The sequence below is a fragment of the Phragmites australis genome, chromosome 8 (assembly GCF_958298935.1).
Source record: "Phragmites australis chromosome 8, lpPhrAust1.1, whole genome shotgun sequence".
NCBI classification, from domain to species: domain Eukaryota; kingdom Viridiplantae; phylum Streptophyta; class Magnoliopsida; order Poales; family Poaceae; genus Phragmites; species Phragmites australis.
This window is the reverse complement of record NC_084928.1, coordinates 1,932,066-2,055,190: the sequence shown is the minus strand read 5'-3', so window position 1 is coordinate 2,055,190 and position 123,125 is coordinate 1,932,066. Positions and strand designations below refer to the sequence as shown.

The 123,125-nt window shown below is 46.3% G+C and overlaps 11 protein-coding genes and 1 pseudogene across 18 annotated transcripts; 10 read left to right on the top strand and 2 right to left on the bottom strand.

Annotated features, from left to right (window-relative positions):
- Nucleotides 1-14,687: 14,687 nt before the first annotated feature.
- On the top strand, nucleotides 14,688-15,724 carry LOC133926211 (early nodulin-93-like). The gene is made up of 3 exons (XM_062372011.1): nucleotides 14,688-15,069; nucleotides 15,191-15,252; nucleotides 15,336-15,724. The coding sequence occupies exons 1-3, from the start codon at nucleotides 15,006-15,008 to the stop codon at nucleotides 15,555-15,557; spliced, it is 348 nt and encodes a 115-aa protein (XP_062227995.1). The 5' UTR covers nucleotides 14,688-15,005; the 3' UTR covers nucleotides 15,558-15,724.
- A 1,570-nt stretch (nucleotides 15,725-17,294) lies between these two features.
- Nucleotides 17,295-18,380, top strand: LOC133926210 (early nodulin-93-like). The gene is made up of 4 exons (XM_062372010.1): nucleotides 17,295-17,496; nucleotides 17,624-17,685; nucleotides 17,777-17,852; nucleotides 17,968-18,380. Exons 1-4 carry the CDS (start codon nucleotides 17,433-17,435, stop codon nucleotides 18,111-18,113), a joined length of 348 nt encoding a protein of 115 aa, XP_062227994.1. The 5' UTR covers nucleotides 17,295-17,432; the 3' UTR covers nucleotides 18,114-18,380.
- A 4,512-nt stretch (nucleotides 18,381-22,892) lies between these two features.
- LOC133926207 (early nodulin-93-like) lies at nucleotides 22,893-23,974 on the top strand. The gene is made up of 4 exons (XM_062372008.1): nucleotides 22,893-23,142; nucleotides 23,268-23,329; nucleotides 23,422-23,497; nucleotides 23,613-23,974. The coding sequence occupies exons 1-4, from the start codon at nucleotides 23,079-23,081 to the stop codon at nucleotides 23,756-23,758; spliced, it is 348 nt and encodes a 115-aa protein (XP_062227992.1). The 5' UTR covers nucleotides 22,893-23,078; the 3' UTR covers nucleotides 23,759-23,974.
- A 16,425-nt stretch (nucleotides 23,975-40,399) lies between these two features.
- On the top strand, nucleotides 40,400-41,386 carry LOC133926208 (early nodulin-93-like). Its single transcript, XM_062372009.1, has 4 exons — nucleotides 40,400-40,564; nucleotides 40,710-40,771; nucleotides 40,852-40,927; nucleotides 41,067-41,386. The coding sequence occupies exons 1-4, from the start codon at nucleotides 40,519-40,521 to the stop codon at nucleotides 41,210-41,212; spliced, it is 330 nt and encodes a 109-aa protein (XP_062227993.1). The 5' UTR covers nucleotides 40,400-40,518; the 3' UTR covers nucleotides 41,213-41,386.
- A 3,411-nt stretch (nucleotides 41,387-44,797) lies between these two features.
- On the bottom strand, nucleotides 44,798-47,739 carry LOC133927850 (uncharacterized). Its single transcript, XM_062374238.1, has 6 exons — nucleotides 47,023-47,739; nucleotides 46,695-46,920; nucleotides 46,262-46,610; nucleotides 46,207-46,216; nucleotides 45,570-45,923; nucleotides 44,798-45,497 (listed from the first exon to the last, which is right to left on the bottom strand). Exons 1-6 carry the CDS (start codon nucleotides 47,521-47,523, stop codon nucleotides 44,994-44,996), a joined length of 1,944 nt encoding a protein of 647 aa, XP_062230222.1. The 5' UTR covers nucleotides 47,524-47,739; the 3' UTR covers nucleotides 44,798-44,993.
- A 2,430-nt stretch (nucleotides 47,740-50,169) lies between these two features.
- LOC133927849 (early nodulin-93-like) lies at nucleotides 50,170-51,276 on the top strand. The gene is made up of 4 exons (XM_062374236.1): nucleotides 50,170-50,487; nucleotides 50,608-50,669; nucleotides 50,750-50,825; nucleotides 50,966-51,276. Exons 1-4 carry the CDS (start codon nucleotides 50,424-50,426, stop codon nucleotides 51,109-51,111), a joined length of 348 nt encoding a protein of 115 aa, XP_062230220.1. The 5' UTR covers nucleotides 50,170-50,423; the 3' UTR covers nucleotides 51,112-51,276.
- A 6,867-nt stretch (nucleotides 51,277-58,143) lies between these two features.
- Nucleotides 58,144-60,355, top strand: LOC133927848 (RNA-binding protein involved in heterochromatin assembly dri1-like). Of its 2 annotated transcripts, none has more exons than XM_062374235.1 (4): nucleotides 58,144-58,288; nucleotides 59,082-59,441; nucleotides 59,673-59,743; nucleotides 60,023-60,355. In XM_062374235.1, exons 2-4 carry the CDS (start codon nucleotides 59,101-59,103, stop codon nucleotides 60,034-60,036), a joined length of 426 nt encoding a protein of 141 aa, XP_062230219.1. In that variant the 5' UTR covers nucleotides 58,144-58,288; nucleotides 59,082-59,100; the 3' UTR covers nucleotides 60,037-60,355. The 2 variants fall into 2 exon arrangements, with proteins under 2 accessions (XP_062230219.1, XP_062230218.1); XM_062374234.1 differs by having other exon boundaries at nucleotides 58,148-58,288; nucleotides 60,020-60,352.
- A 3,137-nt stretch (nucleotides 60,356-63,492) lies between these two features.
- LOC133926206 (nudix hydrolase 19, chloroplastic-like) lies at nucleotides 63,493-68,822 on the top strand. Its single transcript, XM_062372007.1, has 6 exons — nucleotides 63,493-64,069; nucleotides 64,185-64,325; nucleotides 64,472-64,576; nucleotides 67,607-67,706; nucleotides 67,906-67,998; nucleotides 68,297-68,822. Exons 1-6 carry the CDS (start codon nucleotides 63,569-63,571, stop codon nucleotides 68,560-68,562), a joined length of 1,206 nt encoding a protein of 401 aa, XP_062227991.1. The 5' UTR covers nucleotides 63,493-63,568; the 3' UTR covers nucleotides 68,563-68,822.
- A 2,478-nt stretch (nucleotides 68,823-71,300) lies between these two features.
- On the top strand, nucleotides 71,301-73,882 carry LOC133926205 (hexose carrier protein HEX6-like; annotated as a pseudogene).
- A 15,477-nt stretch (nucleotides 73,883-89,359) lies between these two features.
- LOC133926204 (U-box domain-containing protein 35-like) lies at nucleotides 89,360-102,242 on the top strand. 7 transcript variants are annotated; one of them, XM_062371999.1, is made up of 10 exons: nucleotides 89,360-89,500; nucleotides 89,858-90,104; nucleotides 92,100-92,221; nucleotides 96,045-96,166; nucleotides 97,057-97,253; nucleotides 97,735-98,051; nucleotides 98,164-98,262; nucleotides 98,350-98,763; nucleotides 100,835-101,587; nucleotides 101,672-102,242. In XM_062371999.1, the coding sequence occupies exons 2-10, from the start codon at nucleotides 89,903-89,905 to the stop codon at nucleotides 101,852-101,854; spliced, it is 2,409 nt and encodes an 802-aa protein (XP_062227983.1). In that variant the 5' UTR covers nucleotides 89,360-89,500; nucleotides 89,858-89,902; the 3' UTR covers nucleotides 101,855-102,242. The 7 variants fall into 7 exon arrangements, with proteins under 7 accessions (XP_062227983.1, XP_062227985.1, XP_062227986.1 ...); XM_062372001.1 differs by having other exon boundaries at nucleotides 89,855-90,104; XM_062372002.1 differs by lacking the exon at nucleotides 89,360-89,500 and having other exon boundaries at nucleotides 89,508-90,104; nucleotides 92,100-92,177; nucleotides 96,076-96,166.
- A 1,002-nt stretch (nucleotides 102,243-103,244) lies between these two features.
- On the bottom strand, nucleotides 103,245-104,842 carry LOC133927846 (homeobox-leucine zipper protein HOX2-like). The gene is made up of 3 exons (XM_062374233.1): nucleotides 104,449-104,842; nucleotides 104,125-104,354; nucleotides 103,245-104,034 (listed from the first exon to the last, which is right to left on the bottom strand). Exons 1-3 carry the CDS (start codon nucleotides 104,705-104,707, stop codon nucleotides 103,579-103,581), a joined length of 945 nt encoding a protein of 314 aa, XP_062230217.1. The 5' UTR covers nucleotides 104,708-104,842; the 3' UTR covers nucleotides 103,245-103,578.
- A 13,605-nt stretch (nucleotides 104,843-118,447) lies between these two features.
- Nucleotides 118,448-122,488, top strand: LOC133927506 (uncharacterized). Its single transcript, XM_062373990.1, has 4 exons — nucleotides 118,448-118,584; nucleotides 119,028-119,380; nucleotides 119,875-120,919; nucleotides 121,009-122,488. The coding sequence occupies exons 1-4, from the start codon at nucleotides 118,448-118,450 to the stop codon at nucleotides 122,486-122,488; spliced, it is 3,015 nt and encodes a 1,004-aa protein (XP_062229974.1).
- The last annotated feature ends 637 nt before the right edge of the window (nucleotides 122,489-123,125 follow it).

The following is a 123,125-nucleotide window of genomic DNA, read 5'->3' as shown; positions in this document are numbered from 1 at the left end:
CTCTCCCTTGTCCACCCCCAGACCGCGTCCCCTACTACACAGGCCGCCCCTCTCCCCTCCCCCAAACCCTAGCTGCGAAATCGGTAGCTTGTTCAGCCGTTCGGGAGGCAACCTTCGATCTGGTGACCAATTGCAGCGTGTCTGATTTTGAGAAGACAACAATGCAGGCGGCGCAACTGTCGGCACTCAGCTCGGTTCCACAGGTCCAAGCTCGCGAAGGTGAGATTTTGGCTTCAATTCTTTACTTTCATTTCGAGATTTTGGCTTCAATTTTTTTACTTCTGTTTTGAGACTTTGGCTGCAATTTTTTATTTTGCTTTCGAACCCTAGGAGGAGGTTGATGGCATGGACTGTTAGGAGGAGGCCGGTGGCATGGAGAACGACCCGACTGATGCCACTGCAGAGTATGTATTTTACAATGTTGTTTTCATCTACATTTATTGCTAAGAACCGAATGGTAGGAGAGCTTATTTTTCTGTTCTTCTATTTTTTATTAGGCTTTGTTTAGTAGTGATAGAACAAACGGTTGTGGGGGTTGTTACAAATTGTGTGCAAGCACCAGTTCAATTGGTTGATTGGGATGCACTACAGATTGAGGAAACACATGATGAGGAAGGAAGGTTAGAAGTTGCTAGTGAAGAGCAATTGTATGTGCTTTTGGGCTTGAAGGATAATGATGAGAGGGAAGTGTACGATGCTATTTTGGCGTATATTTGCACCTATATACATGTACATATACACAAAAAAAGGAGAAAAGAAAAAAGAAAAAAAGGAAAAAAAAGAGAGAGAAGGATCTGATCGACCCAACGGCCTTATTTCCTTTACCAGTTGAGCTGGCCCAGGCTCCCCTCCTCCCTCCTCTCCTTCACCCGCACTGAGCCAGCCCGGCCCACCTTCCGGCCCCTTATCCCCTCCGTCGGCTGACCTAGGGCGACCGAGGTGCCCTGTTTCTCTTCTCCCTTGCGGCCTGAGGCGCCGCCTCTCTCTCCCCGCACCGCCTCCCTCCTTGCACTCGCCAGCTGGCTCGGCTGCCCCCATGCGCCTGAGCCACTCCTTCCCCCGCTCTCTCCTCCCTTTCCCTTTGCTCCCTGGGCCTAGCGCTCGAGCGCACACCTCGGTCGTGCTCGCACCGTGCTCCCGAGCCGCGTCACTCCCTCTCTGAGTTGCGTGCACTCGTCCCCATCCCTTCCTGTGCTTATCCCCCAAATGTCGATCCAATTTTGCCGTTCAGGAGCCCTAGCCACAGCTATATAGCCCGAACAGGTGCTCGTGGTGGGGGGAGTCTAGATCCAAGAAGAGATAGAGAGAGAGAGAGAGAGAGAAGAGGGAGAGAGAAGAGAAAATCCATCAAGAGAGAGAGTGGAGCTGGAGCTGCCGCCAATGGTCGTGGCCGTAGATGCTCGATGTGGTGGGTTCTTGATCTGAGCTCCCCTCTACCCCTTCCTCCCCTCCAATGAAGCCTTGTGCTGTGGATTTGATGGCTGGCTATTCTTGTTTTTTTGTGATCTGGTAGGCCCTCGTGCCACGACCGTGGAGAGGTGTTGTGTGGTTCGGTGGTCAGTTGTTCTTTGTTCTGTGATGAAAGCTGGCTGGCTTTGTGTCGCGACCGCGCAAGGTGAAGGTGATTTGGTGGCCGTCTGTTTGGTTGATGAGGTTCGATCGACCTTCGTGCCATGGCCATGTGATTTGCAGATAGATGGCTTTTGGCCCTGTGGGTGCTATCCCAGGCCGAGTTTTTTGCTGCTATTGATTTGGGTCACCGCCGTGTGCGTCCATATGGGCTCCGGACAACCTTGTGCCGCGACCGCGTGTGGTGCAGTTGTGAATTCTGGCTGGCCTTCAGGCCATGGTAGTGACGTGCAGGTTTTGATTCGTCCGGCCTCGTTGCCATGACTAGCGAGATGGGTTTGGTCTCTGTTGTTTTGTCTCCGGTTGCTTTTTGGCCGAGTTGGTGGAGGTGTGGGAAGATGCTCTAGTCGTTTGCTGTTGAGGGTTGATTCGGCCATTGTACCGTCAAGTTGGTCTTATGTCGCTGCTGTGTTCGGTGCTACCAGCCAGGTGAGCTGCACCTCCAACGGTGGTAATTGGAATTTTGTCTCCTCTACCTTTCTAGCATCGTTCGATGGGTGGTGTGTTCTGGCTGGTGAGGATCATCTCTGTTGAAGCATTCTAGCTGGTGTGTATGCATGTGTTCGTGCCTGATGCGTGTGTTGTTGTTGCCGCCTCCATTGTTGGGCGCTAGCTCTGATCCTCCTCTGTTGTTGAGCACTAGTAGGTGATTGGGAGCCTGTTGATGTGTTGTCATTTTAGTGTGTGTGCCATCTATGTGCTGTAGCCGTTGGCTCACCCTCTGTAGCCCGGTCTGGTCATGTTGCCTGTTGCCATATGGTTGTGTTACTTGTCCCGCTACTGGTTTTGTATGCACCATTATTGGAGGTTGCCTCTATGATCTCCCTCATGTTGGCATGTGCTGATAATCATATGTCCCTATGGACTGTTGGCTATTTGTTAGCAAGGATAGATTGTTCTACCAATAGCTTGCCTGGTTGTGAGATAGTATTGCAGATGGTTGGGTTGACCTGCTATCTGTTTAATGGCCGCTCACATCATGCGCCCACGTGTGTGTGCCCGCACCACGCTCGCTATGTGCCGTTTGTCCTGTGCCACTCACTCAGTAGCTGTCCAGTAGCTGTCATCTAGTAGTTCTTATGTAGTGTCTAGTAGTTGTCATCCATTAATTCTTTAGTAGTTGTCAGTAGTTGTGTTGTTCAATAGTTATGTCAGTAGCTGAATAACTACTGAAAAAATATTCAATAGTATCAGTAGTTCAATATTTAGTAGTTCCAAGTCATAATAAAATTATTCAGTAACCTGTGTCAGTAGTGTTAGTAGTTGTCAGTAGTTACCAATAGTATCAGTAGTTTGTTCAATAGTGTCAGTATTTATACTCAAAACTTCTGAACACTAAAATATTGGGCGTACTGGGTGCTCAGTAGTGTTCAGTAGTCCAGTAGTATCAGTAGTGCTCAATAGTGTTCAGTAGTCCAGTAGTATCAGTAGTGCACAGTAGTGTTTAGTAGTTTGTTCACTAGTGCCAGTAGCATTGGAAAACTACCGACACTTACTAGGCAGCACAAGTACACGTGCGAGGTACGGCTGGCATGCCACGTGGCGCACACAAGCTCAAGCGCGCGTGGGCAAGGCGCAACTGGCGCGCCACGTGACGCACGTTGGTGAACGCGCGGGCGCTGGGCCGACGGGTGGGTGTGGTGCGGGTGGGCTACAGAGTTCCGGTTGGGTGAGTTGGATGTTAGGTGTAGAATAGCGAAAAAACTAGTTCGTACTCTTAGGAGTTTATACTCCCGACTTGATTCATAGCTGGTCTCGCTATAATTGAAATATATACTATACATTTTCTAAGAAGTATATACTATTTTTTAAGATGTACATACTCCTTTCTGAACTCCCATGAAAGAGAGAGCATGTACACCCGAGAGTACATAATATATATATATATATATATATATATATATATATATATATATATATATATATATATATATATATATATATATATATATATATATATATATATATATACATACATATTCCTTTCTGAACACCTTATACATTGTTTCGCAAATAAGAGAATTAGTTTACTTGTTTCCAAAAATAAGTTCCAAAAGCTGCAGTGAATCAAATCAGTTCGCAATGTTGACATAACGATGGCGCCGGAGAGCTTAGTTGGAATTGGGGTCTCTCTCTGTGAGCAACCGTCCAAATAATATTCTAGTTAATCACCAAGTCGATCATTTATAAAATCATGACTTCAACGATGAACCATAATATCATCCCGGTAGTCCCAGCACATATTTTATGCCCAAGATCAGAACACATACCTTTCCAACATAAGCAATCACAACTAAGCTTAAAAAAGAGTGAGTAATTTAAATAATATTACAAGTCTTTAGTCAAGCAACCATTTACATCAATTTACAACAAAAGAAGTAACTAAGCAGTGGAAGATTAAACCTAACAACAACAAAAGAGAGGACAACACCATATGCCCGTAGGCGCATCCCCAAAAACCTCGCCAAAGAGTAGGATGCACTACTCTTGCCCGCCACCAACACCGGCGGACACGAAGTAGCCCAAGACTAACTCGCCCACACCTGCAAAACCTGAAAGAACAGCATGAGTACGAAGGTACTCATAAGACTTAATCCATATAGGGTACATATAAATAACCCGATTCCAAGGATTATCCATTGAGCCATTAGTAAGGAAAAAGGCCACACGATTAAGTAAATTAGCACATGTAAGCAACCTAGCATCTATGTGTGAGCACCTATACTTGACCGACACACCAAACCACCCTGTAATCGACCTAAACATGAATGTAACTAAAGCCATAAGGAACATATCGGTAATTAGAACCATACCATCTCATCAGAACCACCACCCCACATTTATGACTACGACCAATGCGGATGGACAGGAGCTTGCTCGATAACCGAGAACACATCAATTCGAATTGATTTTACACTCTCAGGGAAGTACTCTTGGACCCACACGACTCTTCAGTCGCGAGTGATGATTCACGTATCAACCTTTCACATACCCACCCTGAACCGTTGTGCCCCAATCGAGTCAATGTGGAGGCCACCTAGATCCTGTGCGTACGATGACTTGCCGACACAATCTCAGACACCCCTAATAGCATTCTCGCTCGCACCTCGACCTCAAGGTTAAATGAACACAACGACTTACGGTACTCAGCTTACCTTACCATTATGTTAGCATGTGGCGAGTACGGAAAAGTGATAAAGCCAATGGCATGTAAGATCATTCCCCAACAAGTATCATAAGAAGAAACATGATTAGGTGCAACACTACCCACATAATTTTGGCCATCATGAGGATTATTAGGGTAAACACAAGAAGTACTAGGTAATGTATTACTAACAATATAAAGAATTAAAGCATTAACATTACTAGCAACAGGTTTTTTCAAAATTTGCTCCTCATGTATTTGTAAAACTAACTGCCGAAGCTTGTCAATCAACGTGTCCTTAACCAACTTTTGAACACTATTAGCCATGGTTGCACCAACAGATTGATCAATCATAATAGCAACTTCTTAATGATAGGGAGAGGGTTGAATACTCTCATTGGTTCGTACCTTAGGGCTTTGGTCGGCGGCCGATGTAGAATCTTCTTTCTTGAATATGCCTTGTCGAGTCTTCACATAGCGCGATAGCAGTTGTTGCCGATGTTGCTCCAGGTCAACTTCGATCTCCAAACACACTTCTTCTGGCAACTCATTGTAGGACACCGTAATGATGTTATCCTTGTCGATTTCCGAAGTATACATGCCTAGGGTTTTAAAATTCAGTCAAGAGATAGCCGAAAAACTTTGTCCCCAGCGAAGTCACAAAAAAGTGTGTTGACGCGAAAAGTGGTCATGCCAAACACCGATCACCTCATGTGCAAATCGAACAAAAATTTTCTTGGAAGGACCGGAAGTTCTGGCCTTCCCGATCGGAAGTTCCGGCTTGTGTACACAACGGGCAACACCGTCGTCGTGGCATCGCGCCATTGAGCTTTCATTGTCACCCACGCTCGGGAGGGACCCCGTCAGAGTGTAGATGACCGGCAGCTTGTCCTTGTCATCAACATCAAGCACGAAAAGCAATAGGGGTTGGAAAAGAGAATTAGGGCAAAATGGATAAAAGGAAAGACAAAGGTAAATTGTATTTGTTCGATTGGATGTTGGTTCTCTTCAATCGGCCGTGGCACTTCATATTTATAGGGAGGGATGGTCTTACCCCGTTTTGAGTCAGAAGCTATCAAAAACTCCCATTCAAATCCGACTCTATCTCTTTCCAAAATCTCGAATCCGAGTTCAATCAGATGTTTCGATCGAGAACATCGGAAGTTCCGATTGTATCGGAATATCCGGATTTCCCCAAATATGACGCTCTTGGTTTGGTTTTAAATATTTAATATGATATTCCAATCCTACAATCGGATGCTTTGATATAGCCGCAAAGTCCAAAAATATTTACTCGGTAGTTCTTATCGGCCAGAATATCCGATTTCATCTATACATAGGGCTCTCGGGTTAGACAAAATTATATAACCGGAAGTTCCGATCCAAAAAACCTGATGTTCCGATAAAAACTCTAGTGAGAACAAATTTCTAAACGCCAGGCCATCTGGTGTTCACAAAAACAAGAAGTTTTGATATTGTGACCGGATGTTCCGACCCGTTGAATTCTCCAGCTCCGAGATTCTTCACACTATGTCAAATTTGGTCATCAACACCAGGGTTTTTTTCAGCGGGTTGTGTGCTGTGTAGACCTGGTTAGGGGTGGCTCGGTTTTTAATTTTATTTGTCTTTTGTTTATTTTGGGTTCATCTATCTTAATTACTTTTTTTTCTAACTCATAATGTTTTTTCTTTCTTTCTTTCCTTTTTTTTTTGAGATGGCTCGGTATTTAATTTTATTTGTATTTTGTTTCTTTTGGGTTAATCTATCTTAATTGCTTTTTTTCTAACTCATAATGTTTTTTGGTTCTTTCTTTTTTTTCCTTTTGTTTTTTGAGAGGGATAATTTCTTTGTGTACTTGCACTCATTTATGAAGGCACTGTTTGGTAGAGCTCTCCTGATCCAAATTCTCTGCGGAGAGTGATTCTCTAGAGAAAGTGATTCTGTGGCTGAAAGTGATTCTCTAGAATAAAATATATGGAGAAAGTAATTCTATGCGGGAAGTGAATCAGGGGAAACTGCTTTTTTCAGCTCCCCAGCTTCTAGTTCATTTCAGAGAATCACTCCCACAGATTTCACTTAGGGAGCTAAAAGCTAAAAGTTGCTATTTTGGTAGAGCTCCCCTGATTCCAGTCGGGAAACTGCTCTGGAAGCTCCGTCAAACAGGTCCGAAGTCCGAGGTGAGATGGGGCCCCTTAAGGACCGCATAGGAAGCCGGTCAGCGCAAACCTTTGGCTAACCCTTTGGCTAACCTTTGTATTTAATTCATTCGGCTAACTTTTGTATTTCTTCATGTTTTTAATTTTAGTAACAAAATCGCCATAATAATGTGAGTTCCATTAATTGGGATTGTTGTATGCAAGTAAGTACAAGTAATTAGGAACTATACCATTCTTGTCACCATATTTTGAATAAATGAGGTAGTCAACAATACATTTAAAATTAGAGTAAATCCCTATTTACCATCCAAAGTTAGCCAAATCACTGATTTGCCAGCCAAAAGTTTGTGTTCCCTTCGTAATCACTCGGTTTCAAATTTCAACCCTCTTTGTTATTGCGGCCCCTTCTCCTGTTAACATGCTGTAAATTGAGCCTCGCAAGTTGTTTTCTCAACCCACGGTTTAATTTAATTTTATGTTGAATTTTTTATCTACGTGATTAGCAAAATTTGGAGCTGTTGATATATACACAACTGCTATACCGTAGCATGAGACCTTGAATCAGATGTGCACCACGTAATATAGATGATGTAATATATAATTATTATTTTTGTCGAGAACACAATGTGGTGTCCTACTTTACTATATTCTGGCAACATAAGTAAGACATCAACATGGTTCACAAGGAGTAGCTTTGCAGCTGGAACGTATAGGAAAAAGGTATCAGTATTGTAGAAGGAAACATTTCTAGCAAGGTAAAATATGTTGAAACAGCAGGTGCTTAATTTATAAGCACCAACAAGTGCAGATCTTGATGAAATTCCTTGTTTCTTCAATGTTGTTTAGTATAATTCCATTCACTAGCATTGAACAAAAGAATATGGACGCATGACTAGCAGACTAGTCTTATGGTTATGCCCAGTTTATGATAAGGCTAGCAAAACCTTGCTAGAACCTGTTATTTCTTGAAAAAAAAGAACCTTACAAGAACTTCCTTCGTAATCACTCGGTTTCAAATTTCAACCTTATTTGTTATTGTCACCCCTTCTCCTATTAGCATACTGTTAACTGAGGCTCTCTAAAGTAGTTTTCTCAACCAATGGTTTAAATCAATTTTATATCAGAGCTATTATCTCGTATATCTGTTGTCGCCTGGCAAACTATTTTTAAGTTGGGAATAGTTCCAATGCTCTGTCTATAGAGTTGTCTATGTTGTGGCTGATTGCTACACCATCGAAAAGAAAATGGGACTCCATCAACTAATATTGAGCATAATTAGTGGTATTGTTTTAGAAAAACAAAATCATCCTAAACTGTACAACCGTGGCAATTGCAATATTCTTTCCGCGCAATTAGCGCAGGCTACTTTGCAAATTACTTCTGGAAACCCAATCAAGGCTCTCCGCTCCAGAATAGCTGCAACTGGCAGCTTCTCGAGGCGTAAATAAGCCCGATCTATTCGATTGGCCCGGCCCGGCCCGGCCCAAGTACATCCCTTTAATCCGAACGGTGGCCTTTGGGCCCCACACCCGCGACATAATGCAAAAGTCGCTTTCGTCCATACATTTTGGTGAACCAGCGAAAAGCAGCTCACAGAAAATGGAGGAGAATCATTGAGTGACGTTGCCGAGTGAGCCGGCTTCGCCCGAAAACTAGGAGCGCCAGCCTTGCGAACCCCAATCCGAATATTGCTAACAGCCTAACACATTGGTCTGTTCAAATTGTAGTTGCAGTCGTAAGAGTTTATCAGATAAGCAGTGACTTCGATGAAACAGTCACATCATAAGAGGACCCAACCCTTGGATACAGGGTAATACATTTAAAAAATTATTCTATTCAATGTACTCTCACTCGATCCGAGAATAGTGACATGAACTAAATATCATGTCCAAACCAAATAACTTACCCCGAAAAGTTCTAACAAATGATGATTGAGATAAGATTCCGCGTTTTGAACCACGACCCCCTATTAAGGATGGCGTAGAAAAAAATAATAGAAAAAGAGCTCTTAACACTGCTACATAAACCTTTGTACAGATAGTTCGAAATCCCTGTGCGAGATGCTTTTTTAAACCGTATGTAGTAAAAAGTATGTACAAATTAATTTGTACAGATAATTCGTGAACCATATATACAAATAATTTGTGTAGATGAGTCTAGACTGGAACATCTGTACTAATTGGATAGTCTAGACGACTCTAGTCTCCTCCTCCGAGCTCACACACCTTCTCTTCGGCTTCAGATCGATGAAGTGCTCCCAGACCAATTCAATGGAGGACCAGGAGCCACTTGATCTAAACGACTGCTCTTATCATTTTCTCATATGGGTTTAGTTTGGAGATATATGTGATAATCTTTTCACAGATGTCTCAAAAAACCGTCTATATAAAAACGTTCTACTTAAGTCATTTGTGTAGTAGTGTAACATACCTTTTCCTTGATCTATAGTTTCCAAATGCTAACATGACTGATGTTGTTTACATGTTCAATCTTAAATGGATGAAATATTCAACTTAGGATTTGGCCAAAACTGCAGGCACCAAGGCACCAACACCACACACATCACTATACACTGAAGTCACCTGGAGGTGCTGGATCAGTGTGTTATTATTGCCTTTTCCCACTCGATGACTTGACTATGCAAGATTGCAAGTAGGCACCGATTCTTTCCTATCTCCACACGAAATTTAGGACGATGTGTGGAAATTTTGTAAATTTACAAAAAAAAAAGAACCTATCTTTTGTAAATTTTAGAAACGGTTGTATGTTTCTACTAATTTTGAGAATAAAAATAAAAAAGAATCACTTTTGTCGCTCCTCTAAACAGACGCAATTGCCAAATACTAGTCAATCAGTCATCTAATATAATTCGCGAATTCAGTGGAATTCATCTGTTTATAAATGCATAGATTCCATTTCCACGGGACTCATCAAGTCGCTGTCTTTGGTCGGGACGAGACATGCAGGAGACGACCGACTGATTCCAAGTCAACGTCTTCCGTGAACGGCATAGTCGTCGCAAAATTATTCCATCAGTCGTTGTTCAGGTCCACGCGCACAGAAAAACTTGGGCGAGAGCTCAACTATTTCAGGAGGAAAGAAATAGGAGTGCCACGGTGTTAGCAGCTTAGACCCTTGTTTGGTAGCTCCACATCAGATTAAGTGGTATAGGTTAAAATTAAGTGGTTTAAATTTTTATTTTTAAATTAAAATATAAATAAAATAGCTTACATAAATATTCTCAGTATACTTATAACTCGAGCTTTAAAATTTTCTGCATCTAGCTCCAATAATTTTTAAAACAAAAACTGTACCAAACAAATCCTTGGTGTTGGGCCAGCTACTGGGTTTGTTGGAATTGGCGTCTCTCTCTGAGTCGAATTTCGCTTCGTCCGATGACGGCGGCGGCGCCGTTCCTGCTGGGCTGCTCGCGCCCACACATCTCCTCGCGTCTTGGGCTGTTGCGCATCCTCCCTCCTGGATTGTGCTAGTTTGTTTCCTATCGTGGGCTTTCTTTTCTTCTTTTCGGCCCAGTTCTATACCTTGTCAGGTTTTTTCTTCCAGGGGTTGTATTGTGTGCTGTGTAGACTCGGTTAGGGGTGGCTCGGGTTTTTAATTTTATTTGTCTTTTGTTTCTTTTGGATTCATCTATCTTAATTGTTTTTTCTAACTCATAATGTTTTTTTTTCTTTCTGTCTTTCCTTTTGTTTTCTGAGAGGGATAATTTCATCGTGTATTTGCGCTCATTTGTGAAGTCGGAGGTGAACTGGGGCCCTTCGGGACCACATGGGAAGATAGTCGCTGCAAACTTTTGGGTACTTTTTGTATTTATTTAGTTGGCTAACTTTTGTATTTGTTCGTGTTTTTAATTTTAGTAACAAAATCACCATAATAATTTGAGTTCCATTAATTGGGATTGTTGTATGCGAGTAAGTACAAGTAATTAGGGAACTATACCATTCTTGGCATCAAGTTTTGAATAAATGAGGTAATCAACAATACATTTAAAATTAGAATAAATCCTTATTTACCATACAAAGTTAGCCAAATCACTAATTTGCCACCCAAAAGTTTGTGTTCCCTTCGTAATCACTTGGTTTCAAATTTCAACCCTCTTTGTTATTGGCTTATTGCCACCCCTTCTCCTGTTAACATGCTGTAAACTGAGCCTCGCAAGTTGTTTTCTCAACCCACTGTTTAATTTAATTTTATATTGAAGTTTTTATCTACATGATTAGCAAAATTTACATGATTAGCAAAATTTGGAGCTGTTGATATATACACAACTGCTATACGGTAGCATGAGACCTTGAATCAGATGTGCACCATGTAATATAGATGATGTAATATATAATTATTATTTTTGTCGAGTACACAATGTGGTGTCCTACTTTACTATATTCTGGCAACATAAGTAAGACATCAACATGGTTCACAAGGAGCAGCTTTGCAGCTGGAACGTATAGGAAAAAGGTATCAGTATTGTAGAAGGAAACATTTCTAGCAAGGTAAAATATGTTGAAACCGCAGGTGCTTAATTTATAAGCACCAACAAGTGCAGATCTTGATGAAATTCCTTGTTTCTTCAATGTTGTTTAGTATAATTCCATTCACTAGCATTGAACAAAAGAATATGGACGCATGACTAGCAGACTAGTCCTATGGTTTTGCCCAGTTTATGATAAGATCATCTCCAACAGAATCCTTAAAATTTCATCCTCTAAAATACTATTACAGCATCCCCTATCACTATTACAGCATCCCTCATTCCCTTCATCTCCAACAGAAAGGTTTAATTTAATTTTATATCGGAGTTATTATCTCGTATATCTGTTGTCACCTGGCAAACTACTTTTAGGTTGGGAACAGTTCCAATGCTTAGTCTACAGAGTTGTCTATGTTGTGGCTAATTGCTACACCATCGAAAAGAAAATGGGACTCCATCAACTAATATTGAGCATAATTAGTGATATTGTTTTAGAAAAATAAAATCATCCTAAACTGTACAACCGTGGCAATTGCAATATTCTTTCCGCGCAATTAGCGCGGGCTACTTTGCAAATTACTTCTGGAAACCCGATCGAGGCTCTCCGCTCCAGAATAGCTGCAACTGGCTGCTTCTCGAGGCGTAAATAAGCCCAATCTACATCGATTGGCGCGGCCCGGCCCGGCCCGGCCCAAGTACATCCCTTTAATCCGAACTGTGGCCGTTGGGCCCCACACCCGCGACATAATGCAAAAGTCGCTTTCGTCCATACATTTTGGTGAACCAGCGAAAAGCAGCTCACAGAAAATGGAGGAGAATCATTGAGTGACGTTGCCGAGTGAGCCGGTTTCGCCGGAAAACTAGGAGCGCCGGCCTTGCGAACTCCGATCCGAATACAACTACGGCATCCGTGCGGCACATGTTCCCGGCAAAAGTGAGGGCATCAATAAACTACTCTGTTAAACTACCCTTTAAAAAAAAAACTCTGCTAAACGCACAGCAGGTCATGTTCGTAGCTGTTTACGGATGTAGGAGTACTTTTCAGGAACGGACGTAGTGACGATATTCATAGGGAAAAATGTAAAAAAAAAAAATTGAAAAGTCAGTTTGATTTTAAGATTCTTTAAAAAAAATTGCAAAAAACCTAAAAAATCAATCTGGTTTTGAGATTCTCACCTTTTGGAGTGTAAGAATAGTTTATTCTACACCCTATCCTAACATAGTAAATCCCCGAGCGCCAACCCCACGCGCTGTGCCGCGCGCCACGTCTCCCTGCGGCCCGCACGCCTTGCATGCTGACACCACGTGCTGCGTCACGTGCCACATGTCCCCGAGGCCCGCGCACACGCCGCTCATTCTGCACCCATGCGGAACGTGTTCCTGCACCCACGCTCACTCGTGCGCCACACGTCGTGTAGTTTCTAGTACAGTAGCGTTCACCAATTCAATAGCAGTTTTATAGTTGCTCAGTAGTGTTCAGCAGTTTAGTAGTCTAAGTAGTGTATAGTAATTTAGTTGTTCAGTAGTTTCAAGTTATAGAAAAATTATTCAGTAGTGTCAATAGTCGTTAGTAGTTTTGTTCAATAGTGTCAATAGTTTTTTATCAGTAGTGTCAATAGTCGTCCGTAGTTTATGTCAATAGTATCGGTAGTTTTGTTCAGTAGTGTCAATAGTTTTTTTGTCAATAGTTTTTTATCTGCAATATCAATAGTTTGTATTTAGTAGTGTCAGTAGTCGTTCAGTTGTTCTAAGTCATAGTAAATTTTATTTAGTAGTTTATGTCATTAGTGTTAGTACTTGCCAGTAGTATCAATAATTTAGTTTTGTAGTATTAGTAGTTTCTTAATAGTTATTTTAGTAGTTCTCAGTAGCTGGTCACATCTCTAGTGATCAGTAGTTAGGCACAAGCGGGGGTCTGCGGGGCGAGGACACGTGGCACAGGCGTGGCTCACGCGCCATGTGGCGCGCCCTAGTTGCTCTTGCGGGTGGGCTGGGCCAGGGGTCTGCTGTGGTGGGGTGGGCTTTTACACACTAGGTGTAGAATAGTACTACCGTATATATATACGTATATACGTTTGCACACTCGTGAATCTTGTTGCCTCCAAAACATCGTCGTACACTAACAAGTTTTAAACTTCGAAGTTGTATTTATAGATAATATGATTGCTTCAACTCTTCTCAGAAGTCGTGCATATTTATTTCGATATTCTCTGATGACACAGAAAATGAGAAGGTAACATTTGGGCTTCAGTGGTCGGATGTAATTCTCGACTAGGTAGGCCTCTACAAGTAGAACTCAATTTAGTTGAAGAACTTTTTTTACCAAAAAATATTTTATTTAGCAGAGAAGATTCCCAATTAGATAGAATATCTTTTGCTAGGAACCATTCTCGACTAGGTGAGTTCTAGTATAATTAGATCCTTGACTGTGTATAATCTAATTGATTTCTTCTTAGCAGTGTTGGAGGAGTAGCTAATGAGATATTGATAACTAATTATTAAGGATATATATGAAAATACCGGAAGAAATAGTGTGCAAAGCTATATACATGTGTATATACATACGTATATAAATATATAGAAATAGTGTGCAAACCTATATGCGTATATATATATATACACACGTATATAAATATATAAAAATAGTGAAAGAAACAGTATGCAAACCTAGATACGTATGTGTGTCTATATATATATGAAAAATGTAAAAAGAAATATCTTAAAATCAGACTGACTTTTGAAGTTGCAACAAAACAACCTCTGGCGAAATCTCAAATTCAGCCAGACTTTTGAGCAGAGTGTTTTGCATTTTCCCCATACTTATATTCGTGACCCGGCAGCAGGTCGGCTGGTCGGTCATACACTCGTACTGCAGGTGACGAGTCCACGCCGAACCCATGCAACAGATCGACTGGATAGCAAATTCGTCTCGTCAAAACTCAAGAGTCTCAGACCGAATAATGCATGGGATTAGTGAACAGCAATCACCTCGGAATAAATACTACTCAAGAGTCTCGGAGTAGCTCTGTTACTTTTCTTTTTTTTTTAAAAAAACAAAGAAAGAAAAGCTCTGTTACTTTTTTGTGCTAGCCTACTGATTAGCCCCCCACGTAACTCCTCACAAGATCACATTGTTAGCCGCTCAAATGACGAATCCTGTGTCTCCCTAACCACAGTTTTCAGGTAACCCATGAGCACAAACAAGGCTTAGCGGAGTCCCGGCCTGTCCCGGTCTCCCAGTAAAGCAGCGAAGGGACACGGTGCTGGGCAGGTTGGCCACCAACTTGCACGACTCGAAGCTCCGGAGGCAGAGATAGACCGGCCGGCCGGCTCGTGGGTTTCGCCCAAAACCGTGGCCGCGCCCGCCTTCCTCTCGCTCCGGTCACCATGCAGCTGCGGCCGCCACCTTCTCCTTCGGCTGCTGCCTATAAGTGCACGGCCTCTTTGCAAGCCACATCTCATCTCACTCTTCGCCAACTCTTCACTACTGCTGCTGCTACAGATAGGAGTAAGTACTCACAAGCTCTCTGCTACTCTTTCTGAAGATCCGTCGCAAGCTTGCGCATCTTAATCCACTCTCGGAGGGGAGATGTCGACTGTGACCCGTGCCTACCTGGACCAGAGGCTCGCCATGGCCAAACGCTGCTCCAGAGGTAATTACGCGCGCATTCGGCATTTCTGCTGTTCTAGTGCCTGCAGTACATGAGCCCTGCTGTCAGTCAAATGTATAGGTTGGTTTCCTCACACTAGCTCGCTGTGATTGAAAAATTGCAGAGGCAACGCTCGCCGGAGCCAAGGCGGCTGCCGTCGCCACCATCGCATCTGCAGTCCCAACGGTGAGCCTGTCTGTCTGTCTGTCTGTATATGTGTTCCTTAGTTGACGATCGAGCTGTTGTTGATCATGCTACTGCTTGTTCAGTTGGCGAGCGTGAGGATGTCGCCGTGGGCGAAGGCGAACCTGAACCCGACCGGCCAGGCGCTCATCGTCTGCACGGTGGCCGGGATGGCCTACTTCGTTGCCGCCGATAAGAAGATTCTGTCGCTGGCGAGGCGGCACTCGTTCGAGGACGCCCCCGAGCACCTCAAGAACACCTCCTTCCAGGGCGCCGGCCGCCCCCACCCCGTGTTCTTCAGGTCATGAGCACTACTAGTGGTACTCTGCATGTCGTCGATGTCCGGATAACCTACCAGTCAACTACTGCACGGCGATGTGCTCAGAGAAAATATAATACTGTAATACCTTGTATATATTATGTATATTATGTTCCCCTCCAACTTATGAATACTGCAACTTTGTGCTATTTAGTCTCTTAATCTACCCTGAATTTCCTTTGCGCCTTTGATGAGCTTCTTCCTCTCCATGATCAACGTATTACCTTGCCCCAAAAAAAATGTGTGACTGCATTTACCTAGCTCAATTCTACATTGCGACATCATACATCGGTATCACAAATTTGCAAGCAGCAGTGCAGTATACCAGCGTGAATGAACCTAACCATGGTAAACGATGGCGTATATGACGATGAGCTGAACACACTCTATTCTCAGCAGAATATATAGCCTGTCATTCTTCAGAGTGTACTGCTACCAAAAGTCGTGATCAGGTCTAGATCAAAAGGTTAACTAGCTGACTCTTCAAAGACTGGGAGTGCCCGAATCAATCAACTCGAAAGCTCCGGTTTGGTGGTCACTCTCGGGCGACTTCGTGCCGGCTTGGTTAACTGAGAATCAATCATGGGGCCTTTAGGGTCCGTCTGACAGGTTCCAGCTCCTCTTATAAATGTTTTGGTTCCAATTTTTTTAAAATTATTTATTTAATAAATCAGAATTACTTTATGTAATCGCTAGTTTGATGTATTTTGATTCTCAAGAAAACATGACAATTATAATTAATAAGAAGGAAGTGATTCGAAACAAAAGAAATCACATTTTGCATGCTTCATCCTCGTGAGGTAAAAAACATTTTTTATTTGAATTACTTGTCAAAAGCACCTTTTGGCTAGAATTCCACTAATTCTGGTCAGAATCCTAAATGTTTGTTGCTGCTAAACGCATTCTTATTAATTCCGTGGACAACTATGCATGTGTATTTGTAGTCTAGAGTATACTCAGTACCCACTGTCAAGTTCAGACATCAGCAGACACCAAAGGTTACGAAAAGGAGGTTAAATATGAACACTGCCTGATTTCTTGTTTTACCTGAAAACAGTGGATAAGGTCACTCAGATGAGATCTGAAAATCAGAGCAGAAAAGAAAAGAGCCAGCTCGTCAGGGGGATAAGCTATCCGTACTCTCAGTGGGGCGCACCTACTCACGCCACGCGTGCAGCAGCCCACAGACCGAGACGCCATGACGCCCATGGGGCCGGCCGGTCTCTGCTGCTGCACAGCCGAAAACTGGGAGCGCCACCCTGAATCCGCCCCAAAACTGGGGCTAAACCGCTTGTTTGTGTTGCTCGTTTGCCCTTTTCTCCTTTACTTTACCTCTTCATGCATGCCCGGCCGGTTTCGGTGTGTCCCGCCGACTGGTCGCATCTATCTACAGTTTTCAGCGTGTAGTTACTGACTTACAGTGAGTGCAGTGAGTACTGTTAACATTACTGGCACTTGCATTTTTTAACTTGAGTGTTGTACCGTGTCAAACTGACAGCAGTGGTTGATTCTCTCTTACCTTTTTTTTTCCTACCCTTTGGTAGCACACAGATATCGAACCTACCTCAGTTAACTGCGCACATGATCAATTAGGTTTGCGAAGTAGAGAATCTCCACACGCATAGGTGCGCGCCAAAACCACGTCCGCTGCGCCCGCCGGTTCTCCTCGTCCGCCGATCGTTTGGCGTCCCTGACGCTCGCTGCCTATAAATTCCCGGCCTCCCCTGCCTCTTCTTCCACCATCCCATCTCTGCATCTCCCTCGGTTCTCGGACTCTCACTGCTAGCTAGCCACTCGTCGATCCATATATTTTCAGTCCCATTCTACTCACTTGCACGCAGTTGATACTGCAAGATCGATCGGCATGCCGACTGTGACCCGTGCGTCGCTTGACCAGAACCTCGCCCTCGCCAAGCGCTGCTCGCGAGGTACACGCTTAGAGCAGACTACACTGCGCACTCACTAGTCACTAGTAGTGGAATCTAATCTTCCGCTGATGCATTCTTCCTTAGCTGCTTTGCACTGATGCTTGCTTGCATGCATGTCTGCCTGCAGAGGCGACCCTCGCAGGAGCGAAGGCAGCAGCTGTTGCGACCATCGCCTCTGCGATCCCCACCGTGAGTTCATCTGTTTTTGCCTCAGGCTGCATCTGCATCGCGATACCGAGTAGGCCTATACCTTATCGTTTGATTTGCCCTTCTTGTTCAGCTGGCGAGCGTGCGGATGCTGCCATGGGCGAAGGCCAACATCAACCCCACCGGTCAGGCCCTCATCATCTCCACAGGTTCGCATCTTGCTCCAGCAATTACACACGCATTCATCAAAGAATCTGCAGCACTATTCTAAGGAGTAAGCCTGGCTGCAGCTAAATATTATTCTCTTCTTATCCATGCCTGCAGTTGCCGGGATGGCCTACTTCATCGCCGCCGACAAGAAGATTCTTTCGCTGGCGAGGCGGCATTCGTTCGAGGACGCCCCCGAGCACCTCAAGAACACCTCCTTCCAGGGCGCCGGCAGTCCCCACCCTGCCTTCTTCAGGCCATGATCGAGCTACCTCTTGAGCCCGTCTTTCTTCAGGCAATGAGATAGTTATCGATCGAGCTATATATCTCTAGATCACTAGTTCAGTGCCGTCGATGTCCGAATAAAAAAAAAACTACTATATCGATGTGCTCGGAGAAACGGTAGTAGCTATGGGCCTCTCCTGTAATACTAGTATAGTTCTCCAGTGCTATGGGCCACTGTAATTAGCTTGTATTACTTTATTGCTGCTCTAATTAAAAAGTGCTACTGCAACTTTGCGTCACTCAAACCCTGAGCTTCCGATGCCATCTTTCGCCAAAAAAATAAAAATAAAATAAAATCTATTTTCCTCTTCACATCAATCATTGTCGTATTACCTTGCAGAAAAAAAAAGGAATAATTCAATGGACAGCAAATTCAAACATCAACAAGTAACCTAAGCCTTGCTATGATTAGTGTAGGTAGTTTATCTTTTATCTATCCTTGCTTTGGATGATTAGTGTAAGTAGTTTATCTTTTATCAATCAGGAGCTAAATTTTAGTATGTTTTTCTGTCTCACTAAAATAGAATTTTTTTAAAAAAATTCTTTCAGTTCTATTTTTTAAAATATTCTTTCAATGTTAGGTGATCTACTTGTCAATAGGGTAGCATCTATTTTTAAAAAATATTCTTTGATATGTTCGCTTTGCTTGATTCGGGTATAACCTGAATAAATCAGATCTTGGATTATCTTTGAAATTAAGAAGTCCTTAACGATGGTGCTTTCCTCTTCTTGAGTGATACATATCAGTAAAAGGTCGTTGCTTCCCCGACGGTAGAGACATCTCTCTACAAAAGAGTATCTGCGAGTTTGCCGTGAGACTTTTTCTATTGACACATTGGAAAAATATTTCGGTAAGAATTCTATTAGCCCACCATCCTTTATGATGCCTGCGAGCTTGCGAAATGGTGCGAGTCATGTCAGTATCATAGTTGAAATAACAACCTATCAGCCTATGCATTATAAACCATACCACTCTCTTGGATTTTCACTATCTTAGAGCATAATATCGTGGAACCATTTTCTAAATTCACTAAGTGGATCGAGACCGAGCTCGTCACAAAGATCACCGTAACAGCGATTAAGTTCATACGAGAGCTGGTAGTACGATTTGTCAGTCCAAATCGTATAGTCACGAACAACGAAACACAATTCGCTAGTAGTGCTTCCTAAGAGTACTGTGAAAAAATCAGGACCAAAATTTGCTATGTGTTTATGGGTCAACTACAAAGCAACGGACATGTCAAAAGGGCGAATGGGACGTTGTGTGGACAAACTCCCTACAGTACTCTGATCGTTGCGAATAACCCCTAACTGGGTTACAGCTGAAACCCCCTTTTTCCTGGTTTTTGCGTCGAAGCAATGCTCCTATTGAAATCGCCCTTCAGTCGTCCCGAGTCAACAATTACTCGGAGAATGACCAAGTTGTACTACGAGAGGATGACATAAATCTGATCGAATAGTTCCGTGATCATGACCGAATGGTGCAGAAGCAAACACTGGTCGTAGGTGATCTTATCCTTAGAAAAAATCCAGAATAAAGCTAAACTCTCCCCCAAATAGGAGAGACCCTACAAAGTGATCATCATCACCTGACCTGGTGCGGTCAAGCTAGCCATGGAAGACGGTCGTAAATTACACAACTCCTAAAACATTGTCTTGTTGTGTAGGTTCTATGTGTAGAGTCGTTTGAAGACAGGCTCATGTTTCTATTTTGTAGGACCTTCTGAATGAGTGTGGATATAGCTTTTAAGTTCTTAAATTAAAAAAAAACAGACTATTTTGTAAAACTTCACAACAAAGCCACGAGATATATTGATGCTCCAAACACAACACAAGACCACGCTCAACGGTCACTACGGAACTGAATGACCAAGATTCTAAACGACCAGGAGGCTGGAGACAACGACCACAAAGCCACAAGTCCTCGCTAGGGCCAAGCGCTACTCGCCACCGACGGACATGTCGAGCCGTGTCTTGTTCCGCGCATAAAGAACCTGACTAGCATGTGGAATAGAACAAGAACAGACGTCTAACCCCCACTAGTTTTCATTCATAGAATGGTTAGGTTAAAGACTGACTAGTTACATCCAATCGGACTAACTATCCTATTACATGTCTGCCATCTCCTCTCTGACTCAAGTAGCTAGCGCAAAGTTGATAGAAAGGGTTTATCGAACTCTCGTCTCTATTTTCCCTTAAATGAGTCAAGAAACCTCTTATATTCCTCCTCAGAGCAGCAGCTCACCACTCCGAGGATCAGACGACGACCGGCATAAGGTCCAGGGAAGGTGCTCGACACAAAGACCCTGTTAGGGCTGCTGACCGGCGCCAGCACACCTAGCAGACCATCCTTCCGCTTCATCTCTGACTCTTCCTATTCATCGATCTCCTTCTCTATTAGGTCCCAATTGACCCCCTCCTCGACATCAGAGATATCGATGACCTCGGCCAAGGGATCCGCCCGGGTGGGAGATCGAGATGGACCGGAAGGGGGTGGCCTTCTTTGGAAGGACGTGAGCTCGATGGTCGTCGGCTTTAACCTCGCAAGCATACCTGCGATAACTGCTGCCTACAGAAGCACCATGGTGAGCGGATCCAGAGCTGAAAGTGGCTTTGCCCCCGCCGAGCAGTCCAATATCATCAACCTCTCCGGCGATGAAGAAAAGGAGTACACTATGGCCTCAGGGTCTGCCAACACTACAGAGCAAAACACGGGATGGGATGGAGGCAAATGGACTCTAGGCACTAAAGGCTTAAATGTGAGAAGGAAGGTGAAGGGGTGGTTTGAAAGGCCATCAAACACTCATCTTTTAAACCACAGTGGCACCCCGACCAGCGCGGCCTTCAAACCGCTCGAAGTCTGAGAGGCTGCACAGAAGAAACTAAGAGTCTTTCAGGTCTAACGGCAATCAGTGTCTCTCTCGTACCCTCATTTTTCCCCTCTCGGGACATTTAAACCTCCCCACGTGACGCAAAGTTCAGAGTTGCACTCTGAGAACTGACGGTGTCAACGACTACTCCCTAGGCAGATAATCTGCCTGGGGCTCAAGTGGTGTGACAAGATTGGATCACGATCACAAGAAAGCTTAGAGGCTATTGTCGATATATTGAGTAAAGGAGCATCTTGGCAAACGGGTCCTGCGAGGGATATAATAGCCAGAGACGTATATTTCCTAAAACAGGTCGGTCGCACGAACAGGGTATGGTTCATGCGACTAAGGCATACACGACTATTCTCCCTGCGCCATCGCATAAACCCGTGATCGGCCTCACCGGTCGCAGGACTGGATCTGACACAACATGTCCAATCGCATTTATTGATATCCAATTAAGTGTTTTGCTTCCCGAGCCACCAAATCGAGTGGACGAAGTCATGAACGACGCAGAGGAGCATTGTCCTATTTCGTACCATTAAATGCTATGGAGTGAGACTTTTGCTGGTCGACGTGACGCCACATGACGGATGGGACGTCATCAGCAGGCCAATCAAGTAAGTAGTCGGAGATAACACAGAGGAGCATTGCCCCATCCCGTAGCATTGAATGCTGCGGAGCGGGACTTTGCAAACCAGCACAACGTCGCACGACGATGGGATATACTAAACCCTTCGAGCAAGTGGACACGTCTGGTCCTCCGTAATGATGGCTTGAGTTAGATATTATGATGAGCATGATTTTCTGTTTAGACCCACATGTAAATTTTCGGGATGAGAACCTCGTTTGTAGAAAAAAAAAGTACAAATTAAGTCTAGCAAACAGATAGAACTACCTCTGTAATCAGTTAAGATCCTCCATAACTCAACACACAGGGTATAGAGTTATTATCCTTCAAAAGATTTGAACTTGTATAACTCCCTGTATCACTAAGTACATCGTACGCGCACACACGTCAATTTCTAAAATACTGTTCACAGACTCACTATTCAATCTAACTGAAATCATTATCAGGACCTATCTAATTCAAAGACACATGAAAAATGCTGCTACCTTAATCCGACGGCGTATTTACAAAGGCGTCTGAAATCTCTCGCCTCAAATGTAGGAATCATGAAAAAGAAATGGCCGAGCCCGTCAGCGGATGAGGGTACTCTACGTGGGGCGCACGTACTCACGCCACGCGTGCAGCAGCCCACAGATCGAGACGCCATGACGACCATGCGGCCGGCCGGTCTCTGCTGCTGCACAGCCGAAAACTGGGAGCGCCACCCTGAATCAGCCCAAAACCAGCACAACAACGGACAAGTCGGCATATAATCCTCAGAAAAGCTAGCCATTTGTTTGTGTTGCTACTCCAGTTTGCTACTTGCCGCCCCTTTTCTCCCCTTTAGCTCTTCATGCATGCAGCATGCCCGGCCGACTGGTCGCGTTTATCTACAGTTCCAGCGTCTAGTTATAGTTTCCGACTTAAGTACTCTTAAAATTAATGGCACTTGCATGTTTTAATTTGGGTGTTACCTGCACATGCAGCAGAGACATGTGTCCCGTGTCAAACTGACTGCAGTGATTGATTCTCTCTCTCTCACCTTTTTCTTAACCTTTTGGTTTGGTAGCACACAGATGTCGAACCTAGTAGTCCGGTAGTACCTAGAACGAGATTTCTTTTTCGAACTAGCCCACCTCATCTAACTGCGCGCATAATTAATTAGGCCCAGAAATTTACTTCCCCCCCCCCCACCCCCTCCTTTCGCCATAAAACCACGTCCTCCACCGCGAAGCGCCCGCCGGTTCTGCTCGTCCGCCGATCGTTTGGCGTCCCTGGCGCTGCCTATAAATTCCCGGCCTCTCCTGCCTCTTCTTCCACCATCCCATCTCTGCAGCATCTCAGTTCTCGGACTCTCACTGCTAGCTGCTGCTGCTGCTCACTACCAGCTAGCCACTCGCCGATCCACTTTTCAGTCCCATTCTACTCGCTAGCACGCAGTTGGTACTGCAAGATCGATCAGCATGTCGACTGTGACCCGTGCGTCGCTTGACCAGAAGCTCGCCCTCGCCAAGCGCTGCTCGCGAGGTACACGCTTGGAGCAGACTACACTGCGCACTCACTAGTAGTAGAATATAATCTTCGGCTGATCTGATGCATTCTTCCTTAGCTGCTTTGCACTGATGCTTGCTTGCATGCATGTCTGCCTGCAGAGGCGACCCTTGCAGGAGCGAAGGCAGCAGCTGTTGCGACCATCGCCTCTGCGATCCCCACCGTGAGTTCATCTGTTTTTGCCTAAGGCTGCATCTGCATCGCGATACCGAGTAGGCCTATACCTTATCGTTTGATTTGCCCTTCTTTGTTCAGCTGGCGAGCGTGCGGATGCTGCCATGGGCGAAGGCCAACATCAACCCCACCGGCCAGGCCCTCATCGTCTCCACAGGTTCGCATCTTGCTCCAGCAATTACACACGCATTCATCAAAGAATCTGCAGCACTATTCTAAGGAGTAAGCCTGGCTGCAGCTAAATATTATTCTCTTCTTATCCATGCCTGCAGTTGCCGGGATGGCCTACTTCATCGCCGCCGACAAGAAGATTTTATCGCTGGCGAGGCGGCACTCGTTCGAGGACGCCCCCGAGCACCTCAAGAACACCTCCTTCCAGGGCGCCGGCAGTCCCCACCCGGCCTTCTTCAGGCCATGATCGAGCTACCTCTTGAGCCCGTCTTTCTTCAGGCAATGAGATAGTTATCGATCGAGCTATATATCTCTAGATCACTAGTTCAGTGCCGTCGATGTCCGAATAAACTACTACATCGATGTGCTCGGAGAAACTGTAGTAGCTATGGGCCTCTGTAATTATCTTCGCTTGTATTATTGAAGCTCCAACTAAAAAGTACTGCAACTTTGCGTTACTCAACCCTGAACTTCCTGTGCCTTTTGATAAAGGTATGTGGTTTCATTCCATGCTACATTGCGACATCGCATATCCGTAACTCCAACAAATTTGCAAGCACCACGAATCAGCGTGAGTAACCATGGCAAACGGTACTATCTATATATGACAATGAACTGAATACACCACCTAGCAGCATATATTGCATACCATTCATCACAGTTCATTTGGGAAAACTGCGATAAAACTAGCTCAAAACGTTAACTGATTGGCTCTTCATAGAAGTGGCAGTTCCCAAATAGATCAGGTTTGCTTGGTTTCCCACTCTCGGACGACTTAGATGCACGCGCCCGATTTTCTCCGACACTGCAAATTAAGAAGCTCAACTTCAGAGCTAGCTAGTAGGCCAAACGGCACACAAGTACCATGTACATGTTTGGATTCAATTCAAGCTAAAACATAACGAAAACGTTGGTGTGTGATCATTGTTCGTCGCCTGATCTTCCTATGATATGAACGGGACGAATGAATGTCAAGGCCTTAATCACCCCATCAATCATGGGGAAAAGGAGAGAAGAAGAACACGAAACAGAATGGAGAGTTTGAATGCAACAAATCCAAATGGAAGGGGTTGGGTTTAGTTTTGCCCTCATTTAGTTGCTTCAAGCGAGATCCAAACAGTGGATAAGATCATACTGGGACGCGATCTGAAATTACATAAAGAAGAATCCCAGCTCTGCAAGGGGGGATAAGCTACCCGGCCGTGCGCACGCAGCAGCCCACAGAGAAAGACACCATGACGTCCATGGGGCCGACCGGTCCCTGCTGCTGGGCAGCTGAAAACTGGGAGCGCCACTCTGAGTGAATCCGCCCCAGAACTGAGGGCACAGATCGCCCCCGGAAAATACACCTCGCATGCCACTTGCGCACTTACGGTCTATATCGGACATCTTTCTCACCTAATATTTATATATTAGTTGATTCTCCCATCTAATTTATTATTTTTTTTATCATCATTCTAATACGAATTTCAATATAAATAAATAGTACTAATAAATCATACATACGCATTTATACCTAATAGAATTTTCGTGATCATCCTTGTACGAACGAGATTGACGAATAGAGAGGATGAATAGTCATCTTAACAAATTTCTTACAAAATTGATAGTCTTTTTCTATTTAGATTACGCAACATATCTCAAAACTCAAGCGAAAATAAAAATAGAAATGAGTTTTAACAAAAGAAAATCGAAACAACACGACTCCACAGATAGTATATGAACCATATATTCTATTTAAGATCAACTCATATATCTTAGCACTCGAAAGATCATAATTTGCAAATAAACAAGAAAAGATAAACACCGAGCAATTAAACTTTCAAAGTTAATTATCTATAGGTAAGAGAATTCAAGACCACATCATATAAATATATGTATGCGAATTTTATATCTCTAACAACAAGTAAAATGATCTTATAAGGTGCTGAAATTTCAACCAAAAAATCAAAACGAAAATCAAAACCAGAGACAAAAAACTTGCAAACCTACAATAAAACCAATAGAGAGAAACTAGAATTAGGTAATTCAAGCATATGTAAAAACATAAACTTCAGTACTCAAAGAGATTAGCTCTATTTTAAACGGATTACAAAGATTTCTCTCTCAAAATTTACACCTATTATATAATCTAAACACTCATCTTTCTCTCCTTTAAAACCTTAGCTCTAAGCTCTCAAATAGGTGGTATAAGGGGGGCTCAAATGACTGATTTAAACTCTTTCATAGTCTTACCCCTTTATTTATAGATTAGAAAACTTGACCTCTAAGTTTCTAATTTTTTTTTCTAAAATACTACTATTTTATAGTACAATCCTACATATCACTAAGGGCATTTTGGTACATTTTTCTCTATTTATCGGACGGTCGCGGCACCTTCACGACTTAGTTTTGCCTTGACGCAAGCTTCACAATGCTACCATGTACTCCTCTAGTCCTCCCACGGTTTTGAAGTTAAACCGCGAAACCGTCTGCACGCTTCTCAAAGCGTGACTCGCAGCCTTGGTTACACCTCGAGCAAGTGTTTTAATGTCGGCACGTGTACTCTGTCATGCGATCCTGACCACCGGCAAGTCTCTCCCGCTCCCGATCCCTTGGACCGACTTGTCACTTGCATCGGTATACCCTTCGCTTGACTTTGTCAACACGTTGTCTCCATCCGCCTTCAATATTTTGCTTGAACTTCACGCGTTCAGCTAGAATCACCCTTAACTCCGCCTGACCTCCTTAATCGTCCGGCACCAAGCACTCGGTTTGACCCCGATCATCCCACCGTCGACCACCAAATTACATCAATCACCTACACACCATAAAACAAGCAAATCTATTTCTCTAACTCCAATTTCAGTTAGTCTATAAATCAATATGTTCAAATAAAATTTTAAATCAATTCAAATCACATCAAAAGCACATACAAAATCGAAAATTATCAAAACAAATAAATACCAATATCAATCACTCATCATAAATAAACTAAATTACATTTCAACTCAGTTTATCAGCCATCACGAGAAAATTAAGCATGCATGCTACTTGCCTCTCTTTTACTACATTACCTTCCCGTGCATGCCAGTTAATTCAGTTCCAGCGCGTAGTTGCAGACTTACAGTGCTTGCAAAGTACAGGGATTTGCAAATGTATTTTTTTTTAACAAGTGGTCCGTGTGTTGTATATATATTCACATGCAGTCATGCACGCTGCAGTCACAGTGGCCTGACTTGTTGGCTGTTGACATGTGTCCTGGCCGGCTTCATGTACCGGTACTATACGATTTTCTTTTTTGCAAAACTAACCTACATTGGCTAGGTTTGGGTCATTGGCAAATCAAAGTCAGCATTTCTTGTGAATCTCCATGCATAAGTAGTGGATCGACGGTGTCAGTTGGCATGGATAGATTCCTTTTGTTTCCATTGGCCGGTGAGAAGTGCAATCCTCTCAAAAAAAAAATACTTGACCTGTTAGATATGACACGGTCTTTTACATATACATTTAATAACTATTTTTTACTAAAATATATTTATAAAATCAACAAACTTACTATGATTATGAAAAAAATGAGACAAATCTTCATATATAATTTTCATGTTTTCAAAGTAAATACATTAACGTCAAGTATGGATGATCGAATGGTGTATAACGTAGAGTTAAGAAAAAACTAGGTAGATATCATTATAAATATGTATATATTGAAAAGTATTATCATATGTGAGAGTGACATACAGAAACTATTTTTCATGCACGCGCTGCTTTGCTCACTCCGTTCCTTAAGAGCGTGTTTGGTTCCTCTGCTCCGCTCGTGCAAGCATCGAGGCATGCAGTCACTAGCGTGAGATGAACGTTTGGTTGCCTGAACCGCTGGCTCGCGCTTGCATCCGCCCATGCAGGCCCATCGCTCCAGCCTGGCTCGGTGCGTACGCAGAATTCGGTCGTATCCACGGGGCCTGCTCGGAACGGTGCAAATTCACTGTACATATGAATTTTTTTATTTAACTCTCGATTTTATTTAAGGGTGCAAGAGTGGTCCAAAAATTCTAAATATTTTCATGAGCGAACTAGAGCTCACTAGCAACCCATTTTAATTAGTTTGATCCAAAAAGCCTAAGTTAATATTTAATTAAAATTCTTCAAAAATCATAAAAAATCACTAATATTCTTATTATATGTTGTAATAATTTATAAAAATATTTTCAACCCTAGTTTATTTGGTAAAAAAGTGAGTTCTTTTGTATTGCAACGTATACTCATACGGGTAACTGTCGGTGTATTCAGAACCAGGGGTCCCTAAGTCCCGAGGCCAGGCCGGCTATCCACTACATGTCACCACCCTGCGAGGTAAGAAAAAGCTAAATCCCGGGAGAAGGTGCTCGGGGCCACCGCCTCTGGTCCCGAGCACCCCAGTTCCCCGATGATCTGCAGGGTCCAAATACTAAGACCAAAGTGCTCGGGAGAGAGTGCTCGGGGCTGCACGTGGCAGCCCCCGAGGACTCGGTGCCCCGAAGGTCCCACCGCAGTACTCGGGAGAGAGTGCTCGGGGCTGCACGTGGCAGCCCCCGAGGACCCGGTGCCCCGAAGGTCCCACCGCAGTACTCGGGAGAGAGTGCTCGGGGCTGCACGTGGCAGCCCCCGAGGACCCGGTGCCCCGAAGGTCCCACCGCAGTACTCGGGAGAGAGTGCTCGGGGCTGCACGTGGCAGCCCCCGAGGACCCGGTGCCCCGAAGGTCCCACCGCAGTACTCGGGAGAGAGTGCTCGGGGCTGCACGTGGCAGCCCCCGAGGACCCGGTGCCTCGAAGGTCCCACCGCAGTACTCGGGAGAGAGTGCTCGGGGCTGCACGTGGCAGCCCCCGAGGACCCGGTGCCCCGAAGGCCCCACCAAAGTGCTCGGGAGAGAGTGCTCGGGGCTGCACGTGGCAGCCCCCGAGGACTCGGTGCCCCGAAGGTCCCCACCGCAGTGCTCGGGAGAGAGTGCTCGGGGCTGCACGTGGCAGCCCCCGAGGACTCGGTGCCCCGAAGGTTCGCGCAAGATCATTCAACGACCCGAAGGGTCCCGTCGTCAGGGTGTCATCCAGTCAAAGGCCCAATGCCGCATTTAATAGGCACGCGCGGTCTGACATCCTGACATCCTCAGCTGCCCACGCCCCAGTGTCAGACCCTGCCATGCACTAGCAGGGGGCCGTGGGTCCATTAAATGCACGGGTCCCGTCCCGTTTCATCCAGGTGCCTCGGGATAACGTTGCCAGAATCGAAGCACTCCGCCTGCCACCCTGCCCTGGCAGAAGAACAAGACAGGGTGGGCGCACTGGGCACCTCTGAGGCTGACCGGTGGGCCCCTTTTAGGGCGCCCCGAGGCTTCCGCAGCGGCTGGTGGTCGAATGCGCGCCGCATTTCTCCACCGCCCCTGTCACTTCGCCAAAATGAAATGATTACGCCTTTCTCCGTGGCACCTTGGCATTCGCGTCCCCTCTTTCCCATTCAGGATATGTTGGGGTCGGCGCGCCTATAAAAGGAAAGGATGGAGAACACTAAAAGCGAGGAGAAAAAGGCCTTCGACCACCAGACGACCAACAATCTCCGACGAACCAGGCCAAAGATAGATCGACAGACACTCGAACCAGCACAAGTTAAGCTAGAACATAAGAGCCTCAAGCTCTTTGTAAACAGCTCTCCCCTTAGAACCAGATACCTCCTTGAAGAATTCCCTTCAAGGATAAATATAGTGTTCATACAGGAGTAGGGTGTTACGCCTCCGTGCGGCCCGAACCTGTCTAAAACCCGGCGTACCCACTTTTTCTTGCATTAGGGTGATCGTCTCCCGCCGGCCATCACATTTATTTCCGTTCCCGCTTATTTCCCAAACAAGTTTTTCCAGGATCATCCCCCCGGCCGAATCTCTAAAAAGGGGTCTCTCGGGATCCCTGCGACAGGAGTTCACTCTCCGACAGCGGGCGCGCCAGGTAGGGGGGAATATCCGTGGATTGTTTGTTTCACTTTTTTCTTCACAGGAAAAGATGGTAGGTGGGCACCGTCTCCAGCGTTCCGGCTCCACTTCCAGTAACGGAACGCTGCCCCACGAAGAAAGCCCCGTCGCTGCTGCGTACCCGCGGCAGCCGCCATCCACGCGTGCGGCTTTTCCCGCCCAAGGGGATCAAGGCGCTGGGCCCATCAGCGCCGCCGCCGCTGCCAACGTACTTTCCGACCCCCAGCAGGTGGTCGGGACCCCGGCCGCCAGGTCTGCCTCTGGACCACGTCGGGTGCCGCCTCGGTGCAAGCTCGCTTTCAGTGAGGCCAGCCCAGGGAGCGCGTTGCTTGCAGCACAAGCTCTCCTCAGACACCCGCCCATTCAGGCCACGCCAAACACTCCGGAAGGCCGGTGGATGCAAGACGTCGTCGCTTTGGTCGGCACTGCTCGTCGCCAGGTGCAGGCCGGGAGTCCTCGCGCCACTTCTCAGCACGGTGCCGCCAGAGCCGGCTCCTCAGCGGGCAACACCCGCACGGGCCTAGGGGTCTCCAGGCGGAGTGCCGTCCCCCTGGCCATGTCCGGAGCCCGGGACCTTCGTTTGCACCTTGACGAGCGGAGGGGCCACGAGGATGCCCGAGTCACTCTCGAGCGTCAGCGGGAGACCCGGCAGGGGGTTGGGGCAGAGGACCAGGCTTCCTCTCTCCCGGCGCATGACCACCGAGGATCCCCGGCTCGCCGCTTCTCGCCACCAAGAACCCCCGCTCGTGCTGCGGGGTACGGCACCGGTTGCCGTGCCTTCACCACCGAGCTCCGTCGGGTGAGGTGGCCTTCCAAGTTCCGCCCCGAGCTGCCGGAGAAGTACGACGGGTCCATTGACCCCGTCGAGTTCCTCCAGATCTACACGACGGCCGTCCAAGCGGCCGGAGGCAGCGAAAAGGTGATGGTAAACTATTTTCATGTTGCCTTGAGGGGTTCCGCCCGCTCTTGGCTTATGAACTTACCCCCAGGATCTATCAGCTCCTGGGATGACCTGTGCCACCAATTCGTGGCCAACTTTCAGGGCACGTTCGCACGTCCCGGTCTGGAGTGCGACCTCCACGCCGTCCAACAGCAGGAAGGGGAGACGCTACGGTGATTTATACAGCGTTTCAGCCAGGTTCGCAACACTATTCCGCGAGTGGCCCCCCATGCTGTTATTGTTGCTTTTCGGCAGGGTGTCCGTGATGAGCGGATGCTCGAGAAGCTAGGTACGCACGAGATCGAGACCCCTGCGGAGCTTTTCGCACTGGCCGATAAGTGCGCCAAGGCTGCGGAGGCCAGGGCATGGCATGCTCCTCGCCCCGTTTCCGACCAGCCAAGTTCTTCCCGCTCTGATAAGCGGGAAAAGAAAAAGAGAAGGAAGCGCGAGGCCGCTCCCGTTGAGCTAGCCCAAGTCCCCGCTCACAGGGAGCCGCAAGAGCCCGATCGCCGGCAAGAGCGTCGGCCGGGTGTTGATCGGCGCCCCGTCAGGGCCCCTGCTCGGGCTCCTCCTCGGGCCTCTGTGCCCGCGAGGGCCCCGGCACCGGCTAGGGCGTCAGCTCCAGCAAGAGCCCCGGCCCCTGTCCGAGCTCCTATTCCAGCGAGGGTCCCCGCTCCCGCGGGGCCCGAGCCAGGTAAATGGTGTCCCATACACCTGACCAGATGGCACGACCTCACGGAGTGTCGTACGGTCAAAGGACTCGTGGAGCAGCGCCAGAGGGAGCGCGACTAGTCCCACGGAGGAGGCGATGCCGAGGTCGTCCCCAACAACGCCGAGCTCGGTTTCCAGGAGCCCGAGCATGCGGTTGCCTTCATCGACGGGGGCGCTTACACACCCTGCTCGCGCCGTGGCATCAAGGTCATGCGGCGCGAAGTGTGCTCGGCAACCCCGAGCGAGGAGGCCACAAGACCCCTGAGGTGGTCGGATGCTCCGATCACGTTCAGCATGGCAGATCACCCCGTCAGTACTGCAGCCGTGGGACGGCTACCTCTGGTTGTGTCTCCCACTATCTGCAATGTTAAGGTCGGCAGAGTGCTGATCGACGGTGGTGCCGGCCTCAACCTCCTCTCCAAGGAGGCTTTTGAGAAGCTGCAAGTATCTTCCCGACGCCTAAGGCCGTCACTCCCTTTCTGTGGAGTAACTCCCGGGCATTCCCTACCCCTCGGGCAGGTTGAGTTGCCTGTCACATTTGGGAGCCGGGACAACTTCCGCACGGAGTGCGTCCTCTTCGATGTTGCGGAGCTCCCTCTCCCCTACAACGCCATCCTCGGGCGTCCGGCGCTTGCCAAGTTCATGATGGCCGTGCATTATGCATACCTTACGGTTAAGATGCCCGGCCCCGCAGGCTCTATCTCCGTGGTCGCCGACTCCCGCGGCGCCGTCTCCTGCGCCAAACAATCATACATGGCTCTGGTCTCAGCACAGGCCGAGGTTGATGGCTCTTCAGGGGGCCCGGGACCCTCTTCATCCAGACCCCGACTCGCCGCCGACACCTCTGTTCCAACGAAGGAGGTCGAGGTGGGCGAAGGCGCTACCCAGGTTGTCCGAATCGGCAGCGACCTGGGCAGCAAATAGGAAAGCGCGCTCGTTGCCTTCCTCCGGGCTAACGTGGACGTGTTTGCCTGGCAACCGTCCGACATGCCCGGGATCCCTAGGGAGGTGATCGAGCATCACTTGGCTGTGCGTCCGGACGCCAACGCGGAGATACTGAAGGGCCTCAAAACCCGGACCTATAACGTGCTCGCTAAGCACGGGAAGGGATGGGTGGACGAGCTGCCAGCCGTGCTATGGGCCAATCGGACTACGCCAAGCCGCGCTACCGGGGAAACTCCTTTCTTCCTCGTCTACGGCGCCGAAGCAGTCCTCCCCTCCGAGCTCACTCTGGGCTCCCCTCGAGTGCATGCATACTCTGAGGGTGAGCAGGAGCATCAAAGGCGCGACGACGTAGACTACCTGGAGGAGCGCCGGTGGCGTGCTGCTGTCCGGGCGGCTCGGTACCAGCAGAGTCTGCGGCGTTATCATCTGCGCCATGTCCGGGCTCGGTCTCTCGAGGTGGGGGACCTAGTTCTCCGACGCATCCAGTCGCGCGAAGGAATGAATAAGTTGTCCCCTATGTGGGAAGGTCCCTTCACCGTGATCGCGGTCCCCCGGGCAGGTTCTTTCAGGTTGGCGACGGAGGAAGGACAGCCACTCCCGAATCCGTGGAACATCGAGCATCTTCGACGCTTCTACCCGTAGATGGTCGTGCTCGCGGTTCAGGTTAGTAAGGCCGGGGGTTTCTCCCCGCCCGAGCAGTCTGAAGGCTTCGCCCCATGGGGTAAGTCGATGTCACCCAACCTTGTAAATATTGCACATTAAGTTTTTCAATAAGCAATCGCTATATCAAAATACTTTTTCTGGATTCCGTATGTTTAATATGTCTGGTGAGGAGCTCGGTTGTGCGAGAAAAAGTTCGCTCTCTCTTTTTTCCCGCTGACAAAAGAATCCCGATCGGTATGCATGCGAGCAGTCGCCGCTGACCTACGTCCGGCATGGTAGGCTGTGGTGTTCGGTGTCGTGGCAGGCTCCCGGGCACTACCAAGTTTCGGGGTGCTCTGGGTAATCCAATCGCTCGAGCTGCTCGAGTAGTCCGGAGCTCGGGCCCTCGGGGCGGGCTGTCGGTGCTCGGTCTGGTCTGTCATACCCGGACGCCACCGAACCATAGGACCTCTAGGTTATGCCTCTGTCCGCTCTTGTTCGCCGGCTTGGGTATTCGAGAGGTCTCAGGTCAAAAACGAGAGCAGTCTATAGCAAGTACCGCACAAACAGAGCGCACCAGACAAAGAAATTCTATATTCTCTCTCAAGTCACAGGCTGGCAATCACAAGCAGTTCGGCCGCGGGGGCTTCAATGCCCCGGTCTCTGGTTGGCCCCAAGGGTCTTCGGGTGGTCCTACCACTTAGGCTTGGGTGGTCGAGGCCACCCGACCCTAGGAGCCTTGTATGCCTCTGGGCCCTCGGGCGCTCCGTTGAAAGAATCAAGTCCCCGGGCCCCCGAGCTCGGAAGCACACCCCTCCTGGATCGGTTAGCCGGAAGGCCGACAGCTGTCCGGTGAGTGGTTATATTCAGACAAGTCTGCTTTCAGTAAATTTATGTTCCCGAGTCATTCTCGGGGGCTCTCGCGCTTTAATCTGTTCGGCGAGGTGGTCTCCTTGCACGCAAAAACCCTGCCGCGTGTCTACTTTTTCCCAGAATGACATAGCGGTTTGTAGAAAGGAGTACCGTGTTTGCGATAATGTCTGACCGAAGCCCTTCGTGGTCGTCGTGGTGTTCGGTCTGCTTTTATGGACCCCGAGCACTACCGAGTCCTCGGGTACCCTGGGTAATCCTATCGCTCGAGCTACTCGGGTAGTCCGGAGCTCAGGTCTCGGGGGCAGGCTGTCAGTGCTCGGTCCGGCCCGTTTCAAGCCCGGGCACCACCGGACCGCGAGGACTCTTGGTCACATTCTCGCCCACACACGTCTCCCTTCTACTAACTGAGTGGTCGCAAAGTGAAAAAGTGTTCATTAGGCATGGCGTGTTCCGAGCAGGATCGATCTATCTCCCGGGCAAGGGAGTCTGTGTCTTCGTTTCTTAACCTAGGCAGTGCGGACTCGCGAGAGCTTGAGGGCTGGCTGCGCCAACGCCAGCGACCGGAACAACTTCATTTCTCGGGGATGGGAAGGTCGGGAACGGCCCGACTGAGTACTCCCCGGGACTTCCAGGCAGAGCACCAGAAGAAACATCAAACACACAGAGAAATTGGAGTTGCGAGCCCAAGGAAAAGCTGCCATTATATTCATAAGACATATACAAGGCGTTTTCTAAGGGTTCACTCCTAATATTCACTCCTACATCTACAACAAAAGAAAAGAGGGCACAGAAGGCCTAGTCGGCGGCAGAGGCGTCGGCTGAATCCTCCGAGTCGTCCCCGGGGGCTGGCGGCGGCGGCACCTCTCGCCTGAAGCCGGCCGCCACCACGGAGGCGGTACTCCTAACCGCTGCCCGGGCGGCCTCCTCCTCAGCCTCGACTACTCCCTCCCGCGCCGGCTCCAATGGGAAGTTCGGGTCCCTGCTTCGGTAGCAGGCCAGGACGTGCTCGGCCACGGCACGTGCCAAGCCACGTCCCTCCCGGGCGGCAAGTTCCTGAACTGCCCAGGGCAGGGTCTCGAGGCGCTCGCAGACCTGCTGCAGCCCCAACACTTGTCGCGCGGGGCCGTCGCCCTTCTTGTCGTCGACAAGCCGTCCGAGACCACCCTTCTCCACGGCCCGTCACATCCGCCGGAGGATGTCCTCCAGCATATGCTCAAGGTTGACCCGCGAGACAAAGGCGGTCTCGAGCTTCTCCTTGGCGGCTCGCAGCTGTGCCTCGAGTCCCTGGTCCCTGGCCGGACCAGAAGAACCGCCAGCTGCGGCGGGGACGGCAGCCTGCTTCGCCTTGGCCACCAACTCGGACAAGGCGCGCTCACGGGCGGCCAGTTCCGCCTCGTGCTTCGCATTCTCTTCCGCCCTGGTAGCCGCGGCGGCCGCCGCAGCAGCAGCTTCGCCCTCTCGGCGACTCAGTTCGCCTTCTCGGCGACTCAGCTCATTCTCCCGCCGGGCCAGCACTTCCTCCTGCTGGACCACCGAATCCTCCCGGGCACCGAGTTCAGACGCCGACAGCTCGTTGTCTACTTCCCGGATGGAGACTTCCTCTTCCCAGCGCTTGATTTCTTCTCTGATCTTCCGGAGTTCGTCTTCCCAGCGCTGGAGGTCGGCGCGCGTCTTCTCGGCCGCGCCCTCCCGGCGGGTCAGCTCGGCTTGCCGCTCCTCCGCAGCCTGCTCCCGGGCTGCGACTGCCACCTCCCTCTCCTGCGCCTGCCCCATCCTGGCAAGGGCCTCGGCAGCTTGCTGCCTCGACGCCTCGGCCAAGCGGGCGGCGTCTTCTCGTTCCCGCGCGGCTTCTGCCCGCGCGGTCTTCAGAGTTTCTCGTTCCCGCGCGGCTTCCGCGCGGATGTCTTCTAGGAGCTTCTGCTCCCGCGCGGCTGCCGCACGGGCCTCCTCCTGGGCGCCCGCCAGCTGCGCCTTCTCCAGTGCCAGGCGGGCGCGCTCGGCCTCGAGCTCCCCCTCCTTGGCGTTCACCACTGCGCCCAGCCGCCCAACCGCTACTTGAACGCCTTCAATGGCGGCCAGGAAAAGATCGGCGGGCTGACCGGGCACCGGTGGGGCCCAGGCTTCTCCACAGAGTGCCTCCAGGGGGGCCGAGCTCTCCGCAGGGCCTTGCACCGCCATCCGCCCCGGGCTCTGCCTGCCCGGGGTAGGCTCCGCCGGAGCCAAGGTCTCGGACGGCGGCCGCGTTCCCGCATCGGCCGCCCTGTCCACCGGCCCCGGCAGAACATCCGCCTCCACCGTTATCCGGCCCGGGCTCTCCGCGCCTGGGGTAGGTTCCGCCGGCACCCTTCTTTCGGCTGCCACCTCCGCCTCTCTCCCAGGGGCCGCCACGTCGATTGGCACCTCCGCCGATCCTATGCCGGCCTCCGCCGTCGCAGCAGGCAGGCTCGGCTCTGGCTCCGGCGCCTGCTCTCTCTCCGTCACAGCAGCGCCTGCAGCTGGCCTGCGAGAGACAAGTAAAAGTTGTCAAAACTTAGTTCGGGCCGAAAATGCCCATGGAAAAGCAAGAAAGAAGACTCACCGATACCGCCATTTGGCCGCTGGGAGCCTGATGTCCGGGTCCGGTGCCGCCGGTCCGGACTCCTCCCGCCGCCTCTTCCGCTGGGGGCTCGGCTGAGCCACTACGCGGGCCACGGGCGCCGTCGTGCGAGCCTCGGGTGCCGCCGGACGGGTCTCGGTCTCCGCCGTGCAGGTCGCAGGCGTCGATGCAGGCCCCATCCGCACCAGGCGCGGCTCCAGCACCGGAAATGCCGCCGCTGCCGTCGGCGACGGCGGAGAATCCGGCACTAGGATCAAGGCCCGGGGTCGCTTTCCCCGGTCTCCCGGCGCCAACTCTTCAACAACTTCAGTGGCGCCCTCCTCTCCGGCACGGCGGCCGCTGCTTGCGGCGGCCCCGTCGCCAGCCCGCGCCGAACTACCAGCGACCTCCTCGCCAAGAAGTTCCTCCAGGCCGGGGAGGTCGGAGGCCTCGGGACTCCGGCTTCGTGGCCGGTCCACGGGCCCCTGGGCATCGAACTCCGGCAGCCCCGCCATGATGGCCACCCGGTTGAGATTGGCGCAGAGCGCCATCTCCGGCCACGGGAGCTCCGCCCGGCTCATGTCCTCCGTTCCGGTGATCACCCTTGTCATCCCCCGCAGTTCCGCCGCCCCCAGATCCCAGCTCGCGCCAATCTGGGTCCTGGTGATGTCCTCCGGCCCGGTGTAGAACCAGCTATGCCGGGCCCGTTCTCGCAGAGGCGCCAACCGACGACGCAGAAAATCCGCCACCACCATGACTGAGGTCAGCCCGCCCTCGCGCAGTTCCAGAATGCGCTCCAGCACCGGCTTCAGTCTCGCATCTTCTGGTGGCGGCGCCTCCCACGTTGATCGCCGAGGTTCCGCCGCCCTCTCTGGCAATTCGAGGCGCTCGTGGGGGTCGATGTCGACGAAGAACCAGTCCCGCCGCCACTCCTCCCACTTGCTGCGCAGCACCTGGGGAATGTAATGATCCCCCAGGCCTTCCCGGAGCCGAAGGTTGCAGCACCCCGCGACGTCCGCCGTGGAGTGCCCCCTCTTCTTCCCCACCGGCCGGAGAACGAAGAAATGGCGAAGCAGCGTCGCCGACGGCATCACCCCCACGAACATTTCGCAGAGATGCGCGAAGACCGCCAACGCCACGACGGAATTAGGGCTTAGGTGCGCCATTTGTATGCCGTACGTCTCCAAAACTTGCAGAAAGAAGGCGGAGAACGGCGGCACTAGCCCCGCCGCCACGAAAGAGGTGAAGAGAACGGTCCGCCCAGGGACGGTCGTCGCCGGCGTCAGAGTCGCCGGCCTCACCACCACGGCACCTTCCTGACCCTCCGGTACCAACAGCTTCCTAATCTTATCCGCCGCCTCCTCGTTCCTCAGACGAGACTCCGGCAAGATGCTGTCCGAAGTCCTATCCCGGTGTCCTCCTCCAACCCTCGTCATCTCAACAGGGTGGAAGATGTTTTTTGGTGGAGAAGAGAGAGAAGGGAGAATGCTCCGGTCGCCTGGGATTTTCCTGAGGGCCTCGGAGCACCAAGAAGGCAGGAGCGCAAGTGCAAGAGAGCGTAAAAAGGGGAAACGGACCGATCCGTTCCCCCTTTTTATATCTCAAAATTCGAAAACTGCCGCCCCAGACGGTTCGCTCGGCGAAGCGTCGCCTCGATCGACGCAACTGTCAGACGAATCTCCCGCCGCTCGCGCGATGTCAGCGGTTGCCAGGCGTATTTTCCTCGATCTGCGCGGCGACCGAGCGTGCCGCCCGTATGGTTATCATACCCTTCGGAAGTCGTGTGGACACGCGTCCACTCATTTTCCCGTTGGAACGTACTTAAGGTCTAGGTCCGCAAGGGCCACCTCTCGAAAGCTTGCCACATGGCGTCCGCGCTAGCCTTGGCCTCGGTCGCGACAAAGGGCCCATTCGCAGTCTCCGTCCCATCGGCTACCAACGGGCCCGGGGGCTACTGTCGGTGTATTCAGAACCAGGGGTCCCTAAGTCCCGAGGCCAGGCCGGCTATCCACTACATGTCACCACCCTGCGATGTAAGAAAAAGCTAAATCCCGGGAGAAGGTGCTCGGGGCCGCCGCCTCTGGTTCCCGAGCACCCCAGTTCCCCGATGATCTGCAGGGTCCAAATACTAAGACCAAAGTGCTCGGGAGAGAGTGCTCGGGGCTGCACGTGGCAGCCCCCGAGGACCCGGTGCCCCGAAGGTCCCACCGCAGTACTCGGGAGAGAGTGCTCGGGGCTGCACGTGGCAGCCCCCGAGGACCCGGTGCCCCGAAGGTCCCACCGCAGTACTCGGGAGAGAGTGCTCGGGGCTGCACGTGGCAGCCCCCGAGGACCCGGTGCCTCGAAGGTCCCACCGCAGTACTCGGGAGAGAGTGCTCGGGGCTGCACGTGGCAGCCCCCGAGGACCCGGTGCCCCGAAGGCCCCACCAAAGTGCTCGGGAGAGAGTGCTCGGGGCTGCACGTGGCAGCCCCCGAGGACTCGGTGCCCCGAAGGTCCCCACCGCAGTGCTCGGGAGAGAGTGCTCGGGGCTGCACGTGGCAGCCCCCGAGGACTCGGTGCCCCGAAGGTTCGCGCAAGATCATTCAACGACCCGAAGGGTCCCGTCGTCAGGGTGTCATCCAGTCAAAGGCCCAATGCCGCATTTAATAGGCACGCGCGGTCTGACATCCTGACATCCTCAGCTGCCCACGCCCCAGTGTCAGACCCTGCCATGCACTAGCAGGGGGCCGTGGGTCCATTAAATGCACGGGTCCCGTCCCGTTTCATCCAGGTGCCTCGGGATAACGTTGCCAGAATCGAAGCACTCCGCCTGCCACCCTGCCCTGGCAGAAGAACAAGACAGGGTGGGCGCACTGGGCACCTCTGAGGCTGACCGGTGGGCCCCTTTTAGGGCGCCCCGAGGCTTCCGCAGCGGCTGGTGGTCGAATGCGCGCCGCATTTCTCCACCGCCCCTGTCACTTCGCCAAAATGAAATGATTACGCCTTTCTCCGTGGCACCTTGGCATTCGCGTCCCCTCTTTCCCATTCAGGATATGTTGGGGTCGGCGCGCCTATAAAAGGAAAGGATGGAGAACACTAAAAGCGAGGAGAAAAAGGCCTTCGACCACCAGACGACCAACAATCTCCGACGAACCAGGCCAAAGATAGATCGACAGACACTCGAACCAGCACAAGTTAAGCTAGAACATAAGAGCCTCAAGCTCTTTGTAAACAGCTCTCCCCTTAGAACCAGATACCTCCTTGAAGAATTCCCTTCAAGGATAAATATAGTGTTCATACAGGAGTAGGGTGTTACGCCTCCGTGCGGCCCGAACCTGTCTAAAACCCGGCGTACCCACTTTTTCTTGCATTAGGGTGATCGTCTCCCGCCGGCCATCACATTTATTTCCGTTCCCGCTTATTTCCCAAACAAGTTTTTCCAGGATCATCCCCCCGGCCGAATCTCTAAAAATGGGTCTCTCGGGATCCCTGCGACAGGAGTTCACTCTCCGACAGTAACCAAACACAATCTCTTCTCAGTCAGACTGAGCACATGCAGCCAACCAAACAGACTCTACTGCATTTCTCCAGCCTGTCTCAACTCAGACTGCATGACTCATACGAGTTAAGCTGAGGACATGCGGGTAACCAAACACACCCTAAGAGGTCCCTTTTCATTTTTGGATTTTTTCCCAAAAACTTTTCCGAATAATTTTTCTAAGCAAACTTTTTTTCAAAACTTTTCTCGTTAACTTTTTTGAAAAACTTATTTAGAAAACATATCTTATAACTTTTGAAAAGAAAAGTTGCGGAGATTTTTTTTTCAAAAAACGAGAGTTGCGAGTTACTGTATTAGCGCTGGCCCGTGAAATAGTACAGTCCAGGTGACGTATTATCGTAGAGATACCTGCAGTATTTTTCAACTTAGTTAATTTTTGCGATAATATTTTTCAAATTCACCCTAAAGTTAAAAGGCTAAAAGCATTGCCGGGCCCAGGCATCACGTCTATCTGTCGGCAAGCGGCGAGTGGATAGGGAAGTGTGGAGGAGCAAGCAGCAGATCGAGGCCGAGGAGGTGAACTGCACCCGCACGCCTGGGCTTCCGAGATTACCTGCGCGCGCCGGCCAGCGGGCCACACATGGGTTTCATTCGCCCAAAACCACGTCCGCTGCGCCCGCCGGTTCTCCTCGTCCGCCGATCGTTTGGCGTCCCTGACGGCTCGCTGCCTATAAAGCCACGGCCTCCTCCTGCTTCCTGCTGCATCACATCTCTGATCTCTCTCACTCTCGGTCAGTGCTGCTCACTCCTAGCTAGCCACTCGTCAAGTCGCTTCCGTTCCCAGCTCTTTTCAAGTAGGAGATCAAGATGGCCACTGACCAGAAGCTTGCCCTCGCCAAGCGATGCTCGCGAGGTACACTCGATCATGCAACCGCACTGAACTGAACGCATATATATACTAGCTAGAATCTTCTGATGATTGCTTAGCCGCGCCGGACGGTCTGATCGATTGCTTGCTTTGTACACTGACGCACGCTTGCATGCATATCTGCCTGCAGAGGCGACCCTTGCAGGAGCTAAGGCAGCAGCTGTAGCAACCATCGCCTCCGCGATCCCCACCGTGAGTTCATCTGTTTTAATTTTACTTCAGGGTGCATCGTAGGCCTATACCTTATCGTTTAATTTGTTCTTCTTGTTCAGCTGGCGAGCGTGCGGATGCTGCCATGGGCGAAAGCAAACATCAACCCCACCGGCCAGGCCCTCATCATCTCCACAGGTGCGCGCGCGTGCTCGATCTGTTACTTCCTCTCTCTGCTTCCTGGCGTGCATGCTCAAGCAATTTGAGATCCAAGCACTCGCGATGCATAAACCTTGAGAAACATTGCTGATCTGTGTGCAACTTGTAATGCCTGCAGTTGCCGGGATGGCCTACTTCATCGTCGCCGACAAGACGATCCTTTCGCTGGCGAGGAAGCACTCCTTCGAGAGCGCCCCCGAGCACCTCAAGAACACCTCCTTCCAGGGCGCCGGCCGTCCCCACCCCGTGTTCTTCAGGCCCTGATGAGTACTGTACTGTGCCATCGATGTCCGAATAAACTACTAGCTAGCCTACCATCGAATGTGCCTCGAGGAACTGTAATACTAGTATAGTTCTCCAGTGCTATGTGCCATTGTAATTAGCTTGTATTATTGCTACTTTAATTAAAAAGTACTACTGCAACTTTGCGTTACTCAACCCCGAGGTTCCGGTGCCTTCTTTTGGCCAAAAAAAATAAGAATAAAATAAATATATTTTTCTCTTCAGATCAATCATATGACATATATCTATCGCTAGCATGTAACCTCTGATCTGTACTCCCCTGTAATCTCTTCCCGGGGCATTTGTACACTTTCGAGAGAAATTTGGGGGGGGGATCCCCCCCCCCCCGGGTGATTGCTCGAAACAAATATACTAGCATTCTTCACGGTTCACTTTGAAAAGTTTCAACTGAAACTAGCTCAAAAAGTTTAACTGATTGACTCTTCACGGAAGTGTCAGTTCCCATATCAGTCAGGTTAATTTGGTGTTCACTCTTGGACGACTTAGATGCACGTGCCCAATTTTCTCTCTGACCCAGGAAAAGAAGCTCAACTTCAGAGGTACGCCAGACGGCACACACATGTTAGGATTCAACTCATGCTAAAAATTTAACGGGAACAGGAATGTTTGTAAGACGAGAGAGAGCGAGGAGAGTACTTGGCACACAACGCACTCCGTATTGATCTGTTGTAGTGGTACATATACAAGGCCATGGCCATCACTAACTGACTAGCTAACTTACGCATTGTCAGCTAGAAGCTAGGCAACTGAAACTGTATGGGCATGACAGCCGAAAGACAACACCATGTGCAAAGTAAAAGGAACTAAGAACACCGTTGCCAAATTCTCTACCATTGTTAGATTGAACACAGTGAATGTCCCGTGAGAATTGAGTCCGAACAAATGCATTGAAAAGAAACAATGAGAGCGGGCACTTCCGATTTGTTACGCATGGGGAAAGTCCACAAAAAGTGAGTGAAATCATCCAAAATAGCCAAATAAAATTTGAAACCAGTGACACTTGGTACAGGTGAGGTCCAGACGTCACAGTGAATTTTTTTTAAAGGGAAAACTGGAGCATGAATTTGAAAGAGAAAAAGGGAGACGAGTGTGTTTGCCCATGGGACAAGCAGAACAAGTACTGGAAGGGTCCTTATTACAGCTGAAATAAAAGTTGCGGAGAATTTGATCAAACGAGCGCTTGCCCGGGTGTCCAAGCCGACGATGCCATGTATCGGCCGAGACAGTGAAAAGCGCATGAGGGGTTGGAGGTGATGCCATGAGGGGGTAGAGGTCACTGTCGCTATCACATCGGAGGAGCTCCACCTTGGTCTGCATATCCTTGATAGAAAAATCATGAGTGTCAAACTCTACCGAGACATTGTTATCACGGGTGAGGTGACGCACTAACATAAGATTCTTAATCAAGGTAGGTGCAATAAGAACATGAGATAGCGACAGAGGACTAGTAGGAATGATGGTAGAACCAGAATGAAATGTAGGAACAAAGGAGCCATCACCAACAATAATGTGAGAGGATGAAGGCAAAGGGGAATAGGAGGACATAGTACCATTGTTGGAGGCCATGTGAGACGATGCGCCACTGTCGAGGTACCAGTCCTGACCAAAAGAAGATGGCTATTGGAGAGCCATGTTGTTCAGTGCATGGATCAGGTTGGCTTGATCCTAGGAAGGCACACGCGACCGCAGCGAGGTGGCCCTAAGGTGCGGATGACACACCAGGCCACATGCTAAGGGCACCAACGCCAAGTTGAGGGGAAGGCGTGTGTGGTATGGGCCACGCCTAGAACGTGCCAACCCATGGATTGTAGGATGGCGGCCACGGGGTAGGCGGTGGCACCAGTGGCGAAGCTCTCGGCTTGGTAAGACTCGTGCCACATTTGGGCCTATGCAGCCAGCAGATGAGCCACGATTAGAGCCAGCCCATGGTAGTGTAAGATGGGCCAAAGAATATAAAGGTGGATACTCAAAAAAGTTGGGCCACGACTAAGGCCGTGACAACAGTTGCCCCAGCCCGATATCTGCCCCTAGGTGGCGCAGAATGCGCACCAGAGGCCGCATCGGCGCCTGCCTTCTTCTTGTTCTTCGGCTTCCTACCACTAGAGGAGGCAGACGACATGCCTAAGGAGGACGACAGGCATGGTGGTGTTGAAGATGACTATGCGGCGAGGCCAAAGTATGGGATATGGGGCAGTCTAAGCATTGGCATCTGAGACGGCGCGCGTGCCATGAAAGCAACGACCTGCACCATGCAATCCGCCTGCGCCAGATGGTGCTCTTCAAGGAGAAGCCTGGAGCAGGTCTCCAAGAAGGACGGGAGCGTGCCGTTTATCGTGAGAACAAGGATGATGTGGTTCAAGCGCGGATTGAGACCACAGAGTGTAGTGAGCACCAGATCATGGTTGTTGACCGGCGACCCGAGATCACATAAGGTGTCAGTGATGGCCTTCAGATGAGTGCAGTAGGTCATCACCAACATGTCCCCTTAGTAGAGGTTGCGAAATTTGGCGCCACGTAGATGTATCGTGCCTCCTTGTTGTCGAGGAACAAGGAGCGGATGCTTGACCACAAGGAGAAGGCGGTATCGCGCTTAGTCTGGATGATGACCGTGGAATAGATCTAGGAAGTCGTTCTGGACACGGTCGGAGGAGCCCTGTGTTGGTGCATTGGAGATGTGATCGATGAGGCTGAATTTTCTGAGGACACGAGCATGCACTGGCTCCATGCACCGTAGTTGAATTCTTGAAGATAAAGAGTGATGGGGGATTTGTGTCTTGATGTTGATCATTTGGACTTGGGAAGCAAAGGCAGAGGTGGAGGACACCTTAGCGCTTAGAGGATTGCCCTCCTCCTCAGAGGACGACGAGGTAGAGCTCATGGTGGCTAGGAAGCGAAAGCTTGAACGCAGAATCAGTGGTCACTGATACCATGTAGGACGAGGGAGAGTGAGGAGAGTAATTGACACACAATGCACTCCGTATTGATCTGTTGTAGTGGTACATATACATGGCCATGGCCATCACTAAGGATGCGTTTGGTTGGAGGGTAAAGATGGATGGGATAGGACCATCCCTGTTTTTCAGGATGGGATGATTCAATTTTCTGTTTGGTTAGATGGATGGGACGAGCCAGTTTTCTGTTTGGTTGGTGTGATTAAAGTGGATAGGATGAGATAATTTTATGTTTGGTTGGTTGGATAGGATGACCTGAGTTGGGTGTGATGACCTTTTGGTGAACTTACCCTTTAATTCTGAAGGCAACTCCATAAATTGAATTTCTGGCACCAAATGGATTGTTTCTCCATCCACTTGAATACGCACACTGCAATGAGCTGCTATCCTACTACACCTACGTGTATTCAGTTCAATGAGCTGCTATAGTACTACAATGAGACAGCAATGCACTTGTGTGTATTCAGTTCAAATGAAACAACCACACTACAAGCATACTTTCAGAAGAGATGAGTGTATTCAGTACAATGAAACAGAGGTAGTCAAATTCACACCATACATGTCAATAGCAAATATAAAACATGGGCTCATATTTGACAACATAGATATAACTATTACATACTTCATATTAATGCTCACAGTCACTGACTAGACAGCAGCATAGTAACAAAAGATCATACAAAGCCCATACTGGATAGCACAAGTCCACAAAAAATAAATTCATACACCCCATAGTTTACTGTTTTTGGTTGGCAACAAAATCACAATTTCAGACAAGTTCACACAATCCTTCATCCCGGGAAGTGGGTGCTAATATACCTAGAAACCCAAACCAACTTGTTGCTGAAGTTCAATGTGTTGAATGCCCTTGCAATCCGAACATTCTCAACCAAATAGGCATAGTAATGAGAAAGATGTGTCTCATCAAAACCTGGAAGGTTTTTCAAGTTGTCCCAAAGACCCTCGGGCAAATCATTGTCGGTGCTACCAGCATTCTCTATAGCGGTAGCAAGCCTTTCACCGACAGCTCGAAGTGTTGCTTGTAAGCTGTCATCTTCACTTGCGACTGACTTGGATCTCTTTGGTTTGGGAGCCGATGACTCACCATCATCTTTTGTTGCTCCAACTCCATCATTCCCGGTTTCATCATCTTCAATTTCATTCGCTTCTGTTGCTAGAGGGTCACCTGATCCTTTTGCATACTTCCCCGTAGCCAAATTATTACCAAAAATTGTAGCCATCTCACGGTAGTGCTCAAGAGGTTTGTTTAGATATTCAGCATCTCCTTTGTGGTCCTAGCATCCAATACACAACATGTTAGACACAATATAGGCAGCCACCCAAATTCTTGTTAGCAGAAAAAGTACCTTAATATGATTTGCATAATGCTCATGATCAAGTCTAATAATACAACTATCTTCATCCCAAAGTGCAGCACTCAAATTCCGAAGTCTAGTAATCTTTCCAAACTTCCTCCTCCATGTTCTAATGTGATTCCCAATCTGGTCTCCAGTCAAGTTAAGCTTGAAATGCTCATTCAATGCTCTAGCACAAGCGTTGAGATGAACTTTCTTGAAACCCGAAGAGGTTCTAGTTCCATTAGCCACGACATTAGCTAAGTTGCTAAGCATGTAGGAAGACATGGACGATGTCCATGTAACATGGCCACTCCCCAAAGGTTGTCCCCCCATGTTTTCCCCAGTTAGCTCAAGATCCATCTCCTACATTCATTGAAACACATGCACAGATATGATAAATACAATAGTTCTTGAGAGCAATACAAATACCGTAGTTCTTGAGAGGAATACAAATAAAATAGTTCTTGAGATATGATAAATACAATAGTTCTTGAGAGCAATACAAATAAAATAGTTCTTGAGATCAATACAAATAAAATAGTTCTTGAGAGCAATACAAATACAATAGTTCTTCAGAGCAATACAAATACAATAGTACAAATTAATTTCCATGGTAGTTTTGCCGGTCTTCCCACATTTGATTGGCAATTTGCTGCCTGAAATTAACCATGTATGCATGTTCACTTGCTTGACCACTTGACGATGAACTGAGGTTGGGATTACATGGCCAATCGGTGTCCGGTATGATTAGTTCATCAATCCCGTCATCTATAACCCAATTATGAATAATGCAGGAAGCTACAACAATGTCTACTTGAGTAGGAAAGGGGAAGAATGGAGTGGCATCATCAAGGATTTTGAACCTCCTCTTTAATGACCCAAATGCACGCTCTACGGTCACACGCAGAGATGAGTGTCTAAGATTGAACAATTCCTTCTCATCTTGCACGGGATTGTTCCCCCACTCATTCAAGTGGTATCTCACACCACGAAAAGGAGGCAAGAATCCAGGTTTGGCTCCATATCCAGCATCAACTAGGTAGAATTTTCCTAACATATGAGGCACAAATAGGTGACATTGCTATATAGAAAGAAATGAAATTTACAAATGGAGCTACATAGTTAATCTATTACCTTGTGGGACATGTAGGCCATTTTCACGTTCTAAAGCATCACGTAATACTAGAGCATCGTGCGCTGTCCCCTCCCAACCGACCAAGACATAAGTGAACCGAAGATCAAAATCTACAGCCGCCATCACATTTTGAGAAGCATATGACTTCCTACCACGAAAGGAAGGCTCCATATCCTTAGAAACGGATGCTCTTACATGTGTACCATCAATAGCTCCAACACAATCCTATTTGGTGAACAATTAAACCCAAAATCATTACGAACCATACAAATTTATGCCTAAAAACTGAAAAAAAAAAAATATGTTTATTTTGCCTCAATCACATACCTTAAAGTATGGATCCCACCTTGGGTTTCCTTCGATTTTAGTTGGGGTCTCCAATGAAGGTGGCCTAATAAGTTCATTTCGTAGCTCACCAATGGCGTGAAGAACTAATTTGAAATAACGGCTAACGGTTTCACCGGACCTACCAAAATTTGTGCCAACTAACCTATTCCTAAGGTTGTGTCCAAAAGTGTTCAAAAACATCGCTACTTGTTGCTCAACACACATATGTATAGTATCTTTAAGCAAGGCACGGTCCCTCAAGAGTTTACAAAACCGGAAGAAAGGTGCTCTACCAAGTCTAAGCATGCTCACACAAGTTATATCATTCTTCCATATTTTATTGTTTAGATAGTCCATTCTTATCCTATCCCTTTCTTCTATTGGCCCATATGTAATACGTGTTCTCCTTTTCCTTTTTCTCAACTCAACAACTAAGGCCATGATAGAAACAGTAATATATGCCGTAGCGCCAAAAATTAACATTTTTCTCCTCTTGTCCATCTACAATGCAAGATTGTAACATACAGTGAGATAGCATCGTATTTGTACTGACATCCAAGCTAAACTAAAGATATGTATATATCACAGCATTGCATCATTCAAGGCATCATTTAAGTAGTGAAACAATTTGGTTGAGATTAACATATTCCAGAGTTTTCTAGTTTGAAAGAGCATCAGTTAAATTTAATGCAGACAATTACAATCCAAAATCATCAGTTAGTGAAGTTGATAATGTAATGTACCTTGCACCGGTAATTGCAGTCCAAAAACATCAGTACAAAACCTTTTACTTACACTAACTGATAATTAAATGAAATGGTAGCTACAAAATCATATTTCTTCACATTTCTAACCCGACAACGGCATAAACACTAATGCGCAACTAGCAACCCTCCATTCTGTTCCACATCTTCAATTAAACAGATCAAGCAAAAACATATCAACTTCTCTTCTCATTCTTCAAAATAAAGAACTCTCAAAATATATTCCTATGTATATCTATTCAATTATCACACGAAAATAGTACTTCAATTCTTCGATTCTTCAGTGCTTCAAAGCAACACATACACACAGATCTGCAATAGCGGCATGCACGTACCGGTGCTTGAAGAAGACGAAGGAGGGAGGGAGCCGACGGCACCGACGGATATGCAGAGGACGGAGCGGGCTAGCGCCGGCGACGGATCTTCGAAGGAAGGAGAGGCCCGGCTGCAGATGGAGCGGGCCTTCGGAGGATGGAGAGGGCCGGCGACAGTGACGGTTGTTCGGGGGAGGGAGGGAGCCGACGGAGGCGCCCGTCCGTTGGAGGAGGGAGGGGGCTGACGACAGCGCCCAAGCGGCGACACCAGATCTTCGGAGGAGGGAGGGGGCCGACCGCGGTGAGGGAAGTTCGGGGGAGGGAGGGGGCAGGCCGCGGCGAGGGAAGTTCGGGGGAGGGAGGGGGCAGGCCGCGGCACTCGTTCTTCGGAGGAGGGAGGGGGCGGCGGCGGGGCCCGTCCTTCGGAGGAGAGGCGGCCAGGGATTCGGAGGTGATAGGAACGTGAGTCACGAGATGAGTGGAGGCTGTGGAGCGAAGTGGACGGCCTCATCCGGCTTTTTTTGGGGGTTGCGCTCATCCGGCATCTCAACGAATATTCGCTTTAGTGGGATGACCTCGCCGGGTACCGATCCAGCAACCAAACACCGGAATCACCAAAAAAACATGAACGGGCGATCCCATCCACCCTCATACCGTGAACCAAACACACCCTAACTAACTAACTAAAGTTCTGTTTGGCAGTGATCTAGATCTTAAATTTTTTATAGCTGGTTATATCCAGCTTCAAAAAATTTAGGATCTAGAACTGTAGATATATTGAGAGTATTTGGTTAAGTCATTTGCTTTTTGTTTTGAATAAAAATAAATGTTTAAAGTTTATTTTATTATACAAATTTCAGATCTAACATGAATCTCGAATCTAGAGCTATGACAAACAAATCTTAACTTACGCATTGTCAGCTAGAAGCTTGGCAACTAAAACTGAGAACACATCAAGACTGTTAGAGAGTCATGTGCACTAATAATGTTGAGTGGCGTATATTTTCTACATACATATTTCAACGAGACAATTGAGTGGCAAACCCTAAATCTCCCCCCCCCCCCCCCATCAATCGTGCGAAGCAAAGAAAAGAAAAAAAAAGGCAGAATGTTGAGTTTGAATACAGAAAAAAATAATTGGAAGGGGGTATATCTAGTTTTGTTCTCATTAAAGTTGTTTTTGGCAAGATCTATACGGTGGATAAGACCATACATATACTAAGATCAGATCAGAAATTCAGCAGAAAACACGCCAAGCGGGACAAACTCACCGGATAAAGCATCCGTACCTGAGTGGGGAGCACGCAGCAGTCGACAGACAGAGACGCCATGGCGTCCATGGGGCCGGTCTCTGCTGCTGCCCAGCACAGAAAACTGGGAGCGACACACTGGTTCCATCCCAAAACTGAGGGCACGGACACACAGCACCCACCACAGGAAAGCTTCTCTTTTCTTTTTTTCCTTAACCTTTCCATGTTCTGATGCCCAGTTTGTACCGCTGACTGCTCGCGTTTGTTTACAGCTCCAGCGTGCAGTTACACGCTGATTATATTTTGACACTTCAGTAGGTAGCACACAGATGTCCAACGAATCTAGTACTATCCTACAAGATTTTCTTTTTCCAAACTATGCTAGATACCTGCCCACATGGTTAGGTTTGGGCAATGAGGCTCAAACTCTATCCTGTGGGCAATAAGGCTAGCTATTTGCAAGATAATCTCACTAACCGACAAGTCCGTAAGGTATGGTATCTCGCCTTTCGAAAACAAGTCGGTAATTTCGTAGAATCTCCATAGTTCCATGCGCATGTGGAGGTACGCCAACGCCCAAATTACTGGCTCCGTTTCGTGCATAGCAAACATAGATTCCTTTTGTTTCCCCCAGGGCCGGTGAATCTTTTTTTAGACGAGGTCGAGCGAGACCGTTTTGTATCCCGCGAGTGGATAGGGAAGAGTGAAGCGTGCAATCGATCATATCGAGGAGGAGGTGAACCGCACCTATCCCAAGATTCCCAACCCGGCTGGGCTATCAGCTGCGCGCCGGCCGGCCAGTCGACGACACATGGGTTTCGCCCGAAAACCACGTCCTCCTCAGCGACCGGCCCGCCGGTTCTCCTCGTCCGCCGATCGTTTGGCGTCCCTGACGCTCGCTGCCTATAAATCCCCGGCCTCCCCTGCCTCTTCTTCCACCATCCCATCTCTGCATCTCCCTCGGTTCTCGGACTCTCACTGCTAGCTAGCTAGCTACTCGCCGATCCACTTCTATATATTTCCGGTCCCATTCTACTCACTAGCACGCAGTTGATACTGCAAGTTCGATCAGCATGTCGACTGTGACCCGTGCGTCGCTTGACCAGAAGCTCGCCCTCGCCAAGCGCTGCTCGCGAGGTACATTCATGCATACAGCTACACTGCACACTCACTAGTAGTAGAATCTAATCTTCCGCTGATGCATTCTTCCTTAGCTGCTATGCGCTGATGCTTGCTTGCATGCATGTCTGCCTGCAGAGGCAACCCTTGCAGGAGCTAAGGCAGCAGCTGTAGCAACCATCGCCTCCGCGATCCCCACCGTGAGTTCATCTGTTTTAATTTTACTTCAGGGTGCATCGTAGGCCTATACCTTATCGTTTAATTTGTTCTTCTTGTTCAGCTGGCGAGCGTGCGGATGCTGCCATGGGCGAAAGCAAACATCAACCCCACCGGCCAGGCCCTCATCATCTCCACAGGTGCGCGTGTGTTTTATCTATTACTTCTTCCTATCTCTGCTTCCTGGCGTGCATGCTCAACCAATTTGAGATCCAAGCACTCGCGATGCCTAAACCTTGAGAAGCATTACTGATCTGTGTGCAACTTGTAATGCCTGCAGTTGCCGGGATGGCCTACTTCATCGTCGCCGACAAGACGATCCTTTCGCTGGCGAGGAAGCACTCGTTCCAGGACGCCCCCGAGCACCTCAAGAACACCTCCTTCCAGGGCGCCGGCCGCCCCCACCCCGTGTTCTTCAGGCCATGAGCACTACTACTAGTACTCTGCATGTCGTCGATGTCCGGATAACCTACCAGTCAACTACTGCACGCCGATGTGCTCAGAGAAAATATAATACTGTAATACCTTGTATAAATTATGTATATTATGTTCCCCTCCAACTTATGAATACTGCAACTTTTGTGTTACTTAGTCTCTTAATCTACCCTGAATTTCCTGTGCGCCTTTGGTGGGCTTCTTCCTCTCCATGATCAACGTATTACCTTGCCAAAAAATTAATATGTGACTGCAGTTACCTAGCTCAATTCTACATTGCGACATCATACATCGGTATCACAAATTTGCAAGCAGCAGTGCAGTATACCAGTATGAATGAACCTAACCGGGATGAAGAAGATTCTATCGCTGGCGAGGCGGCATTCGTTCGAGGAGGCCCCCGAGCACCTCAAGAACACCTCCTTCCAGGGCGCCGGCCGCCCCCACCCCGTGTTCTTCAGGCCTTAAGCATGCTTTGCAAGACATACATATACTATTGTGTGATCTATTTTTATCTATATACCAGTATATGTTTCGTGCAATAAGTACGCCCCTGCAGACCAGAAAAGCTGCTAGCCTGAATATGTATTATGCAGAGTAGTGTAGTCTATGTCTATCTGGCCACCTGAATATGTATGTGTTCTTGCTGTGCTACATCAGTAGCATCGCAATAACGAAATAGTACTTGGCACGGAAATATGTTGGAGCGTCATAAGTATTGATTTGGAAAAACAAGTGCCAACGAAAGTTCTCGTATCCGCAAATAAACGAGGACAACGACGATGGACAATTTTGCTCTAACAAAACAAAGAGCTGAATTATAGGAGTATAACTGAGTCTGATCTAATTTACCAGAAGAAAATATGAGGTGTGCATTATGTTTAGAGACTAATCAAAGAGAAAAATATAAGGTCTGGGAATTGGACAGTTGAGCATCATCTTCTTCTTCCCGGTTGGTGTAGTTTATCGATCCTATTTAACTTGTCTGATCTCTGGCCTTAAAAGTCCCAAAGCAAGATGCAAAAAAGGTGGCAGTTTCTGCACTGCTGACGGTTTTGAACAATCCAACGGTGGATTATTGCTTTCTTTCTGTTATGCCACCATGCCAGGTTGTCAGTGACCCGCACCTACATACGAGTACTCGAATTGTGCGGCAAACAGTAGCCGTCAGCAGCGCTATATTTATCTGCACTACTAGATAAACTTTACTCCCTTATTGTAAATACATATTATTTTAGATAAGACATGACCTCTAATACATAATTTTAACTAATATTTTTTTTTATCAAAATATATTTATGAAATATATTAAATTTATGATATTCTAAAAAAAATTAAGACAAATCTACGTATATAATTTTAAGATTTTTTAACTAAATATTTTAAAAACTATTGTTAGTTAAAGTTTTATAAATTTGATTAAATATTTTTTAAAATAATATGTATTTATGATCAGATGGAATAGTATCATAAATGGCCAAAGAAATTGATTTCCCTGAAGGAAAAAAAGTCAGACCCCAGTGTTAGCTACAGTACGTCCACTCACATCTGTTGTGTGACTTCTATTCCAATCATCAGGCTCATTTTTACAGGAAGTGGAGTCCGCACATTTTTGCTGCCGCGTGAAATGGATTTGCCAAGTCTCATTTACCGGAATCTTTTTCTTCTTTTGTTTTGTTCTGTTACTTGGTCTGTACTTTGCTATCTGGCGATAACCAAGAGCCGGCTGTGGCCTGTGAGAGGATATGATCACTAGTTGAGCAAGTTGGTCTGATCCAACCGTCGGTGAATTATTGATCCAACATTGGAAAATGAACCTAATGCTTTTTAAAAAAAATAATTAAGTACCTGTTTGCGAGACAGATCCTGCGTGAATCACGCTAGTCAGGATTTTTTTAATGAAGTACAACTCCTGAGCTATGTAACAAGACGGCGAGATGCCAGGGATTTATGTAGCCATTTTTATTCAAAAAGTAAGTACTAGTGCTGGGGACTCGAACCCGAATGAACGTGTTGACGATCGTGTTCCGAGTGTGTTTACTGATTATTTTGTTCCGATCGATAAGCCTGTACGATTTGTTGCCATCTATGATAATACCTAGTGAATAATAATGACTAGTTTTAGATCACTACTTAATTACTTTTTTTTAACTTATTTAGATAGGAGTAAATCTCTAATTTATTTTTTGAGTTTTAGATTGATCCAACAAAATGAGTTTGTAACTTAATTTCTTTTTCATAAGCACTTCTCTAAGCACACATTGTATATGCTCTAATGGGCGATCAAAACAAGATTACAAGTGGTATGGCCCATCAGCCCACGCTCAATTGATCAAGGCACAACAACGAACGGGCCGAAACTGGTAGGGATTTATTAGGCTTCATTTTTCCGCGTTTCTTCCTCAGTGTGGCTGAGCCGAAGACGGCCTGTGGGCCGATTTCTGTGACCACAATCGAGTATTTTTTGCTTTTTTAAATCATAATAAACAATTTACTTTCATATATAATTATGATTTTGTGCTTGTTCTATGCGTCCAACTTTTTAAAACACTATATTCAACATTTTGAATTTACTAGTTAAGCATTTTAGATATACTATTTCAACATTTTATGATATCTAAAATGTTGACTTTGTTATTCAATATTTTGTATAACGTAGTTCAACATTTTGAAAACTTGATTCGTCAGTTTCAAAATCTGGTTTATCTAATTTTTTTTGAAATAATATATTAGAAATATTGAAACGGTACATTTAAAAATATAAAAAAATATTTATATTGAATCTCATTTTATCGCATTAATTTTGAACAACATCGTGATTCAAACAGATTTACGGTATAAAGAAATTTTTCTTAAGTAAATTTAAAAAATCTATAACTATTTTGACATATACTACAGAAAACTATAACTTTTGATATCTATTTAAAAAACCTATAACTATTTTGATATATATTAAAAAAACTACAATTTTCTCACAGTATGCTTACATATCATCCTCTATAGTATGTAATAGAAGGATTAATCGTATGTCCACTTGTTGTTAGAGAATGATACGTAGATCCATAATACGAAAGTTGTAATTTTTTGCAACATGTATTAAAATAGTCATAGTTTTCAAAATAGAATTAAAAGTTATAGTTTTTACAATATATGTTAAAATAGTTGTAGGTTTTTAAAATTTATTTAATTTTTTTAAGCTTGAGACTCATATAACTTTTCCCACCCCCACCTATCGTGCAGTGACACCTGTCCTGTACCGTGCTCTCGAATCTCAAACACTACGGCCCATCAGCAGCAGAGTTCAACTTGGCCCATCACCGCGGTCATGCCTCCGCCGCCCGAGCCCAACCCGACGGCGGACGGGACAAGACAAGACATGCGCGGAGACCACCGCACGGCGAACGGCGGCGGCGTAGTGAGCAGTCGAGGAGAGCACACATCAGAAACTTACTGGTTTTCTTTTGTCATTCCAAGCTAGATTCCTGAATATTGGTTTGTGTCAATTCGTCAGTTCAAGAGAAATCACACGTCCAAGCATTCCCGAATTTCAAATCAACAACTAATGTATCTATTCAGAAAAGACCGCTGTCATGCAGAACTTCGGTTGCATCTAACGAAATTAGGAACTGGGCGTTGCTTCCATGAGCTCCCTCTCAGGGAACAGGGAGTCAGGGAGCATTATTCGTGGGGACACGAGGAACAATACTTGCAAATCAAAATTGATCTGGAATTAGAACCTTGGAATCATTTGCTTTTTGGAGAAAGTTGAGTGCCATTTAGCTGCAATACGGGATGAACTTCACCTCCACCAGATCAAGTCGGCTTTTCATTTGCTCTGCCGATCAACATTCTCTGAATTGTGAACCAACTTGGTTTAGTGGGAACACTATTTGCAACTGATAACGCCTGCAATCTCTTGCACTTTGCACTTCCGCGTAGAATTGATTCCTCATCAAGTCAGCAGCGCGAGAAGCGTCGACGTAGCCTAGCTTGCTCTAGCATTTGTAGATGGTGCTAAAGAATATAAGTTACAGGAAAATAATTTTTGTCTGATTAATGCTATGTGTGATTGGTGGGAGGGGGATGTGGAAACTCAGATGTCAGGCCTAGTTTTCCTTGTTAGTCAATATGTTCATGCGTGATCCAATGGTCTGCACTGTCATGCAATGGATCTGCATCTGTAAACTGTGACACGTTGGAATAATTGCCGTGGAAAGAAATGTATACTGGAGCCAATTCAAGTATATTCATTCTAAATTAGATAATCCGTATGAACTTGTAAGTTCGAAACTACACCTAGCCACTTTTAGGAAATCCGTAAAAACTTTGTGCTTGGTGGGAACCATATCTTTTTGATGGCGGCCATACTTATTCCATCTTTTATAAACACACTACTTAATCTCAGTAATTCAGCTTCTATCATATATTCCCCTACTGATCTTATTTTGTTGCTGAGCAAAAGGTTTATTGATGCTATGTGCCTACTTTGGTTTTGGTTCTGAATAGTTGCAGCAGGAGATAAACATAAATACTATTCTAAAAAGGACAATAGAAATAGATGCTTTTTCTAGCAAATAGAACAGTACGGCGGCTGACTAGAGTTGAACTTGGAACCTCTTGAATTATTGTGTAAAGTGTGATTTGGGAGAATATATGTATATCAGAATAGGTTTTGTGAATGACTAAAGATCATGCACGTATGAGGAGAATCGATTCTCAAAAAGCTATATATATTTATCCCCAATAATACAATCAATCTGTACTTATGCCCATCTTCCCCTAGCATATAATCGAACATTTAGCCAACTTTAGTACTAACTTTTGGGGGCAGTTCGGCGTCTAGAATGGACAAGAAACACAAATCATCATAAATTAGTAAATGGGCAAAAAATTTACTGGATAAAAGAAGCTTCACCTATGTCTTCTCTTTTGTTTTGCCATCAAGTAATAAGCTTAGTATCGAACTGTTGATTTGAGACAATTTACCATAAACGCGTCGATAATTTTCCTTAAGTTATACATATTAGCTACTTTGCACCCTTTAGTGAACAATTTCTTTAACTCCGCTCTTGCACCCTGCAGAACAAAGGATGTCAAAGATCCAATATGTTACAAAAGTAGGTTGCACTTACCAAAATTAAAATGATGATATCTTAACAAGAAGGTGATTTACAGAAATTTAACAGAATGATTTTATATTGTGTCACCGACAAACTTGTATTGCGTCTTGCACTGACCCCATTGTGTATAGAGCTAACAATCTTCGTAATGAGAAAGACCAAAGGAAAGGTTAATTTAAAGAACTCAATTACCTTGATAGTTTCTGTTAGCATTTTATATTGCTCGGAACTTCAAGGACATTATTTATAAGTGAATGAATACAGATTCGTCATGAACTTGTTTTTTCATGTTTAATTGTAATAGACTTTTAGCTGGTCTCTTTTCTTGATTTGTCTTCCTTTTTTGTTCTTAGAATTCCTTCGGTGATGTGACACTTCGGTCAGAACTGGGAACATCAGGATTTCTATTAGCCACACGAAGTGTGCATCATTGCTAGATATGCACCTCCACCAGTATATATTTGGGGGAAGAATCAAAGTATAAAGAAATATTCCTCGATCCTTGCACCTCTGTCGAATGGAAATTATTAAATCTATTGTCCATGGATAGCTTAAACGATAGTTTCTTTCAAAACAAAAACAGATGAAAAAAGGGAAGTAATATATATATATATATATATATATATATATATATATATATATATATATATATATATTTGTCCAGATAGACTTAACTCTAGTTATTGTTGCGTCACCCCCCGTTACAATTTAAAAAATAGTAGAATTACAATACATAAGATAGGTAGTTACAATCAGACGTAAATAAAAAAATTAAGTTGTAATTGCGTTATAGACGAACGTAACTCCTAATGAATTCTTACCTAATGATGTACAACTTTAGGAACATGACGATTGTAATCGTAGTACAATCTAAAACGTAACTTCGGTCTTTATATATATATATGTGTGTGTGTTGTAACTGATTGTAACTTGTTAATTTTTTATGTTGCAATTATATATTTTTGGATGCGCGGTTGTAACTGGTCTACATAATGGATTGTAACTGATAATTTTTTGAGTTTTAACTGAGAATATGCGCAATGGTAAACTATAATGCGCCTAGGCGCAGAATAGACTCGGCACCATATATAGAACAAAAAACTTTTCTCTTTGATCAGATCATTTTATCAAGGGGAATTGTTGCTCTCAATTCTAGGAATATCCAAGATGTCAACTTCTGTCTTATGCTTATTTCAAATCTTGAAGCAACTATATATTTACATGAAAGAATTGTAAATTTGACAATCAGCTTTTAGTCTAACTGGGTTGGCATATGCTTGCATGCCTTGCACACCATGCTAGCAGTGTGTGTGTTTTAGGCACCATTGTACTTGTACGCAGACACCTAAGTTGTCGCCGCTGCATATATTCATGGTTTTTTTTTTTTTTTTGCGACGAGCTGCATATATTCATGTGATGTTGCCCTGCCTGTGTTCACAACTGGACTACGTTGCAGCCCTGCCTCAAGATTTGAATCAAAGTTATGTAATAATGAGCTATCCATGCCGATACAAAGTATGCTTGCGTGCGTCGAGTTTTATGAATCACTTAACTGCTTTATATTTTGTCTAACCACTTACTAATTCTCTTAGCACAAATAGCTCCTTACTGTATCTCATATTTATGATACCCCAATTGTGTTAATTGAGATCAACTATTTGATTTTTTTTCTGTAGTTTTGTATAACTGTTAATATATATTCGGAAGTAATTAATATTTCATGGTGTAGATCCAAGATGTAACACTGTGAAATCCTCCTATCTTTAGCATCACTTTCCTCTTGCATTTTTTCCTTTCTTGTTACTGCTTTAATTTCATATTCTTGTTCAATTCGGATAGCTCAGTTAGAAAGGCTAAGATGAGCATCTCCCTGTCTCCTCAGCAAACCCTGGATTCGCAATTATTGAGGTGCTTCCGCTATAAAAGGGCGACCATCCACAAGGAGTCTGAACACAGCAAGCAAGCAAGCACACAGCAAGGAAAACACATCAACTGAAAACCTTAGTACCAAGAACAAACAACTACAAGAGGCTTTACAAGTTCACAGGGTATGCATCCCTTCTTGTTCCTCTTTGTTCTTGTTGCCCCTCTAGTAGACTGTGACAGTTTGATTGATTAGCCGTTCTTCTTCACAAGAAAAAAAGGCTATATAGTCTTCTTATGGTTGTTAAATCAAATGATAATTTAATAAAAAAATTATTTGCAAGGGTGAATTTGCTGCCTGTGATGCATGATATTTGCAAAGCTTTTAATTGATAGTTAATAACTAATCTCCTCTTAATTATCTCATAGATGAGACTGATTAGTTTCCTCTTGCATGACCTTTTGCTTCCTTTTCCGTTGGGACACTCTAACCTGAAAATATAATCTTATTTACCTATGTCTAAATGATTGATTAGAGTGCCGTCTCTGCCTAGCTAGTTTATGGCAACCTTTGATTAATCGCTTTTTCCGTGGGTGTCTTGTCTTGCCTTACAATATTCTTTCTTTTTAGTTTGTGATTGCATGTAGTACAAGCATCTAAAAAAGGCTAAAAGGATCGAAGGGCTTCATACATGCATTCTTTCTTTTTAGTTTGTCATTGCATGTAGTACAAGCATCTAAAAAAGGCTAAAAGGATCAAAGGGCTCCTAGCTACCTAGACTGTAATCGCATAGGTGCCTAGATATATTCCTATAATATAATAATAATATTGCGACGCAGCAAGGTTTGCAATATCTCTGTTCACATATCATACAAATATAGGAGGAAACGAGTAGTTGTCTTTACTTTTGGTATAGCTTTTGTTTTGTAATGCTAATTCTTCACTACATGTCACAGCTTCTTGACACATGCATGCAGGGTTAGCTGTTTACTGCGAATGAACATCCAGAGGAAGCCTGGAGACTGGAACTGCAAGTCTTGCCAGCACCTCAACTTCAGCCGCCGCGACTTCTGTCAGCGCTGCCGTAATCCACGCCCGGACTTGCAGTTCGGCGACAGCCACGGCACCGGTGGTGTGCTGACCTCCCTCGACGTCCGCCCGGGCGACTGGTACTGCAACTGCGGCTACCACAACTTCGCGAGCCGTACCAGCTGCTTCAAGTGCGGCACCATCGTCAGGGATTTCCCGGCAGCCGGTGCTGAGGGTGACTTTGCTCACGGCCGTGAGAGAGCCGGAGTTCGCGCTGGTTGGAAAGCTGGCGATTGGATTTGCACAAGGTGATCGAACTATTCTGTTCACTTTAAGTCGAGAAGAATGGCTTTTTTTATGCATGGCAAGAAACAGTGGCATGCATGCGAGTTTTATGGTAATTACTAATTAAATAACACCATTTTTTGAAAGTTGATGATTGCACGGAGTTGTTTCTTTTCGCGAATCGCATGGAGTTGTTTCAAAATGTGTTTTGACAGAATTATTAATTTATCGTAGTGCTTGTCTGCTTTTGCCAGGCCCGGTTGCAACGTGCACAACTTTGCAAGTAGGATTGAGTGCTATAGGTGCAATGCACCTAGGGAAGCAGGTATATATGTCTTCTTCAGTTTTCAACCACGATCTTTTGGTGCCTTTTCTATTATCTGCCCCTCTGATGAATATATACATGTTGCATATTCAGTTTAATCCACAAATGCTCAAAATCTTACAACGAATCTACTGGATACTAGCTATACATCTGATCAATCAATCCTGATGTCCTGCGTTTTGCCCGAACAAGGACCCAGATTTTCATTTCAAACAGCCTTTTTAATCTGATCTGCCGATGCTCTGTGTCCTTAAAAGGAATTGTTCTGCTGTGTAGTAGGCACCGCGAAGTAAGAAACGACTGAGGTGACCAGGACCGTGAGGTGTGGCGAGCTGGCCGATGATGGAACCAACTATTGTCACACACTCGCAATCAAGCATCCAGGAAGGATGAGTTTACGTACGAGTTTGTTGTGATTGTTAATCGTAGTACTACTGCGTGGTTGCCAGGGTGGAGAAGTACCCAAGCACCCCAATTGTAATGTGTGTGATCTCGCTATTTCGTGTTGGTTCAGTGACTACTGAACTGCACGGCTTGATGTACTTGCGTTATGTGTTGATCTTAAACATCACAGATGATTATCTAAGTGTTAGCTTATCTACTCTGTTCGACGTGCTGCTGCATTGGTTCCACTGTCTTTTTTTAAATGGAAATGACACACGAGCTTTGCCGTTCAATTGAGGAGGAAAGAAAGATGGCTGGTCCTCCTGTCTCTTGTTGGACTTGAAGCCTGTGTCTTTCTTTTTTTTTTTACTTCAACCATATCAGGCTATGTTATAGCTTACTAGTAGCATATAGATCATGCCACGGTCTGTTTGTTTAGGCCAAGCTTGTATTGTATAGCTTCAGTATATCGTAAGAGGACTTTACAGTATATCTAAATGAGTGTATACTGTCTATTTGCTTCATTCGGTGGTTTAGATTGGCCCAATGATATTCTATCGTCCATCAATATCATGGGTATCATTAAAGAGTATCATGGGTATCATAAAGGTAGGATTGGAAAAAAAAACTATGATAAACTTGTAAATTATATGTTTAATTAGGGAAGATCAAAATATTAGTTTATTCTTCAGATAAGCTTTCACTTATTCTGTTCATTTCATTTATTAGGGTTTCCACCCTCCGTCGGTCGGTCGATGATGGGTGGCGAAGGTCCGAAGTCCGGTCAGTCAATGACGTAATTACCCCTAAGGGTATCAAGATAGTTACAATAATATCTACTATAATGGACGGTTGGATCACAACAATGATACTCTCCATCATCTAGTATCATGGTGTACTGTAAAGGTTCTTTATCGTAAACCTTTTACAACCAGGATAACACTTGAGAGGGCGTTGTACCGGTCTGATTTGCATTGCTCGCATTAGCTACTGATACTGCAGAGGTGAACTTTGTGCACTAACTGAAATCTGGTCCATCCATCTTAGAATTGCTGGCTCTGGTTCCTCTGCTCCTCCTTCAGTTAAAATAAAAAAACCGCACAAGTCCCTTCTCTTGCGATGTCCACGGTTCAAAAAACCGATGGTAACCGCTCAAAAACCGCGGTAACCGACCTTCTCGATCCGGTCTGGTTTCAGAAACTGGACGGTAATCGAATTTGAATTCGAAAAATTCGAAAAAAATCTTATAAAAAACTAGACACAATTATAAGACCGTTTGTGATTTTTTTTTTCAAAAATAATGTCATTTTCATCATATTCTATAGGGAGTAATTTTGAAAAAAATGAAAACAAATTGAAGCGTGCGGCTAAGTTATTAACTCATGTTAAGAAAAAGTTTAACATGAAAACACATATATTTATTGTGTAAAACGTATTTTAAGAGAATCTTTAAAATTGATTTCACTTTATTTAAAGTTTTATTAATTTCTCTATGATTTTTACAAAGTTCACAAGCATAAAGTGAATACGTTAAGAAATAACATGTAATTAACTTTTTCATGTCTACTATTATTTTTCTTACGTAAATCATAGTATAAATAAGCTAATGAAAGTGGTTTCACTAATTTTTGAGCTGTGATGGGTCAGTTATGAATTAATCTAGTCGCAACACATTTACACAATCATGCATGTTACAATAACTAATTCATGAGTTAATGTATTTTTAAAAGACATAGGATCATGTAAGAAGACTAAAAAAATTAGTTTCATGATTTTTTGATTAGCAAAGAGTAAACTATGTATTTAACTTGGTTTAACAAATACAATTTCTCACAGAAAATTTTGAACTTTTTTATGAGTATAAATATTTTTATCATGTAGATAATGTTACAAGGAAACCAACAAAATTTGTTTCACTTGATTTGAAGCTCAGATGAATTAGTTATTGATTTTACAAGATTGAGATAATTTTTAGGTTTTTTTTGTTGAACTTCACTAAAAAATCGAGAAAACCGTTCGATAAATCAAGAAAACCGAGCGGTTACCGACAATACGGAAAATTCGAGAAAACCGCTCGATAAATCGCAAAAACCGCTCGGTAACCGACCGGTTACCGAACGGCTAAAATCGCGATTTTTTTTCTTCCAAATTTCAAATTTTACCAAATGAATTTTCTCTAAATTTTTTTGAATTTTTGACGGGTAACCACGGTTATCGTGAATTTTCGGTTACTACCGGAGTTCGATAACCGAGCTGCGGTCGGTAACCTTAACCTTGGCGATGTCCCATTCACAAGCCTGCAGCTACATCACGTATTTCCTCTCTCTTTTTGACTTGACTTGAAGCAATTTGTCCAACAAAAAAGATCTAGCAAACCAAACCAAAAGGTTCACGAATTTGCCCAAGCATCTTAATGCAAAACTACAATTTGATAACTGATTTCCCCCTCTAGTAGCAAATCCATAATTAGAAAGAAAGGATCTACATAGTGAACAAATCATCTAAGTATGTACATACTTGTATGTGTGAACAGTTCTGTGAGAGAAATGACTTCATATCTGATGCATATAATTAGACAAACTATGGAGATGTGAACACACTCAACTTGTTCAAGATGTGGATTATAAATCAAATCACTATTGGGAACGGCTGCATTTGTTTGGGATTAATCCAATCATGAGGAGATAAGGATTGAAGAATGGACGGAGGAAGCTAAGCCGTTGATTGCCAGATGAATGGTCTAGATTTCATATGGTGCACAAAACTGCACCTCTGCGGTAGCAGTAGCTAATGCAGAGGATCCGAGTCCGAACCCACCGGTGCAGCTCCTGTCCCGGCGGCGCTCGACCTCGAGGATAGACGACCTTGATGATGTTTTGTAAGTTGTATTGTATAAGTAGGTTGGGTTGAATCGTATTTGTTAAAAAAGAAGAGTATTTAATAGATTATATTTGTTCGGATATAATTTATTTAGTTGATTAAATTTGAATATGTACGGATGAATATAAGAGTTAATATTATATTAATAAGTAAATCTATTTGTATAAATAAATATAAAATATATATCTATTAGATCAAACTACAAAAGAAGCTCAAACCAATCTTCACTTCTGAGCCAACATAAAATCGGATATTTACAACTACCAAATCAAACTATATACAGACAAACAAATTCTTTTTCGCGATTCACCCATCGCCGCCGGACTAAACCAAACACACCTTGGATGCTGCTCGGGCCACGAGCGGAAATGGGATGAGGGCCCACAGGTCAGTTCGTTTGTGGGCCCATGATATGTGTACGTGTAGCCACAAATAGAACATGCCCCACATGTCATGCACACACGTGCCTCAATCCAACCCAACTACTCTACCTACACAGCTGCCCTTGCCGGGAAGAAGCTCCCCACCCCCACCAAACCCAAGCCCCGCGCGGTGGTCGCCATGGCCATCCACCTCCGCGCGCACGCCTTCGCGGCCAACCCGCTGCGCGGCCTCTCCGCCTCGGCCGCCGTATCACCCTCCGCCGCCGCCGAGGCCCTCCGCTCCCTCCTCGACCCCGGCTCCGCCTCCGCCCCCTCCGCGGACGCCGCCCACTCGCACCCGCACCTCTCCAAGATCCTCCCTTTCCGCCGGGGCCGCCCGCTCGCGCGCTCCCCGGACCATCCCCCGGCCGCGGCGCCGGCCTGGAGCCTCGCGTGGCTCCCGCCCTCGCGCGTTCCCGGGGTGCCCCCGGATGCCTTCGTCTTCCTGGGCGCGCACGGCGAGGGGGACGGCAAGGAGGCCGCGGCGTACTGGGCCATCGACGTCGGCGAGGGAGAGGGTTTGAGGGTCTCCGGCGGTGGGGACGGGGATGGGTCGACGTATGTGGACTTGAGGACGCTCATGGTGGCCACGGATTGGAGCGACAAGGACGCCATGGGGGAGCTTGCCATCGCCGGACATGTATGCGCGTTCCTTTGTTCTTGAGTTCTTCTCGACTATTGTTCAATTGTAATTAAAGACATTTTTATGGCTGAGGACTCGAGAGACAAGCTTGATTTGTTTCTGATGCGAACAGGCTCGGGCACTGCTCGAATGGCATAATACTGCAAAATTTTGTGGGGCGTGTGGAGCAAGGGCTGTTCCTACTGAAGCTGGAAGGCGAAAACAGTGCAGCAATGAGTCCTGCAAGAAGAGGATATATCCTCGAGTGGATCCAGTATGACATTTGCTCTCCTTCTGGTCTTCGCATAGTGTTTGAATTGGGAGAATAAATTGTGCCACTCTTCATCATGAGTTTATTTTGTAGCAATATTCACACTCACAGATAGTATTTACTCTTTTGTTGTGTGTGGTGTATTGCAGGTTGTGATTATGTTGGTCATTGATAAAGAAAATGATTGCGTGCTCTTAAGCCGCCAGTCAAGATTTGTACCTCGTATGTGGAGCTGTCTTGCTGGTTTTATAGAGGTGGGAATCGCTACCTATCATTTCTTTTTGGTCTTTAAAAAAAGAACTTATTTACAGCTGTTCATAATATCTTGTGCCTGTTGTATCGCATTGTGTTTTCTATTTCTGTCATTAATTTTCTTAAACTGACTTTGTGAGGGGTTAGATGGAAGGAGGCACCCATATCAAGAGTAAAATTAGGCGTTCAACTCAACAATGCAATGGCATACCGCAAAATTAGTTCAATTAATGAATGCAGCATGCTAGCATATCCTGGTTAGATAAGCTCATAACAAGTTTGCATTGCCACATCAATCATGCTTGTTTGAGAATGGTTTAAGCACTTTGTGAGGTAGAAGAAATAGAATTTAAATTGGTTGGTAAAATACCCAAATTGAATTATAATATTAAGGGGGAAACAAACCCTTCAGGCATCATTGTACTAGTTGTTAGGAATAGCAACTTATATTTAATAGCCTCTGGGACAATATATAGAGTACATGAGGAGTATATGATAAGGGCTATAGTAACCTAATCTATACGTAATGGATAAGGGCTCTATATTCCTAACATCCCCCTCAAATGCAAAGCGTATACAATAGTGTTGCATTTGATAGAGGTGACACTAAGTAATACACTTAGACTAATACCTTAGAAAAAATTGTCTCCGTAAAGTCGTCGTAGAATGGAGTCTTGGCAATCCTGTCAGATCAAGCCGAAGAGGTGCAAAGCGAAGCACAAGAGTAGAGTCGTGATGATGACAACAAATGAACGCCTTTGGTCAAGAATCACAACAAAGCGACGACGAGTAGTAAGACAACAAAAGAAGTTGTCACTAGAGCTACGGAAAGACCAAGATGACACAAGAGCACCCTAGATCAAGAATTGCAAATACATGAATGACGAAAAGATCTAGATGGCACTGTTGCATCAATAACGACGGAAAAGTTTAGCCAAACAAAGACGAATATTTAGCGAACCACAAAAGAAATCGACTAATGGACGAAGGAATATGTAGACTCGCACGGTATAGACGAACTCAAAAGAGAGACTGAAACTTGGACGTGGACACCGCGGAATCGCAAAGACTAAAGCTAGACGCAAATGAAGCTAGCTGAAGATAAGACTCAAACCAAAAGACTCATAGCACTAAAGCACAAAAAAGGGAGCCCAAGCACCACTAAATGAAGCAGGCCATAGCTCAATCCAGATTGCAACCAACAGCCCCAACCACCCAGTAGTAGCCCAACACTAGGAGCCCATGATCCATCACCAAAAGTAGCCCATAGAAACAGACTACAACCACCGAGCATTGACTGCCACAACCAGACTATTGAAACATGGTCCAAAAACGTGCAATCCAGTAGTGAAGATGAAGGGTAACTCCCCCTCTGTGTCAATATAGACTGACAATGATGAAGATGGGCACAAAGGCGCGAAGGTCGTGGGAGCGGTAGTGGCCTGGGAGATCGGCGGCGAAGCAGGTGAACACTGGGCGTGCGAGGAAGACGGTTGTGGACTGGAACGTCGTTGTCACAGTCGTGGACCATGAAAACGAGCGCCCCAGAAGTGGACGGGCAACGTCGGCGCATCCCCCTCTGGCTGCTCGATGTAGGTGAACCTCGGGCGCGTGAGGAAGATGGTCGTGGACTGGAATGTCATTGCCGCAACCATGGACCATGAAGACGAGAGCCCCAGAAGTGGACGGGCGGCGCCGACGCATCCCCCTCTGGCTGCTCATCCGCCAGCATGTGGAACCAGATCCTCTGCCGCCTCGCATGAGGAGCACCAGGCCGAGGTGGTCCGACGGGGCCTAGAGCAGGGGCGACGAATTCAGAGGGAGCAGCCCGGGGAGGACAACGGGCGGGTTGGATCCAAGTGGCGACGTGAATTCGCGCGGGAGTGCACGAGGCCGTGACGGGCAGCGCACGGGATAGCTGCTGGCGATGGCAGTGAATCAGGGGTCGGTGCGGGCGGATCCAAGACCGGTGGCTCCGGCCAGGGGCGAGGTGGCCCGGCGCAGGGTGGATCCGGCCGGGGCAACCTAGAGTAGGAGGCAGCTGGCGGCAGGAGGGTGAGCCGACAGCGGAAGGAGTAACCAACGGAGGCCGAGCGCGCGAGGGGGACGACCGCAGCGCGTGGGTTGGCCCTGAGACGTGGACGCGGGAGAGGTGGAGCCAACGACGGCAGCGGGTAGAGGCAGCGACTGCGGTTGAGGCGGCCGCTCGGGCATATCTGGATGCGGGTGGGAAAGCCAGAGACGGAGCCGACCGAAGAGATATCCGAGCGACGGGAATGAGAGCCGGTATGAGGGAGCTGGCGGGTTAGATTGGATTTGGACGAGTTGCGATGTCCCAGGAAAAGAAACATAGCTATTATACTATGTTAGGAATAACAACTTGTATTCAATAGTAGCCCCTTAGGGCAATATATAGAGGACATGAGGAGTACAATATTAAAACTCTAGTAACCTAACATATACGACTATACATAATGGATAATGACTCTATATTGCTAACACTAGTGACTACAATGACTACTGAGCTCTACAAACATGAGAATTGGGTTTGAATTGTCACATATCCATTATTTATTAGTAACTACATAATGAGGTACTTTTTAAACATGTGTTTGTTACTACAAAAAACGTTTCATTTGATGATCTGAAGTTCTGAACTAGGTACTAGGATTGGGTTGAAAAAGTTAGTTTTAAATTTTTATATAATGAAGTACTTTTTAAACACGTGTTTCTTACTACAAAAAAGTTTCATTTGATGATCTGAAGTTCTGAACCAGGTACTAGGATTGGGGTGAAAAAGTTAGTTTTGAATTTTTATAAGTGAATGGCATCACTGCTGTAACCATAAAAGTAATGATTTTCCTATGTACAAATCCATTTCTGAAATTAAAATGCAGGATATTTTCCTATTAAATATCGGCCAAAGCTTATGCTCTCTGCAAGTTATAGTGTGTATTGCAGCAAGCTAGGTCATCATCTTCTTTTTGAACATCAGAAGAAGCTTATGTACGCCGCATCTCTTCTACTTGTAGCCAGGAGAAAGCATGGAAGAGGCAGTGAGAAGGGAAACGTGGGAGGAAACTGGTGTTGAAGTTGGGCAAGTCATTTATCACAGTTCTCAACCATGGCCTGGTAATGATCTTGTCATTGTTTTTTGAACTGTATTTTCATGTCTGTACTTATTCTGTCCAAAATACAGGAGGTATTTAAACAGTGTCACAAATACTTACCAGTTGCAACTTGCAAACTACTGTGTTCTTGCAGTTAGTTTTTTCTTGTACCGTATCTGATTCTGATAGTGTTCATTGTTGCATACAATGCTCATTTTCAGTCGGGCCAAATACTATGCCATGCCAACTGATGGTGGGTTTCTTTGCTTATGCTAAATCGTTGGAGATACGTGTAGACAAGCAAGAGCTTGAAGGTAATGTTTAACATGTCATGAGGAATTAAATATCAATTCATTCGACTGAATTTCATTTACTTTCTGGTGTTATCGAGCATTTTCTTATCTTCATCTTTCCTGTTGCATTAACCGGTCTGCCCGTTATATGCAGATGATACACTTCAGAAATGGAACTTAATTAAATCGATAGATTTCTGTACTAGTGATCATTTTAGAAAAAAAATAAAAGTTATTCAGAAGTTAACGCTATAGTGATTCTGGGCGACCTGCAAAGCTTCTACTCCCATCTGAAATGGTACCTTTATCATGCTTGTAGATGCCCAATGGCACAGCCGTGAAGACATCAAGAAAGCGCTGACTTTTGCCGAATACGAGAAAGCTCAGAGAACAAACGCTCTCAAGGTCAATCAGATGTGCAAGGGTGCAGAAAAAGGGCAGAGCCTCTCTGCTGACCTAAACGTGGAAACTGGCGAACCTGCTCCAATGTTCGTCCCAGGACCCTTCGCCATTGCTCATCACCTTATTTCATCGTGGGCTTTGGAAGGAGCACCAAAGCTGCCTAGCTCCTTCTCAAATCTATGAGAAACTATTATTTAGTTCCATTAGACGGCAGGATAGCGAATTGGGTCCTTGGAGGCACATACTTCATGCATATCTTACATCCTTGTGAGTGTAGTGTTTCGCGGATTCGAAACGTCTCGACTTCGAATTTGTATTTGAAACTGTGTATGTAATATTGCGGGCGTGTCAGTATACAGAGTATACAAAAGACAGGAGAATGTAATAATCGAAAACATGTAACTTTATTCATTCATGTCGAAATCATAAAGTACAGTTTGTCATATACATTTTTACTCCACAATACACACGCTATCTGACTATCTTCACGATCTGACGATTGCTTTGTCTTGGTTCCCGGGGTTTCGTGAAGCTCTCCGGTTAATTACGCCCGTCTTCGGGCTACCTCCGATTAAGTGCGCTGGCGGTCGTCATACCGAGGTCGTCTCCGAGTCTGCAAGGTTGTAGTCACACGCAACAACGACCAAGCAAAGTAAGCGTTAGCAATAAAATGCGGTAAAATACGGGACAACAGTCTGGCATAAGCTTTTTGGACTGTTTATGTATCCCGAATCATCATCGGTCACATAGACCTCAGAATTGTGTTTTTATGAAGAGGTAGGCTAGGAGCGCGGCATGACACATAACTTCGACCGAAAGCAGCAGCATGGCCACAACCGGGAGCTCCGATGCCGTGCTTGACTCACTAGCTCCTCTTTGGGCCTCGGACTTGTCCTCATTGGCCGTCTCTGAAAGCAACAGGCAAACATGCCACAGAGGCAAAGCCACAAAGGCGGGGTGATCACTTGCGGGCCACGCAGGCTCCTGCCACAATGGCATTGTATTCTTTGCAAAAAAGCATCAACAGATAGCCACATATGCAGAGCGACAGTATCAACCAGCAAAAGAACCCCCATATGCATATATAGTGCAAGCAACAGCAAGCCTCAATGACCTCGAGGTGTTGCAAGTGGATCACCATTTGGTTTTTTTTTTACATCCTGCCTGCAAATCATCCTTTTTAGCATCACAAGGAGACAGTAGAGAGCAAATAGCAGCCAGCCGCAGCATCCCAGCTCCAACAGGGACAACAACAAGGGTATCAAGCCATCACATATACCGTAGAAATAGCAACAAGAATCAGACCAAGGCAATAGTAAGCATGTCACATAAACGAGCACTAGATACGGCGGCAAGCATCACATAGCTATCATCCCAACTAGCACAGAGGGCAATGTACACCAAATTGATCAGTGGGGCAAACTGAAAGTGCCCACGATAGCAGTAGCTAACCACAGACAAGCAGCAAGAGTACAGACCGGCAGCATGGCGACCAGCTAGATAGAGAGGAAGCGACCGGGCCATCAACAAGGCACTGCGGCGCGCGCACAGGAACAACAGGGGGGGCACACGGCGGTCAGGCCTCAACGGGCACAACGACACGCACGCGACATGGACAACAAGGCTATCACGACTCATGGCCAGAGCCCGGAATTTGCTAGCACGTGGCCGGAGTACGAAACTTCAACGGCTCACGGCTGGAACCCGGAGCTTCTTACGGCGCACGGCCTGAGCTCGAGCATCCTTGACACGAAGGTCGGTCATCACAGAGACGCAGCATCAATGGCATAACACATCACAAATAGAGAGAATGTGGCAGCCGGTCTGAACATCAAGAGATCCACAGCACGATGGCAGCACTGTCAGAGGCTCGCCGACTTGGCCATGGCCAGGGGTCAACTGAGCATGGTGTGGCACTGGCTGGCCTCCATGTCACAACAGCAATCATCTAGAGCATGAGCACGACCGCAAAGAGCACCACAGCACGAAGGCTGGGGAGAAGCGTAAGCGCAACATAACGATGAGCATACACGGCACGATGGCCGGCTAGCATCACATACCATCACCATCAAACCCAGCCTGGGGAATTAGAAAGAGGGGATCATAGCCAGGACTCACCTCGGGGGACGGCGGCACAGACAAAGCTAAAACCCATGGCGGGGTCAGTGGTGCGTCCAAGAAGTGGCAATGGCGATTTGTTGATGCAGCCGAGCCTCCGGCCAACCACCTCCCTCCTTGGTTATGGCGGCAGCACGAGCTCGATGTAGCAGGGATTCGGTCAGAGCCCCCAAAAATCCCCCCTCTCCCTCGGGGCGCCCCCTCCCTGCCCTTATATAGGCGGCCGGGGTTCCCTCCGGAGAGATTGGATCGAAGGGATAGAGGCGGGGTGGTTAGGATTTGGGAATCGAATTCGAATCTGGTTGTTTAGGGATAGAGATGAGCCCGATTTGAAGGTGATAGGGAGAGAGGAAGGCGGCGTGGCTCAGGCGACGCGAGCGGTGCGGCCCGTGGACCAGGGGGCAAGGCTGTGCGACGCAACAGCTCGGTGCGGGGCAGCTTGGTTGCGTGGGAGAGCAGCGTAGGCCCAGGGAGCAGGGAGGCTCGGGCACGGCTCACTGCGGTGTGAGAGGGGTGGCGGCGCACTCGAGGATAGTGGTGCGGCTCGGCTGGGCAGGTGACGGCGGCGGTTGAATGGAGGAGGAAGAAGCACAGGGGGCGGGGCACTGAGTGGATAAGAGAGGGGAGCTGGGCCTTGGGTTGGAGAAAAAGGAGAGGAGGCGGAAGGGAGCCGGGCCGGCCCAAAAGGCAAAAGGCCGGTCAGGCTCTCTCTCCCTCTATTTTTTTTCTTCTTTTTTTTATGTATATATGTATGTATACGGGGCTCGTGCAAATACATGACAAAATACCGTCGTACATGTAGATATGATGCTATTCATCGCCAAATTGTAATAAAAGGTCAAGAAAAATGTTCAAATACAGAACATACAGATGTATGTATGTATGTATGTATGTATGTATAATTGACATAACTGGACATGTATACCCATTGTTTTGATCTTTTTGGTACATGATATAACGACGCATAGACACGGCACGTATGTAATCATGTACTTATATTCAGATAACTGGCAGCAAGTTTGATTAGCCACTTCAATCCAGAATGAGAACAGTCTTTCTCACATGTTGTTTGTTACACTTCTTCTTGGACAAGTTTTTTTTTTCAAACTAATTTGCCATTTTAACTTCACAGTGGAAGTAGCTATATGTTTAATTTCACGATGGAAGTAGCTACACGGGGTGCAGATTAACCGGTGATGGATGCAACCACGAATGCCATTTCCAATTCAACAGGTATGATCGATGGCAACCACGTCACCTTCAGAGTCGAATGGATTTGCAGCAAGCGACGTGCCCAAATTTCTTCTTTGAAAACATACATGCAGTGTCTGGTTGCAACAAGCCAAGCAATACCTTGACTTGTCTAGTGCACAAGAACAAGAAGCAATCTGCATCAGTCTCAAACTAGTCAGCACAAATCTGCAGAATAGTAGTGTGAGCATAGCAACAGCTGAGTGGCATCTCTATGCTGCTCTGCTCATTTCGTACTCTGTTCGTGTCATGGTTCATGTTGATCGACAACGACTTGTATCCAAACAAGGACGAGATCGAGATGGTCGCATGATCAGCATCGCATCTCCGGCTAGTCAACAAAAACCAGTCAACCATGACTGCCACATGTCACCTAGTGCACCACATTTTCCACGGTCTGCAGCTGCCTGCAACAAGGCAATCACTTGTCATCCACTGCGAGCAAGCAGCTCTGCTCTGATCAGCCATGGCGGTTGGCGTCGGCGCCGTCGAGGGCCAGGAGCGCCGGTATGGAGGAAGGATCACCGCCTTCGTTGTGCTCTCCGTGTATGACGGCCGGCATGGGATTTTTACTGAGTCCTGCGAGAATTATACCGCGTCATGTTCCCTGTAAAAGCCTGCGGAATTCCTGCGTTCCATGGTGATTGACATGTGAATGGCATGCGTAATCGTGTATGCAGGCGGCGTGTCATCGATGGAGCCGTTCCTGCGGAAGTTCTTCCCGGACGTGTACCGGCGGATGAGGGGCGACACGCGCGTCAGCAACTACTGCAAGTTCGACAGCCAGCTGCTCACGGCCTTCACCTCCTCGCTCTACGTTGCCGGCCTCCTTACCACCTTCCTCGCTCGCGAGTCACGACCGGGAGAGACCGCCGCGCGTCCATGGTCCTCGGCGGCGCAGCGGTGGACATCTACATGGTCATCCTGGGGCGGGTGCTCCTCGGCGTCGGCCTCGGGTTCTCCAGCCAGGCCGTCCCGCTGTACCTGTCCGAGATGGCGCCGGCGCGGTACCGCGGCGCGTTCAGCAACGGTTCCAGCTGAGCGTCGGGCTCGGCGCGCTCGCGGCAAACGTGATCAACTTCGGCACGGAGAAGATCAGGGGCGGCTGGGGGTGGCGCTCGCCGCCGTGCCAGCCGGGCTCCTCACCCTCGGCGCGCTGTTTCTCCCGGAGACGCCCAACGGCCTCGTGCAGCAAGGCAGGGACCAACGGGACGTGGCGCGGCTGCTGCAGAAGATCCGCGGCGCCGACGTCGACGTCGGTGACGAGCTGGACGACATCGTCGCGGCCAACGGCGAGGTGGGGGCTTCCAACGGCGACGGCCTTCGGATGATCCTCACCCAGCGACGGTACCGGATGCAGCTGGTCATGGCCATGATGATACCGTTCTTCCAGCAGGTGACCGGGATCAACGCGATCGCGTTCTACGCGCCGGTGCTGCTGCGCACCATCGGCATGGGCGAGAGCGCGTCGCTGCTGTTGGCGGTAGTGACGGGCGTCGTCGGCGTGGGCTCGACTTTTATTTTGATGCTCGCCGTGGACCGCTTCGGGCGTCGCACGCTCTTCCTGGTCGGCGGCGCGCAGATGCTGGCGTCGCAGGAGCGTGACGGAGCAAGGCGTGGGCGGGGGTGTTGATCCTCCTGATCGCCGTGTACGTGGCTGGGTTCGGGTGGTCGTGTGCCCCCCTGGGGTGGCTGGTCCCCAGCGAGATCTTCCCGCTGGAGGTGCGCGCGGCGGGGCAGAGCGTGACGGTGGCGGTGAACTTCGCGTTCACCGTGTTCGTGGCGCGGGCGTTCCTGGCCATGCTGTGCTACACGAAGGCCGACATCTTCTTCTTCTTCGCCGCGTGGCTCGCCGCGATGACGGCGTTCCTGTACCTTCTCCTCCCGGAGATGAAGGGGATGCCCATCGAGCAGGTCGCCGGGGTGTGGCGCGAGCACTGGTTCTGGAGCAGGGTCGTCAAGCCCGATCCCTACGAGGCCCGCGCGCGCGGGAAACTCTGAAACACGCGCGCATCGGCGCATGCATCATGCGGGCACGAATCGTGATGCGTATCTAATGCCCGCGCCACGCGTTCGTGCCAGTGGTCACACTCAAAATTCAGAAACTCGGAATAGATTCAGAGAATTTTCATCAGAGTGCATCAAGATTCAGCAATCATTTGTATGTGTTACGAAAGTTGCTGAAACCTGAACCCTGAAAACTTGTTGAATTGGATAGCATTCGGCAGAAAACACCGTCCCCCTCGGTTTGTGCTTCTGAGCCTGACTTATTCAAGGTGTGAGAAGGATCACAAAACATCGATATCGTACTATGTCTGACAGAGCTTGCATTTTACAACAGCAATGATTAAGGGACAAAAATATCGATCAGCTCTGCATCGTTGTCAGGTCGACATCTACCTCAAGAACAAATAAACCAATAATTGAGGTGACAAACCGACCAATCGCACAAATCATGCGTCGCCATTTGTCATCTTCTTCTGCGTGATGCATGCATGGATCCACTCTCCTCGACGACCAGATAAGGCCTCCAAGAAGAAGAACACACCTGGTTGATTTCTCTGGTCTGAAGTCTGAACCAGCGAAGAGGAGCATCTCTGAACGCTGGAGAAACTAAACTGAAAATATTCAGGGAACTGAATGAACATCGTCGGTAGCGTCCGGGTGCCTGAATCATTGTGTGGCTGATGCGAACGCCCTCCTGTCCACGTCGGCCAATTAAACGGCTGGATCTTTGCCTTTTTTTTTGGGTGTTGTTTCTGTGCCTTTCAGGGTATTTTTTAGTCTAGAATATAAATAAGATGACTCATAACATTTTTAAGTATACTTTCAGCGGTAACTCTATATATTTCTGAAGTTATAAATACTCTGCTTCAAAAAAATTTAAAGATAACTCTGTTAAACAGGCCTTAGTATAATTCGGGAGCTCAACTGCCAATTCGTTAAAAAAAATTAAACGGCTGGACGCATGCATCCATGTTGCCTGGAAGAGGCCCGAGCTGTGCACTGTCGGCAGATGCGTGCCACTGTTTGCTTTAGCAGGAAACCCCTGCCAATCATGGCTCACATGTCAGTGAGACATGTCATCACGAACGGGGCTCCACGTGGCCGGATGAGTCAGCAGCACAGCACTGATGGATGGGGGGCATCCAGGGACGTCGGTGAGACGGAAGGGATCCAAGGGGCGTCGCAGGTGGCACGTCGCAGATCCGAGCCGACGAGGGCAGCTGGGGCCGGCCGCCGTGCCAATCATGCATGCGCCGTCATGCTCACAGCGATAACACTAACCGTCCTGTCCAGTTCCTAGCTATAAGGAGGGAGAAGCGATCAAGAAAGGGAATCGATCGACCGGCAGTTGGGAACTACCAGAAAGCAAAATCAAAGGCGCGTCCTGTTGATCCGTATCAAGATTCAAAGAGGAGGAGGAGGAGGAGGAGATGTTGATCTTGGAGCTGGGCATATGGGTGCTGCCGTTCACGCTCCTGCTGGCGCCGGCGCGGCGGATGGTGCGGCTCGTCGATGAGCTGCAGCGGATCTGCCTCGCCGTTGCCTGCCGCCGGAGGCTGCCCCCGATGCTCGGTGAGATGTGGGGACGACTCGACCGCCTCGACTCCGCCACATCCGTGCCCTGATTGCTTTGCTTCTTCGTCTGCTTTCTCTTGAATATCACCCGCGCGTCCTAAATGTGCTGTTTTCCCTTCAAGAAAGGACGCGCTTTTTCTTCGATTTTTCAGTCCTGTTCTCTGTTTATATTTTGGTTTTGGATTATGTTTCTGCCTGATCCATGTACATCTCTGTAATTACGTCCCAACTCCCAAGAGATTCTCTCTTGCTTTGAGGCTGCAAGATGATAATAAAGCAGCATGTATGATCCATGAACAAGAATTCGTCAGGGTAATGGATCTCCTCTGCTGTACATAATTAACGAGAAAGCAAAATATCTCCTTTTTTTCAGACTGTGCTGCTGATTCATAATTTGGAGCGCATATTTGTTTTATGCGTGTGTGATGACATGTTGTGAATATGGGTGCCGATAATTTGGAACCAAACTGAGGAATTTCTGTCGGAATCTGCATCTGATGACAGACACGCATACTGAAGAAGTTTCAGAATTACCAAACCTAAGAAGATGGATGCAAGGTCTACTCCTGTTACTCTTGGGAGACTTCCACTCTTATCCCTCCTCAAGAAATTCAAAAGTAAAAGTTTCGCATTCTCACATTAGGAAAAACAAGCATTATTGGTATGCTGACAGATTCCTCGGATGTGAACGTCATCCACTTGCAGGCAAGGACTACCTGACCAAATAACGCATTGGATGATATCCACAAATTCTGCTACAATTTAAGTTCAGAACACATAAATCATTGTCCCAGTCCCACCCAAAAATTCCTTCTTTGTAGTTGCATTGGCATCAACTACTATATACTAAAGTGCCTGAGATCCGTGGATTCTCAGGGTCCGTGTTACTGTAGCTACTGTAGCAGTGGGCTCTATGTGCATGCATGTATATGTACATATATGTGTACATATATATATGTGATTTTGTTTTTCAGGAAATTCTAGAAAATGTTGAAATGAATATTAGTTACATTAATAAATTGGTTGAAAAAAAATCTAAAATGCAAAGAAAAATATTTAAAACTCAAAAAAATATGAAACAATTTTTTTTAGGTTAGTATTACTTCCACCTACATGTTAAAACTATGTGCATACATAAAATCACTATTATTTTCTCTATAATTAATTGAATGTGTTTAACATTAATAATTTCATAAATAATATTAAAATGTACAAAATTTGTCAACATAATTTTTTAATCTTTTTTTTGTCGTTCTCTACACAGCAAAATAAAAACGAACGCGACACATCAATCACACTAGAGTTATATGGTTGGTGCAGGTTAGAATGAAAGTATATGAACACAAATGCAGCGGTTGGGCAAATAGCCAAATAGGTTTTCTGAACTTTAGTCTGCAGGTCCCTGCACGATGGTAGGTGATGCAAGCTTACTTCTCGTACTTGGACTGTTGCTGCACTGGAGCCAAATATTTGTCGAAATGGCTTTAGGTGTTGCTTGGCCTGGAGCCAAAGTAGCCAAACAGGTTGCTAAACTTCTTGGTGAAGTCCTTGTCTATTGTCTGCTTGGCAGCCATGGCCGATGATAGACTGTAAGGGCGTGTGCCTAACGCAATGACTCAGCTGGGTGCCCCAAGACTCCAGCTAGGTTCGGATCCATGTTGGACCGAGAGAACTACTGTGAGGAGAACTTCTGGGTCCGAAGGAGGTAAAGAGAGGAAAAAAAAGAAGGCATCCGAACCTAGCTCCCTCCCGTCATGTTCGGATGCCATGTTGGACCGAGAATGTCCTCTCCCTCCCGTCATTTTTCCTATCCTCTTCCTCACTTCACTGCCTTCTTTTTCTCTCTCTCTTTACCTCCTTCGGACCCAGAAGTTCTCAGGACATTCAGTCACTGTATGTGAGGACAGAGCTGCAGAGGGAGGAGAAATAGGTGTGAGCTCTTGCGATGGATGAGGGAGGAGATTTTCTAACGTAACTGTATCGTGATGTGACTATTGGTATATGAGCTAATTATCAGTGGGTCCTGTATGTTAGTAATGAAAGTCACACATACAGTTACGTCAGAGAAACCGCTTCGGTTAGATGAAGAGGAGTCTCCAATCATTTGTGCCTATGTGGAGCAAACTTTTTCTACGAAGCTAGTATGGGTGGTGGTTTATCTTGATCGTGCCTGGAAGGTGATATTTTAATGAGACTTAAACATGCATATAATATGAGATAGGATTTATCGCGTAGTACTACTGTTTTATACAATGTTTTGTTTGAAATTCCTGCAGAATTCAAACCTTGCGAGCATAACCTGACAGTCGGACACATTGGACCCTGTTTGGGCCCTATATCAGATCACCAACCCAAATGAGCCAATTTACCCATTAGCTGTGCTGCTTTTCCGCTGGACGTTCCAAGCCCAACCCAAATTGGTGAACCTAAGGATCCACCGATCTTTTTATGCCCTGTTTGCAGAGCTCTTTCTTATTCAAATTTTCTGCGGAGAGTGATTCTCTGGTAAGTGATTCTATACGGGAAGTGAATTAGAAGAAGCTGTTTTTTTTCAACTCTCTAGCTTCTAGTTTATTTTAGAGAATCACTCTTACGGATTCTACTCCGGGAGCTAAAAGCTGAAAGGTGTTGTTTGTCAGAGCTCTCTCTGATTCTAGCCGGGAAGTTACTCTAGGAGGTTTGCCAAACAAATCCTTAGTTCAATTAATAAAACTAGTTTTCTAATAACTCAAAAGGGTACCCGTCGATATTTTTTAATTCAATAAATAACACTAGTTTTATAAAAAAATTACTCAATTCGAGAAAAATAGTATTATTGGTTGAATTGGAAAACGTCGGTGGCTAAATTAATTTGCACCCTACCCAACCGAGCATAGTTTCCTGCGACTTGCTCAACCCCACGAAAAGGCCGAGCCCAACTTTTTTGCCCCACACGAACCGGGCCGCTCGGATCGCATGGCCGGCGGTCCACGACACGATTTTTTCTCCTGGCGACCGAGCCTTTTTTTATGGAAGCAAATTCTATAATATTCAGTCCAACAAAAGACACTCTTCCCTGTGATGACACGTACTTAACCGCTGTAAAATTTGCTCATTCTTTCACTCCACTCTCTTCAAGTCTTTAACCGCTGCAACCACCACGACCATATTTTAACCATTCCAAGCAAGGAAGATGCTTACGTGCTCCATGTCGTATAAATTGTGCAAATTTTAAGGCACCAATCAAGGGTATAGAAGTGACACAACAAAGTCAGTAGTTTTTCTTCTCTTCTGCTTTTTGGAAGAAAATTACAGAACGAAGTTAGTAGCTTTTTCCTCCGAAGACAACAAAACAAAGTTATTAGTAGTAAGAATTTGTTGATCTATTTACTGTTTATTGTCAAACTCACGTGAAAATTTATATATCCGGTTTGTCGTTAAACTCATTTGAAATTTCTGCGTACCGAATGAGCCCCGCGTTGGCTTGACTACGACAATACAGGTCTATTGACCATTGCTTGGACCAGAACAAGGGGATTGCCTATTGACCACTACTTGCTGCAGCGACCTTTCGAAATCGCAATAAAATCGAGATGCTTCCCAGACTTCCAAGCAATTCACAGTGTGGGAACATTCATTTATGGTTACTCATGGGGACGGTGACTTTGTGATTTTTTTTTACACCAATTTTTTTTATGTTTTAAGAAAACACCACTGAATACTTATCCGTTTAGAAATAGTAAGCGTATTTGATTTTAAAAAATTAAATTTTTATATATTTTAATTAACATTGAATCAAATTATAAGGATATCTAGTGTATAAAAATAATATAACTATGTTCATAATGTAAAAAAAAATCATACTATATAAGTTTTGCAGCTATAAATGATATATTTTGTAAGAAAATTTTAATCAAAATCTAATTTTGAAAACCAAGACTAAAAGAAAATTACGTCTATTATTTCTGAACTAATTGAGTAGTGATTATTTGCCGATCGACACCACACGCATTAAAATAGTCATTTCTGGCTAAGCTAGGGGGGGGGAACACTAGAAAATCCTAGGCCCATGCGTCATCTCCTTCCTGCCCGCCATAGCCACTGTCGGAGGGTGAACTCCTGTCGCAGGGATCCCGAGAGACCCCTTTTTAGAGATTCGGCCGGGGGATGATCCTGGATAAGCTTGTTTGGGAAATAAGTGGGAACGGAAACAAATGCAATGGCTGGTGGGAGATGATCGCCCTAATGCGAGAAAAATGGGTGCACCGGGGTTTAGACAGGTTCGGGCCGCACGGAGGCGTAACACCCTACTCCTGTGTGAGCGCTATATTTACCCTTGAAGGGAATTCTTCAAGGATGTATCTGGTTCCAAGGGGAGAGCCGTTTACAAAAAGCTTGAGGCTCTCGTGTTCTAGCTTGGCTTGAGCTGGTTCGAGCGTTTGCGTCCTCTTCTTCACACACTTCCGGTCCCTTTTACGTGTTCTCCATCCTTTCCTTTTATAGGCGCGCCAGCCTCAACATATCCTGAATGGGAAAGAGGGGATGCCAAATGCCAAGGTGCCACAGAGAAAGGCGTAATTATTTCGTCTTGGCGAAGTGACAGGGGCGGTGGAGAAATGCGGCGCGCATCCGACCACCCGCCACTGTGGAAGCCCTCGGGCGCCATAAAGGGGGCCCACCGGGCAGCCTCAGAGGTGCCCGGTACGCCCACCCTGTCTTGTTCTTCTGCCAGGGCAGGGTGGCAGGCGGAGCGCTTCGATTCTGGCAACGTTATCCCGAGGCACCTGGATGAAACGGGACGGGACCCGTGCATGTAATGGACCCACGCCCCCCTGCCAGTGCATGACAGGGTCTGACACTAGGGCGTGGGCAGCTGAGAATGTCAGGATGTCAGGATGTCAGGCCGCGCGTGCCTATTAAATGGGGCATTGGGCATTTGACTGGATGACACCCCGACGATGGGACCCTTCGGGTCGTCGGATGACCTTGCGCGAACCATCGGGGAACCGAGTCCTCGGGGGCTGCCACGTGCAGCCCCGAGCACTCTCTCCCGAGCACTTCGGTGGGACCTTCGGGGCACCGAGTCCTCGGGGGCTGCCACGTGCAGCCCCGAGCACTCTCTCCCGAGCACTTCGGTGGGACCTTCGGGGCACCGAGTCCTCGGGGGCTGCCACGTGCAGCCCCGAGCACTCTCTCCCGAGCACTTCGGTGGGACCTTCGGGGCACCGAGTCCTCGGGGGCAGCCACGTGCAGCCCCGAGCACTCTCTCCTGAGCACTTCCTTCCCGGTATTTGGGCTCTGCGGATCATCGGGGAGCTAGGGTGCTCGGGAAACAGAGGCGGTGGCCCCGAGCACCTTCTCCCGGGACTTAGCTTCTTCTTACCTTGCAGGGTGGTGACATGTGGCGGATGGCCGGCCTGGTCTCGGGACTTAGGGACCCCTGGTTCCGAATACACCGACAGCAGCCCCCGGGCCTGTTGGTAGGTCACGGGACGGAGACTGCGAATGAGCCCTTCGTCGCGGCCGAGGCCGAGGCTGGTGCAGACGCTATGTGGCAAGCTTTCGAGAGGTGGCCCTTGCGGACCCGAACCTCAAGTACGCCCCAACGGGAAAACGAGTGGACGCGTGTCCACACAACTTCCGAAGGGTATAATGACCATACGGACGGCACGCGCGGTCACCACGTAGATCGAGGAAAATACGCCTGGTAGCTGCTGACATCGCGCGATTGGCGGGAGATTTGCCTGGCAGTTGCGTCGATCGAGGCGACGCTTCGCCGAGCGAACCGTTTTGGGTGGCAGTTTTTGAACTTTGAGATATAAAAGGGGGAATGGATCGGTCCGTTCCCCTTTTTACGCTCTCTCGCACTTGTGCTCCTGCCTTCTTTGTGCTCCGAAGCCCTCAGGAAACTCCCAGGCGACCGGAGCGTTCTCCCTTCTCTCTCTCTTCACCACCAAAAACACCCTCCATCCTGTCGAGATGACGAGGGTTGGAGGAGGACGCCGGGACAAGACTTCGGACAGCATCTTGCCGGAGTCTCGTCTGAGGAACGAGGAGGCGGCGGACAAGATTAGGAAGCTGCTGGTACCGGAGGGTCAGGAAGGTGCTGTGGTGGTGAGGCCGGCGACTCTGACGCCGGCGACGACCGTCCCTGGGCGGACCGTCCTCTTCACTTCCTTCGTGGCGGCGGGGTTAGTGCCGCCGGTGACGCTGCTTCATCATTTCTTCGTCCTTCGGCCGGTGGGGAAGAAGAGGGGGCATTCCACGGCGGACGTCGCGGGGTGTTGCAACCTTCGGCTTCGGGACGGCCTGGGGAACGGGAGAGAGTGCTCGGGGCTGAGGGAGAGGCCGCCCGGGCAGCGGTCCGGAGTACCGCTGCTGAGGTGGCGGCCGGCTTCAGGCGAGAGGTGCCGCCGCCGCCAGCGCCCGGGGATGACTCGGAGGATTCAACCGACGCCTCTGCCGCCGACTAGGCCTTTTGTGCCCTCTTTTCTTTTGTTGTAGATGTAGGAGTGAACCCTTAGAAAATGCCTTGTAAATATCCTGTGAATATTAAATGGCAGTTTTTCCTTGGGCTCGCAACTCCAGTTTCTCTAAGTGTTTGATGCTTCTTCTGATGTTTTACTTTGAAGTCCCGGGGAGTACTCAGTCGGGCCGTTCCCGACCTTCCCGTCCCCGAGGATGAAGTTGTCTTGATCGTTGTTGCTGGCACAGTCGGCCTTCAAGCTCTCGCGAATCCGCATTGCCTAAGTTAAGAACAAAGACACAGACTTCCTTGCCCGGGAGATGGATCGATCCTGCTCGGAACACGCCGTGCCTAATGAACACTTTTTCACTTTGCGACCACTCAGTTAGTAGAAGGGAGACGCGTGCGGGCGAGAATGTGACCAAGAGTCCTCGCGGTCCGGTGGTGCCCGGGCTTGAAACGGGCCGGACCGAGCACTGACAGCCTGCCCCCGAGACCTGAGCTCCGGACTACTCGAGTAGCTCGAGCGATAGGATTACCCAGGGTACCCGAGGACTCGGTAGTGCTCGGGGTCCTTAAAAGCGGACCGAACACCACGACCACCACGAAGGGCTTCGGTCAGACATTATCGCAAGCGCGCTACTCTTTTCTGCAAACCGCTCTGTCGTTCTGGGATAAAGTAGACACGCGGCAGGGTTTTTGCGTGCGAGGAAACCACCTCACCGAACAGATTAAGGCGCGAGAGCCCCCGAGAATGACTCGAGAACATAAATTTACTGAAAGCAGACTTGTCTGAATATAACCACTCACCAGACAGCTGTCGGCCCTCTGGCCCACCGATCCAGGAGGAATGTGCTTTCGAGCTCGGGTGCCCGGGAACTTAATTCTTTTAATGGGGCGCCCGAGAGCCCGGAGGCGCACGAGGCTCCTAGGGTCGGGTGATCTCGACCACCCATGCATAAGTGGTAGGACCACCCGAGGACCCTTGGGGCCGACCAGGGACCGGGGCATTGAAGCCCTCGCGGCCGAGCTGCTAGCGATCGCCAGCCTGTGACTTAAGAGAAAAATGGGATTTCTTTGTCTGGTGCGCTCTGTTAGTGCGGTACTTGCTATAGAATGCTCTCGTTTTCGACCCGAGACCTCTTGAACACCCAAACCGGCGGACAAGAGCGGGCAGAGGCATAACCCAGAGGTCCTATGGTTTGGTGGCGCCCGGGTATGACAAACCAGACCGAGCACCGACAGCCCGCTCCGGGGGCCCGAGCTCCGGACTACTCGAGCAGCTCGAGCGATGGGATTACCCAGAGCACCCCGAAACTTGGTAGTGCCCGGGAGCCTGTCACGACACCGAACACCACAGCCTACCATGCCGGACGTAAGTTAGCGGCGACTGCTCGCATGCATACCGATCGGGATCCTTTTATCAACGGGAAAAAAGAGAGAGAGCGAACTTTTTCTCGCACAACCGAGCACCTCACCAGACAGATTAAACATACGGAATCCAGAAAAAATATTCTGACACAACGATTGCTTATTGAAATACTGAATGCGTAATATTTACAAGGTTGGGCGATAGCGACTTACCCCTACCTGGCGCGCCAGCTGTCGGAGGGTGAACTCCTGTCGCAGGGATCCCGAGAGACCCCTTTTTAGAGATTCGGCCGGGGGATGATCCTGGATAAGCTTGTTTGGGAAATAAGTGGGAACGGAAACAAATGCAATGTCTGGTGGGAGATGATCGCCCTAATGCGAGAAAAATGGGTGCACCGGGGTTTAGACAGGTTCGGGCCGCACGGAGGCGTAACACCCTACTCCTGTGTGAGCGCTATATTTACCCTTGAAGGGAATTCTTCAAGGATGTATCTGGTTCCAAGGGGAGAGCCGTTTACAAAGAGCTTGAGACTCTCGTGTTCTAGCTTGGCTTGAGCTGGTTCGAGCGTTTGCGTCCTCTTCTTCACACACTTCCGGTCCCTTTTACGTGTTCTCCATCCTTTCCTTTTATAGGCGCGCCAGCCTCAACATATCCTGAATGGGAAAGAGGGGATGCCAAATGCCAAGGTGCCACAGAGAAAGGCGTAATTATTTTGTCTTGGCGAAGTGACAGGGGCGGTGGAGAAATGCGGCGCGCATCCGACCACCCGCCACTGTGGAAGCCCTCGGGCGCCATAAAGGGGGCCCACCGGGCAGCCTCAGAGGTGCCCGGTACGCCCACCCTGTCTTGTTCTTCTGCCAGGGCAGGGTGGCAGGCGGAGCGCTTCGATTCTGGCAACGTTATCCCGAGGCACCTGGATGAAACGGGACGGGACCCGTGCATTTAATGGACCCACGCCCCCCTGCCAGTGCATGGCAGGGTCTGACACTAGGGCGTGGGCAGCTGAGAATGTCAGGATGTCAGGATGTCAGGCCGCGCGTGCCTATTAAATGCGGCATTAGGCCTTTGACTAGATGACACCCCGACGATGGGACCCTTCGGGTCGTCGGATGACCTTGCGCGAACCATCGGGGAACCGAGTCCTCGGGGGCTGCCACGTGCAGCCCCGAGCACTCTCTCCCGAGCACTTCGGTGGGACCTTCGGGGCACCGAGTCCTCGGGGGCTGCCACGTGCAGCCCCGAGCACTCTCTCCCGAGCACTTCGGTGGGACCTTCGGGGCACCGAGTCCTCGGGGGCTGCCACGTGCAGCCCCGAGCACTCTCTCCCGAGCACTTCGGTGGGACCTTCGGGGCACCGAGTCCTCGGGGGCTGCCACGTGCAGCCCCGAGCACTCTCTCCCGAGCACTTGGTGGGACCTTCGGGGCACCGAGTCCTCGGGGGCTGCCACGTGCAGCCCCGAGCACTCTCTCCTGAGCACTTCCTTCCCGGTATTTGGGCTCTGCGGATCATCGGGGAGCTAGGGTGCTCGGGAAACAGAGGCGGTGGCCCCGAGCACCTTCTCCCGGGACTTAGCTTCTTCTTACCTTGCAGGGTGGTGACATGTGGCGGATGGCCGGCCTGGTCTCAGGACTTAGGGACCCCTGGTTCCGAATACACCGACAGCCACGCACAGAGTTTTTTTATTTTTATATATTTCTAATTTAAAATATTAAATAAATAGAATCATAATTAAGAAAATTACAAAAATAAATGCCTACCATCCTATCACCGGCTCTTATCGCCCTCTGAGAGGGTGGCAAACATCGGTAGCCCAGCCGGATGAACAGTATTCATCAAAATTATATTAAATAAATAGACTCCTAATAAAAAAATAAAAAATAAATGGCTACCACCTCTTAGAGGCGGCAAGCAGCGGTGGCCAGTCGGATGAACAGTATATGTTTGAATTTTATATATGTTTGAATTTCTTTTAATTCAAATTGAATTAAAAGATTAATATCACATGAAATGATTATATATATATATATAAATAGAGTATTATAAAGAAACTTACTTTTTCACCATATAAACTATGGCTAAAAATAATTTTAGAAATTAGTCCATCATATAATAAGAATATTAATTATTTTTTTAGATTTTTAAAAATTTATTTGAGACCTAACAATTTTTAGAACTTATAAAAATAATCTTTTTCGATGAATACTGTTCCTCCGACTAGAGGGCGGTAAAGGCCACCGCTGTGCTTGCCATCTTCTCATAGGGCGGTAAGAGTCTACCCGTCCGATGAGAGGGCGGTAGGTATTTATTTTTTAAATCTTTTTAACATGAGTCTATTTATTTAATATTTTAAGTTAGAATATATATATTAAAAAAAAACTCCCACGCACCGCCTCTCGGTGACAAGGCCTGCCTCTCGGCGACAATGGCGGGCGCAAGCATGACCACCGCCTGTCTCCTGGCCATGAGGTCATTCTTTTCATTTATTTTACGTGGAACTCGTGGTTCCATTACAAGGTCAGGCTAGCTAAAGTCTGGGAACGCGTCAAGCAAACGTGGCTAGATGGTCCAGAAGAGGGTCCAAGCGGCACATCTGAACTAAGAAAGAAGAAACACAGAACAGAAGACCAAGAAGGAAGAAAGAAAGGGGAAAAAAGAGGTCTGACGAGTGGATTCAGTAGGTCAGGAGAATACTAAATGCATTTTAAATGTTTATTCGACAAAATATTATATTTTAATAGGTACGATGTCTATCTCAAATAACCACTATTCAGTAGTATCGTCTTCTAAACACATATATATATATTTTGTTCAACAGCAAAACCATGAAGTCACGGTATCCACGAGCAACATTTGACTTTGTTTATTTACACCGGCTCTGTCACCTTCCCAAGAAGGGTTCGAAACTCGGAATTTCGTTTCACTTGGATGATGGATCTCTTGGAATATCATGTTGATCAATGTCGTCGTCAAACAGGAGTCCACAGTAATAAACAAGCAAAATGATGTGTGTTCCTCGGGAACCAGGGCAAAGAAAATGGATGTTAGGTATTACACCATTTTAACTTGTTTGTCATCTTCGATGCACACTCAGGTGTATGTGTCCGACATGAGCTTATATTTTATAGGCTTGTGATCTAGCGCACACTTGCACATGTGAACATACCCACCTGTGCTGCTAATTGAAAAGTCAATGACATCGTTTAGAGAAGTTAAATAGATGTTTTACAAAAATCGTTTTCTTTTATCGTTGTCTAAATTTGCAGCGAAAAATAAACAAATAATTTTTTTACAACTGAAAATTTTAAATATACTAGACTCAACTAGTGCACAATCACTCTAAATAAGTATAAACGTTACAATCTTAGAGTGACAAAAAAGTATTCAAAACTAACAAAGATATGAAAAAAAAACTAGTTAAAAATACCGAAAATACTGTTCACCGGATACTACGGGTTAACTCCGGATACTACAGTTTCAGATTGTACAGAATCTAGAGTTTCTAGTTTGACTCGAATACTCCAGATTTAACATAGAAAGAATTCAAAACTAAAATTAAAGTACGTCTAAAGAGTTCTAGCTCAAACCAAATAAAATCGTATGTTCCAAGTGATTATTTCAAATAGATCCACGGAGTACCTATAATCAATTTTACATGAATAAGTAGATCGAACAATATGCATAAATATTGAGCAAGAACACAAGAATAAAGAAACAAGTGAGGAGATACAAGATTTATTTCCTGAAGTTCGAATACCTCCTCTAGAGGTTCCTACATCTCCGTTGAGGGACTCGGTCACACTTGAATCGGATCTCTCTCAACTCTTTTTCTCTCTAAGCTCGGTCACACTTGAGTTTAGCTTTCACTCTTGATTTCTTCACTTCCTAAGGCGAAATCGAAACCTTCATAAACTTCCCGCGACGCACTATAACTTTGGGTGCTCGCCGGCGACGCCTAGCCACCTAGAAGCTCAAAGCTCTAAGAGTAATAAATACTTCACGAACTTCTTACCGATAAACTCGAGTGCTCAAGATAGGAGATACGCTCACTTGCACTCAAACTTGCAATATCTCAACTCAACTTACTAAGACACGAAAATTAGCTCTAAGTTGCATCTCTCTTAATAGTGCGGCAAACCTATACTTAAATTCAAATGTAAAACTTGTTTGAACCAATTTGAGCCTTTGAAACTTTCAAGTACCGCTTCTTTCTTTTAAATCTTGAGGGTTGCCAACTTTCATATAATCTTCACTCCATCTCTTCTCAATTATTTATATGATTGATGCGAGTCACCCATAACTTTTCATGGTCTCACACGGTCTATTGACGCAAAACCTTCACTCACTCTTCACCATCAACTTATTCCTTTTGTACCAAGCCATTTACTTGTCCTTCACTATCGGATGCTCCATCGCAAACGAGTCTTACTTGCACTTTACCGTCTTGCAATAGAAAACTATTTTATATCTGACATCTTTAATAAATTCACTTTATCATATATGGAGTCCAATTTTGTTCTTCACTCTTGGTATATATGATTTCAATTCAACTTATGTCTTCTCATGGATACTAACCTTAACTCACTCTCGGACACAAAGCACATGAGTTAGTCCATAAAACTCTATTGACAATGACATATCTTTAGTTATTTGATCTTCATATTATCATTAATTAATAAAAACACACATAAAAGCTAGATATATTTTCACTAATTAAGACAAAATGATGAGATTTTTTTAAATAAACAGATATAAGACCTACCTATTATATTAAAAAAAAGTTATACTGAACGAGTAGTATACCACCGTAAAATAGAAAATGAACACACACAACATCGTCCCAGAATACCTCCAGATTCTGGAGGGCAAACACCGAATAACAACTAGAAAAAAAAACCTAAAGACTAATGAGTGCATGTACGTTCGGATCGGCCGTTCGTTCAACACCGGATGTCATCAGCTGGTGTATTGTTATATGCATGGAGAAGGAAAAAATGACAAAATTACTGATGTCATTCACATACAACTCCATTTCAAAACTTTAAAAAACTATAGTTTTCAAACCGAGCATCTAAATTAAAATCCAATTGTACTATTGTGTTTCGTGCGATAAAAGCTTTAAAACTAGATCCCAGTTGAGTATATTTCGATGATATTTTTTTAACATCAACTTCATATAAAAAAATGCTTTTGAGTGCATTATAATTTGTTTACGATTTTTCAAAAACTTGCTTATGACTTTAAAAAAATTTCTTATGTAACTGACGGTTGATAAAGTGAATTTTTTTCAACATCAACTTCATATAAAAAAAGTGCTTCTGAGTGCATTATAATTTGCTTATGATTTTTTGAAAATTTGCTCATTACTTTAAAAAACTTGGTTATCCGACTGATGGTTGATAAAGTGAAGTACTGATGTGGATGTTGTGAATAGAGTATGAACGAACATGTATTGAAACGGGTGAATAACTGAGTTGCATAAGTGAATGTGTTTTTAAAATATTGTTATATAGGCAATTTTAGAAAACCACTTAAGTATTTTAATTGGATTAGTCTATCAGTTTTTCAATTTTGATATAGGCAATTTATGTCTGTCCAAAAAATTACACCGAAATATAACCAAGATGGATCTCATTTTGTTGATAAAAATGTAAGGACGACAACCGTGCAAACGGATCAGAGATTAGATATATGGTTTATAAAATATAAGTATTTGTATTTGATGAAATTTTACTTTTCATGTATTCACACTTGTCCTCTTCTTTTATGGAATACATGAGTATGATTTACCTTCACACGGTTCTATTTTTGCTTTTTGGATCATATGATTTTGCTGGTATATTTTGATAAATTTGCTTATACAGTATGGGTGTAAAGGGAAGAATAAATGGATTTTTATCAAGATTGTGGTTGTTTTTTTGTCACACAATGATCGTGAGATAAAAAAATTGGGCTCTAAACACTGGATATTAATTATCCAAAAATGGATGTATGTGTTCAGACAAATTTTTGCTAAATACTTACGTGCATGCTAAACTACTATACCATGCACGCCTGGAATTTAGCCATGCCAAAAAAAAAAAAAAAAAACCGGAAACACAAAACTACCACACACTTGTGAGCCAATGAGTTTGCTTGTGAGCGTAGCAATTTTTGTGTTTTCTCTCGTGTACACACGCCTCCTTTTCCCACGAAATCATTTCCTACCAACTAACTTAACTACAGAAGTCTTTGCCCGCCGATCCATCTTGCCGACTTGCCATCTCCCTCATTCCATGCTGGCTCCGCTTGTCTTCACTGACTCTCCGGCCGGTTTCACTCTCGGTCCATCGTCATCCTCCATGGCTCCTCAGAGGTACGTACGAATCTCTCTCTCTCTCTCTCTCTCTCTCTCTCTCTCGCCTCTCGGGCCTCAAGATTTTCTCGTTTCGTACACCGGAGACACCAAGATCGTCGCAAAGTTGCTGCCTTTGATTTTTCTTCGCGGTCTCTGTTCTTGCCGTAGCAGTCGGCTTCAGTCTTCACCACATGGAAGGCGGCATCCATATCTTCGTGCTCCTCATCTCGGAATTTCCATCGAATTTCTGAGATTTATTTTTCCGAGTCTTGCGTGCATTGCGTTCTGAAGAATTGATTGGGGGAGAATTAGATACAAGGCAGGGCGGAAGCTGATTTTTTTTTCCTTTCTTTTTCTAATCCTGTGGATCAGCAGCTAGGACAAAGAAGTGGTAGAGACAGAGGGAGGAGATTGGGGGACATGGAGATCGAGGAAGCAGCCGGCGATATGGAAGAACTGGAGGCTCCCGTCGTCAGCACGGTGGCGGTGGCGGTGAAAGGGAGCAGGAGCAGGAGCAGCAGGCACGCGCTCAAGTGGGCGCTCGACAAGTTCATGTCCGAAGGGCGGGTCCTCTTCCGGATCCTGCACGTCCGGCCGGCGATCACCATGGTCCCCACCCCAAGTGAGAATCTCTCCCTTCACTGATTCATTATGTGCCTGTATGTGCAGCATATGCAGTTCTTGTAGTGTTCAGAGTAAAAACCAACAGGTCTTGTGTAGTTCAGTAGTTGTAGCAATTGAACCTTACTAATCTCAAGTTTCTGTACTTCATGATGAGTTTATATATTTTTTAAGAGAAATTAAAAGGGGATGTATGTAGTTAATAATGTGAATAAGGAAGCAAATGGACGGGGTAGCGATTTGATACATCAGCGAGGTCATTTAACATGAAATGTTTTACTATGTCAGTGCACCGAATGTGGAATTTGTGCTACAATCTGTATTTTTAGATTGCCCGGATAAAACGCCCAATTGGTATTTTTATGTCATTTATTTATATATTGCGATGTCGATATCCACTGTATTAGTGTTGAGAAGAATACAGTATATGAATCTATCAAATTTATGTTTGTCCAGGAAAGAGGAACCAAGGGATGATAAGAGACGTCCCGATTTCTAAAACTAACGAAAAAATAAATGTTCTCTTTCGTACCGAAGGGATCTATTTAGGGATGACAATGGGTCGGATCGGGTTGAGCCAAAACCTGTCCGCCACGAAACCCGGAATGGAAAACCCGACCCACACCCCAAGTACTAATCGGGTTAAAATGAGCTCCCGTCCCTGAATCCGGCGGGCACCCGTCGGGTCTTGTCATCCGAGGAAGCTGAGAGCGAGCGAACGGCAGAGGGGGTGGCGCGGCCTGGTGCGGAGAGGCGGCGGTGAGAGGGCGACGCAATGGCGCGGTCAAGCGGCAGGAATGGGCAAAAGGGGCAACGCGACAGCGCGATCGGACGGAGGGGCAGTGCGGCCCGGTGTGGTAGGGCGAGGCGCTGCTGAGCACGGAAGAGCGGTGAGGCCGGTGCGGAGGGGGTGGCAACACCGGGCGCAGACCTCCACTGCCACCTCCTTGCTAGATCCATGCTGCCGCGTTCATCTCGTGCCGCCGTCACCACCGGACCGAGCCGCTCACGCCCGGATCTGCCGCCCCGACGCCCGTCGTCGCCAACATCGACGTCGTGGTTTCCACTTCGGCCACACCGCCGCCGACCGAGGTGAGCTGGCCCCCCTTCCCCTTCCCCACCTCGGCCTCCACCCCACCGTTGAACCCTAGTCACTGCCGCTAAGCCCGCCCTGTCATCGCCTTTGTGCAGAGAGAGAGAGAGAGAGAGAGAGAGAGAGAGAGAGAGAGAGAGAGAGAGAGGGCAAGAGGCGAGAGAGCGAGGGAGGCCGGCTTGACCGGGTGAGAGAGAAAGAAGAGGTGAGGGAGGCCGGGTGAGAGAGAAAGGTGAGGGAGATGAGCCGATCCAGCCGAGAAAACTAGAGAGGTAGATAGGCTGGTAACTTCGGGTGTCCACAGGTCACCTACGGGGCTAAGTAGGAACCTAAATCCGACCCGCTATAGTTTCAGGTACCGGACCCGCCAGACCTGTGGGCGGGATTTTGCACCCAAACCCGCACCCGCCGGGTGCAGAACCAGCAGGGACCCAAACCCACAGGTTTGGCTGCCATCCCTAGATCTATTAGGCATCCATTCATGCAAGGTAGGGGATGCTCCTAGTTTGAATAATACAGGATGCTAGATCTACCACTAGCCATTATCACCAACTATTAATAACTTTGTGGGTTTCACCTCTAGCCTATCCCAATTTGCTTGGGACAAAGGCTTTGTTGTTCTTGTTGTATTAATAACTTTGTGATTGCAATGCCACACCAACTATGTACCAACTACTGAATTTGGTGTACTACATTATTAGGTTGCATGAATATGGAGTTCAGAGCCTCTGTCGTAAGTGGGAACAATATGGAATTTTGAGTGTACCTGTTGTTCATCTAATCTAATCTGAGCGGCAGAGCTCTTGCCTTATTTTCCAAAAAGAAAATGTACCTATTGCTTATTATGGTTCTGAATCATTTGAGTACCAACTGGTTCCTTTTTCTCTTTTTTTTTTCCTGTAGTGGGCAATTTTATCCCGATCTCACAAGTACGAGAAGACGTAGCATCTGCATACAGGAAAGAAGCAGAATGGCAAGCAAGTAATATGTTACTTCCTTACAAGAAAATTTGTGCTCAGAGAAAGGTTAGCTTCGTAATTGTCTAATTGTTCCACCCGCACTTAATTTCTTTTTTTAGGAATCACTTGTAGTTTTTTTTAATTTTTTTAAAAGAAATCACCTCAGTTTTTATTGAAAGCCAATAAACAGGTTCACAACAGTACCAGGAAAAAGAAAAGGGAACGATCATCCACTAGGAAGCATCCAGCAGGCCAAGTAGCTTAGTACAGACATAACAAAACAACCAAAAAAAAGGCTAGCCTATTACATAGAAAACACTAGGACACCAAATCACAGCTCCCAGACATTCGAGACTGGACCAGCAGCAAGGGTGAATCCCTGCAGCCACTTGCAAACATGCTACAGCGCACTGTCCAAGAAAAATGTGCCAAGACACATCAGAAAAAGATATGTATTCCATCCTCAGGTCTGTCGCATAGGTAGTAGGTTGGGCTCCCTTTCTAACCCCTCTTCTTTAGGGAGGAGGCCACTGGAAGCTTTTCATGCAACATTTGTCATAGGAAGACCTTAATTCTGAGGGGAATTTTGCAAGTCCAAATCTTCATAGCTCCCTTGCTAGATACTCCCTCAAAGGTAAGAAATCTATAGAGAGACTTAGTGGTAAATCTCCTTGATTTATTCAGAGCCCAAGCCACCTCGTCTTTATTATCATTTAGCTGAACATTCTGCAGCTTGAGCATCATTTCATCCCACTGGAGTAAATCCCTTGCTGTCAGACTTCTTCTAAACTGCACCTCCCACTCGTTATTAGCCCAGCATTCAGAAACCAGTGAATCAGGATCAGAGCAAAGGTCAAAGAGGTCAAGAAATTGGGTTTTCAGAGGGGTGTCGCCCAACCAAACATCCTTCTATAAAAGAGCTTTGTTGCCCTTCTTCACATTATACACAACTTCTCATTATAAAAGATGTTTCACTTTATGTAAGCTGTGCCAAACTTAGAGGTGCCTCTCTGCCTGGAGGTGAGGAAATTTCCTTTTGGCATATATTTGGCTTTGAGGAGTTTAAACCAGGAGTCATCAGACCCAGAGCAAATCATCCAAATCCACTTGACTAGCAGGAACTCATTCATGACTATTGTGTTTAAAATGCCAAGGCCTCCATAGTCTTTAGGCCTGCAAATAGCTTCTCATTTAGCTGGTACTTATTCACATCCTCAACCCCCCTCCAAAAGAATCTTGATATGATCTTGTCCATTTTCTTGTGCACCCTTTTAGGGAGCAAATAGAACCCCATGGTACACATGGGCAAGCTGGTAAGGCAGGAATTTGTCAATGTCGGCTTGCCTCCATAAGTCAGGTTTTTACTCTTTCATAGGTCTAATCTTTTGATCATTTTTATTAGAACCATAGAGGAGGCAACAATAACTAATTGGTGATCAGAAACAGGGATACCCAAATAATTCAGATGGAGCTGGCGCAGCTTGCAATTAAGCATATTGGTAACCCTTTCCTTGTCAGACTGCTCCATCCCAAAGGCAAATATCTCACTCTTATGAAAATTAATTTTGAGACTAGACAACCAATCAAAGCAGTAAAGCTGGATCTTGAGGTTGAGGATAGAGCTATCAGAGCCATCTACCATCAGCATACTAAACATATGTGATCCCCCATGGAATTAGGTGGTTTACTACTCCCTTGAGCAGACCCTTAGCTGTTGCTTTGTCTATTAGGGCATTTAGCACATCTGTAGCAATGTTAAATAGCAAAGGAGATTAGGGATCACCCTGTCTCAGGCCCTGATAGGTTATGAAGAAAGGGCCCCTTTGGCTATTAATATTTATACAGATTCTGCCCCCCTTGTCAGATTGCATAATCCATTATATTCACATGAGAAGAAAACATTTTCCTTTTTAGGCAACTCCATTTTACATTGTCATAAGCCTTTTCAAAATCTATCTTCACTAACAGTCCTTGGTGTTTGGATCTTCTTAATTCATGAATCACTTCGTGGAGGAACACCACACCCTCGAATATGTTTCTTCCCTTGATAAATGTAGTTTGGCTTGGACCAATCACCTCCTTGACTACTAGGATCAGCCTATTGTTAAGAACCTTGGTGAAGCCTTTGTAATCAACATTAAGGAGACAAATTGATCTGTACTGCTTGATGGTGTTAGCCTCCTTGACCTTTGGTATCAACATAATGACCCCATATTTTAACCTCTTCAGATCTAATATACCAGCATGGAGGTCATTAAACATGTTACAAATATCCTCCCTCACACACTCACAGAGGACCTTAAAGAAGGTAACAGTGAATCCATTAGGCCTAGGGCCAGAGTTCTCTTTCATCTCTCTGAAGGCATATTCAATTTCCTTAGCAGATAAGGGTTTGGTCAAAGAGTCTTTGGCCTCATCTGAAAGTGATGCATGGTTGTCCTAGAAGGATTCATCTAATCTGAAGCTTTCCCCATAATCATTACCAAACAGTTTTTTGTAGAAGTTATAATGTGCTCCTTGATTTGGTCTTGAGAGTTGATTTGGCCTTGATTAGTCTCCATAGATAGGATCAGGTTCTTTCTCCTTCTCCCATTGGCTAGTAGATGGGAAAAACTTGTGTTGTTGTCACCCTCTCTCACCATGGTCTTCTCATATTTTTGTTTCCAAAAGATCTCCTCATGGAGAGAATTTTCTCAAGGCTTTCTTCTAACTTGTATCTATTCTCCCATTCAGCCAAGGACAGTCCCTCATAATCTGCTTTCCCATCAAGCACCTCAAGTTGAGCCAACATATCAAGCTTGGTCTTGTTCTGTTCCCCAACCTGTTGCCTATGCCACCCTCTCATAAATTGTCTAGTGTTATAGAGACCGTCATGCCACACATCCATAGAATATCCATTAACAAGCCTTTTTTGCTTTCTTCTCCAACCACCTATGACAAACCAGCTCTTTGAAGTTGCCCTCAAGGAGCCACTGCCTTTCAAAGGTGAAGCATTTGCATCTCTAGATCCCAGCCTCCCCTGAGTCCATGCAAATAGGTGTGTGGTCAGAGCTGACTCTAGTCATGCTCCATGCATGACATTGAGGAAAATGCTGCTCCCAGTCACTAGACATCAGGAACCTATCCAGATTCACCATTATTGGAGTTATCTGCTTGTTAGTCCAAGTATATTCAGACCTTGTTCTTTTCACTTCCCTTAAGTGGAATTTCCCAATGAAGTCACTGAAAAGATTTAAAAGGTTCTTATCAATGTTATCATTATTTTTGTCCTTAGCATATCTGATGAGATTAAAGTCACCTCCCAGTAGAACTGGCAGAATCACCTTATTACATATGTCCTCCCATTCACATATGAAGTCCTTTGATGTGATGTGATCTGCATGGCCATACACTGTGATAAACTCCCATATGAGATTGGTGATCCTCAATCTCACAGTAATCTGGAGACAATATTTGTGGACAATACACTGTTCTAGTTCCAAGAGGTCCTCCTTGACCCCACCAAAATCCCCCCAGAATGGCCCATGACAGGAAGCACACTCCAAGAATAATTTTCATTGCTAGCAATCTCTTTGAGCTCATTCCCTGTGAAGTCCTTCACAGTTTCCTAGATACCAATGATATCTAGTCTTTTCTTCAAAATGTAATCCTTTAACTGTCTTCTCCTAACTGCCTTTCTAAGACCTCTAGCATTTTATATGAGGATCCTCACTTATGCTTTTTCTTTGGCCCGCCTCTCCCTTTCTTTGGTTCTAGGTGACTCCATGTGACCTTCTCTGTTTCTGGTTAGGGGCTTCGGTCTCTAGCAGAATTGTTGACTCATGAATCACTTGTAGTTAGTATAACTCACGAATCAAATAGCATCTTTTACTCTATTTCTGATGAGCAGGTAGAAGCTGAAGCTGTTTTACTTGAATCAGATGATGTGGCTGCTGCTATAAGCGAAGAAATAGCAAAATTCAACATTTGCAAGTTAGTTTTAGGTTCTTCATCAAAAAATATATTCCGAAGGTAAGTTCTTACCATTAATGTTCAGTATTTATTCAAACAATCGTCTATCTCACTGCATATTTTTTATCAATCTATATACATGAGCATATATACATGTGTACATCAACCACTCCTACAGTCACGTTACATGCTTTTGATTAGTGAAAGAAAAGAGGAACTGACGCTCAAGTATGAACAAATCCAAAGTTGTGAGGTAATAATATATCTATATTATTTTATGTAATCCAGAGAACAGGAAAAGTGATAATCTTTTATCTAAAAAAAGGTATAGTGATAATGTGTTAAATTAATTTATCCCTTGGGAACCTTCTTTGCACTTACTTCCAGGAAAAAAAAAGACTTGTTTGAAGTTTAAACACTAGTACTTACATAGGCTTTAGTGTTCCTTGTGATTGTTATTTGTGAACAAACGTGGTGCTAATCTGGATGCACTAACCGAACAAATTAGTGCAAAGGTGATAAACTTTAGGCTGGTAGCTGATCTAGTATAAGTCATGAGAAAAGCAAATCGGTAGGATGATCATGCCCTCCCATTGATTGCCCCATCCACTGGTCTAAGCCACTTGAGGGTTCAGTACAGCTACTTGACCGCACAGCTTTAGTGAGAATTGGTAAAGAAAATAATGTGAAATGAACAGAATGATCAGAAAAAAGGGCATGAGTACTGTAGGGCAGATATGTGCGGACTGTACTGGTTACATGTTCCTTTGCCATAGTTAAAAAAATTCCATAAGCTGTCAACCAAAAAAAGCGGCGCAATAAAACTGATCCATTAATGCTGAATCCTTACGCCTTATATAAATAAAACTAGGCTGGATGTAATTTAGATGACAGTTTGAAAATGATCATTATGGATATCCTAAGCCTTTATAAGATGTGTCACTTTTCAGGAAACTCAAAGGAAGTAAGACCGCAACCAAAATCTCCGAGTGCATTCCAAGCTTCTGTACAGCATACATTATTTCGAAAGGCAAACTATCATTCGTGCACTCAGCTACATCTGACACCGTTGAAACACCTAAATCTGTTTCTTCTTCCACTGTTTCTTCTCCTAGCTCTAGAAGCCTTTCCTCCAGTGCACCTTCAGGTAATATATACAAGTATACAAGTTGACTTTCATGTGAAATTTTTAGTTTGCACATTTCCTTTTCCAGAAAAAAATTGTTGGTTTGTGCATCTACTGAATTGAATACGATGAGTTTGGCTTCTAATCTTCCGTGGAGTTAAGTTGATGAAGAAAACTGCTAGTTTTGTTTCCGTCTGCACATTTGAGGTTCCGTGTGAGTGTTTGAATATCAAACATTTTAATTTCTGGTACTTTTGGAAGTACTTTGTTGTATACATACAATACTATGGCACAGTTTTGATAGTATAAGATAAAATCTACTTTATGAACATATCTATCATATTCCTAGAACTTCGATCGCCCTAGATCAGCAGGTTCTTAATCAGAAGTAACAAACTTTGAGCAAAACCAATGTATTTGGGCATTTGTTATGTACATTATGGATATTAGTGTACTAATGGCGTTTTAAAAAATAGTGCACTAATGATTCTACCAACTGCAGAATGGGGAGACACGTTTGGAACAGCAAATGTATCGTTCCAGCAGCCTTCCCTGCCATTGCAGCGTGACCAAGCACTGGCAATCATAAACAAGCTGTCAAACAGGAGAGCTAGCCCTTCAGGCAGTATTGGGAGTGAGATCTCTTACAATGATGATCCAACGCTGACAAGTTCACACTCGATCTCAGAGGTGCAGTTCAGTAGTAGCAGCAGTGGAAATTCTATCTACAAGAGCTTCCAAAGAGACAATCAGCCTGATAACTCTGATCAGGCATCAGTTTCAGAAATTTCAGCAAATGTAAAACATTCTAATGACCAGGTATTTCATACCTTCAAGGAAAACTGTAATTATTTCCTTCGAAAGAGTACTAAATGATAAATACCACATGAAAAAAACTTAACGTGTTCTGTGAACAACTTGTGCTAAACAGGACGATCTAAGGCTTCAGATTGAAAGGATGAAGGTCAAAGTACGACATCTTCATAAGCTTGAGTTTGCTCAGCACGAATCATTTGACGCCACTCAAAAAGTAATGTCTATCTCTTCATGGTAGGCAGTATTCAAAAGTACATGACATACATGGTCTAACTGTTTCCTGTTGCATCTTTTCTATTAGTTACATAAGTTGGGAATTCAACACATTGAGGATGAAACTAAGCTTAAAGAAACTGAACTGGTAGAGGACAAGGTTAGGAGATTGGTAAGGAAACAGGAGAGGGAAGAACATGAAGCAGTGAGAGAAGCTGAATTTAAGCAACATTCAGCTGAAACGGAAGCAACACAGGGTTATGGTGACCAAGAAGCTAATGAGAACAAGACAGGAGAGAGGATTGCCAGACCCTGTTTTGATGAGAACAACAGGTATACATGGGAGGAGATTCAGGCATCGACTTCATCATTCTCCGCTGATCTAGTGATTGGTAAGGGCTCATATGGCACAGTTTACAAGGCCAAGTTTCACCATACAACTGCAGCGGTCAAAGTTTTGAACTCCCCTCAAGGATGTGGAACTCAGCAATTACAGCAGGAGGTAGTATCATTTTCTTTTGTGGAGTGCGTCTTATTCAAATATTAAAATATTCTCCTTTTAGCTTCTGCTAACACACAATTATTTTTTGAACGAACGGCACCAGACAGTGCCCATTTCTATGATCAGGAAAAGAAAAAAAACAACAAACGCGGCAAGAGTATAGTCCTGGGAGGCTATGATCAGGAAAAGAAAAAACAACAAACGCAACAACCAAAGCAACAAGCAACTGTAGCAACTATCTACTCGGCCAGTTGGACATAGGACCACAATACGCGCCGACAACTGAATTGAACCACCTCAACATCACCTGCCACATCGCCGAGCATAGTCGCGATATGCCAAAATCAGCCGCCGCTATGCATGACCGACCGCCGCCATGCCACCACTGTGTCCCATCAGCTCCATTTCACAGAGACTAGCCGCATCATCGGCCTCCTCACCTTTGCCTCCATCTGCATTTGAGTGGGAGCCATGCCGCACCGAATTTGCCGCTGCCATGCAGGGTTAGCCACCACAATCCGGCTCCCATCGTTGTGTGCCGTTGCCTATTGCCATGAGAATCAGGCACCACCACCAGCCCAGCCCCTGCCACCACCCACCACATCACTGAGTACGATCGCCCAGCACCGAAACAGCCGCCGCTATGCGTGACCGATCACTGCCGCGCCACTAGGGACCACGCGCCATAGGTCACACCACCCCACCACTGCAGGTCCAAGCCCATATCATCCTCACGCCAAAATAGCCGCCGTCATGTGGGACCAATTGCCGTTGGGACGAGCCAAGCCACCATCAACATCCGGGCACGACTTCGAAGGCTGCCGCGAAGCAGACTACCCCACGTCGAGCTGGCCACTGCCGTGCGGGACCAACCGCCACAGTGCCATTGTGATACTGCATAGATCCGTTAGCTCAAGCACCACCCGATCCGACAACTTCGAGGTCGCCGCACAAACCCAGACACACCTAGCAGTCGCCTCACCAAACCCGGCCGCATCCTCACATTGCCGCTTGCCAAGCGTGGACGCCACCGCCTCGTCACCTCAAGTCACTGCAAACGGACGCCACCCCCTCGTCACCTCAAGTCACTGCAAACGGACGCCACCCCTCGCCCGCCGCAGGACACCACACCTCGGATCCGATGTGCCTCACCATTGGAGACGAGCATCACCACACTGCTACCCGTGCACAACCTCATCCCGCCAAGACGCCATCAACGCCGGCGAGGAGCCAAGGGTCATCCCTCCGCCTTCCTCCACACAACCTTGTCCATCACGCCAGACCGCAGCCTCGACATGGCCACTACCTCACCTTACTCGCGAAGCCTCCACCGCTGACCCGTGGCAGCCAACCGCTAGCTCCCCCATCGCGAACCGTGGCCTCAAGCCTCGAATTCCACCATAGCCTCCACCCGTTACAGCCAGCCGCAAGGCCAACGCCGCCATCACCTCCACTCCCCCCCAACTCCACCATAGCCTCGAACCGTGAGCCCGCCTCGCTACCGCCTCCCTCGACGTGCTGGGCGCGCTAGCAAGGACCGGCACCACCGTCACCGTCGGGGGCCCCAACGCACTGCTCTGACCGTAAGCTCGCCGGCCCGACAAAGAGACCATCACGAGTGCGACGTCGCTAGATCCAGGTGGGTCTAACCATGACGTCGCCGGATCCGGTCGCCCCGGGCACGCCAGATGCCCCGGTTCATTGGCACCACGCCGCTGTCCCTCAAGACGTCGGGAGGGAGAGCCGTGGCACAGACAAGAGATAGCCCCGCCGTCGCTGTCCTTGCGGCCGCGTGAACTTCCGGTGGCATGCTCAGGCGGTGGCGATGCAAGGGCGCTGAGGGAGAGGACCGGTGGCACAGCGGGTTTGGTGGCCGCCCAAGTCGCCCCTCTCTGGGAGGGGCATGTGGGGGCTTGGAATAACTCCCCCTCTAACACACAATTATGAACATTCTTGAAGTGGTTTCACATATGATGTATGCAGATATAGTATTGCATCATTTGGGATCTCTTCTCATGATCTTTACTTGAATTACTTCACCATCTAATGTGTGCTACTTATCTTATTCCAGCTTGAGGTCCTTGGTAAAATCCGGCACCCTCACTTGCTTATGATGCTTGGCGCATGCCCTGAACATGGTTGCCTGGTCTACGAGTACATGGAAAATGGCAGCCTGGATGGCATGTTGCTGCGCAGGAATAATACGCCGCTGTTGACCTGGTTCGACCGTTTCAGAATAGCCTGGGAGGTGGCCACTGCTCTGATGTTTCTTCACAGCTCCAAACCAGAGCCTATTATCCACCGTGATCTGAAGCCGGCGAACATACTACTAGATAGGAACTTGATTAGCAAGAAAGGTGATGTAGGCCTATCAACTTTGCTTCCAAGCATGGGTCAGTACCAGTCTACAATGATCAAGAACACTGCACCTGTGGGCACGTTCTGCTACATAGACCCCGAATATCAACGGACCGGTGTACTATCCATGAAGTCCGATGTTTATGCGCTAGGCATTGTGATCTTGCAACTGCTGACAGCAAGATCACCGATGGGCCTTGCGCATGTTGTGGAGACTGCACTAGAAGATGGCTGCTTTGTTGACGTCCTGGATGCAACTGCTGGACAATGGCCTTTGAATGAGACACAAGAATTGGCTGCCCTAGCCCTCCGGTGCTCTGAAATGAGGCGCAAAGACCGGCCTGACTTGAACGAGTGTATTCTTCCGACGCTGGAGCGACTGAAGGATGTTGCAACCAAGGCCAGGGAAGCTGCTCTTCAGGGCCACACAGCACCTCCAAGTCATTTCATTTGCCCCATACTTCAGGTCCGGAATCAGCATTTCTCTTTGTGAACTGTAGTGGCCGTTCATAGGAAGATTACTAAGATGTTTTTTCCAACACTGTTTCAGGAAGTGATGGTCGATCCATATGTTGCATCAGATGGGTACACCTACGATCGTAAGGCGATCGAGATGTGGCTAAGTATGAACGACAAGTCACCAATGACGAACTTGTGTTTACCGAACAAGAGCCTGATACCAAACCACTCTCTTCGTTCTGCAATCATGGACTGGAGGTCGAAAAGCAAGTGATATGCTCTTCAGGTTGCATCCTCCGTGATGCAGCAATGGCTGATTTCTCTTACAATAAAGATGCCAGTTTTCTGGAAAGCCTTATGTAGAAGTAGTCTTCAGAGCTTTTCCCTAAAAAAATAGTAGTCTTCAGAAAGGGTTTTAGGTTTTGCAGCTCAAGCAAAATGTAAAGTTCGCCTCTTAGCTGATAGGTATCTCGCTGTCTTAATAAGACACTTCTTTTGTTGTTTTTCCTCCTTTCCTATGCATAGTGTGTTTGTATGCTTGTAGCTATACGTATTAGCACATGATTCATCTTGATTCCAAAGCAGGACAGCAACAATGAATTGTGCATATTGATGCTGTTTTACGCAGTTTTTTTCTGAAAAGAACAGTGTTGCCATGTTCAGTTAGACTGTCCCTTTTTCAGTAACGCTACCAGTTGTTGACAAGGATCAGAACAGAAAAGGTGGAAGCAAACTATAAATTAAATAAGATAAGATGTGTAGATATATTGGTAGTCCTCTGTGGAGAAGTGGACTTGTCATGCTCATATGCACTAGTTTACATATATATGCAAAGTATTAAAGCAATGAAACAGTGGTTAAAGTAAAGTAAACAACTTTTCAGAAGACAGTAAAGTAAATAAACATACAAGTTGCATGGGCGTGGTAAAAGGCACAAAAAACAGCTTGACATGTTATGGATTGTTGTGAAATGCACGAGTTTCACCGGAATCATTTTGCGGGAAATTTACGGAAACAGTTCGATTCTCGCAGGAATCAGGAAAATGTCCCAAGTTTCAAAATGGGACCTTAGCAGTTAGGAGTTTTACTGATCAAATATGCAAACTGCTGCACTCTTGCCATCTTGAGTACAGTAGTTGTGTTAGGTTAGCCCTTCCTCTTCCACTGATTGATAACACAAGTTGTTCTGGGGAGGACTGAAAAGCTGGAAGCAAGCTTTCAATTAACTTTGATCGCTGCGGATCGCGTAAAGATACAATTGTCGGTTGAAAAGAACTTGCCCCGGGCCAAACCTAATCAGATCTCTTAAACATCTGACCTCGACTTTAACCTGTCACTGCTCTGCAGTTTAGCTTCTTCTTTCTTTTCTTTTTTTTGCGAGGACTGCAGATTAGCTTTTGGTCGATTAAAGAACATGAACAAGTTCAGCTTGCTCATATTTTATCAGTAGTTACCTCTAACTTTTCTCGTTCCTGAAACTATGATCGAATTGTGCGTCACCATTCACCGTCACCTAATCTCAGTCTCAGGTGTCACTGTTATGAGATTTCCTTGTGATTAAAGAAGAGTTAGAAAAATGTTAGGTCAGGTGCAAACACAGCAGCAGAAGCAAAAAGAAGAAGATTTGGTTGATTGACATGGCTCCAGATACTCTTCTTGGACAAGAATTTTGTAAAGATTTCCATTAACTTTCTTCATCAATCAATTAGTACAATCGATCACCCTGTTATTTCACCAACCAGCAGATTAGATGAACTGGTTTACACGCCGTCCAGGAAAAAGCAGACAGCCATCTTTGTTCGTTCGTCGTCGTCGTTTTCAGAAACCCAACTGAATTAATCGGAAAAAAAAATCCAAAACAATCTCCTCTCCTGATTAATCGTAATTAATTGATTAATTAACCCAACCACAACCTGCGAGATCCTAACGAGAACTTGTTCTAATGAATCGATCGATCACCTTCTTTCCCATTGCCATGGCGAGATAGATCGATGGATCTTAGAAGAGCTCTCTGGTGACCAGCGGCGCGGCGGCGTTCCACGTGCTCTGGCTTGTCCGGTCAACGGCGCCTGGGAAGAACTGGCAGTGGCTGGGCAGCACGTTGCCGGCGACGGCGGCCGCAGCGGGGGGAACGTTATATTTGGGGTGACATTGTTCCTGCTTAGCGCCGCCTTGGGTGGCGACGCGGCGGCAGGAGGGGCACATTGTTAGCATGGTGGAGGAGGGCTGGAGCGCGGCTGCCGCCGGCGACGGCGCGGCCTTGAGCGCCCTGAGGTCGGTGAGCTCCTTCTCGAGGCGCTTGTTCTCGTCGGCGAGGCGCTCGCACCAGCGCTTGAGGTACTCGCAGTCGACCTCCGTCTGCTTGAGCTTGGTCCGGGCGCGGCGGTTCTGGAACCACACCTCCACTTGCCGCGGCCGCAGCCCCAGCCGGTTCGCCAGCGCCACCTTCTGCTTCTGCACGCCGCAAAAGATCGAATCTTGGGTCATTCTCCGGCCATGAATTGAACGAGCGAACGAATCGACGGCGAGGAAGAAGAGGCTTACAGGGTTGAGCGTGCTGTGCGTCTTGAAACACTCCTCGAGTACCGCGGCCTGGTCCTTGGACAGCCTTAGCTTCTTGCGGCCGCCGGCGCCGTCCTCGTCGTCCAGCTCCCTCTCCCTCTTCCCGCTGTCGCCGCTCGAGAGCGCCGCGGCGCTGTCCGGCGACGTGGATGCCCTCATCCCCTGGTCCGGATCCAACGCCTGCTGCCGCGCCTCCAGCCTCCCGTCCCCCACTGCACCATCACACACGCACGCGTCAGCACACCCATCCCTGTCGTCACACAGAACGCCGGCGATCGATCATCGCAAGCCAGCAATGTAACTCACCGACGGAGTTGAGCGCGGCGGCCCAGGGGGAGAGCATGCCGGAGGAGCCGGCGGTGGTGGACGACGACAGGCTGCCCTGCGAAGTGAGCCCGAGGCTGAGGCCGAGATCCAGGCTCTCGGGCGTCATCTTGCGGTATGGTATCCTCGCTGTTGAGAGGCAGAACCGAACAAGACGAGATGGAAGAAGAGGTGGTGGGTCTAGCTCCTCGCCGGAGGATTGTGTCAGGTGAGCGAGCTCGGTCTGGTGTGGTCTGGGCATGCGGTGGTGGAGGAGCTGGGGTTATAAATAGCTGGGGGCTCAGCTGGATGGGTGGCTGAACAGAGCGGCGATGCAAATGATGAGCTGTGCCGTGCGGGCGGGTGGATCTCCTCTCCTCCGCACCGCCATTATTAATCGCGGCCATGCCGAGCGATCTGCTCCGGCCTTTTGACCCTATCCCTCGGCTCCGTCAGCCGGAGCCCTGCCGAGCCGAGCCGAGCTGGTTGCGTGCCTTGGGCTCGGTCGCACGTGCGGCTCTTGGTACGCGTGCGACTTGGCGCGTCCTGCTACCTTCGCGCGTCCGGCTGTCCCTTCGCTTGATTTGGTCCGACGAGATAGGTTAATCACTCTAATCTTTAGCTGTCCTGGCTAGCATTAGCAAGTGTGCATTGCACGTCAGCTCAAAAATTGCAGGTCAGAGCTTATTATTTCTAAACGAATCAGCAGGAGAACTGCCTATATTATTACTTAAGAAGAAAGTTTAACGGCGGTTCAGGGCTTAATTTGGAAAGCAATAAATGCTAAGATCATTTCTTCTCTGATCTGCAAGCATCCGGATCGATAAATCCACCACACATATTTCTGACGAAACAGAGGTACTCTACACCGATACGTGCAGTGCTATAATTACCAGCAGGAGACTTGGACAAGTTCAGACTTGAGCCAAGTGCCGCCGCAGATGCATGCTGGCCGCGAGAAGAACACGTCCGATGTGGATACGATCCTCTGCTAGCTTTGGAATCCTCTACGAGAATATTGGATCTTACTGCATGCATGCTGTCAGAAAGCGAATGGTTCAGCAGCTGCTGCATGCTCTCTTCCTCCAGTGGCGCTGATCCCTAGGAGCAGGAACAAAGGAGCGGGGCACGCACGTCATCGACGAATTGAAGCTGCATGGATGGATGCATGGGTGGCGCCAAATTGCCAAGGAAAGGAGGAAGAGGTCAACGCGGCAAATCTGCATGCATGCTTTGCATTGTGCCTGTAGTGCGTGGTTACTTCGCTCGGAATTGAGCTCCTGGGCGGTAGGGCCAACCAACAGGTAGGAAAAGAACATTCTATTAGATTTGGTTTTATAGAAAGATTTTCTTTCGTATATACTACGTGTTCTCCTTCTTTCTCTCAGTTGTACGTACCAGCAGTTGAATTAGAAAAAGACGATATAAATCAGAGTCTCATAGATATCTTTCAGTAAAAAATCTTATAGAATTTCCTTTCACAGACAGAGGTGAATCCATCATAGAGTAGAGGGGGCTCAAGCCCTCCTACCCTGGACGGACTTGGGAGCCCAAAACCTCTCTTCTCTTCAATTTTTGGGTATTGAAAAGAATGAAAAAAAGGAAGAAAAAGAGGAAGAAGAAAAAGGAGATCTGCTACTTAATGGCTCTAGATTTGTCATAGCCAACAAATTTCTGAATCCATGTTGCGTTTAGAGTAATTGCATTCATGATGTGCTAGCTACCTAAGCTAGCAAACTAAAATCAATCAATTTAACTGCAGCAGCAGGTTAATTAATTAGTTCTGCTGATAGCTGACCTGCTGATTAGCAGCTAGCAGGGCTCCCGATTTCCAGGTGAAGAGTAAGATTTCCTTATTGGAGTATATCGTTTATATGCACCCGAGCATATCTTACGCGTCACATGTAGGAGTATGTACCAAGAAGGCATGATATTAAGAATAATAGTCGACGATTGAGATTGGAACATACATACATACATACATACAGTGACGGATCCAGCCGGGCAAAACAGGTAGGGCGAAAAACCATATGACCAGTAAAATGGAAAATAATCGAAGGTAAAAATATATGCAATTAAGCAAAGTAACCAAATGTAACATAAGACAATAGAAGTAATTAGGTAAAGAAACTTATGAAACCACAACCACTAATTATGTGTAGAACTAGAAGGCTTAGACGAATGCTTGGGTCACAATCTCACAGATGACACTACAAGTCTACAAATACGAATCAATAACTGAAGGGCGAGCTAATATGAAATGAAATTCACCTCAACGGCTCAAGTTCTTAGATTAAAAAAAGGACATTGTTGGTAGCCGGGAAGCTCACCTGGGCGAGGAAAAATTCGCGCGCACAGTTGGGAACTGGGATCAAGAAAGGAATCATTTTTACTGGCCTGCTCAGGGCAGCCATCGCGCGTATTCTTGGCTCGTGGTCGCTGGGCGCAAGAGCAGCAGCCACAGCATGGCCGGTTGGCCGCCTGCCTAGTTGCGGGCTGCCGACTGCCCCTGCTGGCTGCCGCCTGGAGCTGGCCTCTGCCCACCGGTGCAGGGCCGCTTGGAGCTGGCCACCGCTGCAAGCCACCGCCGCTGCCCACCCACCGCCACTGGCCCGCTGCCCACCCACCGCCACTGGCCCGCTGCCCGCCCGCTGCCAGGAGCCTGCACAGCAGCAGGGTGGATTGGAGATTTGGAGTTGTGGTGGAGTTATGGAGATTTGGAATTTCTGATTTGGGGGATCCAGGCGGTTGGAGATTTACTTGTGGAGTTGTGGGTTGTGGGCCACTGGCTGTGAGGCCATGCGTGTGCGTCGACCTCACCGCTCGGTGAATCACCAAAATCCATAGGGAGAAGGGGGTACAGGGGGTTCCGGCCGACGAAGAGCTCGGGCGGCCGCCCAGGCTCGCCCTAGCGGTGGATCCGCCCTTGCATATATACATATATACATATATATATATATATATACATATACATACATATACATACATATACATACACATACATACACATACACATACATATACATACATATACATATACATACGTATACATATATATATATATATATATATATTCTGTGAATCTAATCGATCTAATCCGACGAAAAGCTGAACCAACAACCGTGAGTCTTCACACTGCCATTATTTTTCTTCAGTTGTGTGCATCTTCATGACAGTTTAAGCGTGCATTCTCTTTTGAGAGAGAGAGAGAGAGAGTAGTAAAAGTTCTATTATACTTCTGTGAATATTCCCTAATAATCCAATCAAAACCTGGACCGACAACTGTGAATCTTTACACCCCATTCCCCCCCTTTTTTTCTCCAGTTGCGTTCATGTTCATAACAGTTTAAGCAAGGTCATCCTCCTCATATACCTAGAGCACAATAATAAATTAATTTTTTTACAGCGGTAATAAATTGATATCACACAAGTAACGAAGCCATAAAGGGGAGCGGTCGCCGAGCTGGCTCGAAGTTTGCTCGCGAGATCGGCTCACTCGGAGCCTACCAAGTCGGTTAGGGGGACACGGAAGCAAATTCTATAGGATCTTGTCCAAAAAGATTCTCGTAAGACTGTATATATACTATCTATTTAGTGATATAATAGTTAAGCTGAAGAAGAGAAAATAAACATATATCATTATAGAAAAAAGAAATTTTTATAAAAAATTCTATAAAATTTGCTTCTAAATCACGGGTGTCGGAGCCGAACAAAAGCAAGCCCATGATTTCCATCCGGGGCAGGGCCCACACGGGTGAGACCGGAAAGAGATAGAGAAAAAATATCGAGGGAAGACAGGGGTGGCCCACCGGCCCGGCCGTGCGCCTCGCTTTGCCGGCACTTTTCCTGACACCTCCCCCGCAATCATCGGGGGCTCCAACCCCTCCAATCCAACTCTCATGCGCTGCTCATCATTTTTCATCCTCCCAATATCCCAGAAATATTTTCCCAGGTCCCATCATCTCTTCTCTTTTTATATTTTTCACCCATACAAAATTGCAAAATATTACTCCATCCAATCTAAAATAAGTGTCGTTTTAGATAATAATACGGTTCCAATATAACTTTCACTACTATTTTTTATTATAATATATTGATAAAACATAGCAAAGTATGTTATTATGAAAGTCTTTTTAGACAAATCTACCCATGTTATTTTCGAATATTCGAACTCAATACGTAAAAAAATATTTTATAGATAACGTTTAAAATAGTTAACTGCAGTCAAACTAAAATGACACTTATTTTAGACTGGATAGAGTATTTACATAGATTTTTTAATAATAGAAACCAAGTTTTCAGCCTCTACACCATACAGTGCACACACCTTGGTTAGTAGAGTCTTTATATAGATAGCTTGTTGTTGTAATAAAGTGTGCTAATTTTGCAAATGTGTCATGTTATTCCCACAATTTCTCAGTATTCATTGAAAACATTATTCTTTTTCCCATGTTGCTCTATGTCCAATTCTATCAGTCCAACCAACCTCACCTAGGTTGGAGGAATTATTGGCTGTGCCATGCCTGCCTCCCACTCCCATCTGTGGTTGTTCACTTGTTCCTCCATTCTCTGCAATGTGGGGCCTTGCACTTTCTCCCTTATGGCTCACTCAATGATTGCATTGTGACCTTAATTTACTCCTTTTCTTCTCAATAAACATCATATCTCCTCCTTTCTTCTGATGATTAGGTCTGGGAGTGTTAGAAAAATCTGGACATATCTTGGGCAGTCTAACCTGACACCAGATTCGGAATTAGCGAGTAAGAGAAGCTTTGATTTCTCCCGACTCACTCAATGATTGCATTGTGGGCAGTCTAACAAACTTTTGAGTTACAAGTTGATCTATTAATTGATTGTAACGCGCACAACATCATTAATGCTAAGTGGTCTAGTAAGAGAGGAGGATTAGATAATTTAATCAGGAACTTCTGTTGATAATGTAGTATAATCTTTGTTCTATTTATTAAGACGTCATTTGATCAAGTTTCAGCTTTAATTCGGGCAATTCTCATGCAAGTTCGTTTCAAAAAAGTTTAAGCTTTAATTAGCTTAAGCCCGGCCGCCCGGGCATGTTAAAAGAAAAACATGACCATGGAATCTAACCAAACATCAGAATCGGAATTTGGAGTAATAGAACAAAAGTTCGAGTTACAACTTGATCAACAAATTATATGCCACGCGACATCATTAAGGCTAAGTTGCCTTGTAAGAGAGAAGTACTAGAAAAGTTAATCATCAATCGGGAACTTTTGTTGATAATGTAGTATAATCTCTCTGCTCTATTTAAGGGGCTATTAGTTTGATGAAGTTTCAACTTCGATTAGGTTATGGCCAAGGTGGTTGACATGTTGGAGCTTCTTGAGAGTGTTACAAAGGTTTAACATGAGCCAGTTTTTTCTTTTTCCCCATTTCTAGATTGAGTTCCAAATAACTCAAAAACCTATCGAAAAGAAGAAGAAAAAATGTACGTTGTTTTACCTAATCAAAGGTTATGGTAATTTTTTTTTTTGCAAGGTTAGCTTATTTAATTTCTAAGTTCATACAATTATCTTTTAATTAGGCCTTTCCTTTCTGCAGAGTGCAGAGGGAGGTAATTAACAAATGGTGCATGATCATATCATCTATACAATGATATATCTAGGTCCCATGTTTTATGTGTCTTGACATGACAGAAAGGATTATAGTGGACCAACCTTATACTGAAAGCTGCATTAAGCAGATGAGGGTGTTTGAATAATAGTAAGGATGTGCAATTAGGGCGGCGTTCAAGTCCCCTAGATGTTGTTGTCGGGTCAAGTGACTCTTCTTTAAATTCCTCTTTATTTTATTTATCGATCGGCAAAATTTATATATTAGCACTTGTCACGCAAGCTAGCGATGACCCTACCAGTAAATTTCATACATGGCATACGCTGGATGATGAGTAGTTTATGATCAGAAAAGTTAGCATGGTTTTACAAAATACATGTGTACTGGTGATGATGAATTGGTTGGTTGAGACTTGAGAGATTTTGCGAAAACAAAAGCACTAAGAATGTACAATCGAATATGTTTATTTGAAAAGGTAATAAGATGGATTAGTAGTACCAGGTGCCAATAATTGGTATGTGATTCAGCTGCTAATGTCCACATCAATGAAAAAGAGGATAAGAGATTCATACATATTTGTGAACAACTAAACATCATTTGTTGTAACAGCCTTTTCTTTGAAATGGCCTCATCACTCTATATATTGTCTTTCTTTTGAAACCCCATCGACGACTACAGTTATACGGAAAATGTTACCTACCGTAATGTTTGCCTAGTTTCCTCGAGATTTAGGTCCCGTTTGAAACACGTAAATGTTTCCCGGTTACTGCAGGAATAATCCTCTTTTTTTGTTTTTTAAGAATTCATGAGTTTCAAACAAGGATTCATCTATTGAAAAAGATCTCGCATTTTTACACACACCCAAATATTCAAACACGACGTTCTTGCTTGCCTAGCCTCTTTAATTAATCCGTAGTTTATTTAATCACAAACGACTATTGAAGCACTCCTATGATCAGAATTCGTTTTTTTTTTCAAGTAGTTCATCAGGTGTGGATCTAGCCACAGTGTTTTCCATCTTTTTTTCTTCTTCAGATCACAGTCGCCACTAACACACTGGTCATTGGCAGCTGAGGCTGGCTGTCAGAGCAGTAGGACATGCCAGCTGCCCCTCACGTGCGGCCCAATCATGCGACGGTCCGGTCCTCCTGGACCTACCGTGTGCAACCCTAAAACAAATTCTACAGGACTCAATTCTTCAAAAAAATTCTGCTCTCAGTGACACATGTCTATCTTCTTCGCACATGTGTCGCTCTTACAGTGTGAATTAGGATCTCGCAGGAGTCTTTTTTTACAGGATCCTATAAAATTTGTTTTCTGCAACCCAGCCCGTGTCGATCGAGACGAACCCAGAACCCACCTGTACGAGGCACCCTGGGACTCCCCATGTGCCGGCCTCGTGGAGACGAGGCGCGCGGCAGGTGGCGCCTTGCTTAGCTTTAGCTACGCTACAGGGGCAATTTCGGAATCACACAATTATCCTAAGGAAAAATTTCACTACCATTTGCATATACGTAATTTATTAAAACTGTTTATTTACGTTAAGATTTGTGATAAAAATAGATGAAAAATTATAAACTAAATAAGTAGATCAGATAGATAAATATCATAGGAAATAGATGGACAGCTAAAATAAAATAAAAAATCTCACGGGCTTGCGTTTCCGCTAAATTATCAGTGGCTAGCCTCAAACCCACTTGTGCTGCGTTGCATGGCAAACAAGCACCTACTGCAGCATCAGCAGCTTATAATTACCGGCCCCGGATCCCCACCAGTCATATATCAGTTGGGCATGCACTACTTGGGGTCGATCGACGGTTGTTCTTGTTGATTGATTAATAATTAGAAGTTTGATTATTGGTAGGTTAATAATCTATTCTTGCTCGACCAGACATGCATGTGCACTTGTGAAGATCTAATCTCGTTCTTCCAGGTTTGTCGAGCCATCAACTTATTCATTTCCGTTGGAGGAAAAAAAAGGAGTCAACCACCAAGCAAGTGCTTCGAAGCCCGGTTCCGGAGAGATTCAGTTATTACGTGGAACACGATGAATTATAAGAGAGAAGCTTCTCAGATTTTGTAGAACCCTTGAGTAACGTTATCAAATACGTCGTGATTAATTAACTCCTAGGAATATAGAGAAATGCGTCTTTAAGTCCTAAGAATGCAGAGAGTAGCTCCAATATATGTTAATTGCTTCTGTACGTGTAAATTGCATTGTGAAATTAACACATTGCTATTGCGACCTACTAGCTGCTGCTAGCTAGCTCGTGGTAGAGTAGAGGGGCATGCAGGGCCGGCAATGCAACGTGAAGGCCAGCTGGGCGTTCGTTAGCTTTCAGTTGCAACCATCGATGCAGTAACGAGAAGCATGCTTTGGGGTCGTTGTACAGTTGTGCAACCGGATTGATCCGGAATGTCATCGTCCTCATCTGATGATCCAAATAATTGGAATTGGGAACCGTCGAATTGTTGCAGTGCTGTATGTGGATTAGAAAGCTAGTACAAGTACAATGATATATAGTACTACATATGTACAAATATGCTCCATACATGGAGTGATAACCCATTGCATGTTCCACTTATTAATTCATGTCAATGATGAATATATTGTACGCCTTATCTCTGCCCTAAACATCATTTATCTTATTCACAATTGGTATGAAGAAAGGTATCGAGATTAACCGTATATATGAAAATGGTTCCACTAGTTTCGATAAAAAAAACACTCTACAATACATATAACTTGTATAATTTATTAAAACATATTGTTAAAACACTTCCTAGAGTTCAGTCGCTGAAAACTTATACCGGTGAGTTTAGGGAAAGAGGCTAGGGTTCAAGGTTCATCGGTGACCTCAGGGGTTAAAGAGAGGTTGGGGCAGTGGGCGGACCGATGGTGAGCTGCGGCGAGGCGGGAGGTGAGCGGGGTTGGCGACATAGGTGAGAAAAATAGAGTGGTTAGCGCGGCGGCATGCTGTTTGCGTGGATCCAGCCACAGGGTGCTGCTGAAGATGGCTGGAGGCGGGGCGGGGGTGAGCGCGTGAGGGAGCACAACAGGAATAGTGTGATCGAGGATGAAGCGGAAATTGTCGACTAAACAAAACAATATTTTCATGGCGCGTGATAAATAGCTTCTCCCTATTACTAGTGTATGTCGTAGCTAGCTAGCGGTACATTATTGTAGACTATCATTATCTCAAAATTGGTTATCACAGACAGTTATGAGTCCTGTCTTTGTAAAAGTATTTATGATATAGAGCTAGCTAGTTGTACATTATTGTAGACTATCACTATCTCAAAATATGTTATCACATACAGTTATGAGTTCCATCTTTGTAAAAGTGTTTATGATATAGAGCTAGTTACAGACGGTTACAACTCTATCTGTAACAGAGCTATACACAGATAAGTCTAAATAAGATATGCGTCTATAATATAGCTACACATAACGGATTTAAAAAAAATCGTATTAAGGGTCACAGACAGTTTTTTTTAAAACATGTTTGTATAAAGTTTCAAATACGGATTTTTTTAAAATCATTTATGCAACCTCTTCCCCCTGAGAAGATATTTAGTTTTCTGGTTGCCCTCATGATATGACATGCGTCACATACACTTCATGATATATATAAGAATATCATAAACATTTATATATCACAAATAAGAATATCACGTACATATACATAGTATAAGAACGTTACACATATCATATATAACACATAAGAACACAGATATATAACACATATAAATATCCAGATGACGGTCATATTATAGACAACTGTTTATGAATATTTTATCAGTGACAGATTGTAAAAAACCACATATAATACTCCGTCTTGTTTCACTAATTATGTGATAGTGTGTCAATGTAGGACACTACTCACGTTTACAGTCGAAGGCATACGTACTTGATCTTGCCGACCCGACATAGCCGTGCTGTCAAAATTAACCAGCAGATCAACTTGATGATTAATTAACTAGTGAAGCATGTAATGAAGCAGCTGGATCGATGGATTGGTCGGTAACTGCTAAATTATTGAGTGTTTTGCAGGTGCACATGGCATCCCTCTGGCTGTAATCATTTCGATCCACCATCCTGTGGACGAGATCCACCAATCGGTATGGTATGTATGCATGTGTGTATGTATGCTCGCGTATCCAAATAATTGTGTACGTGGGAATTAAGCTACATGTCTGCAAATTTTTAAATCGTTACTTGGCTCCTTGTTTGTTTAATTAATCATGCGTGGACCGAATAATTTGCTCCTGTACTTTGCAAGCATCATGATTATGCATGCTGATGATGGCATATATGCTTCAGATGATTATATTATCAGTTGATTCTCTATTCTTTTTCGAGGGATCATCGGTTGATTCATTAACAAAGTGCCAATGGAATCAGCATTACTCCATTAAAAAAGAAAACCATACATCTCCTGTATTTACTTCTTTACCTCCTTTCATTTCCTTTCCTTTTTTCAGAAGAAATATACGTACATTGGAGAGCACGCTTCTGTCTTTGAAGGCATATGGTTGAAAACCAAGAAAAATCCTTCTTCCCTTGCAAATATATATGCTCCAAAATTGTTGTGCTTCATTTGGAACGTGTTAGGAATTCCGTAGAACTTTTTATGAAATATCGTGTTGATTCATGTAGAATTCATGCGTTTGAAAACCGGCCGTTAACTTAAAGAGAAATGAAAGACAATAAATTAAAATGGTCCTATTACCTGTATAGAGGGCTACAGTTGGATTAGCAATCCAAGCCGTTTGGTCGAGTCTCCAGCGGTGAGGATTAGCCCACGCAGCACTGGCGCTGGCTTCCAAAGCAGCACACACCCTTCCGTGCTGGCTGCACGTCGCCATTGCCATCTATACCACGCGATCTCCTCGACAGCCGCGGCAAATCCGGGTCCCGACGGGTTCACGACGCGGCTCTCGAGCGATCGATCGGCATGAGTCGCTGCGTAGTAGATTAGCGATGGGTGTTAGCGCGATTAAAGTAGGCGACAACATGCGCGATATGCTAATGCCAGTGGCCTTAATCGAGCCCTAAACTAATCACGGACACGACGACCATCGCCGACGAGGAGAAAGATGAGGAGGAGGAAGAAGGAGGAGCATCGCCGACGAGGAGAGGAAGGAGGAGAAAGAAGATGAAGGAGAAGGAAGCGACTACGAGGGCAATAGGGCACGCGAAGCTAGAGCTGCCTGCGAAAGCGCACGCATGTGGGCGTTGCCATTACGTGGAATCCCAAGGCGGGCGCCACCGAGGCCCGGCGTACGGGCATGTCGCCCACACATGCTCGCCGGCCGGTCAGCGTGTCCCGAGCTTTTTCTCCCGGTCAACATTCGGCCCTGTCAGCATGCCACTATTTTAACACAGCCTCCCTCTAGCTAGCCTTTTGCAGTACCTTTCTTTATTTTTCTTCTCCTTTTCTTTTTTACCCTTTTGCTTGTAATAGAATAGAATACAAATCTCGTAATATAATGTGCAGTCATATTGTAGATTAAGATTGACGATTAGATGGGAGTTGAATAGATGTTTCACTAAATTTTTTTAATCAGATGACCTTATTTTTTGTTTCACTTAACGCACCTTAAAAATTTAAATAGAAGCAAATAAAGGGAAATAAAGAAAAGAACCGATCATATATGATTTTATAGATGAGATATGAACACAAGATTTCATTTAAGATCATTTCATGACCCTAGTCACAAAAAGCTTGTAATTTTAAAAGAAACTAAAAAAGATAGTCACCGGATGAAAAAACTCTTCAAGTTGATGACTTAGATGTAAGGGAATGCGATACTCGAATTTATACTATTGTATGCACATTTTATGCCTCTAGTAACAAAGAGATCAACTCCACAAGGGTGTTAAAAGTGTAGCTTAAAAAGGAAAATAAAAATCACAACTAAAAATAAAAAACTCGCAAGAGAAGCAAGGGAACTAAAAGAAGATGACTAGAAGGAGATGAACATAAGCTCATGCGAAAAAATCAACTTCATTAATTACAGAGATCAGCCCTATTTTAGATAGATTATAAAATATTTTCTCTCACAAAAGCTCTAATATATTACTAAGGCTAAACTTATACTCTCCTCTCCTCCAAAACCTGTTATTAGGCTCTCAAATGGCCGGTTCAAAACTCCCCTACAGCTCTGTCCCTCTATTTATAGGTTTAGATAAGTGTCTTAGCCCTTAAGTTTCATCGTTCCCAAAATACTTTTGCTTACAATGGCCTCCTACCTACCATTGAGTTATTTTGGTCTATTTTTTGCTCCGTCCATTGAACGACCGTGACACCTTCATGACTTAGCTTTGCCTCGATACTTGCTTCGTGATGATGCCACGTGCACTCCATCCCTCTACAATTTTGAGGCTAAACCGCGAAATCGTCTCGCACATTTCTCAAAGGGTGACTCACTGCTGCTTGCTTTAACCCCAAGAAAGAATTCCGATGTTAACATGTGTACTCCGTCTTGCGATTTTGATCGTTAGTAAGTCTCTCCCGCTCCCGATCCCTCGGGCCGCCTTATCACTTGCACCGGCATCCCCTTCGCTTGACTTTGTCACCACGTCGTCTTCATCCTTCATTCCATACTTTGCTTGACCTCTATGTGCACAACTTGGATCACCATTAACTCCGCTCGGCCTCATTGATCATCCGGCACCAAACTCCATGCTTGGCTATAATCATCCCGTCGTCGACTGTCAAGTTGCATCCATCATCTGCACAGCATTAGACAAGCAAATATGTTTGTCCAATTTCATTATGGGTTAGTCCAAAACCAAAATGCTCAATGGAAAGCATATCCCGTAAAACACGTGAACACCGGATGTTCTAGTGTGTTCATCCTCTGAACACTGGACCATCCAGTGAGAGTAACACCTTTCGCACTCTAAAAAATTTGCTCTCTGCAAGAAATAGTCCGGTGCAATACTCTGGTGTTCACTTCTGCACTCGCCGAACCATCCGGTGCATTGTATTTCCTTTTTCCACAGATGCAACCTTCTTTGCTGGAATTGGTCTGGTGAATGCTTCGGTGTTCACAAACATCAGCGCCGGACCATCCGGTGCATTCATCTTCACAAGACTGGGCGTCTGCAATCTCTCTGCTAAATGATCTGGTGTATACATGGGCGAAGCTACGTTGTGGCTGGTGGGTGCACATGCACCCCTTCCATCTAAAATTACCACTGAACACAGGGACGATGAACAGTAAATGAACAATAATTTTGTAAATAGTAACCGTGCGTGCACCCCCCTCGGTTTGGATCTGGCTTCACCCCTGGGTGTATACTGAGCTCCAACGGCGGACCATCCGATAGGTCAAACTTCATCTAACACAAAAAACATACCTTTCTAAAAAATACTCCGATGTTCATATCCCCTGAACACCGGACCATTCGGTGCACAGTCCAAGTTCTGCCTCTGTATAGAAAAAGATCCGGTGTGCACTACCTCAGATCATCGGGCTATCTGGTGTGTACAATTTTCTACACATCGAATCATATTTCCCTAGACTCAGAGATAAAAACATAAAGTCTATTTTCTTTTTACCTTTGGTCAGATATTATTATATTTGCAATATATAGACATGCTCATACAATTTAAAATTCATCAAACTAAAACTACAAACTTATCAATCACTCATCACAAATAAACTAATACACATTTTCACTTGATTTCTCACATCTCTTTTAGGGCCTTAGCACTAGCACGCATAAGAGTTTTTAGATGTCCACCAGGAAATTAACAATTTTAGTAGAATTTTCATCAAAGGATCTTCATGTTACATTTTGCAAACATATGATCACAAAATATATAATGTCTCAAAGAGGCGTTTGTTGAAGACTAGACTACACGGACGGCCCCTAAAAGATATGGAGACATTAAAGGGGGAAAATACAACTCCACATATCGTTATGTACGCACGGTTTTTTTCAGTCTTCCATCCCTCTTATTTGATATTAATCTATCTATTCATTCTCTTATCTACCATACGATTCTTTTCATCTAACCCTTCAGTATAAATCTTAACACAAATAAACGGTTGTGATAAACCATGTGTCTCCATAGCCTAATTGAATTTTCTTATTCATGAGAGGGTACAGTCTATATGACCAACTTGCTGTTTTTTTGCTTTGTAGAAAAAAGAGCTTTGCTTTTCATGCATGAACTTGGTCAATCTCCGGGCGCCTTCGTCGTCGACGTCGCGTGCGCGCTCGTGCACCCCGCCGGCATCTGATTCGCCCGTTCGTGTGTTCACCGGGCGTCTATTATTAGCTCGTCGTTACTGAGATCGGCGGCATGCAGCGACACCACGGCCGCACGTGCGACGGAATTTACAACGATCGTACTGCTGCTACCGCACGCGGGCAGCTAATCCTGGCTGGCTGGCAATGCCATGCATGTTACCGGCCTGCTCGTGCGCCGTCGTGGTCATGCACGCCTGCCACTCTGCTGCGGATGCGCGCGGCCGGGCGGGCGAGCGGCTCATCAGGCCGGCCGCCGTCTGGCTGGCCGGGGGTTCTGGCCGGTTGCTGAGTCGTGCAGGGTGCAGCAGGGCCTGCCCGAGATCGGCATAGCATGCATGCATGCAGAGGCGGACCCTCCCTATAGGCGACGTGGGGCGGCCGCCCCAGCTACTGGCATGGCTCCGTCTGGCGCCCAGACGCCGAATGTGTGCGGTGTGCCTCCAGCCGACCGGAGCCCGGAGGTGAAAAAGAAAAGTATTAGCGTGGGCCGGCGGACCGCGGATTGGGGCATGGGCCCTTGGCCATCCGCCCATCCGAACTCTCCCAGCTCCCAAGCAACCAGCAGCTAGCCCCAATCGATCTCCCACTCCCAGACTCCAGTCCGCCTCCAGCAGCCCCTATCGATCTCCCGAATCCCGATCCATCTCCGAGCTCCGGCAGACGGCAGTCCCCATCGGCCATCGCAGATTCGCAGGACTGCCCCCATCGGTCCTCAATTTCTCAGCCCCCAGCGCCGAGCTGCCGTTAATCCATTCTACGGCGCCTGCGCCTGCGACTCTGCGAGGCTGCAAGTCCTGCGACGCTGGGCGGCTCCGCGGCTGGGCGCCTGGGCGCGATTCGGCGTCTGTGAGTCTGGGACTCCGGCCTCCGGGCACGGCTGCTGCCTGCGCCCTGCTGCGGACTGCGGTGCTCGGCGCCGTCCACGCCTCTGCGCGGCTGGCGGACGGCCGACTGCGGACCTCCGACTCCGACTCTCCGAGGCTACGACAGTGGGCGCGACCGCGCTATCCGGGAGCCCCAGCTGCGGACGGGTCACGGGCGCCGGGCGGACGGCGGTCGACGGACCTGCGGGCTGCGGTACTCGACGAGTCGGCGACCAGCTTGACCGCGAGTCCGCGACTGCGACTGCGAGTGCGAACGGCGAACCACGGAACCAGTGTCCAACAATCCAACTCGGTGTGGTCGTGACTCACTGACTCGTGCTGCTTGACGGCTTCCCCAGCCCCCAGGTCACCCAGCAGAGCAGAGAGCAAACCACCTCTTGACTTGATGGAGGAAGAGCCGAAGAGGAGGCCGGAGGTGCCCCGGCTGCCGGCGTTGCCGGGCACGGCCATGGCCGTGGCCGCGCTACTGCTTCGGCTGCAGTAGCGGTTTCGGTGGGAGTTGGCATTGGCCGAGGCCGCGGTGCCACCAGCACGAACCTCACTAGAAACAACAACAAAGGAATCGGCAAGAAGACTAAAATAAATGGTAAAATTCGTTATTGTTTGAATGAAATTATTTGTAATTTAGCAATTTGCTTAGTCATTCATGTGCTTAGTGTAACATGTACTTATTATCTTATTGTGTAGATTTGAAGAACTATTTTACAAGTTTGAGTGGTGGCTCCTCGAGCTCCAACCACCCAAGCACCCATGAAAGTCGTAATGCCGCCGATTCCATAGTCGGAGAAGTTGAAGGCCATGCTACCATTGAAGCCGTAGTATCTAATATAGCTCAAGTTGAGATTGGTGTTGATGATGCACAACCACAAGCACAACAAGAAGAAAATGAACAAGAAGGTATTGATCTTATTGTAGAATTTAACCCGCTTGTTCATGTTGTTGCTGATCCGGCTCTTAGAATACCAATTGAGGGATTTCATCCTAATATTAAATCTGAGGTTAGGAGAGCTTATTTATTGCGAGGCCCCACCCAACCTATAGGTCATAATTTTCCTCGCAAGCGTGTTGGAAAGGATTGGAGACTCTTTCAACCGAAATGGTTTAAGGACTATGATTGGTTGGAGTATAGTGTGTCAAAGGATGCCGCATTTTGTTTCTATTGCTTTCTTTTTAGGCAAGAAGCTGAGCATGAAAAATTTGGTCATGTGGTTTTCACAAAGACAGGGTATGATGATTGGAAGCATACATATAGAGGGTTACCTGGTCATGTTGGTGGAGTTTCAGGTTGCCACAATAAAACAAGGTTATGTACCGAGGATTTTAAGAATCAAAGGGCGAGTATCTCCCATAAGATTGATTCTAACTCTAAAGATGCAGAAATGCTATATGAAGTTCGTTTGACTGCTGCTTTAGATGTTGCAAGTTATCTCATTTCGCAAGGTCACGCATTCCGTAGACATGATGAATCTGCCTCTTCCTTAAACAAAGGTAATTTCTTAGAGATGATTGATTGGTACAAAAAACGCAATGAGGAGGTAAGGGTTGCATTTGATGAGTTGTGTCCAAAAACTGCCCGCATGACTTCTCATAAGATTCAAAAGGACCTTACACAAAGTTGTGCAGAAGAGATCACTGAAGTGATAAAGGAAGAGATTGGGGATAGTCTTTTCTCCATTCTAATTGATGAATCTCGTGATATCTCAATAGCAGAGCAAATGGCTGTACTTGTGAGGTTAGTTGTTATTTTTTTATGCATTATATTGAAATATTCATTGATGACTCGATGTGTTAAGCAACTAACTGTGCCATTGTGTCATGCAGGTTTGTGAACAAAAAAGGAATGGTTGTGGAAAGGTTTCTAGGTCTTAAACATGTTGAAGATACAACCTCAAATGCATTAAAGAAAGCTTTGACTGAGGTTCTTGCTGACCATGGTTTATCTATTGCTAAACTAAGAGGGCAGGGATATGATGGAGCTTCAAACATGAGAGGTGAATTCAATGGTTTGCAAAAACAAATTCGTGATGAGAACCCTTATGCTTTTTATGTTCATTGCTTTGCTCACCAATTACAGTTGGTCATTATTTCTGTTGCAACTTATTGCTCATCTTTTGATGATTTCTTCAACTATGTGAATTTGATTGTGACAAGTACTAGTGCATCTTGCAAGAGAAAGGATAAGTTACTTGCAAAGCATCGTGAAACCATTTTGGCAAAGTTGGAGAGTGGTGAGATTTTTAAAGGAAGGGGGAAGCACCAAAGTACAAACTTGACTAGACCTAGAGATACAAGATGGGGCTCTCATTTTACAACATTAGTTCGTATTGAGTTAATGTGGGATTCCGTGGTCAAGGTATTGGCCATGATTCATGAGGACGAACGTAATCCTGGTCGAGCAGGTGGTTTGGTGCGCAAAATGGAGAGCTTTTCCTTTGTTTTAAACATGAAGTTGATGTTGAAAGTGTTTCGTATTACACATGATTTATCTCTCCTGATGCAAAGAAAAGATCAAAATATTGTTCAAGCCATGTCATTGCTTATTGATGTGAAAGCACGTTTGATCACCTTCAGAAATGAAGGTTGGGAGCCATTATTGGAAGAAGTCGAATCATTTTGTGTTGCAAAATATATTCCAATACCAAATATGGATGAAGCAATACCAAGATGGGGTCGATCAAGGCTTGATGGGAACTTAATCACTCAAGAACATCATTACCGTGTTGATACATTTTTTACTGCACTTGATGCTATTATCACAGAGATGGATCATCGCTTTAATGAGGTATCATCGGAGTTGCTTGTTTGTTTTTCTTGTCTTGATCCAAGAAATTCCTTCTCTAAGTTTGATGTTGGTAAGATTGCTCGACTAACGGAGATCTATGATGAAGATTTCACAATTGTTGATCGTTCTCTTATAAAAGATCAACTTGAGACCTTCATTATACATGTGAGAAGAATTGATGATTTCACTGCTTGTCATGATCTTGGAAGTTTAGCCGTGAAGATGGTTGAAACTGAAAAGCATATTGCTTTTCCATTGGTCTATCGCCTCATTGAGTTAGCATTGATCCTACCAGTGGCAACGGCATCCGTTGAAAGAGCATTCTCGGCTATGCACTTAATCAAGACAGATTTGCGCAATAAGATGTCCGATGATTGGCTCAATTACTTGCTGGTGTGCTACATTGAGAAGGAGATTTTTAAAGGACTTGATTGTGATAAAATTAAGAAGAGGTTTCAAGTCATGAAAGACCGCAAAATGGACTTGCCGAGGAAACCTAAAGGATCTAGAAGTGCTTAGTGTTTTACTAGTAGTATGTATATTCTCATAATTTTCACCAATTTTTAAGGCATATGATCACTTCATTATTACTAACTAATTGATCTTTATTAAATTGACAGGTTGCTTTGATACATTATCTTTTGGTGTATTTTGAATTATATGGTGATGGTGCAAGAACTGTTATTTATTTCTTCATATTAGAGGTATCATCTGAAATCTTCTTCTACGTCGTTCATTTACCGTTTACACTCTAATTTGTATGATTGCAATATACGAATACGGTGTGTAGTATATTTTTACTTTTGATTTACTTTTTCGCTCCAATTCGCCCCACCTAAAATTTTTAGCTGGGTCCGCCACTGCATGCATGAGTCTGCTGGCTGCATCCTGGGTCCTCGATCTAGGGCAGGAGGATTATTATCAGGTAAGGGCCCATTTGGTATGGGTTCCGGATTCTTAGAAGGTTTCGGTTTCAGTTTCTCTAGTGAATTAGAATCAAATTATGTAATCGTTTGGTCAGTAGAATAAATTCTGATTCTCAAGAGTGAATGGCCGTTGTAAATAAGAAGAGAGTGATTCAGGAGAATAGGAGAAACCACATTTTACATATGTCTCCCTTGCCGTGTAAAAAAGAGAAACGTTTCTCTCGTTTTGG

Coding starts and splice junctions, on each gene's coding strand:
- LOC133926211 (XM_062372011.1), top strand. CDS start 15,006: ATGTCGACTGTGACCCGTGCCTACCTGGACCAGAGGCTCGCCATGGCC. Junction 15,070..15,190: donor GGCCAAACGCTGCTCCAGAG/GTAATTACGCGC, acceptor GAAAAATTGCAG/AGGCAACGCTCGCCGGAGCC. Junction 15,253..15,335: donor TCGCATCTGCAGTCCCAACG/GTGAGCCTGTCT, acceptor CTGCTTGTTCAG/TTGGCGAGCGTGAGGATGTC.
- LOC133927846 (XM_062374233.1), bottom strand. CDS start 104,707: ATGCCCAGACCACACCAGACCGAGCTCGCTCACCTGACACAATCCTCC. Junction 104,355..104,448: donor CGCCGCGCTCAACTCCGTCG/GTGAGTTACATT, acceptor GTGATGGTGCAG/TGGGGGACGGGAGGCTGGAG. Junction 104,035..104,124: donor CGCACAGCACGCTCAACCCT/GTAAGCCTCTTC, acceptor TGCGGCGTGCAG/AAGCAGAAGGTGGCGCTGGC.
- LOC133926208 (XM_062372009.1), top strand. CDS start 40,519: ATGGCCACTGACCAGAAGCTTGCCCTCGCCAAGCGATGCTCGCGAG. Junction 40,565..40,709: donor CGCCAAGCGATGCTCGCGAG/GTACACTCGATC, acceptor ATCTGCCTGCAG/AGGCGACCCTTGCAGGAGCT. Junction 40,928..41,066: donor GGCCCTCATCATCTCCACAG/GTGCGCGCGCGT, acceptor TAATGCCTGCAG/TTGCCGGGATGGCCTACTTC.
- LOC133926210 (XM_062372010.1), top strand. CDS start 17,433: ATGCCGACTGTGACCCGTGCGTCGCTTGACCAGAACCTCGCCCTCGCC. Junction 17,686..17,776: donor TCGCCTCTGCGATCCCCACC/GTGAGTTCATCT, acceptor CTTCTTGTTCAG/CTGGCGAGCGTGCGGATGCT. Junction 17,853..17,967: donor GGCCCTCATCATCTCCACAG/GTTCGCATCTTG, acceptor CCATGCCTGCAG/TTGCCGGGATGGCCTACTTC.
- LOC133927848 (XM_062374234.1), top strand. CDS start 59,101: ATGAACATCCAGAGGAAGCCTGGAGACTGGAACTGCAAGTCTTGCCAG. Junction 59,442..59,672: donor GGCGATTGGATTTGCACAAG/GTGATCGAACTA, acceptor TGCTTTTGCCAG/GCCCGGTTGCAACGTGCACA.
- LOC133926207 (XM_062372008.1), top strand. CDS start 23,079: ATGTCGACTGTGACCCGTGCGTCGCTTGACCAGAAGCTCGCCCTCGCC. Junction 23,143..23,267: donor CGCCAAGCGCTGCTCGCGAG/GTACACGCTTGG, acceptor GTCTGCCTGCAG/AGGCGACCCTTGCAGGAGCG. Junction 23,498..23,612: donor GGCCCTCATCGTCTCCACAG/GTTCGCATCTTG, acceptor CCATGCCTGCAG/TTGCCGGGATGGCCTACTTC.
- LOC133927506 (XM_062373990.1), top strand. CDS start 118,448: ATGCCATGCATGTTACCGGCCTGCTCGTGCGCCGTCGTGGTCATGCAC. Junction 118,585..119,027: donor CTGGCCGGGGGTTCTGGCCG/GTTGCTGAGTCG, acceptor TCAATTTCTCAG/CCCCCAGCGCCGAGCTGCCG. Junction 119,381..119,874: donor CGACGGACCTGCGGGCTGCG/GTACTCGACGAG, acceptor CTTATTGTGTAG/ATTTGAAGAACTATTTTACA.
- LOC133926204 (XM_062371999.1), top strand. CDS start 89,903: ATGGAGATCGAGGAAGCAGCCGGCGATATGGAAGAACTGGAGGCTCCC. Junction 92,222..96,044: donor AAATTTGTGCTCAGAGAAAG/GTTAGCTTCGTA, acceptor TCTGATGAGCAG/GTAGAAGCTGAAGCTGTTTT. Junction 98,263..98,349: donor CATTTGACGCCACTCAAAAA/GTAATGTCTATC, acceptor CTTTTCTATTAG/TTACATAAGTTGGGAATTCA.
- LOC133926206 (XM_062372007.1), top strand. CDS start 63,569: ATGGCCATCCACCTCCGCGCGCACGCCTTCGCGGCCAACCCGCTGCGC. Junction 64,070..64,184: donor AGCTTGCCATCGCCGGACAT/GTATGCGCGTTC, acceptor TGATGCGAACAG/GCTCGGGCACTGCTCGAATG. Junction 67,999..68,296: donor AGACAAGCAAGAGCTTGAAG/GTAATGTTTAAC, acceptor TCATGCTTGTAG/ATGCCCAATGGCACAGCCGT.
- LOC133927849 (XM_062374236.1), top strand. CDS start 50,424: ATGTCGACTGTGACCCGTGCGTCGCTTGACCAGAAGCTCGCCCTCGCC. Junction 50,488..50,607: donor CGCCAAGCGCTGCTCGCGAG/GTACATTCATGC, acceptor GTCTGCCTGCAG/AGGCAACCCTTGCAGGAGCT. Junction 50,826..50,965: donor GGCCCTCATCATCTCCACAG/GTGCGCGTGTGT, acceptor TAATGCCTGCAG/TTGCCGGGATGGCCTACTTC.
- LOC133927850 (XM_062374238.1), bottom strand. CDS start 47,523: ATGGACAAGAGGAGAAAAATGTTAATTTTTGGCGCTACGGCATATATT. Junction 46,921..47,022: donor GGTGGGATCCATACTTTAAG/GTATGTGATTGA, acceptor TTCACCAAATAG/GATTGTGTTGGAGCTATTGA. Junction 46,611..46,694: donor TGGCCTACATGTCCCACAAG/GTAATAGATTAA, acceptor CTCATATGTTAG/GAAAATTCTACCTAGTTGAT.